This window comes from Canis lupus, chromosome 2, assembly GCF_048164855.1.
Source record: "Canis lupus baileyi chromosome 2, mCanLup2.hap1, whole genome shotgun sequence".
Lineage (NCBI taxonomy): Eukaryota > Metazoa > Chordata > Mammalia > Carnivora > Canidae > Canis > Canis lupus.
Window position 1 is genome coordinate 28833927 of NC_132839.1, and position 102585 is coordinate 28936511.

At 41.9% G+C, this 102585-nt stretch overlaps 2 protein-coding genes and 1 pseudogene across 5 annotated transcripts; 1 reads left to right on the forward strand and 2 right to left on the reverse strand.

The window, feature by feature from the left end:
* Positions 1 to 10374: 10374 nt before the first annotated feature.
* On the reverse strand, positions 10375 to 10819 carry LOC140610998 (proteasome maturation protein pseudogene; annotated as a pseudogene).
* Positions 10820 to 19829: 9010 nt separating this feature from the next.
* Positions 19830 to 34541, reverse strand: BHMT2 (betaine--homocysteine S-methyltransferase 2). Its single transcript, XM_072793948.1, has 8 exons — positions 34384 to 34541; positions 30755 to 30887; positions 27839 to 27930; positions 26263 to 26454; positions 24268 to 24415; positions 23647 to 23829; positions 23192 to 23420; positions 19830 to 21011 (listed from the first exon to the last, which is right to left on the reverse strand). The coding sequence occupies exons 1-8, from the start codon at positions 34414 to 34416 to the stop codon at positions 20930 to 20932; spliced, it is 1092 nt and encodes a 363-aa protein (XP_072650049.1). The 5' UTR covers positions 34417 to 34541; the 3' UTR covers positions 19830 to 20929.
* On the forward strand, positions 33641 to 102087 carry DMGDH (dimethylglycine dehydrogenase). 4 transcript variants are annotated; one of them, XM_072793923.1, is made up of 16 exons: positions 33641 to 33758; positions 35922 to 36096; positions 41666 to 41764; positions 43386 to 43550; positions 46545 to 46749; positions 52975 to 53223; positions 54973 to 55171; positions 61889 to 62058; positions 63191 to 63344; positions 65874 to 66039; positions 66517 to 66647; positions 67898 to 68115; positions 69704 to 69861; positions 72574 to 72633; positions 89424 to 89558; positions 100734 to 102087. In XM_072793923.1, the coding sequence occupies exons 2-16, from the start codon at positions 36037 to 36039 to the stop codon at positions 100947 to 100949; spliced, it is 2385 nt and encodes a 794-aa protein (XP_072650024.1). In that variant the 5' UTR covers positions 33641 to 33758; positions 35922 to 36036; the 3' UTR covers positions 100950 to 102087. The 4 variants fall into 4 exon arrangements, with proteins under 4 accessions (XP_072650024.1, XP_072650005.1, XP_072650033.1 ...); XM_072793904.1 differs by lacking the exon at positions 33641 to 33758 and adding an exon at positions 34613 to 34755; XM_072793913.1 differs by lacking the exon at positions 33641 to 33758 and adding an exon at positions 35390 to 35427.
* The last annotated feature ends 498 nt before the right edge of the window (positions 102088 to 102585 follow it).

The following is a 102585-nucleotide window of genomic DNA, read 5'->3' on the forward strand; positions in this document are numbered from 1 at the left end:
CCCCTGCCCGTGCTCAGCATACAGATCACCTCACACAATTATACCCGCTCCGAAGAGCCTTGGTTTATTCATATGTAAAGTTCAAGTTGGAACTGGGTGACTTTTCAGATTTCTTTTTCAATTGGCTTGGCATAAACCTCGCCTGGCATGCACTACCGGGTAAAATGGCCTTTTCCCAGGGTGCTCACTTTGCCTTCCCCTAGGGGTCATCAAGCACCCAATGAGGTTGGCTGGGAGAGGGCCTCTGGCTCTTGTTCATGACTCCAGCTTTAGCCTATTCCTACATCCTGGAGATGCAGCACAGTGTTTTGCTTGTTTTTTTCCTGGACTCTTCTTCAGGGCTTCCTTCCAATGCAGGTAAAAATGTTCGTCTCCGAGCTCGCAGACCTGCCAGCTTGTACAGAGTCTCCGGGTTCCACAGAAGGGTCCTCCAGCCAGGGCTCCGGGAACTGTGGGCACGCCCAGTTTCCCACGCTATCCTTCCAGCATCGTACTTGCAACCTGAATTTTCCTTCTAGCTCTGAAATATTCTCTCTTCTCTTCAGTTTTTCCTTTAATACTTTCTGACAGGGTAATGAGCCTGTCCTCTGCAGTCATGGGTCCCCTTGCTGCTTCTTCTTCTTCTTCTTCTTCTTCTTCTTCTTTTTTTTTTTTTAAGATTTATTTATTTGTGACAGAGACAGAGAGAGACAGAGAGAGACAGAGACACAGGAGGAGGGAGAAGCAGGCTCCATGCCAGGAGCCCGACGTGGGACTTGATCCTGGGACTCCAGGATCGCGCCCTGGGCCAAAGGCAGGCGCTAAACCGCTGAGCCACCCAGGGACACCCCCCCCCCTTTTTAAAAAAGATTTATTTATTTGTGAGAGAGAGAGAGAGAATGAGAGAGCCCTTGCTTCTTTTCTTAAAAACAAAACCAAACCCCAAACCTGGATAACTCTAACTTGATGAGCACTTACCCTGTGGAGTAGCTGGGTTAAGTGCTTCGGAGGCATTACGTGACCTTTACAGTAACCCCAGGAGTTAGGACTTGGCCATCCCCATTTTACTGATGACCATATTGGGGCCCACAAAGTAAATGCTAACTTTCCCTGGATCATGTCAATAAGAAGCATGGGGGCTGGGAGGAGAATTTTGGCCGGGGCAGAATGAAGCCAAAGATCCCACTCTCCAGAGCGACTTTAAGCTTCCTTTTCAGTAAGTGAAATAGTAAGCTATTTTTCTGAAAAACTTCTCAACTCTTTATAACCTCATCTAATTCATGCCTCTCCCAGCCTCCCACCAGTAGACACTGGCTTGGCCCAACACAGAGGTCCTTTTCTTGGTCAGAAGTTCAGACTCACTGGATGCAGTTTGTTACCCACAGCAAACAGTCTGGCTGTGCAGGTTATCAGCCACAAAGACACCATGACTCTAGGATTGTGTGCAACCCCCGGGGTTGATCAGTCATTTGGAAACTTTGTTTTAAATGGGTATCAGAGCAGAAAAGCCATGATTGCCTGAGATGAAGGAAGACATCTATTGCCTCCTTGAATGGAACAATGTGGAGTAAAGGCCACAGATCCCCTTTCCCGAGGAGCCGCCACATGATGTCAACTCTTGAATGTAGCTCCTCATTTCCATGCCATGTCCTGGTTGAGAACCTGAGAGGAAATCGCACCGGGTTGCAGGGTATGTGTTATGAGAGCAGAAAAAAGAGACGCAGACATATGGGAGGAAAAGATCATAGGGGCTCTGGGAACATCTGGGTGTGGTGCTGTGAGATGTGGTGCTCAGCCCAGGGAAGGTTAGACGTGAGCACCTCGCTGAGGACCTTACACTGATGGGAAGCTCACTACTCGGCTGAACCAAAGACTCCTCTTCCTCCCTTTTATTCTCACGAAAAACCTTGCTATTTTCTCATTTCTGTGTCCTTTTGGCTTGCACATAATTGCTTGACCAGTCAGCTGCATCTTAAAGGGGATTTAGGAAGGGCTTTTAGGCTGGTGATGATCTTTATCCACGTAAAACATTTCTTTGCAGTCAGCTGGTACTTGACTTTGGTGTATGTTAAGATTATTACCAGTATACAGCCCTCAGTTGATTCAGAAAAATAATAACATTTTTCTAAATAGCAAAATTGGCATCACCCATCAGGTTCTGAACCTTAAGGATATTGGAACATATATATTTTCAACTTAACATATGAATATATTAAGAACCCCAAAGAGGGCATCCATAAAAAATAAGGTTCTGACTTCACCTCTCCACTTCAACTTTTTAATAACTTACCAGTTTAAAGAATTTTTGACAAAATATGGTACTTCCAGAAATCTTCCAATGATGCTAGTATAGGTGCACCAGAATAGATGAAATGAAAAATATAGATGTTGGGAGGGCATGAGGAGAGACTAGAACTCTTATTGCTGTTGCCATTATCAAAGATACTGGCCAAACAACTACTTAGAAAAAAATGTTTGGCCGGTACCTTTTAGAGCTGCACTTACCTATATCAAGCATTTCCACTGCTGGGAGAAGCGTGTAAGCTTTCCTCCAAAGACATGTACATGTTCACAGCAGCTCATTCATAAACGGCCCAAACTGAAACGTACCCAAACACCCATGAGTGATAGAAGAGTGAGTTGTGACATGGTTACACAATGGAATGCTGTATCCAATGCAAATAATTCACTTATAACTGACTACATGCAGCAATATGGTTGAAGCTCACAGTGTTGAGTTAGAGAAGCCAGACACAAAAGGGCAATACTGTAAGATTACATTAATATAATGTTCAAAACCAGGAAAAACTAAGGTATCCTCTTAGAAGGCATAGTTGATTACCCTCAGGGAAGGGGAGAGTGATGAGAAGGGAATGGGGTGCTTTTGGGATGCTGGTAATAGTCCATTTTTTAAATCTTAGTGCCATGCACATAAGTGTGTTCAGCTTGCGAATGTTCACTAAGCTGTACACTCATAGCATATGTACTGTGTTTTGTATGTACCTCACGCTCTAATAAAAAAATTAAAAACAAAAGTAAAAACATAAAACAGCTTCTTGGGTTTTTGTGTATCCCACATAAAGTCCAATAAACTAAATAAACTAAAAAATCTAAAATAAACCAGTCTAGGTTTTGAATATAGTCATTTTACTGGTGGTAGGGAATGATTCGGCAGACAGAATGAACTCTAATCATTTTCTTATTATAAAAGTAATCCATTTTGAAAAATAAATCCAGTACCTAATATATATAAATGGTACCCAAAATTCAAAAGGTCATTAATTGTTAATGAGATGAACTGTATTAGCATGATCTAGAATAAACAATAAAAAGAAAAAATTAAAACGCTATTTCAGGGTGTCAGTTTCACTTTATTTTTAAATGATTGTTAGATCAGCATTGCATAATGTATAGAAGATCCATTTTCTAAGTTAATGTCATTTTAATTAATAGGTTAATTAAAATAGGTCAGAGATATTCACTTGGCCCAAAGTTCAAAAGGGCATCCTGTCCCGCAGGTACCGGATTCCAGTCTACCAATGTTCCTGCTCTGTTGTGGCCGTTCAGAAATATTTTATGCACATACAACAAATACATATAAACATGTTTGCCCTTCATTTAACCAACTAGTCATGCACCATAGACAGTCTTTATTTTGCTTGCTTTTTTCCCCCTTAGCATAACTTCTCAATCATTTCACATTAATAGACAGGGAGCTCCCTCTTTTTTTAATGGCTTAATATTTTATTGTATAATGTAGCAGGATTTATTTAGCCTGTCCATTTTGATGAGTAGTAACCTTATTTCCATGCTTTACCACTTCGGATAAAACTGAAATGAACAGCTTTCTACCTATGTTATTTCATACCTTTGAATAAATATCTATCTAGTAAATCTAGAAGACTAGTTAACTTTGTATTTACAAACAAACTTTGTTTTCGTCATGTAATCATTTTTGTTTTGAGCTTAAAACAATCAAAAGTGAGTTCCAGAGTTCTGAGTCATAAGAGTTTTCAGGTAGAAGAGATTTATTGACCCATGCACTCATTAATTCCATCAACAAATAATTATTGAGTCCTACTTTATTCTCCTGGGTGCACAAAAGAGACAACATTTCCTGCTGCCCTGGCATTTGCATCCTGGTGTGTGTGTGTGTGTGTGTGTGTGTGTGTGTGTGTGTGGCAGAGGGAGGGTGGGGAGAGGAGACAACACATAAAATGGCTCAGTTATATATATATGTCAGGAAAGGTTAATAATGCTCTGGAGAAAATTACAGCAAGGATGGGGAGTTGGTCATTCCAGGAAGGGTGTCGCAGCTTTAAACAGGGCCAACAGGCCTCTGTTAGGACTTGGCTCCCCACAGGAGCTGGGAGCCGTTGGAGGAGTTTTCCTACCGTTATGTTTTTCCTTTCTTTTTGAAAAATATGATTTTTATTTTGAAATAGTTTTAGGTCTATAGAAAAGGTGCAAAGATAGCACAGATAGCTCATCTTCTCACCCTCATCAGAGAAGTCCTAACATAAGCACCTAGCCCTTGATAACTTAGCTGCGAGGATTTCTAAAAGAAGGCTGCCTCTCCCACTTTGTGTCTCCTGAAGGTATTACCTACATCACTGTGGTGCTTCTCTTAAGACTGGGAAACCAATATTAGGAAACTCCTGTTAACTAAACCCCAGACTAAAAAAAGAGTTTTCTCTAGTTTTCCATGAATGTCCTTTCTCTGTCCCAGAACCTGATCCAGGATACCACATAGCATTTAGTTCTTAATGTCTCCTTTAGGTCCTCTCATCTGTGACTGTTTCTCCATGTTTCCATGTTTTTCATGACCTTGACAATTTGGGGGAGTATGGATCAGGTATTTTGTAGGATGTCCCTCAGGCTAGATTTGTCTGATGTTTTCTTTATGGCTAGACTAGGGCGATGGATCTGGGGAAAGAATACTAAAGAAGTGAGGGCCCTTCTCCTTACATCGTATCAGGGCTGCCTGATACCTGCTGACCTTACCTGCTGACGTGAGGCTAACCTGGTCATTGGTTCAAGTGGGTCTGCTAGATTTCTCCACTATCACTTCCTATTTTCCCCTTCCTATTCTTTATTCTCTGGAAGCCTGTCACCAAGTACTGCCCACACCTCAACTGACATTCATTTTAGAAGCCCTGCCCTTGCTCCTGGCTGGCGCTGGATTGTCAACAGGACAGGGGCAAAAGCAACTTACCAGGTAGAGTTGATGGGGTCACCATCAACTAGTGCACCACGGAGGAGGCAATGACTGGCTTCCATTCTAAACTGGGGAGCCCATTCTGAGCTGGGGAGCCCTGAGCCCTGTAGGGATATGAGAAAACATAAGGATGTAGCAATAGACCACCTGAAATCATTCCCTTCTTGCCTCTCAGGGCTGGGCTTGGGCTTTATGTTGTTCCCTTTGCATGCTACCCGAAAAAGATTTTGGCTGTAGATGGGAGAAAGGGAAGTTTGGTTTACTCACTGAATTAGATAATTTATATATAGTGCAGGGATATAGGGGTTCCAAATACATGGTACTTTGGCACTTGCTATTATTTTCAGTTGTACAACAATTATTAATGGAAAGTCTATTATCTATTTCTAGATGTAAGTAAGTAATCATTGTTAGATGAAACCATAGCATAATACCTGGTTCTCAAATAAATATTTGTTGAATCAGCCAGAAGAAATTAGGCAGCAGGTGATAGAGAGAAGAATGGCCACTCTCACCAGTGACCTGGGCAGGGCCTCCAGAGCTCCTCCTCTCCTCCTTTCAGGGCTGTCTCTTAGCATTTCCTCTCTTCCTTCTCTTTTTCCTTCAAACAGCTGCTTCCTAGGGATAATCCCTTCACCATCATCCCATGCTGGGTCAGGTGGTTCTGTGGTTAGTTTGTTATGCCACAGAGGGCCAAAAGCCCTCAAGAAGTTAAATCTAGAAACAGCTCACCTATCTAGTCTTATTTCCTTCTGAAATAAAATGAATGTGATCTTGCTTCTTCACTTTTGAGTGTCCAAAAGTAGTCTTCTGGAGGTGACAAAAGAGTTATTCTTTTTTATCTTGCCAAGTCTGCTTTCAGAAATCCCCATAGTTAAGTTTTTTTTTCCCCCATAGTTAAGTTTTAAAAAGCCAGGTGCTTGGGCACCTGGCTGGCTCAGTTAGTTAAACCTTTGACTCTTGATTTTGGCTCAAGTCATGACCTCAGGGGTGTGAGGTCGAGCCCTATGGTGGGCTCCATGCCCAACAGATATCCTGGATTCTGCTTAAGATTCTCTCTCTCTCTCCCTTCTTCTGCAACCTGCTCCCCCAGCACTCACTCTAAATACATAAATACATACATACATAAATAGCCAGGTGCTTGTATTAGGCCCTCTACAGTTGGCCCTATACAGTTTCAAAGCTGAAACTGTGCTCTGCTCTGTTGTTCTCCTACCTGCAGTGGGCTTCTTGCCCTTGTATTGTTGGTTCTTCTTTAAGATTCAGATCACATTTTTCCTTGGTCAATCCTTCTGCGACCACTCCTTCCCACTTCACCCAGAGTAGGAACTTGGTGCTGGCTTAGGAGCCCAATCACATTCCCAAGTAGGAAAATGTGTTTCAAGTTTAAAAATATTTATAAATTTGTAAACATATTTTAGAACACAACTACAAGTTGTTTATATCTTTAAAAATTGGTAAGCTATAAAATATAAAAGAAATTAATATAAAATTAAGATCATATGTTTTTATTTGGTTTCTTGAAATATGGTTTTGGATTTAGGTATTTATCTGAGACATGACTTGAGGCAGCCTGAATGAAGAAGTGGGAAAAGTCCGGCAGCCTGTGTGGCTCAGTGGTTTAGTGCTGCCTTCGGCCCAGGGAGTGATCCTGGAGAGCCAAGGATCGAGTCCCACGTCGGGTTCCCTGCATGGAGCCTGCTTCTCCCTCTGCCTGTGTCTCTGCTTCTCTCTCTCTCATGAATAAATAAGTAAAATCTTAAAAAAAATAAGTGGGAAGAGTAAGACAGGGAAGAAGTAAGGTCCATATGTGGTGTCCTATAAAGGCTGCTAGCTATAAGTGATGGGGTTGCATTGCCTCTTCTGTAGGACCATCTGAGAATCATCCAGAATATTTATTGGGATTATCTAATTGGAAGAACAATATGCTGGAGCATTAATCTACTGGATCTGTTCTCCATTAATTGGGGGTTACTTTGAGAATGTCAACTCCCTTACATTTCTGGTCATTCACCTGCACAGGTGAGGGCCCTGGGCCACCAGCAGGATGACTGGGGTGGCTCTAGAGAAGGGTGCTACTGGTGCCAGGTGGCTTTGAGCTGCAGGTGAATTTTGGTCAGAGGTGTGGAGGTAATGGGACACGGGGCCCTGGAGCTGCCTGTTGTAGTCATGTGAGGAATTGAGTACACAGCATGGTAGGCACTGCTGTGGCTTGGAATTCTGGTCTGGCTCTCCTTAAATAGGGGAACTGGTTCTGGGTGCTTATTACTATTAACTTATTGTACAAGTCCCCAAATTTGATTGCATAACAACTCTGTGAGCTACTCCAGGCAGATATTATTCTCTTGAGTCTTTTTTAAAATTGTGGTAAGATAAACATAGCACAAAATTTGCCATTTTAATCATTTCCATGTGTATAGTTCAGTGGCATTAAGTACACTTACATTATTATGTAACCATCACCACCCTCCATTTCTAGAAATTTTTTAGTCTTCCCAAACTGAAATTCTATACCCATTAAACAGTAACTCCCCATTCTGCTCTTCCTCCATTTCCTGTAATCACCCTTCTTTCTGTCTCTATGAATTTGACTACTTTGTGTACCCCATATAAGTAGAATCCTACAGTATTTGTCCTTTTCCAACTATGCTTATTTCATGTAGCATAATGTCTTCAAGGTTCATTCATATTATAACATGTGTTAGAATCCCCTTCCTTTTTCAAGCTGAATAGTATTCCATTGTGTGTACACACCACATTTTGCTTATCTACCCATCTGTTGATTTTTGCTTGGATTACTTTTACTTTTTTTTTTTACTTTTACTTTTTGAATATTGTGAATAATGCTGCTATGAACACAAGTATACAAATATCTGAGTGTCTGCTTTCACTTTTTTTAGGCATACATCTACAAGTGGAGTCATATGATAATTCTATCTTTAATTTTGTAAGGAGCCACTATCCTGTTTTCCACAGTGGCTGTACCATTTTACTTTCCCACCAAGAGTGCTCAAGTGTTCCAATTTCACCACATCCTTGTCAATACTTGTTATTTCTAATGGGTGTCAGTTGATATTTCCTTGTGATTTTGATTTGCATTTCCCTAATGATTAGTGATGTTGGGCATCTTTCCATGTGCTTGTTGGCCATTTGTGTATCTTCTTTGGAGAAATATCTAATCAAGTCCTTTGTCCATTTTTTAGATTTGGTTGTTTTTTGTTGTTGTTTTGAGTTCTTTAAACTCTGCAGGATGGATGCCCACGTGGCTCAGTGGTTGAGCGTCTGCTTTTGGCTCAGGGTGACATCCTGGAGACCTGGGATCGAGTCCCATATCGGGCTCCCTGGATGGAGTCTGCTTCCCCCTCTGTCTATGTCTCTGCTTCTCTCTCTCTCTGTCTCTCATGAATAAATAAATAAAATCTTAAAGAAAAACTCTGTAGCAGTTCTTTATATATTCTGGATATTAAACCTTAATCAGATATATAATTTAGAAATATTTTCTCCCATTCCATTGTTTACCTTTTTCCCTCTTTTGTTTCTTTTTAAGATGTTGGGGCTTAGAGTGATTTGGTGACTTGTAAGAAACACAATATCATATTGGAGCCACTGGGATTTGAGCCTGGGTCTTGTACTTTTTTCTAGTCCCCTTTTTCACGGTCTCACTCCACTTTCTAACATTTGGTCACATCAACATAAAAAGTGGTTTGTCCTGTATAGGCAAAATACCAAGTAATAACATTTTAACTGGTCCTTTGGATGACCCCGGCTCTTGCTGTTCTCCCCAATTAGTCCTCCTCTCCCATCATCTAGTGCTGATGCTACAGAATACACCTGCGTGACTTTAGTTATCTTAATTGGCTAATTAACTAATTAAATTTATTGTTTTCATCGTATCCACCTTAAAATGCTCTATTCTGCTCCTTAAAATGTTTTTAGGAATCAGAACATGTTTTCCAAAGGCTATTTTTTTTACTTTAATAACTGCTTGATGTGTTACAATGAAGACAGCTGATGGGTTTTTCAAGCACATTTTACAGAAGAGACTTTTATTAGATGGAGCAAGTTTCCATCTATTCCAAATTAGTCCTAAAGCATTGATGCTAATAAATGCAGGCCAGTGCTGAGTAGAGTGCCTGACACAAAGTAGGTCTCCAATAAACATTTGTCAAATGAATCCCACGATGCCACAATCAGGGGGGGAGGATTTATAGGAAAAGCAAGCTCAATTGTTTGATTTAGCAAGGGAAAAGAAGCAATATTTTCTATGTTATGGCCTCTGTGGAAATTGGTTTTATTTGTCTCATTCTTCACGCCTGAGGCTTCAGTACACAGCATACTCGGGAGGGGGCAGGAATAAATCTCTGCAGAGGAACACAGCAAGCTGGAGTGCCTGTCTGGCTGGATGTTGCAGGGAGCCTAGTAGCAGGCCCTTTTGATCAAAGCATGCTGCTTCCCCACTGTATTGTGGGAGGCTCTGAAAAAGGATTCTTGAAAAAAACGAGGAAACTATTTGGACTTTCAACATGACTTATTTTCAACAAAGACCTTTTGAATAAATCACTAAACTTTCTTGGGCCTCTGTGTCCTCTCAGAAGCAATAGTGGAATGAACTAGAATAGTGGCTACTTTCCTTGGTGCAGGAGAAGTCTGGAAAAATAGCTTGAGCAGGTCTGAGAGTTAAATGTACATCTTTTCTTTTCTTTTTTCTTTTTAGAATATGTCCTTATAGAACTAGTTCATAGTTCATTTTTTTAAATTTAATTTCAATTAGCTAACATATAGTACATTATTAGTTTCAGATGAGGTTTTCAATAATTAAGTGTACAAATTTTATTTATTTATTTTAAAAGATTTTATTTACTTATTCACAAGAGACACAGAGGCAGAGACAGGCAGAGGGAGAAGCAGGCTCCATGCAGGGAGCCCAATGTGGGACTCGATCTCGGGTCTCCAGGATCCCACCCCGGGGTTAAGGTGGCGCTAAACCGTTGAGCCATCCAAGGATCCCCTGACTTCACTTTCTAAGATAAAAAGTAATCTTCCAATTATCTGTTCTTAAACTCAGTGTTTTATAACTAAAAAGTCAATAAAAATATGACTGATGCTTTAGTAACTATTTTTTTCTTGTGTGTCAGTACTTTTAATGTTGTGTACATCAAATTATAGTAAAAAGATGACTATAAACAACACGCACAAGAGTACAGTAAACCGAGTTTATATTTCACCATCAAGTGTGGTTCTCCCATTAGTTCACTTTGTGACAGGCCATTAAGATATCTTCAAATCCAATAGTCTCATCATTACCCCTCAAAACGTCCAGTGACAGGTTTGACCTTGGAAGAAATGTAGGACGCTGAATCTGCTGCATTGCCTTGAATTCCATTTGTAATTTCAGTGGAGCAAACAGACCTTGGATGTTTCTTAGTGTAGAAAATTTCATTGTATCTTGGTTGAGCTGGAAATTTTTTTCTGATAATTCAAGAGGATGATTGGGCAAAAGTTCATTTTTCACACAAGGAAGACCTTTTCAAAGAAGATCATGCTATTCAAAAGGTCCCCTTGCTGAAAGTTCAGTAACTGGAATACTGACTTCGGCTGAGATCTAAGTCCTCTGGCATTCATCTTCACTTGCTCTGTGAACAGCCTCTCTTTAGTAACAGTTATTTATTCATTCAATAAATCTTACGCTCAGAGCTGAAAAGGATTTGATGATTAGTTAAAACACAAGCCCTATCTCTGAAAGCTCACCTCCGTTTTAAAGCTGAGCATCTATCCTTGTATAGCTTAATAATTATAATAATACTTAACATTAATGAATATTTACCTTGCTCCAGGCACAAGTGTTAACTCATGGAACTGTCCTAACAGCTCTGAGGGTAGGGACAGCTATTGTCCTCAAGCTAATTCACTTGTTTAAGGTCACATAGCTACTGAGCCACAGAACTGAGACACAGACTCAGGTGGTCTGGGCCCAGACTGCACATTCTTTTTTTTTTTTTTTTTTTTTAAGATTTATTTGAGAGAGAGAGAGCAAGCATGAGAGGAGGGGCAGAGGGAGAAGGAGTGAGAGAACCTCCAGGCTCCCATGACCTTGAGATCATGAATGGAGCCGAAACCCAGAGTCAGATGCTTACCAACTGAGCCACCCAGGCCCCTCCCAGGCTACACATTCTTAACACCACTCTATGGAGGTACATTCATGCCATATGAGAGTTTTGAGTTAGATGACACCATTTATATCCTTCATGTTTGAAACTGTTTCTCTTTCATTATAAAATTAAGAATCAATAGTCATCACTGAACCAGGAAAGAGTAGATTTCTCCTTTTTTTTTAAGAGATAAAACTGAGGGCACCTGGGTAGCTCAGTTGGTTAAGCACCTGCCTTCAGCTCAGGTCATGATCTCTGGGTCCTGGGATGAAGCCCCATGTCGAGCCCCACGCTCAACGAGGTATCTGCTTGTTCTTCTTCCCCTGCCCCTTCCCCTGCTCATGCTCTCTCTCTTTTTCAAATAAATGAATAAAATGTTTAAAAATAAAAAGATAAAACTGAGCCCCCAAAAGGAGCGAAATCTTTCTGTCAGTTTCCTTGGGCACAGCTAAGAGAGATAGAACTTTCAAAAAGACAATTTAAGGGACTCCTGGCTGGCTCAGTCAGAAGGGCCAACTGTTCATCTCCGGGTTGTAACTTCTCGCCCCACATTGGGTGTAGAGATTACTAAAAATAATAATAATAAAAAGGCCATTTAGATGCTATCTCTCCCTGTCCTGTTGTTTCCTCTTTGTGGCTTATTAATACAGTAGCCAAAATGATCCTGTCCTTTCCTGGATCAAAAAACCCTCCCGCGCCCTCTCCTATCACTCTGGGAAAGCAGAAATTCTTGCTAGGACTGACATGTCCTCACATAATCCGAGTCTCCTTGTTTCTCAGATCTCATCTCCTGTGACTGTCCTCTCACTGTGTCCTCAGCAAGCTTGGCTTCTTGGCTGCTCCAAGTGCACATGGGGTCAGCTAGCTGCCTCCGGCTTTGACCTTTCTGAACTGCTCTTCTCCAAAAAATCTATTGTGGTGATTGTCGTTATCTACTCCAGGGCTTTTCCTGAAAATAACCTCTTTTAGCAAGGGCTTCCTAGGGCCCTCTCTATTTAAATCTCAACTCTGTAGGCTCTGGAATGACTAACATTGGCCCAGGAGAGAGGGCTTTCCCAGCACACGGGACTTGCAGTGCTAAAACTGGATTTGTCTTGGGCAAACCAGGCTAGTTAGTCACCCTGTATAGTCCCAGCCCCTAGAACAGTGCCTGGTTTGGGACACCTGGGTGGCTCAGCAGTTTGGCACATGCCTGCGGCCCAGGGTGTGATCCTGGGGTCCCGAGATCAAGTCCCACATCAGGCTCCCTGCATGGGGCCTGCTTCTCCCTCCACCTATGTCTCTGCCTCTCTATCTCTCTCTCTGTCTCTCATGAATAAAAATAAATAAAATCTTTAAAAAAACAAAAAGCAAAAACAAAAACAGTACCTGGCTCATAAGAGTCTTAATAAATATTTGTTGAATATAAGGAATGAATGAATGAATAAATGAGCAAGTAGGTAAAAGAGAGAAATATTTTTCGTGAGACTGAAGGGAAGGTATGTATTGCACCTAAAATCAGAATATATAGACGTATGTTCATTATAGCAACTTGTAAGGCTTCTTCAGCATGGAAAGAAGCCCAACTTTCATGAACCAGGTACCAGTATTTTTAATTTCGTTTTTTTTCTTTTAAATATTGTATTTATTTATTCATGAGAAACACACACACAGAGAGAGAGAGAGAGAGAGAGAGAGAGGCAGAGACACAGGCAGAGGGAGAAGCAGGCTCCTTGCAGGGAGTCTGACATGGGACTCGATCCCGGGTCTCCAGGATCACTCCCTGAGCTGAAGGCAGGTGCTATACCGCTGAGCCACCTGGGCTGCCCTATTTTTAATTTCCTAATTAGAAAAGTATACTTTATCAATTTTGCTGCTACAGAAAATGGTTTGGAATAGAGTGTCCCAAATTCATTTTTTAGAGAAAATGAACATGGTTGGATTGGCTTTACTGTTTTTAGATTTCAAAACAGTTCCATATTTTAAATGGCAATGGTGCATTTTTAAATGTTTTTTTTTTTTTTTTTCCATTGCTAATGATCCTGAGTCCCAACTCCCTCCTTTGTCCTAATGCTCCCTTCAGCTGTTGCAGCCTGGACCTTCCAGGGGCTGCTCCCTTAGTCATTCTGCTCACACAGAGCCTGCCATTCTAGTTACCGATGCCCCCTATTTCCTCCCACCAGTCTCCCCAACTTCAACTCCTTTGAATCAGCACAATCTCATGCTGGTCTGTCATACATCATGTACTCATTCTACAAAATATTTTTGGCAAGAGAACTCAGCAAGGCCGAATAAGACGGTGTGTCTTTGTATCCCTTGACCCTATCATGCTTTGTCCATTTGTTCATTCATTCAACATCTTTTTTGAGTCCTACAGTGTGCCAGGCACTGAGAATACAGCAATTAATAAGATATTGCCTCTGGCCTCTCAAGTAGGGACAGGCAAATAACTAGGAACAGTCCAGGGAGTATTGATACCTTATTGTACTTATTTATGAGAAATATTGAATACTGGCAAGCTTATAGGGAGAGGGCGGGGACTCTCAGAGGTCAAGCACTAAGTAAACATTATTTGAGTAATGAATGGTTGAGCAAGTGACTGAGAGTGGGTGTAATTGTTATGAGAGCACAGAACCCCCAGGGTAGGTAATCACCATCCACTGGAAGGATGCTTCTTCCATTTTCCTGTTTTGAAGAGGACAGCTCATCTGGATCTATATCCTGAAGAGCCCAACTTTTCTTTCCCCTTCTCTCCTCTTCTCTCCTTTCTGCTCTGACTCAAATGAAATGAGAGGTGGCTGCAGAGTGCCAGCGATGCCAGTCAGCACGGCCGCTCTACTTTGCTCGGGACTGTTTAATAAAACAACCTTGATGTTGGGTGAAATTGTAGCCTTCTGAAATTCTTTTCAGCATTTTCATTACTCATTAAACAAAGTATGTGCTGGTCTTCAAGGCAGCTGACTGTACAGCCAAAATGAGTTGCTTAACTTTGCTTACGGTTTTGCGGGAGGGAATCCAATCACATCTGTGCTCACTGGGAAGGGAACTGCTTTCCCAGCTGAACTTTGGCCCCTAGGTTCCTCACATCTCTCATCCCTTACAGCTGTTCGCTGGTGTGCACTGTTGATTCTACACGCAGCCCGGTAGGGTTTATCAGAGGGCCATCTCCCCTTCTGGGTAACTCCCTAGTACAGTAAACATCTGCTATGGAACTGGAAAGAGCTGGTTCAAGCCAGTTTTTTCTCAGTTTCACTGAGCATTCCTAACTTTTGACGATTACCTTGTTCTTCATTTCCTCCCTACCAGATCAGAACCTGTAGAAATTCTGCTCTTCAAGAAAACCCTCACTTTTATCTGCTAAAACATTTAAAGTAAATTTTAAACAGTAATTTAACATTTTAGTGCACATCAAAAAATTCATACACATCTTTATTTTATTTTTTAATTTTTAAAATATTTTATTTATTTATGAGAAACATACAGAGAGACAGGCAGAGACACAGGCAGAGGGAGAAGCAGGCTCCCCATGGAGAGCCTGATGTGGGACTCGATCCCAGGACCCCGGGATCACGCCCTGAGCCGAAGGTGGACTCTCAACCACTGAGCCACCCAGGTGCCCCTCATGTGCATCTTTAAAAAGTGAGGACATTTTTCTACACAGTCAAAATGAATTCCAATTCCTAAACACTCAGTCTGTATCCAAATGTTCCCAGTTTGTACCTAAAAAGTCTTTTATGTCAGGTTTGTTGAAACTAGGATCCAATCCAAGACTGTATTGCATTGGTTTCTTTCTTTCTTTTTTTAAGATTTTATTTATTTATTTGAGAGAGAGAGAGAGACAGAGAGAGCAAGTAGGGGGAGAGAAATGGAGAAGCAGACTCTCCACTGAGTGCTGGAGGCAGAGCTCCATCTCATAACCTGAGATCACAACATGGACCAAAACCCAGAGTCAGAGTGAGCCGCCCGTGCACCCCACATCGGTTTCTTACATATAGATGAGCAGTCCCAAGGTACTGACCTATGGAATAGACCCGACCAGCTCTCCTACAGAATATATGATTCTCTTGATTGCTTCCTTGTGGTGGTGTTTATTCCAATATCACTTGTATTTCCTCAAAATTGGATTAGAGTTCACTCAGGTACTTTTGCCTGGTGTATATCATTGATGATACAGAATTTCTAATTCTGTGTCACAACAGGGAGCTCCTGATCTGATGATTTCTCCTCTTGAAATTAGAAATCTTGGTATAAATTTTAAATCTAATTTTTTTTGTTGAATAACTACCCATATTAAGAAACTAAAAAAGGTATCAAAGAAAAGGAAGTTTTCCTACTGTACCATAGTTGGGTTTTTTTTAAGCTTTTATTAATTTGGCAGAAAGAGAGAGAGAGAGAATGAGAGAGAGCACGAGAGCATAAGCAGGGGGAGTGGCAGGCAGAGGCAGAGGGAGAGAGCCCAACATGGGGTTTGATGTGGGCGCTGGATGTGGGGCTTGATCCCTGGGACATGGGGGCTGGATGTGGGGCTTGATCCCTGGGACATGGGGGCTGGATGTGGGGCTTGATCCCAGGACCCTGTGATCATGACCCAGACAGAAGGCAGATGCTTAACCAACTGAGCCACCCAGGCGCCCCCTCTACTGTACCATAGTTTTGTTAAAGCAGGCAGTTAGTTAGGTTCTAACAGGACACCGGGAGGCCAGCACAAAGGAAGTCATGGGCAGCTTTTGGAAAGTCAGAGGCCTGTCACGGCAGCACTCCACGAAAAGCCAGATCAAACCAGACAGGCCCAAGATGATGGGTGCCATGACAGGAAATCTCTGACGTAAGGAAGAAAAGGCATGAAACCCTCCTAGGAAATCCCTGACCTAATGAATGTTCCATCCCCTAGTTGAAGACTGTCAGTAAAAGATGGAAACCTGAACCCCAGGTCAGCATCTCTCTCTCTCTCTCTCTCTCTCTCTCGTTCACCAGCTCTCATATCTTCAGAGTGTACTTTTGTTTTCATAAATGTTCCCACTTGTGAATTCAGATGTCCTTGAATTCTTTCTCGTGATGAGACCAAGAAACTTTGGTAAATTCTTTGGGATGGGTTGAGTCAAGGCCTCAGAGCCTGGGATCTCTCAGTTCACCTGGCAACAGTTTCAGTTGCCAGTCTCCTCTTAGGAGGGAAGCATTCCTCCTAGAAATATTCTACCCAGACACAATGGGACCACACTCTCATTCAACAACATATCTAGGAGCTCCTTCCGTTCCAGTACCTGTTGATCTCAGGTATTCTTTTTAATGGCTCCATGGTTTATCATCCTGTTGATGTTCCTTAATTCATTTAACTAATGTTTCATTATGGATATTTTGATAATTTCCAGATATGGAAATAGTGTGGAATAGTGATTGTTGAGCAATGGTGACACTTCTGCTGATTCCAAGGGTTTGCTTGGTCCCCAGTTGCATACATTTCCCTCTCATAACACTTTTGAGCCCAAGAAGATTCAGTGGAATGGAGTTCTGAATGCTAATCTTATAGGCCAGCACTTCCCCCCTTCCCATATCTGCACAGAAAGAAAGTTGAGCTAAGACAGCTCAAGACTTGCTCTTGGAATAGCAGTTACTAAGCCTATTACACATTATTCCCATTTGACTTCATCTTTCTTTAGAGTATTTTGAGTTTTGTGCATACATTTAAATGTTTTGTATGATAAATTTTATGTTTTTTTTATGGCTTTTTTCTTCTGGATTTATGTTTAAAACTTTGATCAATCTTGAACTTGAAAAAAAAATCTTGAACTTGTCCTAAGAGATCTAACATTTTCTTCCCATATAATTGACCAAATGTCCATCATTATTAAACAATCCAGCTCTTCTTCACTGACCTGAAATGCCCCCTTTATCATACATTAACTTCATTGATCTTTCTTTTTTTTAAATGCACATATCTAGTAGCTTTATTCACTCCAGCTATGTTACATATGGTGATTATTTGGCAAGGCTATACCTTCCTGACTACCTCTCTTTTTCCCATCACCCTTCTGGTTTTTCTCCTGGTATGAACCCAAGAGTTTGCCTGTCTATTTCCCCTCGATCCTGATGATAATTTCACTGTATATACATTTATTAATAAATTTAGAATAACTTTACACCTTAAAAAATTGTGTCTTTCTCTTTATAAGCATGTGTAGATTAAGTCATCTTATTCTGTATCCTACAGTAGCATCCTCAAATTTCCTTCAACAGCTCTTGTATATTTCTTTTTATTTTTTCAAAGATTCCATCCATTTATTCATGAGAGACAGAGAGAGAGACAGAAACACAGGCACAGGGAGAAGCAAGCTCCATGCAGGGAGCCCAATGCGGGACTCTATCCCAGGATCCCCGGGGGTCATGATCTGAGCCAAAGGCCAAAGCTAACTACTGAGTCACCCAGGTGCCCCACCTCTTGTATATTTCTTATTAATTTTTTCCTAGACAATCATTTTACTGAAAATATAAAAGATATCTCTAATTCTGCTCTACTTTCAAAATACTTGTCAAATCTATGTAGAAAAGCAATGACTTTTATATACAAAATTTTTACCAGCCACTTTACCAAATTCTTCTACTGTCTATAATAGTCTTTTTAGATGATCTTCTTGAGATTTCTAGTTGTATTTTATTTCTTCATAAAAATTTTTTTTTAAAGATTGTTACTTATTTATTCATGAGAAACACACAGAGAGAAAGAGGCACAGACAGAGGCAGAGGAAGAAGCAGGCTCCATGCAGGGAGCCTGATGTGGGACTTGATCCCAGGTCCCCAGGATCATGCCCTGGGCCGAAGGCAGTGCTAAACCACTGAGCCACCTGGGATACCCCATAAAAAACAATTTAATCTTCAGTTTTCCAATATTTTTAGTTACCTAAATGTATTGTCTAGTATTGCCAAAACAAGACACATAAGAGTGGGGGACTGAGTATACTTTCATGACTTTCTTTTGGGGCATGATTATTACATTGGAGTTGGGATTGCATGGCATGAAATACTTTTCCTATTACATTTTTATTATTATCCAAAATGTGATACAATCACCATATAAATTTTGGAGTCTTTCAATGCAGGAAATCTATCTTTTGAAAACTTCTTTGGTTACCTGTTTGTCTCTTAAAATGCTATCAACTTCCCTCTCATCAACATCCTGTTCCACATGTTGCACTTACTAATGAAGCCTGTGTGTTTCACAAATATAGGAAGACTTTTGTGTTATTAATAATGCTGAGAACACAAGTCATCAGAGCAAGGCAGTACACAGTGATATTATGAAATACACTTCCTGAACACAATTTTCAGGAGCTGCACATGCTTTCATCAAGTGGGTGTAACCTATGTTACTGCTCAGGCCAATCATGATGCCACATCAGATCTTCTTCAAAATCATTTTTCCTTATTACTTTCCTTATTCACATCTTTAAATCCATGTCACTCCTGTGACTAGGAAATTCTGAAGAATATATATATATATATATATATATATATATATATATTTTGATATGTAAATTACAGTTATTAATCTGAAAAGCAGATGAATGACTTCACTCTCTCAAAGAGTCTAAATGAACTGCTCTTAGCAGATATGGTCCTCAGGTAACTTTCATTTTTTATGGACTGAGGGACCTAGGTGAGCACTTCTTTACCATCTACCATATATAATTCATGTTTACTTGCTATATCACTTCTAGATTCTATGATGTGAAATAAGATGAAGGTTTTAGTTTGTACTGGTATAGACCCAAAGCTAGCTCCCCTTCTTGGATTGTAGCCTCTTAGTTCTTGCTCTGCTCCCAATGCCATGCACTGCCCTTTTCACATAAACATCATCTATCAAGCATGCTGTTGTGCAAGAAACCACTCCTGGAGTGCAGGGTTCTGAGCTAGGTACTAAACTTAAGCTGGAGTGTGGCCAGAGGTGAGTCACCACAAGGATAAGGGGATTGGGAACCAAGTCACTTAATTATATTACAGTACATAATGTTCAGTGAAGGCCTACTATATGCCAGACACTCTTCCTAAGTATCTTTTTATTACACCTAATCCTCATAATAATCCAATGAGGATGGTTCTATTGTTATCCTCATTTAACAGATGAGGAAATTAAGATTGAAAAGTTAATTGTCCAATATGATGGTGCTAGTATGGTAAGGCACATCTTAAAAGTCTATGCCTTTGGTTGGGGGAAATGAGGAAGAGTCAGTATAGGGAAACATGATACCTACCTTTAAATTTTTGAAGAGCTATCATATGGAAGAAACCATAAACTTTTTCTATGGATGCCCAGAGACTAATATGTGGACAAACAGGCAAACCCTCATTCTTTAATCCCTGAAAGGGACAAATGAGTGTGGATGGATGGATGGATGGATGGATGGAGTGTGAGAATGAGAGAGAAGCAAGAGCCTGGAACCTAATAAATAGTAAATGTTTGTTATTATTTTCCCAAGAATGTTCATGATATTTTAAATATCCAAACACGATAACAGGTAAATCATTTTTAATTTTACCAATTGTCACAAATTGATACATTGTTTTGGGAAAAAAAAGAGATACTGGCACATGGCAAATACCACAAACAGTCAAGAACATATTAGATCAAGATAGATTAGAACTCTGACTTTTAAAAAGATCTTCTACAACTTGATCTATTTTTATTTAACAATCAAAAATAAGTGTTTCATTGAGCATCTATTACCAGGCCCAGCACAGTGCTAAATACTTTGAGGAAAAATATGAGAACATTATATTGTCCTTGTCCTTAAGTAGTTTACAATCTAGCTGTTTGTGACTTTTTAACATTTATTTTTTATTGGGGGTGAAGGGACAAAGGGAGAGGGAGAGAGAAAATGCCAAGCAGGCTCCATCCAGTGTGGACACAGGGCTCGATCTCACAACTCTGAGATCAGGACCTGAGTGGAAATCAAGATGTTTAACAGACTGAGCCACCCACGTGCTCCTCATAAGACATACATTTAAAAAATTCTAGGACCTAATCTTTTTTTTTTTTTTTAAAGACCTAACACCTTTAAGTAAAATCATCTTTGAAAGTAATCACTTTGGAAAGTTATAAACTTATTTCAATGACCCTGCTATTGCTCAAAAACATTTTTTGCATCTCTTCCTTTGGGATTGCCCTTGGAGTCATTATACAAATCACATAAGAAAAGCAGACTCATTGCTCTTCCTTCTTCTGCAAGCACCCAGTTTAGTTGCCTGAATTAATCATTAGATTTGGTGTTCAGCGACTTCTGGTTATTTTAAAATCTCAGATTCACCCTAAAAGACAAATTTTGCTATTCTCAATGACCTTCAAAAGAATGTACCACAGCATTACTGGACAGTAAGCAGCTGGAGGACCAGGGGCCTTTCTCCTTATCTTTGCAGCATCCAGCTGGGTGCTTGTCTACCACAAGAGTGCAAGGTGCTGGCTTGAACTGAAGGGCCAGCAGCACCTTAGCTGTGCAGCTAGAGATAGCAGGGCGGGCTGAGGGGAAAGGCGAGGAAGAGTTCCAGACGGGGCTGGGGCTCGAGGGGGGATTTCTTTCTGTTCTGTTCTTTCGGTGTTTTCTTTCACTACTCCTTAGGCATCCGGCTGTGATAGTGAAGGACAAAAAGGTCTGCCCGAAGCTGGTAGCAGATTTTCCCAATACTCCCTTCTGGCCCTGGGTTTGAAAAAAAAATAATTAGTTTCAAAATGCATACCTATTTTATAAATCCAATATGTTTTATATATATTTGCATGTATGTGCATGTGTATACATATTTGCCAAATACACAGAGGTGTGGTGGACAATCAGGCTAAAGTAGAACTTCAGTTTCAACATACAGACTGAAAAACTATGTCCATTAATGCCTTTCTCACATTTCCGTCAAAAACAAGCATTGGGTGTCATCCCACCTTTCAGATAAAAACCATGTGTTTGAAATCTGGAGGTATTTAAAATTACCAGGAAGGACAGTCAGAACTCCCAAATAGGGGATATTTGGAGTGACCTGCTGAAAAAGACAGGATCCGAAAGGGAAGTAGCAGGCAGAGGAGACTGTGATGCCCATGGCATGAGAAGCACAGACAAAAAGTTCCCAGTGGCAGCCTGGAGGGAACCATGGCAGCACCCGTGACAATGTGCCAGGCCCAGAAAATGCGCTTTTCCTACTAGGCTGTCAGCCAAGGACAGACAGCTTACTCCCCTTTCCATCCTCTCTTCTCTCCCTTTGAATTGGAAGAGGTCAGAAATGCTGGTTAGCAAGATGGGAAGGGAGGGTTGCAAGCATAAGACCGAGAAATAGAAGGATCAGCTTGGCCTTCCCTAGTTTCCTGCCTATTAAAGACAATTGCTGGAAAACCAGAGAAAAATGTAAGATTCATGGGTTCCAGTTTTGATTTTATATGGAACTGAACGTTTCTTTTTTCTTTTTTTTTTTCTTTAAGCAGGCTCCATGCCCAGTGTGGAGCCCAATGTAGGACTTGAACTCACAATCCTGAGATTAAGACATGATCTAAGACCAAAAGTCAGATGCTTAACTGACTGAGCCACCCAGGTACCCCTGGAACTGAACACAATTAATTACTGAATTAAAATTGGGTTTGCTAAGTAAGGTGGTCATGGAGCTTTCTATGGCCTAAGACTATCCAACAAAGTCCTGAGGCATGTGAATATTTTCAAATACGGAGAGAGGAAACACTGTGCCCATGAGCAGGCTTAAAGAAACAGAGGGAGACAAAAATAAAGTTGTATTCTGACGACTATATTTCATGAATCCTGTTTGTTTAATATGACAAATTTATTTCATGAATCCTGTTTAATATGTTTGTAAATGTTATTTATTAGCTTTACATTTTTATAATAAATTTACAGACTAAGCTTGAAAGACTTAGTTATAATTTCAGAGCAGAACACAATGGTTATACACCTTGATGATGAAAAAGTAATGGTCTAAGTTAAGAAGCCAAGAGGTGGGATCCCTGGGTGGCGCAGCGGTTTAGCGCCTGCCTTTGGCCCAGGGCACGATCCTGGAGACCCGGGATTGAATCCCACGTCGGGCTCCCGGTGCATGGAGCCTGTTTCTCCCTCTGCCTATGTCTCTGCCTCTCTCTCTGTGTGTGACTATCATAAATAAATAAAAATTAAAAAAAAAAAAGAAGCCAAGAGGTAGGTGAGGGAGGAAGATTAGAGGGGAGCAAAAAGTTCATTCTTATTTTACAGAATGGAAGTAAGAGATAATATATGTTGGCAAATTGAATATAAGTTAAAAAAAGAAAAAATAAAAAAAATAAGAGATACTGCTTTACATCAATGAATGGTTAAATGGAAAATTCAAACTTAAAAGATAATCAACAGAAGAAATAAAAATGTAATAAATCAAAATTGGGAAAAATGGAGCTGGGAGAGAAGGGAAATATTACATGGTTTAAATGCCTCTGCTTTTGTAAAGGGTTACCAGTAATTACAGCTTAAAATTGATAAACCAGAAATGAGGTATAAGAAGAACACAAATGGCCAACCGGTCATTACCTTTGGGAATGGGACTGGTGTCAGGAGGGGGGAAACTTAAAGTTTTAATTTTATATACTCGAGGGATGCCTGGGTGGCTCAGTGGTTGAGCATCTGCCTTCGGCTCAGGTTCATCCCAGGGTCCTGGGATCAAGTCCCGCATCGGGCTCCCTGCATGGAGCCTGCTTCTCCCTCTGCCTCTGTGTCATTTTAAATGAATAAAATCTTTTAAAATAATAATAATTTTATATACTCGGATACTTTTTGAATTTTTATTGCATGCATAGTATTTCTAACAATAAATAAAATGAGATTAGACAAAAATAGTATGTTAATAAAAAAATTCCTACCTGGCTCTAATCCAGGGTTTGGTGTGCATATTAAGGCCACTTCCCCAGCTGCCATGTTTTTCTGAAGCTGGAGGCAAAAACCCCCTTTCTGGGGCCAGCTCCTCAGCAATAGCCCTGATGTGATAGGGCTCAAATCCACAGCACCCGCCAATGTACCGGACCCCCAGGTTGTAGGCCTCTCTGGCGTATTTTTGAATATCCCATCTGGTTGCAACTCGGGGTTCTAGCCCTGCAACACAATAATAACAGCGTTTCTATTACTGTCCCTATATTCAAATCATAGGTGCTGTGGTGGGCAAATGATGAACTTTAGGTGATGCTCATTTCTCATTAGCATTGAATGTTTTTTGTCTTACATAGTCTCTTTCTGTAAGACGGGATCATAACCATTCATGATAGCCATTTCCATGTTGTCACCATAAGAAAACACAACCTCTAATATGCCCTAAGCTTACCAAAGGGATATTCTGGGAGATCCACAACCCCGCCTTTGCCACAGTCAGGGGTATGGAACCCCAGGGACTGCACTATCAGGTGTGCCTGCAACCCTGCAGCCTGTAGGCCCTCCTTCATGAGCTTCATTGTCTTCAAGCTGGTGCTCGGCCCAAATCGGCAGTTCACACCCACGATTGCAGCCCCTGTGCAAAGAAATACAGAACTTTTGTATTTTACTTATTTTATTTTTAAATTTTTTAAAAAGTTAACTTTTTTTTTTTTTAAGATTTTATTTATCCATGAGACATGCAGAGAGAGGCAGAGACACAGGCAGAGGGAGAAGCAGGCTCCCTATGGGGAGCCAGATGTGGGACTCGATTCCAGGACCCCAGGATTGCACCCTGAGCCAAAGGCAGAAGTTCAACCACTGAGCCACCCAGGCATCCTTTATTTTTTAATAGTTGGAAATTGCCTTAGAGATTAGGATTAGGCAATCCTTCTCCACCTCCCAAGTTTTACAAATAGGGAAACCAATTCCAGTTCTTCTTTTATTTCTGAACTGCTCTTGCAAGATTAAGGAACCTTTGTTAAATTTCATAAACGACAGCTGAACCGCTTATCCCATTATGGGTCCAAATTACCTGCCTTCACCAGCTTAACGGCACATTCTCCAGGTTTCACACCACACATGTCTCCGTCTGGGCCTATGCACATGGTAACTGCCACAGGCTTACCCGATTCTTTTAAGACTTCCACAGCCCATACAGCTTCTTCTGCATGCTCAAAATACTAAGAGAAATCTCACTTTTTCTATTGGTCCAAACATAAAGCAGATTTTGAAAGGTGGAATGCAAATGTTGCAAAACAGTTATAAAAATGACCAAGTATATATAGTAAAACTTGCTGAGGAATAGGTCTTTAGCAGACTAAAGAATACTTTTCTGAGTTAACATTTCAATTCCTTTAAGAATAATATATAGATTTTCATTCAGAGATCATCAATTCAGCAAGATGATGAGTGTTACAAAAACAAAAAAAAAAAACAAAAAAAGAAACAAAAACAAAAATGAAACCCACAAAGGCTTTTAACGTAATTGAGTATTTAAAAATCATCATGATTTTGAAGGAATGAAAGTTGTAATAATAAATTTTATTTTGTTTTATTTTAAAGATTTATTTATTTATTTGAGAAAGAGTATGTGAGTGGGGAGAGGGGGAGCGGGAGAGAGAGAATTCCAAGCAGACTCCACATTGAGCACAGAGCCTGACTCGGGGCTCGACCCCATGATCCATGAGATCATGACTTGAGCCGAAACCAAGAGTCCAATGCTTAACCAACTGAGCCACTGAGGCACCAATGCTAACAGATTTTAGACCCTTCTTTTATAGAACTGGGGTAATCTCTGAAAAACAATGACTAGTTTATTATGCTTTATACTTCAAAGCGCTTTTTATTCACTTCTCATTAGATGTTCATAAGCGCTCCATGCAGTAGGGAGAAATATGATGATTTCCCCCAATGAGACCACTAGGCACAGAGCAAGGAGGAATAGCTACTGAGTTTCTTTGTTGAGGGTGGACATGACACCCCGTTTGGTAAACCCAGGTCATTTGCAGGGGTCTTCCCAGGAACCCCCTTAAGGGCCACAATTGAAAAGCTGACCTTAAGTAAGCAAGGAAAGGCCAGCTAAAGTCTCCCTGTGTTCTTCCTCCTTGACTTAGATTCTGTAGGAATGGCAGAGAGGGTCCACAGAGAGGTTCTTAAAAAAACAAACTTGTGTTCCCACCCATCCGGAGAATCCACTGGGTGGAGTTGTGCCCATCCCTGCAGATGATTGTTGCCAGGTGTGTCTTACAGGCTTTGGTGTTCTTGAGCCTCGGGAAGGTTGACAAAGCAAGCTTTTTGGTGGATTCAGAGAGTGCCAGGGGAACAGCAGCTGGGAGGTGGCTGTCCTTGCTAGGGGCAGAGACTTGGCCTGAGAGCTTGACTCCAGGTGGTAGCAAAGGTGGAACATAGGGGATGAGGGCTTTTTAATTTTTGGAATTGGAAGAAAGAGAATGTTCTGGGCCTTCATGTCCAGTCAATGACCAATTCTCATTGATTCTTTTTTCAAAATGTCACTCACATTCTATAGCTTGAGTGGAAACAGGCAGATGGGAGTGAGCAAAGAATGGACAGAGGAGGGCAAGGAAACTACTTGGCACCGAGTGTTATTAGTGGGGCCTACACGAGTCCGAGCAGCCACCTGGCTCCTAAGCTTTGCTCTCTCGCAGCCTCTGGCCCTCGCCCAGTGACTTCCTGCCCTGCCCCTCCACAGGAGAGGTTCCTCCAGGAAGCACTGTCCCCTTTCCACCCAACATTGCAGGGCTCCCTGCTGAGTCAGCTGCTACAACCACCCAGAAGAAAACCAAGGCCACGGTCAGGCCTGTCCTGGGTCTGCCCTTTGGCTTCACTAGAACCTAGGTACAAGTGAGAGGATGTTTGCCTTGACTGCAGTGTGTGTGCACAAACCTTTGACCCTGTACCCTGAGGAAATGAAGGCACAAAGCAACCCAATGCCCCTGTGAAACCTGAAGACCATGCAGTGGGATTTGTCAGAAGAGAGCAAATCCTTTCCCTAAGATCCTAGGCTTACCTCTGCAATCAAGAAGTCCACATTTTTCCTTATGAAAACCTCTAGCTGGAGTTGAAAGAGTTTTTTAACTCTAGCTTCATCCTTGTGGTGTCTGTACACTGATGTCTGGGAGATCCCTCCTGCCACCAAAGCATCACCTTTGCCAGCCACCTCCCTGGCAAGGTCACAGGCAGCAGCATTCACATCTTCCCACTGAGGTTAGAGAGCAAGGGTTCAGATGGCGAGCCCGGCATTGTAGAGGTAAAATGTAAGATACCGAAGGGGGCAATAAGCAAGTAGGATGAGTTCAAGTCATGGTTTAAACTGCAATTTGAGGAGGGATAGGGGAACCGGGTGATGGACATTCAGGAAGGCACAGGATGCAATGAGCACTGCGTGCTATATGCAACTGATGAATCATGAAATTTTACCTCTGAAACTAATAATATACTGTATCTTAATTGATTGAATCTAAATCAAAATGAAATTTTAAAAATCTGAGAGGACCAGAAGAGTTGGGTACTTTCTCCTCTACTACCAGTGAGCTTCTAATTCCATTACTGTACTCACCACACAGGAATTTTTTTTTTTTTTTTTTTTATAGAATAGCCTTTTTTTTTTTTTAATTTTTATTTATTTATGATAGTCACAGAGAGAGAGAGAGAGAGGCAGAGACATAGGCAGAGGGAAAAGCAGGCTCCATGCACCGGAAGCCTGATGTGGGATTCGATCCCGGGTCTCCAGGATCGCGCCCTGGGCCAAAGGCAGGCGCCAAACCGCTGCGCCACCCAGGGATCCCACCACACAGGATTTTTGTAAATGTTTGTTTGTTTGCCTCCCTCACTTGACCGTGAGCCTCTTCAGAATAGGGTCTTTGGCTTTCTTTCATCTTTGTTTCGAGCATAGATTGGACTATTACTGGTACTCAAAAAATGTTGGTTGGTGGCATGCATAAATGCGCATGAATGTTTACAACTTCTAACACTTTACCTGTACAGGCTATCTCACAGTCCTTCCACATTCTTCCTCTTATTTACTATTCTCAACAAGCCTATGCATTTAAGCATAAATTATCTGCATTTTGCAGAGAGAAACCCAGTGCTCCACGCAGTCAAGTGTCTTGCACAAAATCACACATCCTACAGGTGGCATCAAACCTAATTCTTTTCATTCCTAGGCCAGTGCTGTGTTCCCAAGGACCACCCTGTCTCCAGATGGGAAAGTCAGAAGAGAAGAAGGTAGAAGAAGGTGAAATAAGGGGCATCTAGAAAGTGTTCTTTCTCTACAAAAAAGTAGCACAGAAGGATGACCATGTCCTTCCAATGGCCTATTCCTTCCTAATCCTATCTCCCCACCTCCCCGACCCCAGCTGAAGAGCAGAAAAAAGCTCATTTACATGGTACATATTCATTTACATAATAATTAATTTCCTAATAGACATCTTATGTAGAGTTTTTAATAAACTATAGGAACACATCAGGTCAGTTTCATAACCTGCAGTCAAGAGGTTAGTTTTATCATAAATCCCTAACACTCACCCCACCCTAAGATCCTCCCTCCCTGCCTCCACCTCCACCCCAACCAAAATTACAGTTACCTTGCTTCCCATATTGTCCTCACTGGCGGAAAAGGTGAAAGTCTGCATGACATTTGATCCTGCTCTCAAAAATTCCATGTGAAGTTGACGAACTACAAAGTAATTTTAAAAATTAAGATTAAAAAGATAAAAATCATAAGAGCTCTCATTTGTAGCAAAACATCTCTTTCAAGCACTAGTACTTGTAAAAAATTGCAGATAAAGGTCAGTAGAGTTCAAGGACAGGACATGGGAGAGTCAATGCTAAATTGAGGCTGTTTGGAGCGACCTCATATTGTCCTGTCAATGGGCCTCAATGGTCTTGTCAGTCTTCGGCAGACATTAAGGCCTGGTTGGCCAATTGCTCCTTGGTCTTTTGGTCTAGAGAGGGTTTATTTGTTTGCCTGTGTTGTGGAAGACGTAGTTGCTCCACTTACAGTCAAGAAATCCTTACACGAGGAAATTCTCATAGTGGACCAGGTGTGTGTGAGTGGTGCCCCCACCAAGTTCATTCAACAGCAGGCGGCTTGGGAGACACAGCCAGGGAGCTTCCGTTGGCCTATCAGGACACCCTTCCCTTCTCTCTCTTCATCTCTCCCCAACCCCAATCCTCATCCTTGCTATTTCAACACTTTCTGGCTTAGCAAAAAGATCTTCTAAAATTAAGAATAAGTTGGGACACCTGGGTAGCTCAGCGGTTGAGCGTCTGCCTTCGGCTCAGGGCATGATCCTGGGATCCGGGATCGAGTCCCACATCAGGCTCCTTGCATGGAGCCTGCTACTCCCTCTGCCTGTGTCTCTGTCTCTCTCTCATTGTCTCTCATGAATAAATAAATAAAATCTTTTTAAAAAATTAAGAATAAGTTCTCCATGGGCCAGATGAAAACTTTGAGCTAAGTGCCAGAGAAACAAAACTTGGTCTTACCATATAACTCTGCGTATCCAATGAAACAATAAAACTGTCCAGTGGGTACAGTATGATGTGTTGGGCTTTTCATGCAGGTTAACTCACAAGTTCTAACAACTAGCCCATGTCATCCTGTCCTGTGACATGAGTCAAGAATCTGATCCTGGGTGGCTCAGTCGGTTGAGTGACTGGCTCTTGGTTTTGGCTCAGGTCATTATCTCAGGGTCATAATATTGGGCCCTGCATTGGGGGTACTTGTCCTTCTCTGTCTACTCCTGCCCCACTCACACACTCATTCTCAAAAATAAATAAATCTTTAAAAAAAAAAAGACACTGATCATTGGGAAAGTCAAATGACTTGTCAGTGGAAGAATCAAGACAGCATCCCAGGTTTCTTGGACACATGGTACATAGATGAATACCATCAGAGCAAACCAAAATCCCATTCCCGGCTTCTATTCATTTCATTCATTTGCTTTATTTTCCACTTTAATTTAGGAGATTGCCCTCAAAAAAAAAAAAAAGAGTAAAAATAGAGTTAAAGTTCCAGTTTTTTTTTTTTTTAATTCTTATTTATTTATGATAGTCACACAGAGAGAGAGAGAGGCAGAGACATAGGCAGAGGGAGAAGCAGGCTCCATGCACCAGGAGCCCGACATGGGATTCGATCCCGGGTCTCCAGGATCACGCCCTGGGCCAAAGGCAGGCGCCAAACCGCTGCGCCACCCAGGGATCCCTAAAGTTCCAGTTTGATGTTCCTTGCCAATCCCATCATAGTTGCTACCTCCAACTTTTATTGTTTTTTTTCTAGCTCAGGGGATGAGGCAAAACTGCGTTGATTTCTTCACACCCCTCTCCCCCAACAAAGCCCAAATGTCTACTGTCTATGCTCTGTTAATTTGGTGGTTACTATTAATCATCTTTACCAAACACATGGACACAGTATAATATGTAAATTAGTCAGGAAGATTAATGTGAAGCAATAACAGTTTTACTATGTTAAGGAAACTCTTGAATATCCACAGGGTGAATATTCATGGAACAAATATGAAGTTGCATGTTTTATTTTTTATTTTTAAAAATTTTTTATTTATTATTTATGATAGTCACACACAGAGAGAGAGAGAGAGAGGCAGAGACACAGGCAGAGGGAGAAGCAGGCTCCATGCACCGGGAACCTGACGTGGGATTCGCTCCCGGGTCTCCAGGATCACACCCTGGGCCAAAGGCAGGCGCCAAACCGCTGCGCCACCCAGGGATCCCTAAAGTTCCAGTTTGATGTTCCTTGCCAATCCCATCATAGTTGCTACCTCCAACTTTTATTGTTTTTTTTCTAGCTCAGGGGATGAGGCAAAACTGCGTTGATTTCTTCACACCCCTCTCCCCCAACAAAGCCCAAATGTCTACTGTCTATGCTCTGTTAATTTGGTGGTTACTATTAATCATCTTTACCAAACACATGGACACAGTATAATATGTAAATTAGTCAGGAAGATTAATGTGAAGCAATAACAGTTTTACTATGTTAAGGAAACTCTTGAATATCCACAGGGTGAATATTCATGGAACAAATATTAAGTTGCATGTTTTATTTTTTATTTTTAAAAATTTTTTTATTTATTATTTATGATAGTCACACAAAGAGAGAGAGAGAGAGAGAGGCAGAGACACAGGCAGAGGGAGAAGCAGGCTCCATGCACCGGGAGCCTGACGTGGGATTCGATCCCGGGTCTCCAGGATCGCGCTCTGGGCCAAAGGCAGGCGCCAAACCGCTGCGCCACCCAGGGGTCCCAAGTTGCATGTTTTAGCACCCCCTGTATATGAAGTGTGGAGGTGGGTGGTTGGGCACGGAGAGGCCATTTTCCTACATATGCTTCAGGCCATGCACTGTCACTGTCTCTACATCTTGGTGACTCTGGCAAGTGAAACAGTCCTTGGACAACACTCAAAATTATTTCTTAATCTTCCTTCAGTCAAATTTAAGCAAATTGTCACCCAGATAAACACTCTTGGGAGACGCCGGCACTGACCTGCATCGGGATGGTCTACTATGGCCTCTGGAGTCCAGAGCCCAGCCTTCACGTAGCCCCTCTTCTCCAGAGTTATGAGAAAGCTGCCGTCTCCAACCACAACCTCTCCACTATCCAGACGTTCCAAAATACCCTGAAGAAGAAAAAGAAAAAAAATCACCTATAATACCTCTTTTTTTCCTAAAAGCAGTCTCCAATTTTAGGAAAGGTGGTACCATGTTCTTATTGCTCCAGTTCTGTTAAAATCCTCAGTCTAATATTTCAGAAAGATTGAAAATTTTTATATTTCTTGGACATTCCAGTTATTTTTGTGCATAGTGCTGTATTTTTTCCTCAAATAACATTTAATCTGAGTCAAATTATAGTGAAAGTGCTAATTCCATGATAGTTATTTTGGTTTTTCAACATGTCAGTGGCAGATGCTGATAGTAGCCTAATTAATATGTGTTTCCTCTCCTTTTCTTTGTTCATGTATTTCATTTGGGGAGACAATGTCCCCTACTTAAAAAAAATCCTTGGGCTCCCTTGCGGCTAGGAGTGGCTATACATATGACATGGTGCTGGCCAATGAGGCATAGGTGGAACTCAGTTAAAGATTTCTGGAAAAGTTTTGCTTTCCTGATATAGATGGGCACTCCCTTCCATCTAGGCATTTTTGTCCTCCTTCTATCTGTAATGTCACCGTAAGTCCTGGAGGTATAGCAGTCATCTCTCAGCCATGCCATTGAAAGTCACACACTAAGGCTGGTGGAGCCAACTAACAGCTGGTATAACTTGCAGCTGGGTGTATTTATTTATTTATTTATGATTTTATTTATTTATTTGACGGAGAGAGCGCACGCACAAGCAGCAGGAGTGGCAGGCAGAAAGAGAGGGAGAAGCAGGCTCCCCAAGGAGCAGGGAGCCCAATGCGGGGCTCCACCCCAGGACCCTGGGATCATGACTTGAGCCAAAGGCAGAAGCTTAACCAACTGAGCCACCTGGGCACCCCTGGCGGGGTCTTATAATGACAACTTAGGCAGCTGCAGTAGCCATGGATTGCAAAACCTCATTTTAGGGCAAAAATAGCCCTTTTGTGTGTGTGTAAACCGCTACACACAATCCTAAGGGACACAAAGTTTCATAACTATGCCCTGCATTTTCCAGCATGTTTACATACAGGTTTTCATTTGGTATTCTGGACAGCTCCGTAAGTTTGGCAGGCCAGACAGTTTTTATTCTCATTTTATAAATGAGGAAAGTGATGTTGAGAGAGGCTAAGTGGTTTGTACAAGACCACAGAGCTAAGTAAGTAAAAAAGCAGACTTTAGATCGTCTAAATTCTTAATCTAGTCCCTTTGTAGTCCCACTTCTATATGCGGCCCACCTATACTTGAATAAGTAAATTTGGATGTTACAGAATTGTGTCTCCCCTCCCCCTCCAATCTCTCACAGGGTTATGCCAAGGGTAACTACTTAACACTTCTTAGAAATGTCCTCCCTCTTACTTTTCCTCACAGCCACAGGCCATGCACTGCCCCCTCCCCCTCCATTACTGAAAAGGCTTCCGAGCCACTCCAGCCCCCTCTGTTGTATCTTCCCTGGCTGCAGAGCAAGGCCTTGTCTGACCTACTCTGGGATTACTTCCACCTCTGTGTTCTGCCTAAGGTCAAACACCCTCCATTCCTGCCTCTACCTCTCTCAGGTATCTGGTTACTTCCCGGTCTCCTCCGGTTGGCTTTAAAATGCTTGAGGCTCAGGTGACAAATCTTATTTGCCTCTATCCCTACCATCTCAGCACCTAACAAAGAGCAGGCCCTTAATAAACTGTGCCAAGAGTTAGCAGACAGATAAGACTTTTGAAAATGTCACTGGTCTCATATAGCTACAAGTTTGGTCCTGAGGAGGGGAAAAAAAATAGTCTTTAACAGAACATCAGTTAGGGTTTTAAGAAATTATAGCGCTTATTTCAATTGTATCTTCATGATAACAAGTAAAGACATTTTGATCTGTTACCTAGATGTTTATCCAAAAGTATAAAATGTGCCAGTTTTCTAAACAGCCATTTGCAAACTAACTACATTATCAAGATTTGAATAAGCAGCACTGTAAATTAATCTGCAGTACATTTATATTTTCATTCCATCCTCCCTTCAGTGTGGCAGTGAATCTGCCTGGGATCTGGTCGTGAGCTCTGAGAGCCAGTTGTGCTTCCTTTTTGCAGATCTCAGTATCTAGACTTCAGGTCTGGCTTCAGGGCACCTCTGTTCGCACCTGGAGCAGGTCACCTTTTCCCTCTGGCCAGAGATCTCTTCTGCCTGAAACTGCCACCAGGACTGGGCTTGTGGATTAAGGAAGCTCCAGGAGGTGCCCCCTAAGGCAATTAAATGAATTCTTATAATGTACCTCTTAGCTGACAGGAGAGGTGAGAGTAGCTGTTTCCCACTAACTTTTTAACTCAGAGGTACACACTGACATGGATTATCATAGGATAATCTTGGTGTTGCAAGAGCAGAGGCTGGGAAGAAATTGGACAGGGACAGCATATTTTAAAAACCTTTTTAAAAAACAAACTAAAGGTGAGTATTACAGAAAGTTTACCCAAAGAAATCAGCACGTCTTTATCTTTTTATGAAGATCATTTTCTTCCATGCCCATATTTTTATAAGCAGAAAGACGTATCCAAAGATTTTTTTAATGTTAAACCCATATTCCACGTCCTATGTAATTACCATAATTATTTCCCTCCTTACACGTATAAAGTATATAAATATTTTTACATAATCAGTGTGTGACAGGGTGTAACTCCTTTTGTAACTTTGCCAAAGCAGTTTGCTTGTTCCCGTACTTGGCTTCTCCGTTGGCTGCCTAATAACGTATTAAGTGGGTGCACCTTTATTTAGGGAGCCCATCATCCGCGGCATCTTGGTCGGTCCTAAGTTTTTAGCGTAAGTAGATCAGTGGTGCACATTTGCACGTCCCTGCAGCTTCTCCCTCCGCGCTCCCTCTGAACTTCCAGGCGCACGTGAGTTGCTTTGGGGGATCCCGGAGATGTCCTGCGTTCAGCTCATACCTTTCCTAATTTCGTCACCCTTTCTCCATCACATACCCAGGGGAGAAGGGGGGGGGCAAAGCTGGCAGTCGGTGGGCAGATGGGGAAAGAGGCCTAGAGAAGGAGCCCGGGAGACCTGAGTGGTGGGGGGAGGCCGAGCCCCCGCACCGACCCTGCGCCCCCTCCCCGCGGCCTCCCCTCCCCACCCCTCCTCGGCAGCCTCACGTCTGGGAGTGTCTGCACCGACACTGCTAGACCCCAAATCTCCGCTTCACCCTGGACCAGCAAGTCGCCCGCCTGAGCTAGTCGCCTGCCTCTCTGGGCCTCAGTTTCCTCACCTGGAGAACGGGCATCATTGTGAAAGCGGGATAATGTGCGTCCGCCGTCGGCGCTCTGTAACGGGCCCCCCAGTCCCCCAACCCTGCGCCGAGGCCGCGGTCACCCCGGCCCCCGCGGGCGCCTAAACCGCGGCGCAGGGCCCTGCGGGTGCCGGCCGCCGCCCCGGGCCCCGCCGAGGGCCGAGGTGGGACTCGAACCCCTGGCACCGGAGCCCCGCGGCCGGGGAGGCTGAATACGTCGCGGGCGCCCAGAAACTCACCTTTTTGGCCCCGGGGCCTCCGACGGGTGCCATGGCGCGGCGACCTGTGGGGCCCGGCCTGCGAGCGCGCCGGCCCCGAGCCCGCCCCGAGCCCGGGGGAGCGCCCCCCCGCGGACGCCCGCCCGCCGCAGCAGGTGCCCGGGACGGCAGGCGCACGGGGCTGCAGGTGCACGGGGCAGGTGCACGGGGCGGCAGGTGCACGGGGCAGGCGCACGGGGCTGCAGGTGCACGGGGCGGCAGGTGCACGGGGCAGGTGCCCGCCGGCCTCGTCATGCTCCGTCCGGGCGCGCAGCGGCTGCGGGGCCTCCGGCTGCTGAGCCTCCCCCCGCGGGGCTCCCCGGGCTGCGCGCGCTCCGCCTGGGGCCGCCGAGGGTGAGTGGGGCCGGGGTGCGGGGTGCGGCGGGGCCGGGGGTCCGGAGAAGGGGCGGGGGGCGGCGGCCCGGGGAGCGGGGGGAGGGACGGGGGTCCGGGGGGTCCGGAGAGGGGGCGGGGTGCGGCGGGCGGGGTGCGGGGCGGCTGCGGGGCGGGGGCGCCGTGGCCTGGGAGGGGCGATGGACTTGCGCGGGATCTCCGCACGCTCCCCCCACGTGCACGCAGGTCCGGGGGCGCCGGGTCGCGGGGTCCCAGCGCGAAGCCGCCCCTCGCGTCCTTCCCCGCAGTCGCCTGTTCATAGGGTCTTGTGTGTTTTGCGGAGACCGCGCGTGTGTGTGTGTGTGTGTGTGTGTGTGTGTGTGTGTGTGTTCCTGGGTATTCCTCTCTGCCTTCCTTACACCTTGCTTCTTACAGTGTGTCCGGGAGAAGCTCAGGATCCAGCAAGGGAGAAGGTCATGCCAATACGTATATTAAACCCCGAGCAACACTTACAAAATTAGAGAAGAACGTTCGCGGTGAGACAGTTGAGGGAGGGAGTACACTTTGCTCCAGCTGACTCTCTTCAGCCTGGGAAACGTTGCAGGGAGGAGGTGACCCAAGGTTTATAGAAGCCAAACTTCATGATGATTGTGGCTTTTCATGGAATGAAATGATTGTCAGTGTGTTCTTTAGGTAGACTGGGAAAAGTTATTCTCTATATCGTTTGGAAATTAAAAAAAAAAGTCATGTTCAATTCTTTAGTTTTTTAACTTCTTTTTTTTTTAAAGATTGTATTTATTATTCATGATAGACGTAGAGAGGCGGAGACACAGGCAGAGGGAGAAGCAGGCTCCATGCAGGGAGCACGTCGTGACTCGATCCTGGGTCTCCAGGATCCCACCCTGGGCCAAAGGCAGCTGCTCAACCGCTGATCCCCCAATTCTTTAGTTTTCTTAGTTATCTACAATGGAACAGAATTACATGGAAGGGGCTCAAAGGCCTCCCCTTGCCTCCTGGAACCAGGGTGCAACAGTCAGGGTTTCTACGCTCCATATGATTAAAGCAGCACTATGCCGACCTCACAGCTACTGTTAAGATATTAGAGAAACTAGGAGAAACCCATTATTCAGAAAAGCTATAGCTACCACAGCCAAGTAAAATTACCATTTAAAATAATTGTCTTCCAGAGAGGAAAACCCACCCGCATCTGCGGAAACCAGATGGAAAGACAGAGCAGAAACCGTGGTCATTGGAGGCGGCTGCGTTGGAGTGAGTCTGGCTTATCACCTGGCCAAAGCTGGGATGAAAGATGTGGTCCTCCTGGAAAAATCAGAGCTCACTGCTGGATCTACGTGGCACGCAGTAAGAAAAGCACCTCAAAACCGTGATACGCTCTGATCTGTGCACCAGTGCAGCTGCATCTCCCCACTTCGAGCCCTTTCGAGGGAGTTTCCTTTCAGTAATGTTGGAAAGTGCAATTACAGTTTAGTTGCTGTACTTCCAGGATGGGATCTACATTTCTAATGTCTCCTCTGTCTTGGACATGTGGCTTCTGGATTCAACCCCGGCTCTGCCATTTTCTGGCCATCCGGCTTGTGGCCACGTACTGAAGTCCCATTCCTGCTGTGCAGATAGGGAGTATTAACAGCACCTACCTAATAGGGTTGTGGCGAAGGTTGAGTTAATACGTGTAAAGTTATTAAACATGATAAATGTTGAGCAAATGTCAGCTTTTGTGTGGAAGGATACTGGCCGGCTGATCTCAAACACAGAGACCTTTGCCTAAACTCTCCTCACCTAGGTTTCAAGATCCTTTGGTTTTTATTTATGATTTTAATTCTGCACTATGAGTCAACAGCGTGGCTTCCTGAGGCTGAGAACTGTGAGGGCCGAGAACATGTGCCAGTGCTTTCGGGTTGTGGTGAATAGACACACAACCGAGTCAGCTGGCTGTATTTAATAATACGCATAATTGTTCCAGTGCTACACGATAATTGGGCTGACATGGACAGTTGCTCAGGTGAATGAAGTGATGACACTCCTCTCGTACCTGTTTGCTGTACCAATTTTCCTGAAGTCAGCTGAGGATGAATGAGGAAGCTCTTGTGACCGTCGGTACCCTTTTGTTTTGGAGAAAGAGTTGGGCAGGGTTAGCCACTACTCATTATCCCTTTCGGTCATTAGTTTTCCTCTGCCCAGACAAGAGGGAACCCTGCCTTTCGGGAACTTCTGAATCTAGGACTCACTCTAGATTGGGGGGTTGTCAAGCACTGAAAGGGCTGCCCCACTCCAGCTGACATTCAGGGAGAGTGCAGCCCAGACCTAAGCCCAGCTGGCCCCAGTATCCTGGGCCTCCCCCACTGGCTGGATGGAAGCTCCTAGAAAAGTCACACCAAACCCGGCTCCTCTCCCCTGCCTGCTTTCCCTTCAGTCCCCTTGTCCCTCGGTCTGAGCAGGAGGTGCGGGCCCCTGGTCTTCCCAGAGTGTAATTTCAGCCTTTACAGGCACACTGTCTCTTGTTTCCTCACTTGTCCTTCGGCTGGCTTCCTTCTGTCTGGAGACAGGAGTCTGAGAAGCCACCAACACTCCTGGCTCTTCTCCCCTCCCCAAACTAGGCTTCCTTTCCAGGGAGGCTTCACATCATCACACAAAAGGAAGTCTGCATTTCTCCCGTAGCTCTCCTGTAACTTCTCCTTCAGGAACATTTACTTGCCCTTCCACGAATATTCACTGAGAGCCTATATTGGGTCAGGCTGAGAGCTGGGGACACAGCAGTTACCAAAACTCTGTGTCTGGGGATCCCCGGGTGGCTCAGCGGTTTGGCACCGCGTTCAGCCCGGGCCCTGATCCTGGAGACCCCGGATCAAGTCCCATGTCAGGCTCCCTGCAGGGAGCCTGCTTCTCCCTCTGCCTGTGTCTCTGCCTCTCTCTCTCTCTCTTTCATGAATAAATAAATAAAATCTTAAAAAAAAAACAAAAAACAAAAAAAACCTCTGTGCCTGCCCTCACAGAGCTACATCTGGTGCTGCAGGCAGAGACCACACAAGCAGTGCTTGAGAGTCATCAACGCCACGAAGAAGAGTAAAGTGGGGCAAAGGGGTGAAGAATGGTGGGGCAGAGGAGGCAGGAGGCTACTTGGGGAGGTGACACCTCAGCAGAGACCACAAAGAAGTGAGCGTGGGTGGGCTAAGGCCATCTGGGTGAGGGGGCCACAAAGGCAGCGGGAGATTTAGGGCAGTGGAGATATCCTGAGAGAGAGAGGCTTACACCCTTCTAATACTTTTGGATTGTTAAGGAGGGCATACATTTCAGCATTTTATTTACAGATTTGCTCATTTATTTTTTTAAAAGATTTTATTTATTTATTCATGAGAAAGGCAGAAACATAGGCAGAGGGAGAAGCAGGCTCCATGCAGGGAGCCCGATGTGGGACTCGATCCCAGGATCCCAGGATCACACCCTGAGCCGAAGGCAGAGGCTCAACCACTGAGCCACCCAGATACCCTCACTTATATTTGATTGATTTGATGTGGCCTACATTTTAGAATAGATTACGGGATTCCCTGCGTTATTACTTCTTAGACACCCCATGAATGAAAAAAACAAAAGAGCAACATACTCTTAACCTAGTTTTTTTCAGGAAAAGTTGCCAGAGTTCTTAAGATGATAGCTTCTTGTTTAAATGTTAACCGTGCAAAAATAATTTTCCCTTAGCTGGAGAGTTACCAGAGCGAGTGGGAAAGGCACTCTGCTTTGCGCATGAGGTATGATGCGATATGGTTTATAAAATGACATTTAGGCAGTGTGAGTTCAAGAGGGACTCTGGCATCAGGAGCCAGGTTATTTGAACCCCTGGGAATAAAGGATAAAGAAAGAGAGTGCTAGGAAGTGGACCCTAGGACCTTTTGCAAGTCAGGGAGGCCTCCCTCTGAGGAGCAACATGAAGAAACTCCACATATTAGGAGTTCTTAACATGGACAAGTATTGGGAGCAGATATGAGAATGTGGAGGGCTGGGGAGCCAGCTAAGGGGCAGACCACAAAAAATCTAGGCAGTCTCCCTGAAGTAAAACATGTGCTCAAGGTTAAACATATCTGTAAAGTGCAGGAATCAAGCACTTTTTTTTTTTTAAGATTTTATTTATTTATTCATGAAAGACCCAGAGAGAGGCAGAGACACAGGCAGAGGGAGAAGCTGGCTCCACGCAGGGAGCCCGACGTGGGACTCGATCCCAGGACCCCAGGCTCCCGCCCTGGGCTGAAGGCAGATACTCAACCACTGAGCCACCCAGGTGTCCCGGGAATCAAGTACTTAAGGAGGAAGGCACAGCTTGCAAAGTGAATATTAAAAATGGAGTCACAAATCCAAAAATCCTGAGGTTTTGCTTTATTTTAAGAAGACTGCTTCGTCAGCATGAGCCACTACTACCAATATAGAACATCTCATGTAGGATGGAGGGAAAGGGGAGAAGATGGAGCAAGAAGCAGCTTTGGAGCTGGGGTCCCCCAAGGAGAAGCAGCCCCTGGGGTTGGGGCCAAAGTGAATGTTTTGGAGAATGGAGGACTAAGATCTACAGACGCACAATGATCCACCTCGGGTGTAGGAAAACAATATTAGAACTGTCTATTTTTATCTAAAAATGTAACAAAGAAATTAAGCTCTGCTGGTCTTTATAAAGAGCCGCTGCCTTTGATGCAACCATACTGGGTATGATTCCAAGGCTGACTAAAAGAGAGGTTGGCACACCACAAAGGAGGCAGCCTCGTACTTCCTTTGGTCTTTCGTCTACCATGACATATTACAGATCACATGCTACAGGTTATCGTTGCTGTAATGAATTCTATAGAAATAGGACTTTAAATAATACAATTTGTGATGAAAGGAAAGGAACTTGGAAATGTTATACCACATCTCATACAAATTTTGTGAAACAAAATTTTTCTTTTACAAAAAGACAAATGTCCTAAATTTAGTGACCTTTGTAGTGTTGCAAATGGCTGCCAGTCATTTCTGCGAAGCAGATCCATATAAAAAAATAACTGCAATCTATCCTTTCAAAGTAAAGATGATATTATAAGTGAGAAATAACTGCTTTTTTGCAAAACAGTCCTGTTAGGAAGAGAACATTTTAAAAAGGGATGTTTGGAAATGTTGGCATCACTATTAGATTTTTCTGGCCAAAATGATATGTATCATCAAGAAAAAAACTCATATATATATATATATATACACACACACACATATATATGTTAACATATATATACACATATAATAAAAGCAAAAACAATAAATTTTTTTCTTTTCTTTGAGATAATTTTTAAAAAAGATTTTATTTATTCATGAGACATACAGAGAGAGGCAGAGACATAGGCAGAGGGAGAAGCAGGCTCCATAGACTCAGCCTGATGTGAGACTGGATCCAGGAACAGGATGTCCCTAGAATTCTTTTTTTGGTTACTATGTTGCATCTGCAAGAGTTAATAAAAGATGTTTTGGCATGTGACTATTTAGATACTTTTCGTGAGAGTAATTAATAAGTGTTCATTCAGCAATAATTTGTGGGGTACAACCTATGTGTTCATCAGACGGGTTAAGCTTTAACAAAAGTCTGTTCACCAATTAGCCTGACTGTAATTCTCAGGAATTTTTCAATTCTTTAATTTTGGAAATCTCAGGAAAGAGAGCAAGAGGGCTGTTCCATTTAAGAGAATGGTGGGGACTGGGTCAAGGAAAATTTTGCTAGTCCATGCTCCGTCTTCTTATGGGAACACATGATTTGCTGGTTTGGGTCCGTGTTGTATGCCACCCCCACCCCCAGAGTCTGCCTAATAGCAATTATTTATAAGCTTCTCATCTAAATTGTCCCATTATGAAGCTACAAACACTCTTTCCTTTGTAACTTTTAGGGACTTAAAAGTATATGTTCATTGGCTGACTTTCACATTACTTACATGATTCAAATTGGTTCTCATAACCCTGCCATGAGTCTTATGCCCCGCTGTGCTCAAACTGGAGCTGATGTGTTCTCATCCCAGAAGAATGGCTGGTGCTTCTCAGTTTCTTGCCAGTAATGAATTATTGCTTAACAGATAAACTACTAAAACTTAGAGAATGTTATTGGCAAGAACGTGGATGAAAAGGAAACACTTGTGCGTGGTTGGAGGGCATGTAAATTAGTATAGCTGCTCTAGAAAACAGTATGGAGGCTCCTCAAAAAATTAAAAATGGAAATATCATATGATCTAATAATTCCACACCTGGGTATTTATCCAAAGAAAACCACCCCACTAACTTACAGAGATATTATATGCACCTCTGTGTTAATTGCAGCATTATTTGCAATAGCCAAAATATGGAAGCAACCCAGGTAAATGGATACAGAAGAGTGGTACACACACACACACACCATGGAATATTACTCAGCCATAAAAAAGGATGAGATCTTGCCGTTTGTGAAAACATGAACGGACCTAGAGGGTATTATATTAAATAAAGTAGGTCCGATGGACAAAGACAAATACCATGTGATTTCACTTATATGGGAATTGAAAAATAAAACAAATGAATAAACAAAAGGTAGATACATATCCATAAATACAAGAACAAACTGATGGTTGCCAGAGAGGAATGGAGTTGGGGGCAGATAGACAAAAGGGCTAAAAGAGAGTGAGAGCAACAAACTTCCAGATTATGGAATAAGAGTTGGGGATGAAAGGTCCAGCACAGGGAATCTAGTCAGTGGTATTGTAATAGTGTCATATGGTGACAGATGGTAGCTACACTTGTGGTGAGCATAGCATGATGTATAGAGTTGTTGAATCTCTATGGTGTACACCTGAGACTAATGTAACATTGTGGGTCAACCATACTTAAAAAGATTTAGAGAATGTTATTTATTGACTTAGTGTTTTCTTTCCTTTCCCCTTTTAAGGCAGGTTTAACAACTTACTTTCATCCTGGAATAAACTTGAAGAAGATACATTATACCAGCATCAAACTTTATGAGAAATTGGAAGAGGAAACTGGACAGGTAAGTGCATTTAACTTGAAATTGCCCAACTGGTCAATTTCTCAGAAATATGTAGGATTTCTGAGGAATTTTGACCTATCATCATTAAAGCCATGTGTAGTGACATTAATGGCATGTGAAAAGTTTAACATGGTAGAGAAATCTGATGAGTATTTAAAGTAAGAACCCCTAATTCGCTTTACTCTGAATTTAATTTCTTGAAGTACATTTCCCATGTAATTAACCACTCTTCTTGATTTTTTTAGATAAGGAAAGTATAAAAGCAGCTTTCAAAAATATCTTTAGTCAGTTACCATATCTAGAAACTAAGAAATCAGAGCCTTTCAGCATCTGGATTACAAAGGATCTGACCACAGTGCCTGCCAGATTGGCAGTTTCGAAAAGTACGTCACTAAAAGCCCCTCACTTTTATTTTTATCTCTTTTCATACTTATTAGTACCCTCAAAGTGGCAGGCAAAAACTATCCACAGGCTTAGCTGAAAGTTTACTTAAATTTTTCATGCTATTTTCCTTGCCTGTAACTATACGATGGCTCCCTGAAGTTTGTAGGCCGAAGGCCAAAGGAGGAGGGTCTTCATCAGTGCGCCTGCTTTCCCACATTTTGTCTTGATGCTCCTTTGCTATGCTCATATGCTTCAGCTGTTCTTAATTACATATATTTCTGGAATGTGCTGGGCTCTGTGCCTGAAACAACATTGTCTCAGATCCCATCTCAGTAGTTACCCTCCACCTTTCCCTGAGGTCACCCCCCTTTGAGAAATTGTCCTTGACTTTCCTCATCCACCATTCAGGCCAGTTGAGGGTACACCTCTTGGTTCAAACAACATATAACATTTTTGAAAAAGATTTATTTATTTATTTGAGAGAGAGAAAGAGGGAGAAAGCATGAGCAGTGGGGAGAGAGTTAACTGGGAGCCCCACAAGGGGCTCAATCCCAGGACCCTGAGATTATGACCTGACCCAAAGGCAGATGCTTAACTGACTGAGCCACACAGGTGCCTCAACATTCAACATTCTTATCACATGAATCTCTCTCTCTCTCTCTCTTTCTCTCTCTCTCTTCCTCTCTTCTAGTAGTTGCTTTACTGGTTGGTCTTCCTAGGAACTATGAGAAACTTAAGGGCAAGAGATCTTTTATTTCTGTGACCCAGGGCTTAGCTGAGTGCTTGGCCAATGGAAGGACTTCAATAAATGCCAAATAAAGGTTTATTATCATTTATACTTAAGCTCATCACCACAACATTCTGATGCTTTATATTCTTTCCTCGAATACTGTGTCTTCCTCTCTTTCACATAGTTTTCTTTTACTCTTACATTAACACTATCCCATTTTATTGTAATTATGCTCTCAGCTGTCTGCCTGCTCCATGCAGGCAGGGGCTTTGCTTCTCATTCATAGCAGTATTTCTGGGGCTTACCCTAGTGTTTGACTAGAGGTGGCAGTGAGTAAGTAGTTGCTGAGTGAATGTCTTTTTGTAAGATGTAAATATTTTATATAGTTATCTTTTACACTGCATAGTAAATCTCTTTTCTGTATGCTCGCATTTTCACTGTGCTGAAGAATCATGTTTGAACACCAAATGATTTATTTATGTGTTTTTATTGGCATTATTCTCACAGGTGGTGGGATTCCATCAGCCAGGTAGTATCAGAATTGCTACAACTCCTGTAAGGGTTGATGAATTTAAATATCAGATGACTCGGACTGGCTGGCATGCAACAGAACAGTATATTATTGGGCCTGAAAAAATTCAAGAGATGTTCCCTTTACTCAACATGGATAAGGTATTTATCTTAAGGGTATTTTCACCATTTGTTGACTTGAATTAGGATTAGAAAAAGTTACTTTAAGAAGTTTATTAACGGTAGAAAAACTTTGTGCACACATTTCCAATGGCAAAATCAGATGATTAATGCTGGAATCTAGGTGTGTAACAAGGTGGGCCGTTATGTGTGCTAAATGAAATATAAAAGCATAATGAAAAAATTTTACTGGTTTTCCACCTGTGACAATTGAGAAGGGATTTTCTCTCACATCCAGGGGTTTCCATACATAAACTTCTGCTTGAGAACTGCAGAGAAAATAATTACATAGTATGATAAATATGTATATAGAAGGGCTGTCTAATTAAAACTTTTTACCAAATCAAATTTAGAAGTGCCATGCTGTGTTGCTCCACAAGTATTGTCTAGCTCATAACTGTATTTCCAACACGCTCTATACCAGGTATTGATCTAGTTTTAACCAAATTTGGCTCAGAAAATCCACTTGGGAATTTAGTGTCCCTTTTTTTTTGGCTGGGCAATAATCTCATTTGAATAATAAGAATGATTAACCACAATATAGCACAGATTTACATACCAGATACTATGCTGGATCCTTTATATACAGAATTTTTTTCTATACATAATTTTTATTTAGTCTTCACAATAATATTATATACTATATATTATTACTAAACAGGAAATTGCAGTTTAGATGGATTACATAAGGGTCTCAAGCTCATCTAGCTGGAAAGAGATGAAGCCAGGCTCTCTGACCCCTTTGTGCACACTACTTAAGTACACCACCAGAAGGGGCTGGTGAGGGACGTGGGGGCTTCCATTTCTCCCTAGGAACTACTGCAGTACCTGAACTGCCGCAGCACCTTCTATCATTGATCTGGGTGCTGGGGTTGTTTGCTCTCATGAGTCTTTACGGCTGCTGGCATTCTCCTGTCCCTAGTTCTGTGTGATGACTGTGTGGTGGCAGACTGGTGTTGCATTGTCTGCACTGAAATTCCATCACTGTAAGATTATGCTTATATCTGTTTGTATGTCACTCTTGGAATGCTTTGCTGGAAGTCCTTACCATCACAAAGTTTTCTCAAAGGCAATGGAAATATGTGGGAAGAATATTCTCTGGATCTGGGGCAGGGTGCCAAAGCAAATAGATACAGGATTACTGTAATGAGGACGTATCTATTATAAAACACCAACGTGACATTTGGAAGTCTACAGTAATATGAATTCCGTTAAAATCAAAACAAGTCTCTTGTGCTAAAACTATAACAAGAGATTGAATTAGTAATCAAAATATGCCCACAAAGAAGACTGGGCTCAGATGGCTTCACTGGTAAATCCTACCAGACATTTAAAGAAGAATTAATACTAATCCTTCACAAATTTTTCCAAAAATAGAAGAGAACACTTCCCAACTCATTCTGTGAGATCAGTATTGCCCTGATAGCAAAACCAGACAAAGACATCACAATAAAAGAAAGACGGGTATCCCTTGTGAATATTGGTGCAAAAATCCTTAACTAGCAAGCTGAATTTAGCAACTTATAAGGATAATGCAGTATGACCAAGTAGAATTTATGCCAGGGATGCAGGGTTAATTGAACATCTGAAAATTAATGCGATATGCCACATTAATAGAATAAAGGTAAAAAACACATGATCATTTTAGTAGATGCAGAAAAGACATTTGACAAAAGCTCCTTGCTCATATTTGGTGCTCAGCAGATTTCTACTGAATGCATGAGACCTAACTATAATACTGCACAGTGTTCCCTCTATCAACTTGGTTCATCAGACTGTTACTCTTGGTTTCCCCGTGGTACCTAGCCTGAAGTCCTAGCACGACACAGGTGTTCAAGCTTTAGCTGTTGAGTGACTGAGTCAAGTATACATCTTCTTGACCCCTATATACACATAGCATGTGAAGTTGTTCATAGTATTGAACAACTGAATATAAATAATTGATCAATTAGTGTTAGATTGACTGCAAACGTCAGAAACCAAAATGATAATGCTTAAACACAATACAAGTTTCTCTTTCATTTAGGCAGTCCAGGGTTTGAGTGGTGGCTATTTTCCATGAATGGTGGCTAGAACCCAGTTGCCTTCTAGATCACTGCACTGTCAGTCCTAGGGCGTGACTCTTCTGTCCTTATTCCAAGTTGGCAGCAGCTAGAGCTGCAGCCATCATGTCTGCATTCCAGACAATAGGAGGGAGGAAGGACAAAGATGAAGGGACAAAGGGCATATGCCAGTGGTTTGTCTGTTTTTTCATGCCAATGTGGAGTCCAACTCAGGGCTTGAACTCAAGACCCTGAGAACTCAGCTGAGGGATGCCTGGGTGACTCAATTGGTTAAGTGTCTGTCTTCCACTCAGGTCATGATCTCAAAATTCTGGGATTAAGCCCTGCATCGAGCTCCCTGCTCAGTGAGAAGTCTGCCTCTCCCTCTCCTTTTGTGTTTTCCCCCTCTCTTAAATAAATAAATAAATCTTAAAAAAAAAAAAAACACCCTAGCTGAGATCAAGAGTCAGACACTTACCTGACTGAGCCACCTACACGCCCCATGCCAGTGGTTTTTACAAAACGATTCATGAAGGCTGCCACATGACACTTTAATTTGTATTTCACTGACCAAAACTTGGTAATACTTATAGCTATCAGTGGGAACTCATAACTGCCAACTATTGGAAACTCTTCCTAGGGGCTCTGTGTCTGAATAAACATTCAGTTTCTAAATGGAAACATTCAGTTTCCATTGCTATGGGGGTAGAGGAGAGAATGGATGTTGGAGACAGTTGCCTGGCTACTCAACACTCAGTGTGAGTCCTGCCCCCGCCTGAGCTTTGATAAAGGAATAAGAAGTACAGACTGATCAATTGATGCAATGATGCACTTTTAAAGTCCAGTTTTACTAAACATTCCCTGGCAGGATATAATTACACTGAATAATGGGTATGTTTTTGTCTAAACATTGACTCTTTTATGATCAATTTAGATTTTAGCTGGACTATATAATCCTGGAGATGGTCACATTGATCCTTACTCTCTAACTATGGCCCTAGCTGCTGGGGCTAGGAAATATGGTGCCCTTTTAAAATATCCCGCCCCGGTGACTTCTCTGAAACCCAGGTCAGATGGAACATGGGACGTTGAAACGCCACAGGGATCAGTGAGAGCAAATAGAATTGTAAATGCTGCAGGTAAGCATCATTTATTAGTGAGTTTTTTCAAGTGGCCAAAAAATAAGACATTCGGCCATAGAGTAACGTCTTACACTGTGCACATTATTGTAATGTTCCCAAGATGAACATTTTGTCTGTTGCTAAGCTACAAAGTCATCACTTTGCTTTTGGTGTGTGATGCCACCTGCCCTTGGTTACTCATAGAAAGTTCATGTTCTTCGCCATTCTATTTTCTTTTACTCCAGATCATGTTTTGCTAATGATGTTTTTCCCCTTCTGTATTTACTTTCTTTATACTAGTAACCAAAGTCTAGTGTGCAGATTCGCAATCATCTTTTTTTGTTTTCAGTTTGCTTCTGGGGCAGATTTAGTCATTTGTATTCTCTCTCACCCATTTCTGATTAGTTGACTCCAGTCTAAATATGCTTAACCCTTTTTCTTTCAGAATATTATTAAATATATCTCATAACCTGTTTTTTTTTTTTAATTTCTCTGTTACAACGTAGAGTAGTGAAGTCAGAAGGGATATTTGAGATGATCTAACAAGCCACTCATCTTCCATTGTGAAGACCAAGGTCATGTTACTTGGCAAAGTGACACAGTTATGTTGGAGTTAGGACTTGAACCTGGGTCTTTTGACTCCGGAGTTAATACACTTTCTAATAGGTCATTTACCTGTGAAGTCATTTTCAACCATCACACATACAAAATTGAGTTCTCGTGCAACTGAAAATGCTTATGCAGTCTAAACTGGACTAATAATTTGTATTTACCTGTAGTTGGTAGTGGTTAATGTAAAACCCAAAGTAAGCAGGAGGCAGTAACTGATTTTCTTGAGGTCTGCTCTTTGAGTTATTGCTTAAATTATAAATGAAAACAATCCTTATTATTTATCAGGTCAAATGCTAAGTCACAAGGACAGGTCAGAACCATAGACCCTTAAGTTCTTTCCTCTAAATTGTAACTTTTGGTTGATGTTATTTTTTTTTAAGATTTTATTTATTTCAGAGAGAGAGAGAGAGAGAGAGAGAGAGAGAACAAGCCCTTGCTCACAAGGGGAGGAGCAGAGGGAGAAGCAGACTCCCTGTTGAGGAGGGAGTGTGATGTGGGGCTCAATCCCCAAACTACGGGATCATGTCCTGAGCCAAAGGCAGATGCTTAACGGACTGGGCCACCCGGGTGCCCCGATGTTATTAATTTTTTTTTTAATGAAACAGTTGGTGGTTCTAGAAAAGTCATGTCTTTAATTTTTAAGAGTTTAAATAAGTATTTATGAATTTTTCTAATCCTTGTCCCCCATTCGAAAAGCATAGAAATCTCACGCTTTCTTCAATATCTTTTGAAGTCCAAAAATAATGTAAAAGGGCTTGCCTAAAAAGTAAAAGAAAAGGCATAAAACACTGCTTTGTTTTATGCCTCACCCCCATTCCCCTAATCCCTATCCGATAAGCCCCCCTCCCCCCGCCACTCATCACCATCCTTAGGCACCACTGACCTAAATTCTGTTAGAAGATTGAAGACAATGAAATTTTTATCTATTTTTTTCCCATGTAGCAAGGATTTTTTGTAATCTTGCAACCTTCCGGTGTCACAAATTTATTTCCTAAAAATACTGGACTGTTTTTATAGTGATAGCAAACCAAACAAACTAAACAAACACACTCTGACCTCCAAAATCGGCACCTGGGCAGACATCACTAACTGATCACTCACTTCCAGTGGGCTTGGGCTCTACCATTTCTCTCAACGTAGTGCTTCAGGCAACCACTCTCAACTGATACTTTGAGAAATAATGTAGAAGAACTTAATTTAACACATTTATTTATCATTTTCCTAAAATGGTAAGTTTTTATTTACATAATTCATTTTTTTCTAAACCACAAACAGGAATAAGGAATCACTGAAGATAAAGATAGGATAATTCTCAAAGAGATCTCACCTAAACCCAGGACAGTGGTTACCAGGTGCTGTTTTCTATGCAGCTATGAAATCTTATGGTCTGAATGCGGTAGGGGAGGCCAATGGCAAGAGGTCTTGGCAAACAGCTTTTCTGGTCCTGGCCTGAGAAAACAAATCACTGGAATTAGGTTGACAGTGTGGTCTTCCATGTTTTTACCACTCCATGGAACCAGATTCCTGGGATTATTCTACACAATGTCGTTCTTTGTGCTTTGTCCCTGAAGCCTTTTACCCAGCCACATCTACTCCCTTCACCATCCTCAGTTCTTGGTAATCCAAGCAGCTGCTTCTTGGAAACTGTGTGAAGAACTATGCTGTCTCAACGTTCAGTTCTTTATCTCATTCAGATCATATCTGTGGCCCATAGTCTTGTTTTTTCTTTTCTTCCTCCATCTCTTCTACTGGGTAAGAAGTTACTGGATGAAATCTAACTGATTGCATAGTTGTAGTCCATGGAAAGTGTAGAAAGGTGTGTGTTTAATTATTTGTGAGTCTGTTTTCAAAAAAATCTGATTTAAAGGCAAGCCTCAGTAACTGAGGGCAAAGGTTTCAGTATACCAGCTTCTAGAATTGAAGCTAACATCAGTATTATGAATAGAGCAGCCATCAGCAGAAGACATCGTGCTAACATGATTTGAGAATGTGTGGCTGATGGAATGTATCCCAGAGTTACTCTGTGAGACCAGGATGTCTCACAAATTCAGGCAAGGCCTTCAGGCTAGCTCTGAAATCTAATTAAAGTAACCAGGATATAGACTTGGAAATGTGATCACAATGTAAAGCTACAGACACCACTATTATCTACTCAATTGTACCATAACCTGCTAGAAGTTTCTTTATATGAAATCATAACAGAAAGCTGAATCTTCAGGATATTCAAGAAAAGGAGAGTTTAAAAGTAAAAATGTGTCTGTTTGCTGATGTGTCTCCAGCATTAGCAAGGTCAGTAGGGCTCCCTGGCCTGGAGACACATAGTATTGCCAGTCCTATGACCTGGGCAAATTATTCAGTTGTAAAATGGAGATAGTAAGCCCATTTCAAAAAGTTGTTATGATCAGTAATGAGCTAATAATGTAGAGTACCCAGAACAGACCCAGTAGCACATAGTAAGCACTAAAAAATTAAGTATAATAATTATGATTATAATTATTTCTTTGAAAGCCTATCCACACCCTCCCCCACCTCCTATCCCAGGGCCACTAGGATCAGTTTACTATAACTTCTTGGTACAGGCTTTAAGATTACTCCCCTCCTTTCACTTGCTCTATAGTCATACAGCACCCATTCTGCTGGTACATTTGGTTCTCAAGCTAATGTGCATGAGAATCGCCATAGGCAGTATCCCAGACTTCAGAAAGATCCTACATAAAGTGGTCTGAGTGGGGACTCAGAGCTGTACTTTAAATAAGTACTCCAGGGGCTGTAATGTCTGCTCCACATGGCCCGTAAAACATCTTTAGAGGAATGCTACTACATGTTCCTACAGGAGAGAGAACGCAGTAACCTTATCCTTGAGCAAGCATTGCTGAACACCAGTTTCATACACTCCTAACGTCTTGGGATGAAATAGACTAACTTGCCTTTGTTACCTGAAGCTTTTAAATTTTGCTTCATTCCACCCCCCCCCCAACCTAATGTATAGTTCAGGGACATGGACGAAAGCTATTTATTAGGATGTAAGCTTTCTCTCTGCATGGTGAAGAATGTTTCTCTTGACCTCGTTTCTAATCGACTCATTAAACCTGAGATAACTCTGTAAACTTTACATAAGAATTTTCCTAACATGGTAAATGAGAAATATGATTGGATCATGCCAACATGAAACCCACTGTTCAGCCAAAAAAGAATTTCTTAATTTTGCCTGGTACTCTGTATCAAAGAATGTCACTGTATAAACCATCGTGTACGAGTAAACTTATCCATGAATCTTCACTCTTCATTTTAACTCCATTTCTATTAATCATTGCCTTTTTTTTTTTTTAATGGAAGCCATTTCCAGTAACATTGTTATTGACCATTCATTTGCTTCTCAGGTCACAGTGGTAGATTTTAGTGATTCTTTCATATTTGTCTCTCTTACCTTTGAACATGGTGGGTGAGTGATGTAACAAGAGTTGAAGTATAATCCCTCCAGATTTAGGTTAACTTGCTTGACATATAGAGGAAGAAAATTCCAACAAACACCACCACCATAGGGTAAAACAGCAGGGAACTTGTTATGGAGTTTGAAATCATGTAGCTCTATAATACTTATGCATATGTTTCCACTGTATTTTAATGATCAAGTGCATTAATAAGCAAGCAATTAGACTCAGAAATTCATAAATATGTTTGAATAGGGCAGAATTTATTTCTTCAATTTCTGTTTTTAATAGAAACAAGTGTATTGAGGATACTGCAGTGGTTTGAATTGCTAGGCTAAATATTTTGGGTTTTTAAAAAATATTTTAAATATGCTGTAGTTGCATATAACTAGAATATATGGCTTTCCTGTGTTTTTCTACAAAGTCCTGACATTAGAAATTCACATCTTCCTACTAACAAAAATAAATTAAATCTGTAAATTATTAAAAGGCCAACAAGAGACTCTAATGCCCAGAGGTAAGATTTTTGGTTTGCAAATAGACACCCATTTCTGGAACTATTAAACAAGTATAGCCAGTTAGGCATCAGGCCAAAAGAAAACAACAGAACATAGGATGATGTTTAGATAGTTAAATAGAAATAAACTTGGACACATAAAAGTATATAGTCTGGGTTCCCAGACTATATAGTTTATTATAATTGATGATTCTGGTTCTAGCTCTGAACCTTATAATGACAGAGGCTCCAGAAGTCTTTATTAGATTCCTAAAAAAGCAGAAACAGAAATGGTTGAAAATTAAGAGCATAGCCTCTAAATAAATAACTTGAATAAGATTCTCTAATCATTTGAATGACTACTTAAAATTGTTATGAAGCAAACAAACAAATAGAACCTCTTCCTCTCAAATAATCCACCAATGGGTCAGGTGATAGCACTTCCCTGCCATATAATCATTCTAGATTCTAAAATACGTTTACACAAGTAAAAGTGTCTTGGATTTTTAAAACGAAGTCTTTCCGTAGCAAGAAAACCGATAAGGTGTGATGATTCTGGGGTCTTCCAGTGGGACTTTGGGCATGTCTCTTTCCTTCTCTGGCCTTTAGCTCCACATCTGTATACTGAAGTCACATGGGGCAGAAGCGAGGGCACATTCAGCCACAGTGTGGTTCCTTCTTTTGCAAAGGTGAAGATAACATTCGTCCCCACCAATAAGAGAGTCTCAGGACACACTGTGAAGTGACACATTCTCATGTAGGAACCTGCACCTACTTATGAGCCCTTTCCTCTTTGCTGTGGCACCTCTTCCCTCTTGCTCTGGACTCCTGGTTCTCCATGCTCTTTGCAAGAAAGGATCTTACAAACACATTCTAACTAAACTTTTACAATAACAGATAAAACTGGCTGTGCTATCTCTCTCAAAAGATACACATTTTCAAATTTTAAGTTAACAAAACAATTCTGTACTTGTAGAATCTTCGGCATCAGTAAATGGGAGAAAGGAGTGCCTGGGAGATGCAGGAGTGACTTGCAGGGCTTTCTTATACACAATTATTATGTTCATCACACGGGGAACCTTTATTGCTTCAGCATCTCTTTCGGGAGTAGTGTCAGTCCAGTACTGTCTTTCTTAGCAACATTTGTACCTTTTATATATTTGGGTTGTTTATTTTTTCCTTCAAATAAATTTGTTGTTGTTTTCCTGCCTGCTTCTGCTTATGGGCAAAATGCTTTTTCAGGAATGGAGTTTCCTTAGATTATAGGCATCTTCAGAACGCTGGGGCAGGATAGAATATGGTCTTCTCTCCCCCCGTTCAGTTTTGCAATGACAAAAAATTTAAAGTCGTTGCAACATTCTTTTGACTTTGCCATGAGTACTAAAGTCTTTTAAATGTTTTGTTTTAAAACAAATTGCTGGAAGCCTGGGTGGCTCAGCGGTTGAGCGCCTGCCTTTGGCCCAGACCATGATCCTTGGGTCCTGGGATCAAGTCTCACATCGGGCTCCCTGCATGGAGCCTGCTTCTCCCTCGGCTTGTGTCTCTGCCTCTCTCTCTCTCTCTCTCTCTGTCTGTCTCTCATGAATAAATAAATAAAATCTTTGAAAAATGAAAAATAAAAATAAAATAAATTGCCCTATCAATGCCAGTTGTGGTATGTTTACATATGTGGTAACATTTTTAAATGATTTTTTTTCCTTTAAGGATTTTGGGCTCGTGAAGTAGGTAAGATGGTAGGACTAGAGCATCCACTCATTCCCGTCCAGCATCAATATGTTGTCACATCGACTATACCTGAAGTGAAAGCTTTGAAACAAGAACTGCCAGTGCTCCGTGACCTGGAAGGATCCTATTATCTCCGACAGGAAAGAGATGGGCTTTTGTTTGGTCCATACGAAAGTCAGGAGAAAATGAAAGTGCAGGACTCGTGGGTCACCAGTGGCGTCCCTGCAGGTGGGTTCCACGAGTGCAAGTGTGTGCGGGTCAGGCCCATCCGTCTTGTCTTCTCTGTGGTTGGGAGCTGGCTGTAGAGTCAGCCGGTGTCATAATACTAAAGTATCCAATATCTGGGACTTTGGAGGTGAGCAGTTTGAGCTAAGCTCTGTTTTCCTGCCCCTTTGAACAATCACAGCAGGAAGTGAGGAAAGGGAAAAGAGGCAGTGGGTGATGGAGAAGCTGAAGAAACATACCCTCCGCTGGTTTGGAAGGCTTCAGGTTCATCTGCCCACTCCAACCTCCTGCCTAACCCCCGTCTCCTCACTCCCCCACCTGTTTGGTCTAGTTTCCAGATTCGGATGTAGCTGCTATTGTGATTTGATGGTTGGAAACGTGGCAGGAATCAGAGACTGGACATCCAGCCTGCTAAGGATGAAAGCTTCGGAGTGTGTCACAGAGCAGGTCCTGCAAACTGAAGCCTTCCCCTAAACTACATAAATGGGTTAGAAGAGCCCTTTGCTGACATGGGAGGAACTATAGTGTCTCTTTCAGGTTCTGTAAGGGAGATGGACCTGTTTTTGTTTTTCATGACATATTTCTACAGAACTAGATTAAAGATGGAGGTTACATAAGCAGGTAAACAAAGCAATCTATAGAAAGTACTAAAATGTCATTGGGGCACTAAAATATTATAGGGGATGTAAAGAAATACAGGAAATCTTGGGACAGGGAGTGAACCTGTACTCCTCAGTACACCTATGCCCATGTGACAGCAAATGATCGCTAAACCGCCTCCCACCTAGTTCGGCTAGGCTTTTGTTTTGTTGAGTGGGCTCTGCATATTTGGGCCTGTGGAAATAGCTCCTGATCGAGGTATGGCTGTTCGTCACCTGAGAGCCTTCCTTTCTGCTCTTCCCTCATGCTGGCAGCTTCACTTTCAAATAAATGTTGAACAGATACTTAATTTCAGCTGGAGGGAGAGCCAGATTGTCCGCTAGCCCTGGGTGCTGGTCCTGGTCCAACCCTAGTGGTCTCCAGGTCTCCGTGCAACTGACCCAACATGCAGGTCACAGGAGGAACAGCACCTGGCTGGCTACTGTGTGGGAAAGTCACCAGCCCTGGTGGAGAAATTCCTTCAGAAACTCATCTGCAGGCCTGCCTTCCATCACAGTACCTCTGAGGACTGAGAGAAAGATTGTGTTCCAACACCCTTCCCTTGTAATTCTAGCCCTCCCATACGTGTGTGAGCAGGCTTGAGGAAGGAGGCCCCAGGCCTTTCCTTCTCTGCTGAGAGCGGAGAGGCATCTAGAACCCATTATCCTAGATCCTGGAGTAGTTTTCATTAATCCCCTGTGTCCTGACATGACTTTGTAAGCTCCCATTTGCCCTTACCTGGGAGGACAGGACAGAGCAGACTTTTATGGTTTATTGAAGGATAAAAACTCTCTTGACAAGCCAATCATTGTTTGTTTTTTAAAATTATGATTGGATTAAATGTTAGAAACTGTTAGTATACCTAGATTTAAATTTATTACTAATGAAAAGGATTAACTTTCATTATTTTATTGTTTCAACAAAAATAACATTGTTCTTAGTAATGTGATGGAGACCTATCTGTTGATAATGAATATTAAGTTTAGACTTTTTTTTTAAAGAAGTACCTTCCTAAAGACCATCTTTAAATGTGAGCTGATTCAGGGTTAAGTCACTTTAGAGTACATGACAGGGCAGCTGCAGCATCCTGACCACAGTGGTATGTCTCTTCAGGGTTTGGAAAGGAGCTCTTTGAGTCTGATCTTGACCGAATCATGGAACATGTTGAAGTTGCCATGGAAATGGTTCCAGTCTTGAAAAAGGCTGACATCATCAATATCGTCAATGGTCCTATCACCTATTCTCCTGACATTCTGCCTATGGTGGGACCCCATCAGGGAATCAGAAACTACTGGGTGGCAATAGGCTTTGGGTGAGTATCTCCATTTAGTTCAATATTTATTTAAAATTTTTTCTCCTTATTTTAATAGAGTCAAGTATTTTAAGTAAGTCTTGTCTCATAATCTCAGGCCAAAATGGAGAATGGAGGGAGGGGCAGAGAGTTTTCTTCCTTTCATGACCATTGAGATATGAGGAATAAAATACTTTTAAAAAATTTATTTATTTATTTATTTGAAAGCGAGAGAGAGAGAGAGAGAGAGAGAGAGAATGAGTGGTGGGGGGAGCAGGGGGAGGGAGAAGCATGCTCCCCATGGAGCAGGGAGCCCGTGGCTCCATCCCAGGACCCTGGGATCATGACCTGAGCTGAAGGCAGATGCTTGACCAACTGAGCCACCCAGGTACCCTGAGGAATAAAATGTTTCAATTTTAAAATCCGTACTGTGGATTATTCATGGTTTAATCACCTATATAGATTTTAAAGCTTATCACACATAGGGCAGTGATTTCCTGGAAACTTCTCTTTGCATATTTCCTGCCATTTTCATTATTCATGTCTCTTTTCATGTCTTATAGGTTCAGATTGGTCAATTTACCCCAATTTTACAAGGATGTTTTCATAACACAATGTGACAAACGTAATTTAAAATATCAAATGAGTAATGTATCTGATGCCTTTTTCACCATAGTTCGTGTTTGTCCAACATAATTTGCTTCTTTATCATTCCTCAGGTTGCTTACTATTTATGATTCTGTGACCCATTTCATGTTTCATCTTTAATATTTGTCCCATTAATTTGGTGACTATTAATGTCAACCCCACTTTACTATCATGTCACAGCTTCTAATATTCTATTTTTCTTTCCCATTTTAGTTGGCCATTTATTCACTAATATTTAATGATCACTAGCTCAGTGCCAGGTCTCTTGGTAGGCACTGGGCTACACTGAAGACAAGGCAGTGAGGTCTGTCCAGAGGCACAGGGCTGATTAGGGTGCTGTCCTGCCAACACAGCAGAGAAGCTGTGCTCTGAACTGAGGGGGCAGCAGTGTACTGAGAGATAGGAGGTAAAATTCTTTAGACTTGGTGATTGATTGTATTATGTCTTGAGGAAGAGAAAAAAAAACAGCAAATGATGCCAAACTATCTAACTTGACTCCTGGGTGGATGCCGGGGCCATCGGGAGAGAAAACCAGAAAAACAGTGAGTTACATTTTTGAAAGTTTGGGTTTGAAGTGTTTTTTTTTTTTAATATTTTTAAAATTTATTATTCATGAGAGATACACAGAGAGAGGCAGAGACATAGGCAGAGGGAGAAGCAGGCTCCCTCCTGGGAGCCCGATGTGGGGCTCAATCCCAGGACCCTGGGATCAAGACCTAAGCCGAAGGCAGACACTCAACCACTGAGCCCCCACATGTGTCCCTGAAGTGTTAAGTGGGACATCTATGGGACATCTAGAAGGAGAAAACCAGAAGGAGATAGAGGGCTGGAAGGTATAAAGTAAGTGAGGGTTTAGGTAGTCATATGCATATGCAGCCATGTGCATGTAGGAGTGTTTCTGGTGTGTGTGGCTTGAATATATTATTTGGAAGAATGCCTAGTCATATTCTTTGCCCATTAAAAAAAAAAAAAGATTATTTGTCAGGGCGCCTGAGTGGCTCAATCAGTTAAGCGTCTGACTCTTGGTTTTGGCTCAGGTTGTGATCTCAGGGTTGTGAGATCCAGCTTTTGTGGATCTCTGTGCTCAGTGCAGAGTCTGCTTAAGAATCTCCCTCCCTCTTCTTTTGTCTCTCACTGACCCCCCCCCCAACATGGTCTCTCTCTCTAATAAGTCTTTTAACAAATTATTTGTATTGTTATTGTTAGGTTGAGGAGTTCTTTATATACTCTAGATACAGGACCTTTATCAGATACATGATTTGCAAATTTTTTCTCCCATTCTATGGGTCATCTTTTCATTTTCTTGATAGTGTCCACTGAAGCATGAAAGTTTTAAATTTTGATGAAGTCTAGAATGTGTTTTCTTTTTAGCATGTAGTTCTAGTACCATATCTAAGAAATCATTTTCTAATCCAATTTCATAAACTATGTTTTCTTCTAAGATTTTTATAATTTTAATTCCTACATTTAAATCTTTGATCAATTTTGAGTTAATTTTTGTATGTAGTGTGAAGTAGGGGTCCAACTTCATTCTCTTGGGCAAGCACCATTTGTGGAAGATTGTTCTTTCCTATTGCCTATTTCCTGCCAAATTAGGAAGTGCATTCTTTAGAATACCAGTTACTGATTACCTAGAAATTGTATCTACTTGCATGGGGCTGAGATTGCAATCCTGCTCTGATTGTAGACATTGAAATGTAGATAGGAAAGATGACAGGTGGGGGACAGGCAAAGTGCCTCACTCTCTGACAGATTTGGTCTGAACTGAAAAGGACTTCTTGTATCTAAAAGTTGAGATTGCTAAGACATTTCTTATGTAATATGGAATGCTCACCTTGGCTGCCTCTCCTGGCTTACATCAGTGATCCATTCCCTGGTTCTGGAGGCCAGTGGTTTTCATGCCTGGCTGAGCAGCAGAATCATCCAATGGGCATGTTAAAAAACAATCACAGGGACAACCCGGGTGGCTCAACGGTTTAGCACCGCCTTCAGTCCAGGGCGTGATCCTGGAGACCCGGGATCGAGTCCCATGTCGGGCTCCCTGCATGGAGCCTGCTTCTCCCTCTGCCTGTGTCTGCCTCTCTCTCTCTCTCTCTCTCTGTGTATCTCTCATGAATGAATGAATGAATGAATGAATGAATGAATAAATAAATAAATAAATAAATAAATAATAAAAATCTTTTAAAAAAACAATCACAGCCTTGTGATTAGTCACTTGCATGTGTTTCATCCTCCTTTACATCCTATCTGTGAAATTCCTATTTGTCAGGAGAACCCATGAAGTTGTGTTGAGTCAGAAAACCAATAAGCAAACAGATTCCCAGACATTTGGGAATAGCTATAGCTATTGATCCTATAGCTTCTGATTCAGTGGTCTGGATAGGGGCCTAGGATCTGCATTTCATTGTTGTCTGTAATTCTAGTACAACCAGTTCAGAGAATTTGGGTAATTTGCAAACTGTCTACGTATATGCCAGTGCTCTTTTACCTTACTTGCAGAGCACTCTCAGTCAAAGTTGTTTTACTTTTGTTTAGTCACAATTCTAATAAGGTTTTCTGCTTTTAGGTGACTAACCCATGCCCCCCAAATGTTTAATAGTTTGGATTATATATATTTTTAAGACTTTTTTATTCCTGAAAGACATAGAGAGGCAGAGAGATAGGCAGAGGGAGAAACAGGCTCCCCCATGGGGTAGCCTGATGCAGGACTCGATCCCAGGGCCCTGGGATCACACCCTGAGCACACTATTTAATATGTTGGCAAAGGGAAGTGCCCCCTGTGGCGGCTGCCCACCGTGCGCTGAGCAGAGCCGGGCGTGGAGGTGGTCCTAGGAAGCTGCCCACAGCAGTGCTGACTGATTCATTCTGTGTTCAAGTTTCCAGTTATTTCATTTGATTACATTGGGGTGTGTTTTATGAGACGGTTGCAGCTCGGCTAAGTTGTAAAACGAACATGTGCATTTCCATTACCAAAGTAAGTATCAAATCCTCGGCGGGTTGGAAGGCATTCTTTCCAGTACATTCCCAGGTGCCACTTTCCGACCATCTGGGTAGTGTAGCCTGCTTCTTTTAGAAGCTGGGGAAGGAGTTTTTCATCCAGAGGGACGCAGCTGGGCTGACAGGGCCAGATTATTTGGTGTTGTAAACCTGTGTGGATCTTAAAGAGATAAACATGAAATTATATATAGATGATCTGAAACATCCTGAACAAGCAAATAGAGTGGTTGTTTACTTTTCTTTTAAAAGATTTTATTTATTTATTCATGAGAGACACAGAGAGGAGGGCAGAGACCCAGGCAGAGGGAGAAGCAGGCTCCATGCAGGGACTCGATCCCGGGACCCTGGGGTCACGCCCTGAGCCAAAGGCAGGCGCTCAACCACTGAGCCACTCAGGCATCCCTAGATTGGATTATATTGAATTGAATGTAGTTTTTCTTGGCTTCGAACAGATTGTAAACAGCAAATTTAAGAAGGAGAGAGTGCTACAAGATATAACATCTGACAGTTTAACAGAGCTATCATAAAAAGCAGACGCAAACACTCAAAAAGCATAGTAGCTGGGCCATTTAGAAGTAGTGGGCTTTGTAGATTAATGCTAGCAACAGGAGAACCTAATTCCCTTTCCTCATCAAGTTCCCTTCCACTTCCACTTCATACATTAGTTCCTTGTGAAAATCTTATCAATTGGGCTTAGGCATACTCTGTTGTTGGTTATACAAGAGCTCAACAGCCACCATGTATTGCTTGCCTACTATGTGCTTTTCAATGCCATGTCAATGAATTCACCACCAGCACCATAAAGAAAGTGTGCACAAAAGACTAAAGCTCAGGGTGGTTACAAAATTTGTCCAAGGTCATACAGCTAATACCAGCAGAAGAAAAATCATACCCAGATCTCTCTTACTCCATGCTTATTTTTAGCTAGTAAGCCAGAGGCTCTCAATAGATGTTTCATAACACTCAGTTGTATGGCATTTTACATATAACTTGTTAATGGTTAGGGAACTGATGTTTGTAAAGGATTAACTATTTGAAAATAAATTAGACTTGATTCAGAATTATCTCCAATTAACAGCACTCTGCCCCATTTGTTAGCTCATACACAGTAATAGGGAGAGAACATTATGGTGTAGCAGTGAGACCAAAGGAAACCAAAGCACAGTCCTGGCTTTGCTCAGAGTCTGTCAAGAATGAGAATACTGTCTGTCATGTATGTCTTGGTTGAAAAAAATTGAGAAGCACTGAAGAAGTAAAGTCCAGTAATAGGAAGTGTACACTGGGGTCAAATGTCTGAGTGTGTATCCTGAATCTGCTCTTCATTAATGTGTGACCTTATTCAACCCCTATGTGGGGGCTGACTTTCCCATTGGGAAAATAAAATTGTTAAATAATAAATCAGCTGGTACCTATTAGCTGGAAACAATGCCTGGCAAAGAGCAAGCACTCAATAAATGTCAATAAGACTTTACACAAATTCAGATCTTATAAAGAGTATATCTAGCTTTCAAAAATGACAGCTTTTTATATATCCTACCTGCACCTGGTAAAATGAATTTTAAGCATATATTTAATAATTTTTATTGCCTTCTTGAAATTTACTGAACTTGTTTATGGGTGATTTAGATGACCCATGTCTCTTTTTTAGAAGATTCAGAGAAGTATAAATTGTTGCCTTTTTATTTTACCTGAGAAATATCCTCATAAGTTTAGTCATTTTTTTTAAAGATTTTTTTTTATTTATTCATGGGAGACACACAGAGAAAGAGAGAGAGAGAGAGAGAGACAGAGACAGAGACACAGGCAGAGGGAGAAGCAGGCTCCATGCAGGGAGCCCGATGTGGGACTTGATCCCGGGTCTTCAGGATCAGGCCCCGGGCTGAAGGCGGCGCTAAACCACTGAGCCACCCGGGCTGCCCGGTTTAGTCATTTTTAAATAGATTTTATTTATTTATTTGAGAGAGAGAAAACATGAGAGAGCACAAGCAGTGGAGAGGGAGAAGCAGGCTGCCCACTGAGTGGAGAGCCTGATGTGGGGCTTGATCCCAGGACCCTGGGATCATTACATGAGCCAAAGGCAGCCACTTAACCAACTCAGCCACCCAGGCACCTCAATCATTCATTTTTTATAAGATAGCAAAACTGGTATCTTGTGGGAAAAGTTAGTTAACATTTACAGTCTTTGCTAAGGTCCTCTCAAGCTCTTAGAGTGATTCCTGCTGTTAGATTGTGGTCATTCTGGGTATCGGAATTTCTTGTATCTTCAGATCTGCTCATGTAGCTCCTTTTCTTGGTCATCCCCCAATGCCTTTCTGTTCGTCCAATTACTCAGAAGCTTCTCTTGACTTAAACCTCAGATAAACCTACAGGAGAGTCCTTCATTAGACAAGAGTGAGTGTGTAGAACTAACTGCATAGGGCCAATGGTAAACTGTGATTCCTTCATCTCATATCAAATTATTTGCCACAGTCATGTTCTTGGTTTTAAAGCATCTTCATATAGAACTAGAAAACAAGCCTACCCTTGCCACCAAGTGACCTATTTGTTGCAAAACATAAGGGGACGTTCTTTTCCCTCCCTTCCCCACAAGTCCCTGGGTAAGTAAGTGCCTCTTCCTCTGAATGCTTCTAAGAGAAAGGTTCCAGGTTCCTGCCCAGAGGTCATAGCCCAAGGTTACCTGAGCTAAACTGAGGCTGAGAAGAGAAGGATGTGCCACTCTGCAGTGTACAGTTTCTCCTGCAAGGCTCCTATCAGTCAAGATAATCCTAGCTCCAGAGGGCTGATAAGATAACAACTAAGTCTTCCTCTTTTGTTCCTTTCTTCCATTTTCCTAAAGTGAGCATCTCTCCTAGCTGAGAATCGTAAGCTATTTTGCAGGTATGCATCTCTTGAAACTATGGGTGCAAACTAGCTTCTTTTATGCCTAAATATGTATTTTTAAGGAAAAAAACTATAGTATAAACATTATGTTGTTGAGGGTTCTAAGTAGCACAGAACACTCCAACTTGGCGGACCTGTAAAATAGTTGGACGGGTCCCATTATTTGAAAACTATGTATGTTAATAACAGTGTATTCATCTCTGTATTTGAAAGGTACGGCATAATCCACGCTGGTGGGGTAGGGAAATACCTCAGTGACTGGATCCTGCATGGAGAGCCTCCATTTGACCTCATAGAATTGGATCCCAATCGCTATGGCAAATGGACAACTACTCAGTACACTGAGGCCAAAGCAAGAGAGTCCTATGGATTCAACAATATCGGTAAAGTGCGGGTTCACCGCTGTCTACAAAGTGGATACAGAATCGACTTGCAGTGCCTCTGAGTTTGGATGCTTGTTATTCTGTGCGTCGTGGTAGGAGTACTTAGGGGTTCTCATAAGCATGATGGCTTTGGGGCGCCTGGTGGCTCAGATTGTTAAGCATCTGCCTTCTGCTCAGGGCGTGATCTCTAGGTCCTGGGATGGAGCCCCGTGTTGGGCTCCCAGCTCGGCGGGGAGTCTGCTTCTCCTTTTCCCTCTGCCTCTACCACTGCTTGTTCTCTCTCTGTTTATCAAATGAATTGAGTAAAAAATCTTTAAGCATTATGACTTTAAGACATGACAAAGAATCTATATGAATGTGTATATTTGATTTGTAGAGTGCGTCAGCGATTTTAAGTTCTAAACCTGCTTTTACTTTATCCTTGGACAGTAATATAAATGACCATTTGGCTTTTTTTACATAATTTTTAAAAAATATTTATTTATTTATTTTAGACAGAAGGAGAGAGAGACAAGTGGGGAGGGGCAGAGGAAGAGAGAACCCCAAGCAGACATGCACTAAGCCCAGAGCTGGACTTGGGGCTGAAACTCAGGACCCTGAGATCATGATCTGAGCTGATACTAGGAGTCCGTCGCTTGACTGACTGAGCTGCCCAAGCACTCTTTACATAATTTTTTAAATTGCAGTGTGGTTGACATATGATATTGTTACTTTCGGGTCTACAACATACTTGACATTTGTATACATTGTGAAATGGTCACGACAAAAGTGTAATTACTATCTTTTTTTTTTAAGTTAAGACTTCATTTATTTTTTAAAAAAGATTTTATTTATTTATTCATGAGATAGAAAGAGAGAAAGAAGCAGAGACACAGGCAGAGGGAGAAGCAGGCTCCTCACAAGGAGCCCGATGTGGGACTCGATCCTGGGACTCTGGGATCAAACCCTGAGCCAAAGGCAAATGCTCAACCGCTAAGCCACCCAGGAGACCCTGTAGTTACTATCTTTTACATAAATTTCATAAATAAATGCTGCTGGATGTTAAGAACTGAGTTTTCTATTTTCTGATTCCCTTCAAAGTTGTTTATAGTTTTGGTTATATGCTATTTAGGTACTAATTTTCCTCTTTCAGTTGGTTATCCTAAAGAAGAACGATTTGCAGGGAGACCAACTCAGCGAGTCAGTGGGCTTTATAAAACCCTGGAGTCTAAGTGTTCCATGGGGTTTCATGCAGGCTGGGAGCAGCCACACTGGTTCTACAAACCGGGTCAGGACACTCAGTACAGGTAAGCGAATGCCATAACCTGCCTGTGGCTCTGAATGTAGAATGAAATTTTAGAGATAGAATGGAGGGACAAGAGAAATGCTACTCCCCCTCCCCAAGTCACTTCACCCCATTCCAAAGAGCATTGAGCCTTTCCTATAAAAATTATTTTCTGGCAGTGGAAGCATTAATCTTTCCCACGTGATATTGGCTCGCATCTAGGCCCCATGTGGCTTTCAGAGTCCTACAGCCAGCTCAGGTGAAGCCTCCACTTGGCATTTTTCCAGGAGCTCAGGGGACCCTTCCCCATCCCCTCTAAACCCCCACATGGCTTCAGTTGGCTCCTAAAGATGCGTCCTGGTTTGGGATGCTTGCTCAAATCACATCATATGGAAATAGTATGAAAACATGGATTTTTGGGCACCTGGGTGGTTCTGCGGTTGTGTGTCTGCCTTCGGCTCGGGGCGTGATCCCGTGGTCCTGGGATCGAGCCCCCTGTCAGGCTCCCCGCAGGGAGCCTGCTTCTCCCTCTGCCTGTCTCTGCCTCTCTCTGTGTCTCTCATGGATAAATAAAAAAAATTTTTTAAAATATATGGATTTCCTGTTTATCAAGGAAGAGCTCATAGCAACATCTTTCAAATGTGTGTGCACTGAGTCATGCAAACTATACGTACTGTTGATAAATTAGGGGGAAAGATCGTTTACTTAGCATTTTACATTAAGCTAAAGCATAAACCATGTCACTAAAACAATTCTCCGAATTCCTCTAAAGTTGTTGTCATTGTTGTATTTGGATTACATGCCATTGTTGTCATTTGGGATTAATAGTGATTATGTATTTTTTCTCATAAGAATTCATAAACCAAGAGAAAACAAATAGCAAATCTAGAAATTGTGGGGCTCCTGGGTGGCTCAATTAGTTAAGTGCCTTCAGCTTGGCTCGTGATCCCAGGGTCCTGGGATCGAGCCCTACATCAGGCTCCCTGCTCAGCGGGGATTGTGCTTCTCCCTCTGCCTCTGCTCCTCCCCCAGCTCCAGCTCTCTCTTTTGATCTCTCCTTCTCTCTCAAAAATAAATGAAAATCTTTTTAAAAATCTAGAAATTGTTACCTCTTTTTTTTTTTTTTGGTCTTGTCATTTTGCTTATTTAAATAGGTTTTGATGTCTACTTTAAGACCAGATCCAAATGGTAGAAATGGTAGAAAGCATAGTAGAGGCTCAGTTGTTGATTAATGAATTTGGGCTCAGTAGACAGCCTACAATATCTGGGGGCAAAACACTGGTTCATTTTTTTCTAAATGACTCGGGTAGAAGCCAGATCACCTTTGGTCTTTGGATCTGACCTGTTTCTTTTATTTTAATAATTAACAGCCAAAAACTCATTAGCAGACAATATTCTGCTCTGCAGTTAAAATACCACATTAGAAGATGACTTTGTCAGGTAGAAAGGACCCTAAATGAGCCAGTAGACTTTTGTTCCAGCCCAAGCTCTGTCATTTACTTAGGCAAAAGCCTTGGAAATCACCTTGTGCCTTTTCTCTAAAACATGAAGATGTTGGACCAGGTCCTTGCTTATTCTAGGTGTGGACCAACAGCATAAGCATCACTTGGGATGCTGTTAGGATGCACAATATAGGGTCCCAACCCAGACCTGCTGTATTAGAATCTGCGTTTTAACAAGTGGAAGTGATTTGTAGTTGCATCAGTGTTTGAGAAGCACTGGACAAGATAGCTCTACCTCACTACATTCTGATTTAATTAGGTCCAAAAAAGATTTGGTATTTTTTAAATGCTCCCCAGGTGATTCTTTTTTTTTTTTTTTTTTTTAAGATTTTATTTATTTATTCATGAGAGAGGCAGAGAGAGAGAGAGAGAAAGAGAAAGGCAGAGACACAGGCAGAGGGAGAAGCAGGCTCCATGCAAGGAGCCCGACGCAGGACTCGATCCTGGATCCTGGGATCAGGCCCTGAGCCAAAGGCAGGCGTTCAACTGCTGAGCCACCTAGGCGTCCCACCCAAGCAATTCTAATATGCATCAAGGTTGAAAACCTCAGGACTGGTAGATTTCTATGCTTTCTTCCAGATTTGAGAGCCCATATGTCCTATCTTAATTTCTAGTTAATTAATACTACTTCATTCACTGTAAAATGGGTCAAAGGAATAGAAGAGTAACTTTAAAAAATCAGTTTCTAGGGCAGCCCCAGTGGCGCAGCGGCTTGGTGTCGTCTTCAGCCCAGGGTGTGATCCTGGGGACCCGTGATCGAGTCCCACGTCGGGCTCCCTGGATGGAGCCTGCTTCTCCCTCTGCCTGTGTCTCTGCCTCTCTCTCTATCTCTCTGTGTCTCTCATGAATGAATAAATAAAATCTTAAAAAAAAAAAAAGAAACAACAACAACAAAAATCAGTTTCTACCATATGTGTATGATTCACACAACAGAACTTTAGGTTGGTACCCCCCCCCCATGGGATTTCCTGATTAATAGCATTTAATAAATATTCTGTAATTTTTTGAAAATGAATGACAGTTATTTTATGACAAATATTGTGTTTCAGGCCCAGTTTTCGCCGCACAAACTGGTTTGAGCCTGTAGGATCTGAGTATAAACAGGTTATGCAAAAAGTAGGGGTTATTGACCTGTCTCCCTTTGGCAAGTTTAACATCAAAGGCCAAGACTCTGTTAGATTGTTGGACCATCTCTTTGCAAATGTCATTCCAAAGGTAAATAACCTTATACGGGTACAAGGTTCAGGATTTTGGCCTGCTTAATTCTTTGTCCTCTTATTTTTTTTTCAATTAGCATAATTAGCATGTTACTTTAGTCCGCCTAATGATTCCTGTATGAATGCTGGAACTCCTCACCCGACCATGAATATTCTAACTAATTTTCTAATTTAAATTTTTGTTGAACAAATTATCATCCAAGGACCTTATGACTTTGCTAAATTGTGTCAATAGGGGACTGCAAAATTCACTGAAGTGTACTTTTTATGACGAATAGTTATAATGATCATTTAAACCAAGAACTTCAAAATTAATTTTGTGTTTAGGTTTAAAAATAGTTCACACAATTGATACAAATGATAAGATTCAGATTTTTTTCATTGTTGACAGTTGCATTTTTATTTCCATGTTGTGTTAAAAGAATATGTAAAATTTTTATTTCATCCTGAGGTAATTTTAAATTGTTTTGCATAGGTGGGTTTTACAAATATAAGTCACATGTTGACGCCGAAAGGTCGAGTGTATGCTGAGTTGACTGTTTCTCACCAAACTCCTGGGGAGTTCTTACTAATAACTGGTTCTGGATCAGAACTTCATGATCTTAGGTAAGTGCACACCTAATAAGAAAATTTTATATTGATTAGGTATTGACTCAATCTTACAGTGAAATTTTCTTTTACCAAGAGTTGAATTTACAACTTTAATTCTTAAACCTTTTCATTTCAAATAAACTTCATATCTTTTATAGGAAATTATTTGAAGTGGGGACCCTGTCCCCACTTCCTCAAAAGGTAGTCCATCCATAGGGTTTATTGGTTCTAATAATATTAATTCCCAATTATTAGATAACACCAATGTGTCAGAACTCTTTTTAGACATTATCTTAATTAATTCTAATAGATATATCTGCAAGGTCTATAATCCCACTTTCATATGAGAAAACTGAAGATTGAGTTAGAGTAACTTGCTTAAGCCAGTCCTTTTGATTCTGATGCCCATGTTCAGTACATTTGAGTAAGCTGCCTACCTGGGGTTATCATCTTCCTTTTTGATGCTTTGTGCTCTCTGGCCAACTGCAAGATTTAAATCGTTGACTTGCCAAGACAATCCTTCACGTGAATCTTTGGTCTATGATTTAGTCTACTATAAAATCTGTAGTCTTTAGCATTCCAAAAACATTTGGAATGTTATTGTTTAATAAATGTTGTACTCTGAAATTCTCACTATGGTTGTAAAATGATGCGAATTATATCCTCCAACCCAAGATGTATCTTAGTAGCTTAGCTTTGGTAAATCCAGATGATCATTTTATGTAGCTCCAGGGACTGCTCAGTAAATGATAAACAAACCCTAAAACTGGGTTCCAATAACTCATCAAGCCTTAGGAATTGAAACTAGTCTTTAGAGTTTTTATCATTTCCTTGTGATTGTCAAAGCAATTAAGTGTCTGGTGGCAGGCACATTATTAACCTGTAGCAGCACAAATGTGCCTTCCGTGTATAGGTATTAGAGAAAATTTGAGTTTAAATTAATTTTTGAAGATTGAATCATTAGTTTAAATGCAATAGGGCTGTCACTGTTGGAAAGAATTATGTGGCAGAGCCTATTTAAATTGAAGGATCCTTCTGTACTATGAAAAATTATCCCCAAATTTATAAGTGAGTGGTTTAAAGAGAATCACTTAACATCTCTGGGACTCAGTTTCCTCAACTTAAAAAATTAGGTTATTATATGAGATGACACTCTTGGGGCTTCCTGGTATTCTAGACACAGAGCATGTCTTCCGAGAATTAATATGTTACCACCATGCATTATTCAAGCAAGATTTAACACAATGTTTATGACTCAAATGCAGATGGATTGAAGAAGAGGCAGTCAACGGTGGATATGATGTTGAAATTAAAAACATAACCGATGAGCTTGGAGTCCTTGGTATTGCAGGGCCCCATGCAAGGAAGGTTCTGCAGAAACTGACTGCTGAAGATCTTAGTGATGATGTTTTCAAGTTTCTTCAAACCAAGTCTCTAAAGGTTTCAGACATTCCTGTCACTGCTATTAGGATATCTTATACTGGTAAGAACTGGAAAACAATTTTCTAAAATTTAAGAGAAAGTCTCTAAAATTTAAAAGAAGCTAGCACAAATGAACATGTGCACATGCATATACGCCTGTGCACACACACACTCACAGGTGCGTGCACACATACACACATGTGTGCGCACACACATAGTCTTGTCAGGATAACTTTAGAGGAAGATTTCCTCCTGTCCAACTCTTACAATAATTCTGGCTCTTCCCTCCTAGTCTGGGAGGGTCATTTCCCAGATTTCCAATTGTTGTTTTAATCCCATAGCTGCTTACTAGTTGGAAGGGTGGATTAAAAAGTTGGAAGAGGCCAGCTGTAGAATAGTTGGAAGGCTTGACAGCCTATTCAGGCCAGCCTGACTCTATCTAGCAACATTCAAGATGGTCTCTCATGGAATCTCTCATAATAATCTCTTAAATGTATCAGGCCCTTCTCTTAAAGCATTACCACTAAGGCTCTTTTAGGGAAGTCTTCATATAGCACCTAACCTTGTGCATAGAAGGTATTTGAAATAGAGATGAATGAATGCTTCTCAGTCCGCCTTGGTGCCGTGAGCTCACTTCCAACTTCCCTCTAGCCCTCCTTGTTCTTTCATAGAAAGAGTCCTCGGTGCTCAGGCATCCCTTCAGTTACATGTGACTCAGGTTCTGGCAGTGTCCTGGAGAAACAGATCACCGTCAGCCCTCAACAAGGGAACGAGGAGAACGTACATAGAGTATGAAGGCTAAAGTTCCTCCCTGGGCTTCCGCTGTACACTTCCCTGTCCTTTCACCTGACCTTGGCAAAATGGTGACTAGAATAAAACATAAGCGGAATAAGTAATAAACCAACTATTTGAGTTGGGTTTCATTTCCTTTGGTCTTTGCCCACAGCTCTAATGGTGAATAAAAGTGGGGAAGAAGAGTATTAGAGATAAATGCTGTCCCACACTGAAGACCATTTGAATAATTGTCAGTTGCTTATATTTTTAAGCCTTGTGATTTGAGGGTAATGAGTGGGAATTGAGGTTTCTTTCTTTCTTCTTTTTTAAAATAAAGATTTGTTTATTCGAGAGAGAGCATGGCGGGGGCGGGGTGCTAAGGGAGAGGGAGAGAATCCACAAGCAGCCTCCCTGATGAGCACAGAGCCTGACCTGGGGCTCCGTTCCAGGACCCTGAGATCAAGACCTGAGCTGAAGCTAAGAGGCCGCTTAACTCACTAAGCCACCCAGGTCTCTAAAAACACTGACCGTGATTAACTATGCCATGCTGATGACTCGCTTAGCATCATGAAGCTGAGGTCAAGAGTGCAGGTTAATTCCTGTATTAACATCTTTCTGCGTGGTGAGAGGAGGTATCCTAGATACCACCCTGTGGGAGACAGGATGGGGCACGACCCACCGCCCGTGGGATACAGCAGTGTCTTTGGAGTAGCAGGAGTTTGTTGCAACTTTTTTGTGAACTCATCTTTTAAAACTCAGCCGTGTCCCTGTTTTGTAAGTGGACTCTCTCCGTTTCTTTACGTGTCTTAGCTAATGCCCGTTAGGCCTCATCATCACTGGTCTTGCCTAGTGCGGTCCTTGTGGGTTTGTTGCAGGTGAGCTGGGCTGGGAGCTGTACCATAGGCGAGAAGATTCTGCGGCCCTTTATGACATTGTCATGGACGCAGGCCAGGAGGAGGGAATCGACAACTTCGGGACGTACGCCTTGAACGCCCTAAGACTGGAGAAGGCTTTCAGAGCCTGGGGGTCAGAGGTTTGAAACGCCAGCGTCTTCACCCAAATTTTCTGTATTGTATCTGAGTTTTGCATAAGGGCTCGTTCTAAGCGCGTTAACCGGCTCTGGCTGTCAGAGAAATTCCGTGTTGTGAGATGACTCTTTCGTTAGGGGAAGATGTTTCCCCCCTTCATTCATTTCCCAGTTGAAAGTCGGGGGAACTACGACCCCGTTCACCCTGCTGGGCTCCCCCGGGGGCGCAGGGCCCCGGCAGCATCTCCGCAGGGGGGGCGGGGGGCCCCCAGTGTTGGCGGCTGCCCCTCAGGTTCTTCCCGCGTGTGCCGCCCAGCCCGCTTCCTTCTTGCACCTTTGGGGGAAATCACAACCGAGCGGGTGTGGCTGAGGCGGGGCGGGGCGGGGCGGGGCGGGGCGGCCTTCTGGAGCTGCTGGGCCGCCTGGGCTCTGGGGGGGCGGCAGGCCTGGAGGGGCGCTGAGCCCCCGGGGGGGGGGTGAGGGGGGGGCCGGCGGCGCCCGCAGGCCCGGGCCAGAGCTGGAGAGCTGGCCCTGTCCCCCCCCACCCCGCCCAGCACCCCCCACCAGCACCCCCAGCACCCCTCGCCCCCCGCAGCCCTCCCGCGTCCCCCCCCCCGCCAGCAACCCCCACCCAGCACCCCCAGCATCCCTCGCCTTCCGCAGCGCTCCCGCGTCCCCCCCGCCCAGCACCCCCCACCCAGCACCCCCAGCACCCCCAGCACCCCTCGCCCCCCGCAGCCCTCCCGCGTCCCCCCGCCCAGCACCCCCAGCACCCCTCGCCCCCCGCAGCCCTCCCGCGTCCCCCCCGCCCAGCAACCCCCACCCAGCACCCCCAGCACCCCTCGCCCCCCGCAGCCCTCCCGCGTCCCCCCCCGCCCAGCACCCCCCACCCAGCACCCCCAGCACCCCTCGCCCCCCGCAGCCCTCCCGCGTCCCCCCTCGCCCAGCACCCCCCACCCAGCACCCCCAGCACCCCTCGCCCCCCACAGCCCTCCCGCGTCCCCCCCCGCCAGCAACCCCCACCCAGCACCCCCAGCATCCCTCGCCTTCCGCAGCGCTCCCGCGTCCCCCCCGCCCAGCACCCCCAGCACCCCTCGCCCCCCGCAGCCCTCCCGAGTCCCCCCCGCCCAGCACCCCCCGCCCAGCACCCCCAGCACCCCTCGCCCTCCGCAGCGCTCCCGCGTCCCCCCGCCGCCCAGCACCCCTACCCAGACTCCAGCACCCCTCGCCCCCTCAGCCCTCCCGCGCCCCCCGCCCAGCACCCCTCGCCCCCCGCAGCCCTCCCGAGTCCCCCCCGCCCAGCACCCCCCACCCAGCACCCCCAGCACCCCTCGCCCTCCGCAGCGCTCCCGCGTCCCCCCGCCGCCCAGCACCCCTACCCAGACCCCAGCACCCCTCGCCCCCTCAGCCCTCCCGCGCCCCCCGCGCCCAGCACCCCCCGCCCAGCACCCCTCAACCCCCGCAGCCCTCCCGCGTCCCCCCCGCCCAGCACCCTCCGCCTCCCGCAGCCCTCCCGCGTCGACCCCGCCCAGCACCCCCAGCACCCCAGCACCCCTCGCCCCCCGCATCCCCCCCGCCCCCCGCAGCGCTCCCGTGTCGCCCCCGCCAGCACCCCCGCCCAGCACCCCAGCACTCCCAGCACCCCCGCCCAGCACCCCAGCACCCCCAGCACCCCTCGCCTCCCGCAGCACCCCCGCCCCTCGCAGCCCTCCCGCGTTACCCGCCCCGCCCCCGCCCAGCTCCCCCAGCACCCCCGCACCCCCAGCTTCCCCGCCTTCCCGGCGGCGCCTGCGCGCCCTCTAGCGGTCGCTAGCAGTCTCGGTGCTTTCATTTCTTTCCTGGAGAAGATTCTGAAATTTTGAGCAGATAAAAGAGAAGTTTAGAGTTGCTCAAATTGATCAAATTTGACATCCTATGAAACAAGTTTATATTACTCATCTCGTTTATATGAGTGCTATGTTGTCTTTTTAAAAAGCTTGGCTACCTTTCATGGACTTGAGACTGTTCTCTTGGTACAAAAGGAAACAATGACAAAACAAACAAAACCCAGTGACTTGGGTCCCAAAGAGTGGCTTTAGCTTCCACTTAAAGTGTATTGTAATTACTCGACCACATATGACAGGGCTGAGAGTCAGTATCGTTCCTGAACTCTACTGAAGCCACTTTGCTACCACCTGCTTTCTCTTCCACCTGTCCTGATTCCTGGCTAATTGTAAAATAAGTAAATTACCTAATAACTTTTCAAAACCTAGCTATGTAAAACGATTAAATAAAAGCATATTAAAGTCATTTCGGAGAGGAACAGCATGTTGTGGTGTCTTTCAGATATTTTTGTCAGTAAAAGAGCCACAGGAACAAACTGAATTTTAGGATCTAATATGCTACTCAAATGATAGATAATATTTGCTGACAGGCTACATTTCAATTTTAGATTAAAAAATTACTTTAAAGACCAGTCTATAACTTTCCTTTCAGAATCTATGTTCAAAATCCAAAAGTGTTTCTCTTCCCTAAAAAAATAACATAGGAAGGTGATGTTACTGAAATGATTTTCACTCATCTAAGATTTAAAATGGATATTTTCGGGGGGCTCCTGGCTGGCTCAGTCAGTAGAACATGTGACTCTGGATCTAGTAGTTGTGAGTTCAAGCCCCACACTGGGTGTAGAGGTGATTGGAAAACAAAATCTTAAAAAAAAAATGTGTGCTTCCCTTTTAGATGAACTGCGATACAAACCCCTTGGAAGCTGGGCTGGATTATTTTATAAAGCTAAATAAGGTATGTTTACATTCCAAAGTGTACTTGCAGTGAATCTTAAAATTAGGGGCTATTTGAAAATTTCAAGCATGGACAGAGCCATCCTTGAAAATTTAACCAAGTGTGATTATAGGACAAATGAACATAAATACTAATCATTGCTCAGGTGCTTTGTATTAAGCTTTTGTCAAAATTGGGTATCGGTTCAAAATATTGCAGTGTGCTTATAGATGTAAGATCGCAGAATCCAGCAACTTGAGGCTAAATGTAAATTTTGAGATAAAAATTACTAAGGATAAGATGTCAGTAGACCTTGGAAATCCTGGTGATCTGTGGAGCCACACAGTAGCTAATCAAACATACAGCATTAATCGACTCTCCCTGCATGCTCACAGCGTAGACAATCTCCCCTCAGCAGATCTATCCATCTGCTTATGAAGCCCTATTGTATGTAAGTGCAGCGTTTCAAATGTGTTCCGCGTAAAATGGTTATTTGTTGAGAAGCCAGTACAAATATGATAACTGATAGTAGCATTCCAGAAGGAATCCCTATATCAGCAGTTCTCAGAGTGTGGGCCTCACACAGATAAAGTCAGCATCGCCTGGGAGCTTGATAGAAATGCAGATTCTCAGATCCCATCCCAGACCTGCTAAGTCAGAATCTCTGGTGCTCAGGCCAAGAAACCTTTGTTATAAGAAGCTGCAGGGGATTCTGATGCACCGAAAGTTTGAGAAGCACCATCCTAAATAATTATGGTGGAAAACCATATTTATCACAGCCCGGATCACCTATACACATCCTACAGCTATAAATGAAGTGATGTCATTGTTATGGACTGGATGATTGTATCTCTCCAAAATTCCTGTGTTGAAGCCCTAACCCCCATTCGATGCTCTTTGGAGGTGGGGCCTCTGGGAGGTAATCAGGTGTAGGTGAGCTCATGAGGGTGGGATCTCCACGATGATGGAATTGGTGTTCTTACGAGAACAGGAAGACACCAGGGCTCACTTTCTTTCTGGTTGTGAGGACGTGGCAAGAAGGCAGCTGTCTGCAAGGCAGAAAGAGGACACTCACAGGTCAGCTGAGTTGCCGGCACCTTGATCTATGGCTTCCCAGGCTCCAGAACTGTGAAAAATAATTTCCTGTTGTTAAAGCCACCAAGTTTGTGAGATTTTGTTATAGCAGCTCGAGCTGACTCAGACACCCACCTACTAGTGTCTTAGTTACTGGAAAAGAACTTAATAGTGATGCAGTTAGTGGTAATATTGAAGGATAGGACAACAGCTGCTGCTGTGTAGGCTACTTGTTAGAATTCCAGAAATAAACTGCCCTGTTTAGGTGCTAATAAGCTAAAGGCCGTTTTCCCATTCTATGGAAATATGTGAACGCATGCATATGAATCAGGCTAAGGAAACTTTTTTTAATGCCCCTGCCTCAAGTTCCCAAATTCTAAGCTAAGATATTAACATAAACATGTATATTTATAGTATTAGATTTTAGGAAAAAGAAGCTCCTTAAGGGTTTTAAAGGGAATATCTTTCTGTATGTTTTCCCTATGACTTTTATTTTTATGGTGTACCATCTGCCTCCAGACCAGAGAAAGCAGGTGCTTGGAATTTGGGCAGACCCTTGCAGCAGATTGCTCCTTCTGATAACAGAAGTCTTGGTTTAGCTGTTAAAATAAGGATTAAAAATGGCCTGACTCTTGAAAGCACTAAAGTTCTGTGGTTGGTCACCAATAGGTAAATAGGTAACTGACTCTCTTGCTTCACAGTGTTTGGGTATTATTGTTTGGGGAGAAGGCATAGATAAATGAGCTCTTTGTGTTGAAATTGGGTTTTTGAAACTCTCTTTATGATCATAAGCAGGTGTGGATTGTGTATTTATTAGTTCCTTTAAATTATTTCAATAACCAAAGCCCAGCTCAGAACTAAGTCGTTTAACAGATGATTTTGATTTGTGGTAGGCTTTTTATTGATTTCTGAATTGTTGGTTCTCATTTTGGTGTCATGGAGTTAATTTCTAATGCTTTCTTTGGGTGAGGGTCCATGTAGCAGGAGCTGGGCCTGAGCTAGTTAGTGGATATCCTAGTGATGCTACCCTATTTCCAGGACCGGTGACTAGTTTAAATCAACTTTGTCCAGATCCTGTATGTGGTTTCACAACAACCTCATCTCTGTTTTTTAGCGGTCTATAGTATGAAACAGGTTTCTGAAAACCTGATTAACATTACAAGCTAAACTGTGTAACTTCATAATTCACATTCTGTGCCTAAAAACAAAAATGGTACCAATCTGGCCTCATATTACATTTTAAAGAATAGATCATGCCACTTCAAATTGCTTTGGAAAGTTGATGGTCTATGAAAACTGAAGCAGCTAAGACAGAGGAATGTTTACATTCCATAAATATAGCAATAAAAACAAAATTTAAGAAAAAAAATCCTGGTGTTTTACAATTGTTTAAAGACCTTTTCTTTCTTTCCCTTTGAAGCAAACATGTAAAATTCCCTGCTTGGCCCTTAAACATTTACACAGCAATTGTATAAGCCATAACATGAAGGGAAGTATTTTAGGACGCAGGTTGTGTGGGAGCAGGGAGGGCCCCGGGGATGGCTCAGTACCCCCCTGAGGGTGAGGAAACCAGCAGAGAGTGGTGAAGGGGCTCTGACCTCACTGGGGGGCTTTCTCACCCACCAGTTCCCCCAACAAGCTCCTTTCCCTTCACGGGCTAATGAGCCCTGAATAATTGCCCGGGAAGGTTTTTCTGGCAACAGGACCCCAAGATATGCATGGACAACATTTTATTCATTGATGCTTCCCACAGACATGGTTTTTGTTGTAACTGATTTTGTACTGGATGGTAGGATCAGAAGAGCTGCTTTAGCCATACTAAGAAGGAAAATGAGCGGCTGAGGAGATGGGCCATCAGGCCTCTTAGGAGAGAACTGTGTTCTCGCCAAAAACCCATAGGAAAGTAAGGAAAAGAAAAGTGGAGTATTGAGAGATCATCGATGGCAAAGGAAGAGCAGTGCATGGTAGTTGCCTCGCTGACTTCCTAGAGTTGTTTGAGCCTCTGGCGTTGGCTTCTGTGGAAGACAGAGCTGTGCACAGGGTCATTCTCCTCCTGGGCAACAGTAAGTACAATTTATCAAACACCTGGCTAGGCCACAGGTCTCCCAGTTAAAGACATAACTCCTGATGGTCTCTGATCTCATGAGGCTTGAAACAAAACTGTAGGAAACCTCAATATTCTGAAAATACCAGTCGGCTCCGGGAGGGTCTTGAGCAGTACACAACAGTGCCATCTCGTGGAGAATGAGCATGGAGCCTGGAAAGGAACCGTTAACCAGAGCGCTGATACAGGCAAAAATAATTAAATACAGACTTTAAAATCTCAACTAAAATTCCTTTATCTGAAACAACTTATATCACTGTTATTAATGGTATTATAAATTACAAAAATTACTTTTGGGGAAAAATTAATGGTTGTGTGTGTGTGTTTAGGTAGAAACAAAGTGCACTAACGACAAGCAAAAGGAAAATCAGCTGCCTTAGGGTGGAATCATAAGTAGTAGTGGAGTTTTCCTCTTGGAAATACTGAATCTTTGTCCATTTGGAGAGAACCAAGATTCAGAGACTGAAGTACAAATGTAACCATATTTAAGCAGATAAGGAGAATTTTTTAAGGATACTCCCAATTTCTTTCTTTCCCTCTCTTACTGTATCATGGGCTTCTAGCCAGTAGAAGCAGAATAAAGTGATAATAACCACAAGGTAGAAGACAATGTTTCTTTTTGAGAAATTATTTAAAGCATAACTGGTAAGCAAAACAGGCAAAGAATCATCAGGCTTACTAGATTCTAAGTATTCGATACACGTTAGCATTATTAAAACATCAAAGTGGAAATAAATCATTGTTCACAGACAAGTTAGGAAGGGATTTTCAAGATGTATAAGTACCTACCTCTGGGGAAATTTTAAGTATTATGGTAATAGGGATTGAGGCATAAAATTGTCAATGACTCTCAGTCTTGGCTGTACATTAGAATCATCTGGATCATATGTTTGAAAATATGTTTAAAAAATCTGAGGTTCATGCTGCAACATGGAGCAGTTTAAATCATATGTTTAAAAAATCATATGTTCAAAAAATCTGAGGTTCATGCTGCAACGTGGAGCAGTTTAAAAAGAATCTCTGGAGGTAGGGATTCAGGCAACAGTGGTGTTGTGTTGTGTTTTTGATTCCCCAGATGATTCCAAAAAAAGTTGAGAGTGATTGTATTAGACCAATGCTCTTCAACTGAGTGTATTTAACTGTCATGGAGAACTTTTTAAAAATTATCATACCCCCCCACCCCCTCCACCCCCCCCACCCCCAGTGGTTCTCAGGTGTAGTTCATAGAGTAGCAGCATCCATGTTACCTAGGGATTGGTTAGAAATGCAAGTTCTTGAGTACCATCCCCAAATCAGAAACTGGCGATGGGGCCTAATAACAATAACCTGTTTTAACAAGCCCTCCAGGTGGTTCTGGTGCTCACTCCAGTTTTAGAACAGTGATCTACCCCGAACCAATTGGGTTAACTCTGGGGGTAGGGTCTGGGTTTCTTGGTTTTATTATACAATGAAGATCAAGAACTACTCACTCTTAGTTCTTTCAGCCTTCTGTCTGCTGTGGTCTTGTCAGTAAACAGGAGAATGGAAAGACAAGTGGATGGGTCAGAGGAAGGTGTTATAGAGTCAGTAGTGAATCAATTGGAAGTAAACCTGTGACCTACTATGGCTAGGGTAGAGTTAATATACTCTGCCTCAGATACCTCTCTCTCACGTGTGCACTCTTTTTTTATTTTTATTAATGGGCAGTAAATGAATTTTTTTAAAAAGTTGCCAAATTCTAGCTGTGTGGCCTTGGGAAAGCCATTTAATTTAATTTTACTCCTGAGGCTGCTGGTCTATAAAACAAGGGCTCCCATATAGGTCTAAAATCCTATGAAGTACCACCCAGCAGAGTAGTTAAGGAAAGACCGTGGTACTGTTATCCATATGAGCCACATAACTGTGCATTTTAATTAAGCCATCCTTATTCTGTTACCCATTTCCATTGCTAAATGATAAAGGAAAAACAAAAGGAAATAGAAAAAGAGGAAGTAAAATCTAGGCTGAGAGAGAATTGATCATTCCTGAAACATTTGTCAGAGTATATTAAGTCAACAGCCATTGTATTGGTGTCCTTATACACATCCAACTTCTGATAGAAACAACACTCTGGGGCAGCCCGGGTGGCTCAGCGGTTTAGCGCCGCCTTCGGCCCAGGGCCTGATCCTGGAGACCTTAGATTGAGTCCCACCTCGGGCTCCCTGCATGGAGCCTGCTTCTCCCTCTGCCTGTGTCTCTGCCTCTCTCTCTCTCTCTCTCTGTATCTGTCATGATTAAATAAATAAAATCTTAAAAAGAAAAAAGGAAACAACAGTTTGTTTCTATCCTAAAAACTTAAATATGCTATTTAGCTGCCTGCTTTAAACTTTGCAAGTCTATGGAAACCATCATCTAAGAACAGAAGTAATTCTTTAGATTGCTTTTAATATATTTTAATTATTTATTTTGACAGCTTAACTAAACGTTGCAGTAAATGGACATAGTGAAAGTGCACCGTTTGCTGCGGTTTAATGCAGATAGACACTTGTGAAACCCTGACCACCAAGAGGATGGTGAACCCATCCCTCATGCCCAGAAGTTGGTTCAAGTCTCATCTATGGTATTATATGTATCAATAATTCATTCCTTTTAATACTAAGTAGGATCCCATTGTGAGTATATAGCACAATTTGTTTATGTACTCAATGAACTTTGGGGTTGTTTCTAGCTTCGACTTTTCTCTTGGGTAAGTATCCAGGAGTGGAGTGGCAGAGGTATGTCAACTTTTTAAGGAACTATTTCAGAGTGGTGTACCATTTTATATTTTATCTTACCACCAGCAGTCCATGAGATTTTGAGTTCCTCCACCACATCCTTACCAAACACTGCTCATTTTAGTCTTTTTAACTTTAGTTACTCGATAAATGTCCCTTGGTTTTGATTTCCTTAATGGTGCCTGGCCACCATTCCTGTTTCTTCATTTGTCGAGTGTCTGGTCAACTCTCTTACTCATTTTTTAAAAGATTTTATTTATTTATTCATGAGATACAGAGAGAGATACAGACAGACAGACACAGGCAGAGGGAGAAGCAGGCTCCATGCAGGGAGCCAGACGTGGGACTTGATCCTGGGTCTCCAGGATCAGGCCCTGGGCAGAAGGCAGTGCCAAACTGCTGAGCCACCCAGGCTGCCCTCTCTTACTCATTTTTAATAGAGTTGTTTTTGTTTTTGAAAGTTCTAATGTATCCTAGATGCAAGTCCTTTATTAGATATATACTTTGCAAATATTTTTTCCCAGTCTGTCTTTTCATCTAATAATGTCTTTCCAAGAGCAGAAGTTTTAATTTTTCAATTTTTAAAGTTATAAACTTGTTCTTATGGATTATGTTTTTGGTGTTGTATTAAGAAATCTTTGCCTAATCCAGTCATAAATATTTTTTGCTGTTTTCTCCTAGAGTTCTTACCAACTTTTTACATATAGGTCTATTTATTTTCAGTTAATTTTTGTATCTAGAACTAGATAGGAATTGAAGTCATTTTTTAGCATATAGACATGCAGTCTCCAATACCATTGCTGAAAAGACTACACATTCTGAACTACATCGCCTATGTAACTTTGTCAAAAATAAGTTGTCCATATGCATTGAGGTCTATTTCTGGACTCTTTTATTGGACTCTTATTGAATTTTATACCATATTGTATTGATTACTGTAGTTTGAATCAGGTTGTGGTAGCTTTGCAAATATATTCTTCTTTTTAGGTTGTTTTAGTTATCTGAGGTCCTTTGATCATGAATTTTAGAATCAGCTTGTTAATTTATGCAAAAAAAAAAACCTGCTGGAATTTAGACTGGAATTGCATCTATACGTCAATTAAGGTCTTCCAACTGAGGAACAAGATATAGCTCTCCACTTACTTTGGTGGTTTTTAATTTTTTTTTTAAGATTTTATTTATTCATGAGAGAGACAGAGAGGCAGAGACCTAAGCAGAGGGAGAAGCAGGGAGGTCAATGTGGGACTCGAGCCTAAGACTCCAGAATCCACACCCTCAGCTGAAGGCAGATGCTCAACCACTGAGCCACCCAGGTGTCCTGGTGGTTTTTAATTTCAAGAAGATTTTGTAGTTTGCAGATTTTGCATATCTTTTTATAGGCTTATCCTTAAGTATTTCATATTAATAACTTTTTACATAGTATTTTTAATTTTCAATTTACTACTAGTGTAAAGAAAACAGTTGGCTTTTTATTTATTTATTTTTAACAGTTGGCTTTTGTATATTGATCTTGTACTTTGAAACCACTAAACTCAGTAGTAGTTCTAGTACTTTTTTGTATTTTTTTGTAGATTGCACTAAATTTTCTACATGGACAGTCATACTGTGCACAAAAAGTTATTCTTTGTCTTTCCTAATTTAGATGCCTTTTTTTTCTTGCATTTAGTACCTCCACTGGTTGAACATTGAACAATTAAATAGAATTGTTACTTTTCCTGATCTTAGGTGGAAAGATTTGAGTCTTTTATTATTAAGTATGATGTTAACTGTAGTTTGTTCATAGATGTTCTTTATCAGATTGAGGCATCCCTTTCTATTCCTAGTGCTAAGTTTTTAATTAATTAATTAATTAAATCATTTATTTATTTATTTGAGAGAGAGAGCACACGTGAGTGCGCACACACTTGACCAGGAGGGAGGGGCAGAGGGAGAGGGAGAGGCCACGGAGCAGGAGCCCTGATTGGGGCCTCAATCTCAGGGCCCTGGGATCATGACCTAAGCTGAAGGCAGACTCTTAATCGACTGAGCCACCCAGATGCCCCCAAAAGTTTTGTTTTTAATTGGGATATTAGATTTTGGCAAATGCTTTTCCTACATCTGCAGAGACGATCGTATGGTTTTTATTTTTTTACTTTGTCAAATGATAAATTACATTTAATACTCAAATGTTAACCCAACTTTCATTTTAAGGGCAGAATCCACTTAGTAATGATGTGCTATCTTTTTCTATATTGTTGGACTTTATTTGATAATTTTTTAAGTAGGTGCCACACCTAGCACAGAGCCCAACATGGGGTTTGACGCCTGTTCCTGAGATCAAGACCTGAGCTGAGATCAAGAGTCAGACACTTGCCTGACTGAGCCACCCAGGCATGCACCATATTTGATAAATTTTAGAAGAAATTTTGCAGCTACATCATCCTTTTGGATGTGTCACAGCTTGCAATTATTTTTTTCGTTTTCTTCTGAAAGGAATGGAAGCTTCTGGAGTACAAGTTTGGCAGTGTACATTAGATGTTTACTTTTTTATCCCTAACACCCAGCTCAGGCTGGCATGAACAGATGCCCAGCAAATACTTTGCTGTTGAACGTAGTATCAAGAGCTGATGTTGAGAGTACTGAGACTTCACCATGAAGGGTCTGGTCTGCCAGGCTAGGGAGTCTGGAGTGTGTCCTCGGGGCACTGGGGAGCCACTGAAGAATTTTGAGAAAGGAGTGACACTCAGATGATTGAAAACAAATTGAAAGGAAATTAGCCTGCTGACTGGGAGAGCACTTTCCCAATTACTGAAGAAATCCAGTGGAGAGATGAGGGCTTCAACTGAGGCAGTGGCCAAATAGGATGGAGAATAAAGAGGTGTGAGTGATAGGAAGAAGGTAGGATGGAGACCACATGAGGGAGTGTCTGTGAAGGGAATGACGAGGAGGATCCAGGATCCTGATAATGAACAGGGAAACACAAAGGGTGTAATTGGCAGATTGGAAGGAGTTGTGGTGTTGAGGGGCTATGGGGCAGACAAGTGACAGCTGAGTACATGGGTTTGAGGACCTCTGCTCCGAAAGCATGGATTTAGGTTAGGTCATTCGTATGTGGTAGTAATTAAAGCCAGGGGTGTGTTGGGAACCCCACTCCTCGAGCACCCTGTACTTAGATCTACTGTGGTCCTTGGCACATTCCATAATACTGGCTGCCTCAGCTATAGCCTGTGAGCTCTTTGAGGACAGGTGGAGAATTCTTAGGGCTAGCACTGTGTCTGATAACTAGTAGGATCTCAGTAAGTATTTGTTGAAGAATGTGAGTTATGGCTCTGCCACTTGTTCTAGAAGTAAACAAGGTGCTTAACTATCAACACTTCAGTTTTCTCATCTGTAAAAAGAAAATACCCATCTCATAAGTTTTTTAGGTGAGATAGAGAACATCTGGTACCTCAGTACAAGTTAGTCTCTTCCATCTTACTGAATTGAATCTAAAACTACCTAGGGAAAAACAGCTATAGAAAAAAAACCCTTTGAGATTTTTGAAGACCCCAGAAAGATAGATCCTGGGTCCCTGCTGAACTGCTGAAGCCTTCTTTTTTTTTTTTTTTTTTTTTTTCTTTCTTTCTTTCTTTCTTTCTTTCTTTCTTTCTTTCTCTCTCTCTCTCTCTCTTTTCTTGATTTGAGAGACAGCATGAGTGGTTGGGGCAGAGGGTGAGGAAGAGGGAATCCCAAGGCAACTTCACGTTGAGCATGGAGTGTGATGTGGGGCTAGATCCCATGACTTACGAGATCCTGGCCTAGGCAGAAACCAAGAGTCAGATGCTCAATCAACTAAGCCACCCAGGTACCCCCTGAAGCCTCATTTCTTTATGATTTTCCTGTTTCCTTTTATAATTATTGACTTTGCATTTAGGCTTGAGTTGCTATACTTAAGACACCAAATGGGCATTTGTTCCTCACTCTAGTCTAGAGGTGAAAACTATTATGAAAAGTATATTGTAATTGTTGGTAATGCAGTTAAACATTGAGTACATCTAAAGCCACAGGTCTGTTCCAGTCCATGGCTTTCCATTAGATTTTAGACTCAAAAACTGAAAAGTAAATATTCTCTTTAAAACTGAATCTAAAACAAAAAAACAACAAAACAAAAAAAACCCAGAATCTAATAAAAATCATAACACACATGTAATGGAGGCTATTTTAGTTTTGAAAAATCTGGTTTGGTTTGAATACTAACCTAATTCTTGGCCTGACTTTGAAATAGTATTTTAAATATTTTCTCCAGGTTTCTGTTTATCCCCGGGATTCTTCTAGTTAAGAGGGTCACTTTTCTAGTTATATTAAAGACTTCTTTGAGAAATAATACTTAACTGATGAGTAATTTTGGTTAGAAAATGCTAGATGAATTGTTTCTTTGACATTGCTGAGAGCAGAGATTGAAAACCTGGTAGGTGAGAGTATTGGTTTCCAGCCAATAATAAGAGTTGAGTTGCTACACTAATCATTTAATATTTTGCTAATAAAAAGATATTGAAGTTGTAGTCATTATAAACATATGTGGAATGTTCTAAAGCTCTGCATAGTGGAAAAGGAATGGAGAATTGAGAAGCCTGGGCTCAAGGTTTGGTGCTAAACTCACTTCATCACTCCAGGCAAGGCCCTAAAGTTTCCTGCCTGCTGAAAAGCTGTGATCCTAATGATGTGAAGATGAAATGAATGATGGTCTACTCTGTCTTGATGGGGTGGTGGGTCACTTGATTCACCCCTAGATAAGTGAACCCCTGTACGGCTTTATCAGTTTGAGTGTAAGATGAGCACAGACGTACCTGGTATTCATCAACTGACCAAAGAAAGTTAAGATTTACATAGACTGTAGGTTAGTATTGACCACATGCTTACAGAGGCATTCCTATCCCTGTTTTTAAATGATGATCCCTGAGCCCCATTTAAAATAAATGTTTTGGGGTACTGGGTGGCTCAGCCGGTTAAGGGTCCAACTCTTGATTTCAGCTCAGGTCATGATGGCAGGGTTGTGAGATGGAGCCCTGCATGGGCTCTGTGCTCAGCGGGAGTCTGCTTGAGACTCTGTCTCCCCTCTTCCTCTGCCCTCCACTCCTGTGTGTGCTCTAAAATAAACCTTATCTAAAAATGAAAAATAAGAAACATTTGAGTAAAGTATTGGGGGACAAGTGGCAGAAGTCTGTCACCTGGATTTCCATCTCCACTCTGCCAATAGTGACAGGTGACTAGCTGGTTTCCCAACTCTCTCCACACCTGTCAGCACAGAAGCATGATTCTCCCACTGGGGCTTACCTCTTTTCTAAGGGGAGCTCTCTTGGGACCCAGGATGTTACAATGATTGTCTTGTTTATGCCTTTGGATACTTTTGATATTTAGGTTAAAAGGATTTTGGATAATTAAATGAAACTGATGACTTCCGTGAATTTTCTGTTGGGTTTTGACTCCAAATAAATGATATAGAAAATGTTCCGAACTAGGTTTTTATGAAGTCCCACCTGGCCTATGAAAACCCATTACTCTGTGCATATCAGAACCTTCTTAACACTACTCCAGTTAAATTCAGCTCCGGTTAAATTAGCTTTGACCTAAGAGTCACAACCAAAAATAGACTGTTTATTTCATTTCTATGTGCTTTGAGGGAATATGAGTATCTTTTTTCCACCCCAGATATGTTTATTTACTTAGTGGGGGGAGAGACAGTGCACAAGTGGGGAGAGGGGGAAGAGGGGGGAGAAGAAGAATCCTAAGCGGACCCTCCTCCAAGGTGTAGGCCTTGATCCCACGACCCTGAGATCGCGGCCTGAGCCAAAACCAAGAACTGAAGGCTCAACTGGGTGAGGCACTCGGGTGCACCATGAGTGCTTCTAACAGAGCTAATAAGATGAGTAATTATATTTCACTTAAAATCTTAATTTATCATCTTTGTGGATGTTGTATTTAGAATATATTACAGATGGCTATTTTAGTGGCTCTTACTGCTTTTTAAAATTAATAAGCCAAGACTATTTTTCAGCTATAGTCTCAGTGCCCCAGAAATGTTTGTTTCTCAAATATATTAAAAGCTATTTTTGCAGTTAATTTGGCTGTGACTCATTAAATGTATTTGCTCTCAGGTCATCCTGATAGCACCAGTTTTAATCACAGCACTTAACTTTAGACATATTTTCAGCTGTCTCATTTGTAATTAAAAGCTATGTAATAGATTAAAATCTACAATCTTGGAAGAAAAGCCAAGTAAAGGAGAGTGAAATGGCCTTGTCCCACTTGAAATCTTTCCATGTCAGGCACAAAGTTAGCTTGAGAAGGGAGAGCGGTCTCCAGGGGCAGGTGTTAGCTTTTATCGTTTTAAGTAGGTGTTCCTTACTTTCAATGAGGTTTTTGTTGTTGTTGGAGTGTTTTCATTCAGGCCTGAGGGCAGTAATGCTGACTGGATCACTTCCTAATTCTGGGACATGCAGATAGAGATGTCAGATTTCATTAACAGTAACCTTCAGAGTGTTTTTGAATCCTCCTTCATAGTACAAACATTCTGTGTCATGAACATTATTCACAACAGGTTCAAAACAGGTTCAGAGTAGCCAGAAATAATTTAAAAGAAACATTCTTGAGAGTATTTATATAAACTGTGCCTTCCAATGATAGACTCTAGGTATAGTCACTTGAAAAAAATGTATGGATAAAATCTAAAGGTGGTGACTTGGTGTCTATGTAACTAAGGTTCTGGAGAGACCCTTAACTTGGTTGGGTCTTTCTCTTCCATAAACTCGGCAGAGAATTACTTATCTCCTAGCAATGTCATGAAGATTAAAGGAGGTCATGAATGTTTATCCCTCCAGAGTGGCTGGCACATAGCAAGTGTCTAATAAGTTGTAAATAGTACTTTATATTTATTTTCCCTGAGTTTATTAATTTTTCTCTCCTGAAGAAATTTTCTGAGGTCCCTCCTCCACTTTTCCTATTTCTTATGCATAGCTGATATCTTATGTTCCTGCTTAGACTTGGGTTAAATTGTAATTTTTGGCAGAAGTGGAGTTAGGTCCCCCTTCTAGCACATGTTATTCCTCTCACCCCACAGCACATGCCCAGGTAGCTCTTGCCTAGGATCCCAAAGGGATTTCTTTTCTCTTTTTCTTTTTCTTTTTCTTTTTCTTTTCTCTCTTCTCTTTTCTCTTCTCTTTTCTCTTTTCTCTTTCTTTTCTTTTCTTTTCTTTTCTCTTTTCTTTTCTTTCCTTTTCTCTTTTCTTTTCTTCTTTCTTTCTTTCTTTCTTTCTTTCTTTCTTTCTTTCTTTCTTTCTTTCTTTCTCTTTCTTTTCTTAAAACAGGGTGGAAAAACTTAGATTTAGCCAGCTGGACTCAGGTTAGATGATCCCAATATTGTTCACAATATCCAAAGCATTAAAGTCGGGAGCTTGTCAAACATATGCCTTCTTCTCTCCATCAGGCCTGATGGGGGTTTTGACTTCGCTCACATCAGAGTCATGGAGCTCCTTCATAGCTTACTCTGGTGCTTGTTGTCCTTGACATCCAGAGTGAGCACAAGAGTGTTGCTTTCTATTTTCTTCACAGCTGACTCATGGTCAGGGGGAACTTGATGATGGCATCGTGGTCAAGCTTGTTTCTTCTGGAGGGATCCATTTCTTTTCTTCTTCTTTCTTCTTTCTTCTTTCTTCTTTGTATTTATTTATTAGAGAAAGAGAGAGTGCAAGTGTGCACATTGTGGGGAGGGGCAGAGGGAGGGCGAGAGAATCCCAAACCAACTTTGAGAGGAGCATGGAGCCTGATATGGGGCTTGATTTCATGAGCCTGATATGATGACTTGAGCTAAAATCAAGAGTAGGATGCTCGACCAACTGTGCCACCCAGGCTCCCCATGAAGGGACCCATTTCTGAAAGCTTTGGTCGTGACCAGCTTTTGGCACAGGTGGAGCAGACACTGGCCTTAAGTGATTCAGGACTTGGCATGTTGTGATGTGGAGGGAAGGAGTCAAATCTCCTAGAAGCCATAAGAACGTAGTCTACTTATCTCCAAATGTTTCCTGTCTAACACAGTTTTTGAACACAGCCAGGGGCATAACAATGGTTGAGTAGATAATTGAGTAGATAATTGATAACGTTCTTTAATAGTTTTCAGAAAGACCCAAAACCTTCAAGATCTATATGGCTTTCTAATGGGGAAGATCCAGATTCCATTCTGAAGCAATCTCCTCATCTCCTAGCACTCCACAAATCACACAAAATAGCCCATTGGCCGTTCAGTATAAAATGCTTTTCCACACAAAGTGTGAAACTTTTTTTTTCATTTTATATTGATTCCTATATAGATAACTCTAAAAAGCACCCCTCATCACCATTTATCCATGATAGCAAGTTGTCTTTTTAAAAAGATAGCAAAATTTATTATTGTTAAAGTTCTTTCTGTATTTAGGTATACATGTTTTAACTATAATGAATTTTGTTTTTGTTATTAGAACTGGTTCTGCAGTCAGGTTTGGCTGCTTGCCACTGGAAAATTAATACTGGAGAGATAAGGGATGATGGGAGAGGAAAATGCCTGTTTTATTTAAGAAGCCAGCAGCCTGGGATGATGGTGGACTAACATTATAAAGACCATCTCCCTGTTTTGGCAAAGGTAGACAGCTTAAAGGGGAAGGTGAGGGACCTGGGGGGTGGGGTGAATGGGTTGCCTGTGGCTGATGCTGGTGCCCTGGTGGTTTATTGTACATTGACATGACCCTGAGGAGATTGGTTGGCATCAGTGGTGGCTGTTTATGAATGTGGTCAGGCCTTACCTTCTGGGAAAGTCTGGTCCTCAAGGCTGGTGATCTGCAGATCTCAGGTAAGTTAGTTTGGCTACAGACTAAGGGACATAAGTCAGCAAGCAAGGAGTGTGTAAGCTTGAAGCCAATTAACCCTTAATACCTGTTGGAATGCAGTAACAGTAAGTTAGTGACTTCTGTTATCATGAATTTATCCTACGTAGGAATTCCAATCAATCAGGCCTTTTCTATGGGTTGGTGGTTTTGTTTTTTCCCCAGCAGTCCTGTCTTAAATAACATCAAGTCCAGCTGTCTTTGAATTTTTATCTGGCTTCATAATAAAACTTTATAGTTTGTTCTCACCATCTGGATCACACTGGGGAAGATAATCGGACTTTCATTTTGCAATTATTTTAACCTTGGCCAATGGAAACTTTCAGTTTCCTGTGAAGGTCAGTAATTTCAAGTTGTAATATCTGTAGAAATCATACTTCATTGTGGGCTTAGCCTAGGCAGTCTGAACCAGTAAAGGAGTGAACTGGGAGATGTCAAACAGAGGGTATGTGAGGATCTCTCCCGCTGCTTCACTGAGAGGTTAGGAGGACTCACTGCTCTCAATCCTAAAGGTTTTGTGTGCAGAAAGAGCTGTATAATTCCTAAATGTTGGTGGCAGAGGACATTTTTGGCATGAGATACTGTTTCCTTTCTTCTTTGGCCAATAAGGAAATTAAAGTTGTTTCTTCTTTCATGAGAACTCTTCTGAGAATTTTCCCCCATCATATTGTAATCTCTCTTTTTTTTCAATTATTTTATTTTTTCATATTGTAATCTCTAATTAAATCTCCTCTGTAGAGATGTGATTTGTATATCACAGATCCCCCATTTCCTGGGTAAGATGAGAGATGCTTGTTTGGCTCCTTTACGTAGAGCCTTACCCATACCCCTCTGGGGTCAGCCTTCCCTCCTACTCTAACTGTTCCTGGCCTCTGAATTTATTTTTTTTTAATTTTTATTTATTTATGATAGTCTCACAGAGAGAGAGAGAGGCAGAGACACAGGCAGAGGGAGAAGCAGGCTCCATGCACCAGGAGCCCGACGTGGGATTCGATCCCGGGTCTCCAGGATCGCGCCCTGGGCCAAAGGCAGGCGCCAAACCGCTGCGCCACCCAGGGATCCTGTTCCTGGCCTCTGACTAGCTTCTCACACTTACCTAGCCCGTATCCTTGGCATCCTGGTTAGATAGATCTGTTGAGCCTCCTTTATTAGTTAAGTGTCTCCACTGAGGAGTCATCACTCACCTGTTTGTTGTAAAGTGTGTGACTAATAAATGTAGAAGTCCTGTAGTTTGCATGATTCCTAATTTTTTTTAAAACACATAAGAATGGACTCAAGGTTATCACTAGAGCAATGTCACTCTCACTTGTGTTGCGTTGGGAATAACCCTGAGTGTGCCCAGGGGAACATATTAGGAATAGGAACGTCATCCATCATGTGTTAGATAGAAGGAGGAAAAACAAGGTTGAAAACCGTAGTATTAGAGAATAAGCTCTTTGATCAAAATGTCTATATCTAATTTTGGAACCCACACAGGGCCTAGCATGATACCTCACACATAGTAGGGCAGTCAATACATTCCTGAGTGAACTGAGTGCAATCCAAGGTTTGACTCGTTTATTGGAGCACTATTCTGAAGAAGAGGGGAAAAGTGCAACATTTTGGGCTTGTTTTGACATCACATTTCAAAAACCCAGGTTTCCTTCTTGGAAGAAGCTTACTAAAGGTAGAAATCGAGTAGTACGTTGCTCACTACCATTCAGTACTGCTGTCCAGAGCCATTAGATATAAGGGTCGCTTTTGTAATCTACCATCGCAATATCGTGCCTTATGGTTTTCTGCCCAGGTGGTTCTGGTAAAATTGTTATCACAAGTTATTACGTTTAGGTCTAACCTGTTATGAAGGAAAGGGTGGCAGATATTGTCATTTGAGGACTAAGAAATATTTGTCTAGATGTTTGATCTAATCTGTATTTTTATTTGATGTGTAATTGGCGAGAAAATCACAAAGACAAATTTAAATGCTTGCATCTCTAACCTTGTCACAGTGTCTGAGCATTCATTCATCATCATTATCTTGGATTCCTGCAGCCAGCAGACTTCATAGGAAAGCAAGCACTGAAACAGATTAAAGCCAAGGGGCTGAAACGGAGACTGGTCTGCCTCACCTTGGCAACGGATGATGTTGATCCGGAGGGAAATGAAAGCATCTGGTTTGATGGCAAGGTGAGTGCTGAGGACCTTGTGGCCAGGGGCCAGCGCAGCTTTTCTGCACCAGAAACCCTACTTGTCCCTGTTTCCTTTTGGAATCCTGTGTTTTGGGGTTTGGGGTTTTGTTTTGTTTTGCTACTTATTTATCTACTGGTTGGGTGACACACTTTGATTCCTGAGCTGACATTCAAGAAGCAGAAATCAGTTAACTGAAAGGAAAATGAAATGCTGCTCATTTTTAAAAACATAAACTTCTCTATGCCTTGATGAAAGAAAATAAAACCAAGGCTTAAAATACAATGGACAATGAGGAAGGTATAATTGAGAGGATCAAATGATCTCCTTTCCACCACTTTGATATCTGTGAATGCAGGAGATGGATTTTATTTTTAAAAAAATTGGCATTCTGGTTGCGCTTTTAAGGGATCTTTGAGAAGGAAGTAGTTCTAACCTTAGCACATCTTCAGAAAAAAAAAAAAATTCCAAATGAAAATCTCCATGACAACAGAGGGCAGAGCCTTAGAAAGTGGTGTGAAAGGTAGAAACCATTTAGTTCTTCAGAAAGTAAATGTGCCTTCTTCCCCTTTGGGGATGTTGTATCTTAGTCTGCCTGTCGGTGTCCAGTAAAACCAGATAACTCACCAGCAGAGCCTCGGGTGTTTGACTTTTTATGACTATTTGTGAGACCCAGTTTGGCTTACGATTTTGCTGTGTTTTGGTTGGTGTTGGAGGCAGATGTGCACCTTCTGCCTAGGCTGGGGGTGAGCACGTGGCCTTCAGGTCTCGTCTGAACAGCTGGTCCCTGTGGAACCACTACCCAAAGACTCAGAGATTCGGAGCCTGGGTTTTCTCTCCGACACTGCAGCCTACTTGATACTTGTTTCCATTGCCCTCTTCTCTTCAGTGGCAGAAAGAGCCCTGGACGTGGGGGAAGGCCAGTGGCATCACATCTCAGTCTTTGGATGACTAAAGAAATGGCTATGTGGGCTGAGGCATGGATCTGCCCGACGTAGAACTAACATCTGCAGAGGCTCTACTATGTGCTGGATAGTTGTTATGTACCCATTTAATTTTATGACCCCCTTCCCAGATAGGTATGATCATCCCATTTTAGAGATGAGGCTTTGGGGTTCAGAGAAGTGAAGTAACTTGCTTGAGGTTGCACAGCTAGTGATGGACAGAACTGACTTCTGACCCAGGTATAGTTGGCCACTGAATTGCTTAACCTTCCTTCTAAGCCATGTTGGCTATCCTCCCTGTCTCTGTTCATGTCCTACTGTCTTCTCTTCAGCCACTAATCGTAGACCCACAGTTTTCTACATCCCCAGAAGCAGGTGGATGTTATTAGACACCGTGACGGTAACAGACTTTTCTCAGATTTCAAGCTCTTTCTTAAGTATCTCACCCTTAATTGTGCTGAGTTCATTCTCTTTGAGCCATCCTGACTCTTACCCCACTGTCTCCCCTTCCTTTCTGTTCTAAATCCCTGGGTCAGACCTCTTTTCTTAATAGGCTTTTCCTCATACTTCACCTTTGCCCACAATTGCCACTGATAAGCACCTCTGTCAGTAACCAGCTGCTTGACTTGACCTGATCTTAGCCTCTCTGGGCCTTCATTTTCTCATCTACAAAATGATGAGATCATGTCTTAGGTTCTTTGCACCTCTAATTAATTTTTTCTGTAGTCAGCAAATTTCCCCATCTCCTCTTTCTACTAGTTCTCATTTTTTTACTCTGTTCTCATCCTGCTTTCTAATATGGTCCACGCCAGCCCTTGCACTGGCTTTCTGTTCTGGCCGTGGGATGACACATTATGCTATTGTGTTTTGTTTTGTTTTCTTTTTCTTGAGAGATAGAGAGAGAGAGAGAGAGGGAATGTGTGAGCCAAGGGGCTACGGTGGGGGTGGGGGCGTGGGGAGGGGGTGGTGGTGGTGGAGGAGGAGGGGGATGGGCAGGGGCAGAGGGAGAGAGAGAATCCTCAAGCACACTCCCCGCTGGGTGCAGAGCCTTACACAGGGCTCAATCCATGACCTCAAGTCACAATCAGAGCCAAAATCAAGAGTCTGATGCTTAATCGATGAACCACCCAGGCTCCCCTATGCTATCATGTTCTGTATGCAACCCCACACCAACCCTGATGAACACAGTATACACCTGACTCCCAAATTTAAGTGAAAAGCCTGGAACTTATATCTTAAACTTACAGAACATTCCATGCCAACTGTATCAAAGATGGGAAGGGATTTGCTGAAAACCCGAGTTCTACTTTTTCCTTCTTTTGCTGTATCAGTGTGCTGAGTTTACCTGCTATATTTTTCATCTTTCCTCCCATATGCCATCTGCTTACAGAGCTGTTACTCCAGTTGTAGTTGCCTTTATAAATAAAATAACCCCTGAATTTCCTGATACCTGCTTGTCTGTTCTTTGATGCTTAGTAGGATCATCATCTTATGATGCAGATGAATTTTCTGGATCCTCTATATACTCTGGAATGATAGGAAATACTTTGTGCTTTTATTTCCTGACTTTGTTGGGATTTGTACTACCTTTGATATTCCATTCTTGCAAATACTCAGTGAGTGGCAGAGATACGGTACAAATTTATAAGGTACAAATTTGTTATTCAACAAATCTTACCACAACATGACAAAGATACCCTAGGCACTGGAGGTGCGGCAGTCAACCAAACAGATGAACATCTCTGCCTCCATGTATCTTACGTTCCAGGGGAGAGAGAGCTAGACCGTGAACATACTAAATAAGAGAAATGGCACATCTGAGGGTGGTGAGTGCCCTGAGGAAAAGGAAAGTCCAATGGAGAGATGGGCAGTGATTCCGGGGTAGATTACAATTTTAAATAAGGTTTAGTTCATAAAAATCAAGGCATAAGGGTGGGTATGAAAAGGGCTTCTGTTAGAAAAGCAGCTTTGCTGGAAACTTTGAAAGATGTTTTGTGGGAATGTGTTTGGAGAGTTGAGGAAGGTCTCCTTTTTATTACTTAGAAACAAAAACAGGACAGCCAAAGAAACACAATATATCATCCGACTTAAATTACATTCTCTCCTCCAAAGCCATCTACCCTCAGCTCCGAAAGTCAGAGGGGTCTTGAATTCTCATAAAGAGAGGAATGAGAAGAGGCTAAACACAAGTGAGGATTGCTTATATTGGTAAAGGGAAAGCCAGTGTTTAAAACAGGATCTGAAAACGTCTAGGCAGAGGGTAGGCACAGGTTGTTCTTGTGATTCACAGAGCAAAAAGAAGAAATGGATTTAATTGAATCTGGAAGATTTTAAGGTAGAATGATATAAGGCTGTTGCTAGGGAAAACCTTTCTTTAGAAATTTAGTAATAAGATAAAAGGAAAGGCTGGCCTTCTAAAATACTCTGGGCTACTCAGCATTGGATTAGAGAGAAATCGAAGGAGAAATGAAAGTAATTTAGCAGAAAGCAACATATTAAATATATTAAAAATAACACTCCTAAAATAAATATGCTATTTCTTTACATTACTGATGCAAAAATAACTGCAAGATGAATCACTGCTAGGGTTTTAAGAGATGGGAAGGCCTGGGGAAATGGTTCACACAATCTCTGAAGAGGAATGGCAGATTTTTGACCCAGTGAGTTAGGGGATTTAGCCAAGAGCCTTGCTTTGGCCTCTTCTTGTTTTCTTAAGACGCTTGCGCAAGCAAATCGGGTTACTTCTCCAGGGCTCCAAATACAGACCTCAGGTTTACAGACGAAGGCATGAAACCAAGATTACCAAGAAAGTCTTTCCAAAAGCTGTGATTAAAACTCCAACCTTCCTGACCCAAATCCCTGCCTTATGTTCCTTAACAATGATCTAGAGGAGATAAACCACTTTAAAGCACATGCCTTGTCTCAGCAACACTTTGGTAATTAATCTGCCAGAGGAGAAGCCTCTACTAATGAATACATTTATGTGGTTGTTTTTTTTTTTTTTTTTTTTTTTTCATCAAACCCTCATAACAAGTTCAGAAATGACGGGGCACCTGGGTGGCTCAGGAGTTGAGGGTCTGCCAGCACTGGTCGGGATCCTGGGGTCCTGGGTTCGAGTTCTGCATCGGGCTCCCTAAATGGAGCCTGCTTCTTCCTCTGCCTGTGTCTCTCCCTCTCTCTGTGTGTCTCTCATGAGTAAAAAATAAAATCTTAAAAAAAAAATGAGTTCAGAAATGATATGGAGAGCTTCTGATGTGGAGTTTCAATGAGATAATTACAAACTGAGGCTATAGAGCCAGGAGTCTATATTTACTGTTATAAATGTGTCGGCTTCTAAAAGATGAGAAATGCTGTAATAAGACTGTTGACTGTAGGGGACTCTTTGCTGAGGCAGCTGAAAGATCACCAGGCAGATTCATGCCCATGAATATTTTTGAGCACCAGCTACAAGCTGCTTGCTGTGGGAAACAGTGCGGCTCTAAGGGTTAGTGCAGCGTTGTGTAGCCAGGAGAAGCCGGCAGGAGTAGGGCTATATATCATATCTTGCTTTTGTTGTCTTCCTTTTACAATTTTTAAGTACGGTGTTTTAACTTGACATTTTCTATCGCGCGTGTGTGTGTGTGTGTGTGTGTGCGCGGTTTTACTGTTTCTCTTTCATCTTTTCCTTTAGATCTGGTTTCAACTCGTCCTCTTATCTTTGTAACAAGACTGATTAGATTTTTTGCTGCCATAAAGCCTTTGTTTTGATCTCCTCGGTTTTGTTTCTTTGCTCAGTACTTTTCTCTAGTTGGCCATCCCATGTGATTCTGTTTCATCTTCCCTAATTTTGATTGCTCATGCCTGACTCCATGTCTCCACTCATCCTGGGAAGTTTCATCCCCCTTCTCCACCTCCCTAATTCCATCCACCTTCCAAATGTAGAACAAATTCTGGCTTCCTGGTTCTATTTTCTTTTTTTGTATATTTTTTTTAATTGGAGTTCAGTTTGCCAACATATAGCAGAACACCCAGTGCTCATCCCATCCAGTGCCCCCCCAACAGTACCCATCACCCAGTCACCCAACCTCCTGCCCACCTCCCTTTCCACCACCCCTTGTTCATTTCCCAGAGTTAGGAGTCTCTCATGTTCTGTCTCCCTCTCTGATATTTCCCACTCATTTTCTCTCCTTTTCCCTTTATTCCCTTTCACCATTTCTTATATTCTCCATATGAGTGAAACCATATAATGTTTGTCCTTCTCTGATTGACTTACTTCACTCAGCATAATACCCTCCAGGTCCATCCACATTGAAGCAAATGGTGGGTATTTGTCATTTCTGATGGCTGAGGAATATTCCATTGTATACAAAGACCACAGCTTCTTTATCCATTCATCTTTCGATGGACACCGAGGCTCCTTCCACAGTTTGGCTATTATGGACATTGCTGCTAGAAACATCGGGGTGCGGGTGTCCTGCCATTTCACTGCATCTGTATCTTTGGGGTAAATCCCCAGCAGTGCAATTGCTGGGTCGTAGGACAGTTCTATTTTTAACTCTTTGAGGAACCTCCACGCGGTTTTCCAGAGTGGCTGCACCAGTTCACATTCCCACCAACAGTGCAAGAGGGTTCCCCTTTCTCCACATCCTCTCCAACAGTTGCTGTTTCCTGCCTTGCTAATTTTCACCATTCTCACTGGTGTGAGGTGGGATCTCACTGTGGCTTTGATTTGTATTTCCTTGATGGCAAGTGATGCGGAGCATTTTCTCATGTGCTTGTTGGCCATGTCTGTGTCTTCCTCTGTGAGATTTCTGTTCATGTCTTCTGCCCATTTCATGATTGGATTGTTTGTTTCTTTGCTGTTGAGTTTCATAAGTTCTTTATAGATCTTGGATACTAGCCCTTTATCTGATAGGTCATTTGCAAGTATCTTCTCCCATTCTGTAGGTTGTCTTTTAGTTTTTCTGACTGTTTATTTTGCTGTGCAGAAGCTGTTTATCTTGATTAAGTCCAATAATTCATTTTTGCTTTTGTTTCCCTTGCCTTCATGAATGTATCTTGCAAGAAGTTGCTGTGGCCAAGGTCAAAAAGGGTGTTGCCTATGTTCTCCTCTAGGATTTTGATGGATTCTTGTCTCACATTTAGATCTTTCATCCCTTTTGAATTTATCTTGTGTGTGGTGTAAGAGAATGGTCTAGTTTCATTCTTCTGCACTTGGCGGTCCAATTTTCCCAGCACCATTTATTGAAGAGACTGTCCTTTTTCCAGTCTTTTCTGCTTTGTTGAATATTAGTTGACCATAGAGTTGAGGGCCCATTTCTGGGTTCTCTATTCTGTTCCATGGATCTATGTGTCTGTTTTTATGCCAGTACCACACTGTCTTGATGATCACAGCTTTATAGTACAACTTGAAATCCGGCGTTGTGATGCCCCTGGCTCTGGTTTTCTTTTTCTTTTTCTTTCTTTCTTTTTTTAAATTTTATTTATTTATGATAGTCACACAGAGAGAGAGAGAGAGGCAGAGACACAGGCAGAGGGAGAAGCAGGCTCCATGCACCGGGAGCCTGACGTGGGACTCGATCCCGGGTCTCCAGGATCGCGCCCTGGGCCAAAGGCAGGCGCCAAACTGCTGCGCCACCCAGGGATCCCTGGTTTTCTTTTTCAATATTGCCCTGGCTATTTGTTTTTTGTTTTTTTTTTTTTTTCTGATTCCACACAAATCTTAAGATGATTTGTTCCAACTCTCTGAAGAAAGTCCATGGAATTTTGATAGGGATTGCATTAAATGTGTAAATTGCCCTGGGTAGCATTGACATTTTTACAGTATTCTGCCAATCCATGAGCATGGAATGTTTCTCCATCTCTTTGTGTCTTCCTCAATTTCTTTCAGAAGTGTTCTGTAGTGTTTAGGGTATAGATCCTTTACCTCTTTGGTTAGGTTTATTCCTAGGTATCTTATGCTCTTGGGTGCAATTGTAAATGGGATTGACTCCTTAATTTCTCTTTCTTCAGTCTCATTGTTAGTGTATAGAAATGCCACTGATTTCTGGGCATTGATTTTGTATCCTGCAACACTGCTGAATTGCTGTATGAGTTCTAGCAATCTTGGGGTGGAGGCTTTTGGGTTTTCTAGGTACAGTATCATGTCACCTGCAAGGAGGGAGATTTTGACTTTGCCAATTTGAATGCCTTTTATTTCTTTTTGTTGCCTGATTGCTGAGGCTAGGACTATGTTGAATAGCAGTGGTGTGAGTGGACATCCCTGTCTTGTTCCTGATCTTAGGGGAAAGGCTCCCAGTATTTCCCCATTGAGAATGATATTGGCTGTGGGCTTTTCGTAGATGGCTTTTAAGATGCTGAGGAATGTTCCCTCTATCCCTACTCTATCTCTGAAGAGTTTTGATCAGGAATGGATGCTGCATTTTGTCAAATGCTTTCTCTGCATCTATTGAGAGGATCATATGGTTCTTGTTTTTCCTCTTGTTGATATGATCTATCACGTTGATTGTTTTACATGTGTTGAACCAGCCTTGCATCCTGGGGATAAATCCCACTTGGTCGTGGTAAATAATCTTCTTAATGTACTGTTGGATCCTATTGGCTAGTATCTTGTTGAGAATTTTTGCATCTGTGTTCATCAGGGATATTGGTCTATAATTCCTTTTTGGTGGGGTCTTTGTCTGGTTTTGGAATTAAGGTGATGCTGGCCTCATAGAATGAGTTTGGAAGTATTCCATCCCTTTCTATCTTTGGAACAGCTTTAGTAGAATAGGTATTGTTTCTTCTTTAAGTGTTTGATAGAGTTCCCCAGGGAAGCCATCTGGCCCTGGACTTTTGTGTCTTGGGAGGTTTTCGATGACTGCTTCAATTTCCTCCCTGGTTATCGGCCTGTTCAGGTTTTCTATTTCTTCCTGTTCCAGTTTTGGTAATTTGTGGTTTTCCAGAAATGTGTCCATTTCTTCTACCTAATTTATTGGCATATAGCTGCTCATAATATGTTTTTAAAATCGTTTGAATTTCCTTGATATTGGTTGTGATCTGTCCTCTTTCATTTGTGATTTTAATTAGAGCCTTTTTTCTTTTGTTTTTAATAAGTCTGGCTACTGGTTTATCTATCTTAAGAATTCTTTCAAAGAATCAACTCCTGGTTTTGTTGATCTGTTCTACAGTTCTTCTGGTCTCTATTTCATTGAATTCTGCTTGAATCTTTATTAACTCTCTTCTTCTGCTGGGTGTAGGTTTTATTTGCCTTTCTTTCTCTAGTTCCTTTAGGTGTAAGGTTAGCTTGTGTATTTGAGTTTTTTGAGGGAGGCTTGTATTGTGATGTGTTTCCCTCTCAGGACAGCTTTTGCTGTATCCCAAAGATTTTGAATGGTTGTACCTTCATTCTCATTAGTTTCCATGAATCTTTTTAATTCTTCTCTAATTTCCTGGTTGACCCTTTCATCTTTTAGCAGGATGTTCTTTAACCTCCACGTGTTTGAATTTCTTCCAACTTTCTTCTTGTGATTGAGTTCAAGTTTCAAAGCATTATGGTCTGAACATATGCAGGGCACAATCCCAATCTTTTGGTAGTGGTTGAGACCTGATTTGTGACCCAATATGTGGTTTATCCTGGAGAAAGCTCCATGTGCACTTGAGAAGAATGTGTATTCAGTTGCGTTTGGATGTAAAGTTCTGTAAATATCTGTGAAACCCATCTGGTCCAGTGTATCATTTAAAGCTCTTGTTTCTTTGGAGATGTTGTGCTCAGAAGATCTGTCATTTGCAGAAAGCGCCGTGTTGAAGTTTACTGGTGTAAATGTATTATTATCTAAGTATGTTTACTGTGGTTATTAATTGATTGATATACTTGGCAACTCCCACATTAGGGGCATAAATATTCATGATTGTTAGGTCCTGTTGTTGGATAGATCCTTTAAGTATGATACAGTGTCCCTCTTTGTCTCTTACTACAGTCTTTGGGATAAACTTCAATTTATCTGCTACGAGGATTGCTACCCCTGCTTTCTTTTGAGGACCATTTGAATGGTAAATAGTTCTCCAACCTTCCATTTTCAGACTGGAGGTGTCCTTAGATCTAAAATGAATCTCTTGTAGACAGCAAATAGATGGGTCCTGCTTTTTTATCCAGGTGAAACCCTGTGTCTTTTGATGGGATCATTTAGCCCATTCACGTTTAGAGTTAATATTGAAAGATATGAATTTAGTGTCATCATAATACCTCGTCAGTCCCTGTTTTTGTGGATTATTTCTTTGGACTTCCTGTTTCTTTTACAGAGTCCCCCTTAATATTTCTTGCAGAGCTGGCTTGGTGGTCACATATTCTTTCAGTTTCTGCCTGTCCTGGAAGCTCTTTATCTCTCCTTCTATTCTGAATGAGAGCCTTGCTGGATAGAGTATTCTTGGCTGCATGTTCTTCTCATTTAGGACCTGGAATATATCCTGCCAGCCCTTTCTGGCCTGCCAGGTCTCTGTGGAGAGGGCTGCTGTTAATATGATATTTCGCCCCATAGAAGTTAGGGATCTCTTGTCTCTTGCTGCTTTAAGGATTTTCTCTTTATCTTTGGAATTTGCAAATTTCACTATTAAATGTCGAGGTGCTGAATGGTTTTTATTGATTTTAGGGGGCAACCTCTATCTCCTGGATCTGAATTCCTGTGTCCCTCCCCAAGTTAGGGAAGTTATCAGCTATGATTTGTTCAAATATGCTTTCTGGTCCTCTGTTCCTTTTGGCGCCCTCTGGAACCCCAATTAAACGTAGATTTTTCCTTCTGAGGCTGTCATTTATTTCCCTTAACCTTTTCTCTTGGTCTTTTTTTTTTTTTTTTTTTTTTAATTTTTATTTATTTATGATAGTCACAGAGAGAGAGAGAGAGAGAGAGAGAGAGGCAGAGGGAGAAGCAGGCTCCATGCACTGGGAGCCCGACGTGGGATTCGATCCCGGGTCTCCAGGATCGTGCCCTGGGCCAAAGGCAGGCGCCAAACCGCTGCGCCACCCAGGGATCCCTTCTCTTGGTCTTTTGTTTTTCTCTTTTTTTCCTCAGCTTCCTTCCTTGCCATCAACTTGTCTTTATGTCATTCACTCTCTCCTACCTCATTAACTCTCGTCATTAGGACCTCCACTTTGGATTGCATCTCATTTAATTGATTTTTTATTTCAGCCTGGTTAGATCTAAATTCTGCAGTCATGAAGTCTCTTGAATCCCTTATGCTTTTTTCCAGAACCACCAGTAACTTCATAATTGTGCTTCTGAATTGGCTTTCTGACATTGAATTGTAACCCAAATTCTGTAACTCTGTGGCAGAGAGTACTGTTTCTGCTTCTTACTTTTGTGGTGAGTTCTTTTTAGTCATTTTGCTCAGTGCAGAGTGGCTAAAAACAAGTTGTACTCGTTAGAAGCGCAAACTCTTCTCTCTGTAGCGTTCCAGCTGTTCTCTCTCTAAATCTCAAGTCGAATCCATAGGTTTTCAGGATGCTTTGGAAGTTATCTAGGTAAGTTGATGGGGACAGGTGACTTGGGGACCCTACTCCTCTGCCATCTTGCCCCCCACCCCCGGCTCTATTTTCTTGTATGTTATGCTAATTCCTCAACCAGGTTGGAAGTACCAGAGGGTAGGAACTAAACCTCACTCGTTCTCTAGAATGTCCAGAGAGGTGTTTTGTATGAGGTAGATCTAGAGAGGGTAAAGTTAACATTAAGTGCCTAACAAATGCCAGGAATTGCTAAATGCTATATATTCATAGAATGTTCACTTCACATTGACTATTGATATGTCAATAGTTTCAGCACTCTTTTGGCAAGCCATTTCCTCAACCCCAGCAGGAACAGTTGACTACATTTACATTTGGATATTTAGAATTTTTTCCCCTGGTGTCTATTATTACCATGACGAAAGAGGATTTTTTTTTTTTTTTTTTTAGTTTAAAATGAAAGTATTTGAGTCTTTTCCTCTCTGATCTCTTGGCATGAAAGTGAGCAAAATAGTGCCGGCTATTAAAAAAAAATAGGTGCTATTTAAAACTGAGAAGTTTGAGGGGGTTGATATGTATTTTGAAAATAATTTTTCATAACTTTTAAACCTAATATTCACAAAAGTAAAGTTTACTTCCTGGCGTTAGCCCCATGGGCAATAATCCCTAAAACTTGCAGATTGTAAATCAAACCTATGTTTTAAGTGTTTAATCTGGAGAGGAGGACCATAAAGCTGATGGCCAAGATGTTGAGGGTTACTGGCTCTTGTTTTTCAGGTGGTTGGCAACACGACATCTGGAACCTACAGTTACAGCATACAGAAGAGTCTGGCGTTTGCCTATGTCCCTATAGAACTAAGTAAAGTAGGACAACAGGTGGAGGTTGAACTGTTAGGCAGAAATTACCCAGCAAGCATCATACAGGAGCCCTTGGTATTGACTGAACCAACCAGAAACCGACTTCGGAAGAAAAGCAGAAAGGACAAAATTTGAAAAAAGACCTTCAGCAGGCAACTGAATTATGTTAGCTCTATGACTGTACTAAAAATCATAACTGCTTTTTGGGAGAATATAAGAAATCAAGAATTCATTCAACCCCTCAAAATCTAGATTTATAATCTTGATGAAACCTTTCTCAGCTCTTTCCTAAGTGAGAAACAATAATGGATTAGTGATTAACATTGTTCTTTAAAATGTAGACGTTGGAAATGAATGTTTTTATTAACCTATATTGTTAATGAAACTCAGCAAAACATTTAGGTGTTTGCTAGTATATAATCACTATTATAACTCAATTAGAGGACATTGTGTAATTTTAGGAATATATGGTTCTTGTGACCTGAAAACAAATTGTTTTACATAAAAATAAATGCAGTACTATTGATGGATTTGTTTCATTGAGAAGCAGTAGTTGAACAAGGGATAGTTTTAATATTTTATAATATATATACAGTGAAAATAGTAAAATTTAATATTGATACATAAATTTTTATTCAGTTCTCCAAAATGCTTATTTTCCTAATGAATTCCCTGAATGCAGTATTATGGAGCATCATTATTGTCCTTTGAAAGGTTGTTTTAGAAGAGTAATTGCAAAAAAGAACAGTCTTCCAAAGGAAGCAGTGCTTGCAGACCTTTTGAAATGAAGCTGAAACATAGATTGTGCCAGTAAAAACACAGTTTGAATACTGAACACCTCTCTTTGGGAAAGAATTAATGCAAGTTGACATCACATGTGCCGTTCTGAATATCATTTCACAAAGCATTTGACAAAGCAGGTCAAACGAGCTTAAGAGCTGACAGGATTGCCCTTAGTACTGTGTACAGCAAGAAAAAAATTATTTAGAAGTAATTCTCTGATAAATTTTTCAAAATTGAATTTAGTTGACTGAACAAATCAAATGTTTTTTTTTTCCTTTGGTAAAAGGTGGCTTATCACTTAAAATTTGTTATATACACATTTGTTAAACATTTATTGAATCTTTCCTAGGTATTAAAGTTGAATGTGAAACATAAAATGTATTCTAATTACAGAATTTTAAAATAATTTCTTGTATGTTTTACAAAGGTACCAAGTTTATATTTAAAATACTTCATTAAAAAAATAAAATACTTCATTAAAGCAATCATATATTAGAATTCCAGCAGGCCCTTCATTTCTCTTTAATGTATCTTTTTGTATGAGAAAAGAGCAAAATCTTGGTAATAAAATTTGATCATCTTGATAATTTCCTAATTATCAAGAATATTATCTTGGTGTAGTCACTATGGAAAACAGTATGGAGGTTCCTCAAAAAAAGTAAAAATAGAAGTGCCATCTGATCCAGCAATTCCATTTCTAGGTATTTATCTGAAGGAAACAAAAGCATTAATTCAAAAATCATGCCATTTGTGACAACGTGGGTAGAACTAGAGGGCATTATACTAGGTGAAATTAGAGAAATACAAATGGCATATGATTTCACTTATATGTAGAATCAAAGAAACAAAATGAACAAACACTATAAAACTCATATACAGAGAACAAATTGGTGATTGCCAGGGTGGAGCGGTGTTGGTGGGTGGGCAAAATGGGTGAAGGAGGTGAAAACGTACAAACTTCCAGGTATAAATACACTTTGGGGACCTA

Excerpts from the sequence above, each read along its gene's own strand:
- BHMT2 (XM_072793948.1), bottom strand. The coding sequence starts at position 34,416 with ATGGCACCCGTCGGAGGCCCCGGGGCCAAAAAG. Across the intron at positions 30,888-34,383 it reads GAGGCCCCGGGGCCAAAAAG|GGTATTTTGGAACGTCTGGA; the intron begins GTGAGTTTCTGG and ends TTTCTTCTTCAG. Across the intron at positions 23,421-23,646 it reads TCTCCCAGAATATCCCTTTG|GGCTAGAACCCCGAGTTGCA; the intron begins GTAAGCTTAGGG and ends ATTGTGTTGCAG.
- DMGDH (XM_072793904.1), top strand. The coding sequence starts at position 34,655 with ATGCTCCGTCCGGGCGCGCAGCGGCTGCGGGGCCTCCGGCTGCTGAGC. Across the intron at positions 68,116-69,703 it reads TATTAGGATATCTTATACTG|GTGAGCTGGGCTGGGAGCTG; the intron begins GTAAGAACTGGA and ends GGTTTGTTGCAG. Across the intron at positions 89,559-100,733 it reads GCATCTGGTTTGATGGCAAG|GTGGTTGGCAACACGACATC; the intron begins GTGAGTGCTGAG and ends CTTGTTTTTCAG.